Here is a 144,179-nt window from a genome sequence, read left to right as displayed (position 1 = left end):
GTAATTTGCTCTGGCCCCCTTCCTGTTCGCAGGAGTGATGAGATAGTTAGTAGATTGTGTTCGCTTAACGGTTGGCTGTCTAAGTGGTGTCCGCTTAATAATATAGAATTCATAGACAATTGGAAAAGTTTTTGGGGCAAACCTGACCTGTTGAAAAGAGATGGTATTCATCCCTCCTGGAATGGTGCTGCTCTTCTCTCTAGTAATATGGCTCATAGTCTTAGAGCTCAAACATGACAATCTGGGGCTCAGGTCAGGAAGCAGACAGACTGGCTAAACCGACCGTCTGCTAGCGGCCTCGCGTGACCAAGGTCAGATAAATCACATCACATAGAGCCTCTTTCACCTAGCTATCATCATATAGAGACTGTGTCTGTTCCCCGAACTTGGAAATCCAAAAAACGTTTAAACCCATCTAAGGTTACAAATTTAACTGATATTCAACAAATAAAAAACAGCTATAATACAGATGAGCAAATGCTAAAGCTTGGGTTGCTGAATATTCGATCGCTTACTTCAAAAGCACTCGTTGTTAATGATATGATTTCAGATAATAACCTAGAAGTGCTGTGTTTGACAGAAACCTGGCTAAAACCAAATTATTACATTACTTTAAATGAATCAACCCCGCAAGATTACTGTTATAAACATGAGCCTCTTCTGAAACGCAAAGGGGGTGGTGTTGCTGTAATTTATAGTAATAGTTTCAAAACCACTAAGAAATCAAGTTTTAAATATAATTCGTTTGAAGCATTGGTGCTTAATGTAAAAATATATAGTGTAAACGATAAATCACATTTGAGATTTGTGCTGGCTACTGTATACAGGCCACCAGGGCACCATACAGACTTTATCAAAGGATTTGCGGACTTTCTATCAGAATTAATATTGACTGCAGATAAAGTACTAATTGTTGGTGATTTTAATATACACATCGATAATGAAAAAGATGCATTGGGATTGGCATTTAAAGACATTGTAAATTCAATTGGAGTTAGACAACACGTGTCAGGACCTACTCATTGTCGTAATCATACTCTAGATCTAATATTATCACACAGAATAGATGTTGATGCCGTTGAAATTCTGCAGCAGAGCGATGACATCTCAGATCATTACCTAGTCTCGTGTAATTTGCATTTAGCCAAGGCTGCAAAGCCGACTCCGTGTTTCAAATATGTGAGACCTATCACTTCTGCTACTAAAGATTGCTTTATTAATAATCTTCCTGATCAGTTTCATCATCTCAGCATCCCAGATAGCTTAGAAGAACTAGATATTACAACAGAAACGTTTAACTCTCTCTTTTCCAGCACTTTAGACACAGTTGCTCCGTTGCGCTTAAAGAAGATTAAAGAAAATAGTCCAACGCCGTGGTACAACGAGCACACTCGGGCCCTTAAGAGAGCAGCCAGAAAAATGGAGCGCAACTGGAAGAAAACAAAACTAGAGGTATTTCGCATTTCATGGAAGGAGAGCTCAATTACTTACAGAGAGGCTTTAAAAGCTGCTAGATCTGCTTATTTTTCAACCCTATTAGAAGAAAATAAACATAATCCTAGGTATTTATTTGAAACGGTGGCTAAACTAACGAAAAATAAAGCTTCAAGCCCAGAAGTTTCCAAGCAACACAGCAGTAATGATTTTATGAACTTCTTCACTTATAAGATTGATAATATCAGGGAGAAGATTATAACTATGCAACCGCCCACTACAGTATCGCATCAGGCAGTGCATTGTAGTCTCCCTGAGGAAAAATTTGATTCATTTGTTGCTATAGGAGAGGAAGAATTTACTAAACTCGTTAAATCATCTAAATCGACAACATGTATGTTAGACCCTATACCGACTAAGCTACTGAAAAAGATACTTCCAGAGGTCCTAGATCCTCTTCTTAATATCATTAATTCATCTTTGTCTCTAGGACACGTACCAAAAAACTTTAAGCTGGCTATGATTAAACCGCTTGTTAAAAAAACACAACTTGATCCTACAGAATTAGTCAATTACAGGCCGATCTCGAATCTACCTTTTCTGTCAAAGATATTAGAAAAGGCAGTATCCTCACAACTGTGTTCCTTTCTTGAAAGAAATGATATCTGCGAGGATTTCCAGTCCGGATTTAGACCGTACCATAGTACCAAGACAGCTCTCGTTAGAGCCACAAATGATTTGCTCTTATCATCCGATCGTTGTTGTATCTCTCTATTAGTGTTACTCGATCTTAGTGCTGCATTTGACACCATTGACCACAACGTTCTTTTAAATAGATTAGAACATTATGTTGGCATTACGGGAAATGCACTGGCATGGTTTAAATCATACTTATCTGACCGTTATCAGTTTGTAGCAGTAAATGATGAGATGTCTTATCGATCACAAGTTCAGTATGGCGTACCACAAGGCTCAGTACTAGGACCGCTGCTGTTCACTCTGTACATGCTACCATTAGGAGATATCATTAGGAAACATGGAATTAGCTTTCACTGTTATGCTGACGATACTCAGCTGTATATTTCTTCAAAACCTAACGAAACTTACCAATTCACAAAATGCATAGCTGATATAAAAAATTGGATGACTCGTAATTTCCTACTTCTAAATTCTGAAAAAACAGAGTTTCTAATTATTGGACAAAAAACTTCCTCACGTAATAACCTAGAATACTGTCTAACACTCGATGGCTGCTCTGTTAAGTCTTCGTCGTCGGTTAGGAACCTGGGTGTGCTCTTTGATACCAATCTTTCATTTGAAAGTCACGTGTCTAGTATCTGTAAAACTGCATTTTTCCATCTTAAAAATATATCTAAATTACGCCATATGCTCTCATTGACAAATGCGGAACAATTAGTTCATGCGTTCATGACCTCAAGGCTAGATTATTGTAATGCTCTACTGGGTGGTTGCCCTGCACGCTTAATAAACAAACTACAGCTGGTTCAAAACGCAGCAGCTCGAGTTCTTACTAGAACCAGGAAGTATGACCATATTAGCCCAGTTCTGTCAAAACTGCATTGGCTCCCTATTAAACATCGCATAAATTTTAAAATATTGCTCATCACGTACCAAGCACTAAATGGTTTAGCTCCGCAGTACTTGAGCGAGCTCTTAACGCATTATAGTCCGTCACGTCTATTGCGATCTCAAAATTCCGGCCAGTTACTAATACCTAGAATATCAAAATCGACTGCTGGCGGTAGATCCTTTTCCTATTTAGCACCAAAACTCTGGAACAGTCTTCCTACCATTGTCCGGGAAGCAGACACACTCTGTCAGTTCAAAGCCAGATTAAAGACACATCTCTTTGACCTAGCATTCACATAATACATTATAGACTTCTATAATTTAATGTTAGGCTGCATAGATTAGGTCAGCCGGAACCGGGAACACTTTCCATAAATCCTGATGTACTCGTTACATCATGAGAAGAATGGCATCTACGTTAATTTTTGTGTCTGTGTTTATCCCGAGGTTTTCCTGCAGCCTGCCGGATCCAGGCCGTATCCAGATCTGACGAAGGACCTTCGCCTGGACTGATGACAACGCAGTGTTGAAGTGCCAACTAGTCTCTCCCTATGGAGGATCCCTCTACCACTATACAGATAAGGCGTTGTCGGGAAAATTCGTTTCACGTTCCTACCCCAAAGCAACAAAATAAAATAAAATTCTTTATCAAAATTTATAAGGAAAGACAAGTACTTTGTTTAGGCTTGGCTTGTAGGGAATTCCAAACCTGCGTATTTTCAAATGCACATAACTATAGAACCCATTCTAAATGCGCATGTGAACGCAAACAGCGTTTCTCACAGGTTCGCATTTAAAGTCTGTGTAGAGGGAATGGTGTCGTCTTAGCGGCCCCTAATTTAATAACAAATGATCGTTGCGACGGAAGCAAATCAATCAAAACTAATTTTAGATGGAAAATAACTTAACTCTGCTATAAAGCCAAAACAATCTCTGTTACCTTAAATTATACGCTTATCTCTGTAAAGCTGCTTTGAAACAATCTACATTGTTAAAAGCGCTATATAAATGAAGATGACTTGACTTGACTGACATACACACACATATATATATGCATGCACATACATACTTTATAATCTTTTCAAAACTAGTCAACGTCTTTCAGAACTAAAGTATACATTTCATCATACGTATTTCAAAGTAAAGGATTCATTAGTTAGTTGATGATTTTATTTTTGACAAAACACATACAGTATATATTCCTCATCTCAGTATAGCAATAGAGTTTGCTAAAAGCTGTTCATTCAATACAGCAGTATTTGAAAATTGATCATATTTTGTAAAATTACATTTATATTTGCATTTATGTCAAAACCTAGACACTTTTAAACATCAAAAGGACATTTATTAATATGTATTCGTGTCAAAATGACAAATAAACAGATTTTCCTATTCAATTTATTGCATGGAAATGCTTCCAAGACGCTTGCGTGTCGCGTGAAAAATAGGCGTTGGTTCTATTTCTAGAATGCACGCGTTTTCCACGCGGCTCGTGCCGCGCCTGAGACTCGCGTCTCACACAGGCAGTGTGCAAACTCTAAACTGTTAACATGGGAGCCGAAATAAAAACGGACACGCCACGCAGCTGAGACGCTTACGCCACGCATCCAGTGTTTCACCGGCCTTATCCAGCCGATGTGGGCGTTTCACAGGTTTGTATGGATCGCCTCACATTTGCGTTTGAATAGCGCGGTCTCCGTAGGCGGAGTCACATTAAAACTTAATTAGCTGAGATGAGAACGACTGACATCTCTCTTTACATACATATTATATAAACTGTGAATATTTGTTTTTTATAAAAAATACTTCATTTAAAAGAAGAGAATTCAAGCTTCATGCCTGTGTGTTTGTATGCCTGTTTGACTGAGTATTCGCTGAGTTACAGTTCATTTTCGGACGCGTTTCAGAATTGACTTCACTGACGGAGAGTAGGCAGAACTCGCATCATGTTTATTTTTCTTTATTTAGCGAAAAGCACAACACTTTGTTTTTATTATGAGCACACACAAAAAAAATACACACTAAACAGGATCGATTGATGTATAACACAAGCATATAAGATAAAAATTAATATTAAAAAAAAAATAAAAATTTGCACTCATACGGAAAAAAACGAGCCTATCGCGCCGGCGCGATAGCCGACCCCAGGGGGTTAATGAGAGGTTTTATAACTGCCAATTTAAATGTTCTTGGAACATGACCTAAAGATAAAGATGAGTTAATAATATTGAGGAGAGGCTCTTCCACTATAGGTAACACTTCTTTCAGTAGTTTAGTTGGTATAGGATCTAATAAACATGTTGTTGTTTTAGAGGAAGTGATAAGTTTATTTAACTCTTTTTGTTCTATAGTTGTAAAGCACTGTAATTGTTCTTGCGGGGTGATAATTGAGGCTGAATTATAAGGCGCGATTGAAGATTGAACGTTTACAATTGTGGTTCTGATGCTTTCTATTTTCTCAGTGAAGAAGTTCATGAAATCATTACTACTAAACTGTAACGGGATATTTTGTTCCGGTGACGCATGTTTATTTGTTAGTCTAGCCACGGTGTTAAATAAAAACCTTGGATTGTTTTGGTTATTTTCTATTAGTTTGCGGAGGTGCTCAGCCCTGGCCGCTTTTAGGGCCTTTTTATAACGTGACATACTGTCTTTCCACGCGATTCTAAAGACCTCTAAATTAGTTTGTTTCCATTTACGCTCTTAATTAAGGGTTTCTCTCTTTAGAACATGCATAGTATTGTTGTACCATGGTGCTTTAATTTTCTCTCTGACCTTTTTTAATTTAACGGGTGCAACAATATCCAATGTTCTGGAGAGAATGGTGCTCATAGTGCTAGTTATTTCTTCTAGTTCATCTGTTTGTTTGGGTTCAGGCAGCAGCAGAGACAGATCGGATAAGCAATTTGAGAAATTATCTATGGTAGATGGGAGGATTGTTCTGCCTAGTCGATAACGCGGCGCAGCATGACATTACAGCAGTACGTAATATGCAAGTTACCATGTAATGGTCAGTAACATCATCACTTTGCGGTATAATATCTATATCGGTTGGATCGGTTCCATATGATATAATTAAAATCGAGTGTATGATTTAGACGATGAGTGGGACCAGTGACGTTTTGCTTGACCCCAAAGGAGTTTAATAAATCTGTAAACGCAGCCCCTAACGCATCATTTGAATTATCTACGTGTATGTTACGTGTATCACACAGACAGTTAAGTTTAATGTTTATTTATTAAACCACAGTGAGTAAAACAACATTTTTTTGAAATACTGAGGCAGGCTCAGGCTGCTTGCAACAGCGTTCGCAAACGAAATGAGCAATAGCCGTACAATCTAAACAAATAAAATAAAATAAATCAAAAACAAACTTGCAGGTTATCTTACCTAAAAAATGCAACACAGAACATGGCCATTCTTTTTTTCCAGTAGTTTCCAACAGTTAAACGAAAATAAAGTCCAATCAAACGAAAAGTTAGAACAGTCTCTTACAGAGCATCGTGGAGTAAAAGAATAGCTGGTAAGTCCCGCCCCTTCCGTAAAACCCCGCTGGACCTCAAAGTTGAAAAACCGTCAATGCAAGTGAATGGGAGAAAATAATTATTTTCTGATCCCGTTTGAATTGTGCCATGAATTGAACATATGTTGTCTGTGAATTTTTTATATAACTCTCCATGCTACGAGTTTGACAGTATATGGTATGATTCTTCGGCCTAGCAGTTGTGGAAAAGACATAACGAGAAAGACTACATGTCGCCTATGTGACGTCACCCCATAAAGTTGACTTACCCGTGTTTTTCGCCAACCTCAACGATTTTGTCCTCTCCCTGAAAGAAGGCGGTGAAGTGCACCAAAGACACAGTCATGTTTAGCGGGATCCGTGAGCTAGTGTCCGTGTGCGAGTGGTGTTGACGTTTCAAACGCGTCGAGAGTTGTAGTCCACAAAGTGCTCTCACACAAAGTCTAACCGTATCAAACTTCTACCCGCTAAATTGTATCATTCTTTACACGAAAAGTTATATAAAAAATTCACAGACAACATATGTTCAATTCATGGCACAATTCAAACGGGATCAGAAAATAATTATTTTCTCCCATTCACTTGCATTGACGGTTTTTCAACTTTGAGGTCCAGCGGGGTTTTACGGAAGGGGCGGGACTTACCAGCTCTATAGCATCCACAGTGGAAGGTTTTAACCCAGTCCTCCAACAATTAATGCTTTATCGACGTTGACCAATAGATCTGAGAGAAAATCTGCAAACTCTTTTAGGAAATCAGCGTAAGGCCCTGGCGGTCTATATACGGTAGCCAAAGCTAAAGATAATAGGGATTTTTTTCTTACATCTGAGAGCGTAACATTTAGTACAAGTACTTCAAACGAATTAAACTTGTCACCTGTTTTCTGGGTAACATTAAGAATATCTCTATAGATTGTTGCAACACCATCGCCACGACCAATCAGAGGGGGCTCATGCTTATAACAGTATCCTGATGGTGTAGACTCATTAAGACCGAAATAATCATTTGGTTTAAGCCAGGTTTCAGTAAGGCAAAGTACATCGATGCTATTGTCTGTGACTATTTCATTTACAATAACTGCCTTAGGTGTGAGTGATCTAATGTTTAGAAGACCTAGCTTTAGAAATTGTTTTTGTTCACTAATAGTGAGATTTTCTGTTTCAATAACAATTAGATTTTTCCTAGATCCTGCAGTAGATTTATTTGATCTCACTAAACGAGGAATAGACACAGTTTCTATGCAATGTTCTACACTAGTATTTATATCAATTAAGTTGGTGCAGCAGAGACTGTAATTTGGACTTTTGGTTACTAGTCAAACGGTATTTAACGACTTGGAGATGTTATCAGACAGAAGATCTGCTCCGATTCTACTTGGGTGTAAGCCATCAGCGCAGAAGAGCCTAGGACGTTCCCAAAACAGATTCCAATTATTTACAAAGAACAGTTTTTGCTCATTACACCATGACATTAACCATTCATTTAGCGCGAATAATCTACTGAACTTTTCATGCCCTTGTCGGTACGTGGGAAGCGGTCCAGACACAATGATCGGTTTTGCAGGCGATGTGCTGCGTACCGTCTTGATCAGGCTCCTGAAGTCTTTCTTCAGAACCTCCGTCTGCCGCAGCCTGATATCGTTCACTCCCGCATGCAACACGACGGCTCCGACACGCTCGTTACCGTTCAAGATCTCGGGTACCCGCGCAGCGATATCGAAAACACCAGCACCAGGAAAGCAGTGAGTACGCACCTTACTTTTACCTAACGTAGCGTGGGCGTGCTGGACGATGGAATCGCGGATGATCACAGCATCGCGTTCCGTTTCGCGAAGAGGGGAGAAACGGTTCTGAGTGGAGATCTCGAAAACCGGGAAGGGCGGAGAGATTCTTGCTCTGATCCTGGCCCACGTCTTCCGCTGCGGAACCACCTAGGGTTCGTGGTGGCGTGTCGGAGCCGGAGTGAACGAAACCATGGCTGATCGTGACCTGGGCGCTTGGAACCAATGCTGAGAGACGCATGGAGTATACGAGGTGGGAGTCAGCGGGTTAGTAACGTTAATCACTGATTTGTGTGCATCGGCGCGTGATGTTTCAAGAGCTAAACGCCGGTCTCTCAGCTCGGCTTGTCTCACTAAAAGGTCGTGGATCTGTTTCTCAACAGCTTCCAGCTCAGACTGCAGTGCGTGCAGCTCAAATGTGTCCTCACCTGCACCAAAAGGTAGACTACTTACATCTGATATATTCACCATTTTAACAGATGAACAGTAAGTTAGCAACGACGCTACCAGTGATGCTATCAATATTAATACTTATTTATGACTGAAGTCAGGGATATAATCTGTCTTTTTAGTGGTACGGGTGTAGAGTAGACGCACGATAGGCGAAAAAATGTTTGTTTGTAAGTGAGTGTGGAGAAGACGCGTTCAGCCGTGATCCACAGGAGTAACCTATGAGTATCCGATGTTGGATCACTAATAGGCTTGAGACGCGTCTGCTCAACAGTCCGCGTTGTAACTATGAGATGAGGAAAAGTAGAAAATGTTCGTTGTAAGTGAGTTTAAAGAGAAAATCAAGAATTATAAAGCAAATCGATGGAGCTCCAAAGACAACAACGTGTTCAGACGCGACGCATGCGCATTCGAAAGCCTTCGAAAATTGAGGATTCAGTCTCCTCGCTCCTCTCAGGAACCTGATGATCAGGTCGTGCTTTCCTACGGACTTACCTTCAACAGCGTCATGATGTGTGGCGACAGCGGCAACATACACTTTCAGGGTGGAGGGAGACAGCCTTCGCTCCAACCCTTCTTGCAGGAAGGAAAGCATGACACTGATTGGGCATTTTCTGGGTGAGAAGAGCACCAGGTGACGAAGAGGTTCCACTTCAACGCATGGGTATGTCTCATGGACGATGCTCTAGCGGAAGTGATGGTAGCCACCACCGCTGGTGGTAGGGTACTCAAACCTGCCTTGTCCCATCCAGGAGCCACACGTGGAGGTTCCAAAGATCGGGACGAGGGTGCCATAGGGTGCCCCGTCCCTGAGAAAGGAGATTCTTCCTCAGAGGGATTGGCCAGGGAGGTGCTGTCGCGAGGAGTACTAGTTCTGAGAACCAGGTCCGGTTGTGCCAATGAGGGGCAACCAAAATGACCTGCTCCTCGTCCTCCCTGAAGGCTCACTGGGTGAAACGCATACTTGCGAAAGCCCCGCGGCCAGCTGTGCGCCAGTGCATCCGTGCCGAGCGTGCCCTCGGTCAGGGGGTAAAACAGGTCGCAATGGGACGAGTCATGGGAGGCAAACATGTTTACCTGTGCGTCCCCGAACTGATCCCAAAACAGCTGGACCATCTGGGGATGGAGTCTCCATTCTCCAGGGAGAGGCTGAAGCCGTGAGAGCTCGTCGGCTGCACAGTTCAGGTCTCCCGGGATATTAATGGCTCGAAGCAACCTCAGATGCTTCTGACTCCATAGGAGGAGGTAGTGGGTGAGTTGCGACATATGGCGGGAGCGGAAACCATCTTGTCGGTTAATGTACGCTACTGTCACGGTATTGTCTGATTGGACTAGTACGTGCTGACCCTGCATGCGCATGGAAGCAGTGCAGGGCGAGACGTACTGCCAGCAACTCAAGGCAACTGACATGCCAAAGGCGCTGGGGTCTTCTCCAGGAGCCCGCGGCAGCATGTCCATTGCACATGGCACCCCAGCCCATGGTGGAGGCATCTGTTGAGACAACAACATGCCTGGAAGCTCGTTCTAAGGGCACTCCGGCTCGTAGAAAGCTGAGGTTCGTCCACAGGATGAAGGTCTGACGACAGGTCAGAGTAACTGGTACTCGGAACGTGCCATGTTGCCATGCCCACCTCGGGACTCTATGTGAAGCCAGAGCTGAAGCGGTCTCATATGAAGCAGTCTGAGCGGCGTTACTGCGGTTGCGGATGCCATATGAAATAACTTCAGTGGAACCGCACTCTTGCCCTTGAACTGTCTCAGGCAAGTCAGCAGTGACTGTGCACGCGCGCTCGTAAGCTGCGCGCACATGGCGACCGAGTCGATTTCTATACCGGGAAAGGAGATCCTCTGCACGGGGCAAAGTTTGCTCTTCTCCTGGTTGACCCGAAGGCCCAGACGGGCTAGGTGCCAGAGCACTAGGTCCCTGTATTCACAAACCTGGTCTCGAGAGTGAGCTAGGATCAGCCAATCGTCAAGATAATTCAGGATGCAAACCCTGTGCTGCCGTAGCGGAACAAGGGCTGCCTTGACGACCTTCGTGAAGATGCAAGGAGACAGGGCTAGACTGAATGGGAGAACCGCATACTGATATGCCCGCCCCTCGAAAGCAAACTGTAGGAACGATCTGTGTCGAGGAGAAAGGAAACATGAAAGTAGACATCCTTCAGGTCGATCGAGGCAAACCAATCCTGTGGCCGCACACATTCAAGAATGCGTTTGGCTGTGAGCATCTTGAACGGAAGCCTGTGGAGGGATCGGTTCAAGACGCGCAGGTCCAGGATTTGCCGTAACCCACCGGATTTCTTCGGTACAATGAAGTAGGGGCTGTAGAACCCAGGCTTAATTTCGGCTGGAGGGACAATCTCGACCGCACCTTTCGCCAGTAAGGTAGCGACCTCCATATGCATGACAGGGGCATTGCCACCCACCATAGTGTACCGGACTCCCCGGAAGCGGGGAGGAGATTGTGCGAACTGAATCGCATAGCCGAGCCTGATGGTTCTCTCGACCCAGCCGGACAGGATGGGAGCTCTAGCCAGGCTCCAAAGAACTAAACCAGCGGGTTCATGGGAACCACAGACGTACCCTCGGGGGGCAGCGAAACGAAATGACCGGCCCGGATGTGGGCAGCGTAGCAACCCGATGTGGGGGTACGGTCATTGCCACGTCCTGACAGAGGATACCAGGGAAGGACCAGCGTTCCACGGAGGCCTGCTCTGACAGGGGTCTGGCGACAGAGGGGGACGTGAGTTGCGAGGCTCGTGAGCGGCGCACACTGCCATCCGGAACCTCTGGGGGCTCGAAGGAAGGGGCATCAGTTCTTAAAAAAAAAAGATACTCCCCCGGCCCTCCACCGGGGCAAGGAGTGGCCCTGCTGCCAGCTTCTGAGAAGAACTGAGCCCTAACTCCAAGCTGCCTGTCTCAGGAGTGCTGCTTAGCCTGGCGTTTTAGCCGGCTAAGGGGCGGAGACGGGCGGTCCCTCCCTCCTGCGACTTCCTCCTCCCGGGGCCGGTGAAGGCTGCAGAGCAGGAGGGGAGGAGCCACAGGGAGGCGGCCTCGGCTTGAAGCAGACTAAGGAGACTGCATGGATGGATGGCCGTCGGTGCAGAAGGGCCTCAGTCTACTTCTGGGCGGTTGAAAACTGTTGGGCGCAGTTCTCAACCACACCGCCGAAGAGCCCAGCCTGGGATATGGGGGAGCTGAGAAAACGAGTTCCCAGACACCCTCACATCAACCTGGCTGAGCCCATTCCTGGACCACACTTGTGGACATCACCTGGCCCAGAGATCACGCAGGTACCGATGTCGCCTGTAAAGCGAGGTCAGTAGTGTACGTGGCGGGCCGATCAGCCCGGACATGGGAGGCATAGTGTCCCTGTGTGGGGGCGTGGTCGAGTTTCCGCATTCTGTCAGTGTTGGCCAGGGAAGGACCAGCGTTCCACAGCGGCCAGGTTTGACTGAACTCCCGGGTCAGCACTGCCTCGAAGGCAAAGACAACACACAGCACTGCGTGCCTGTGCCACAATAGTGGCAGAGAACATACAGACCATGATCGCCGCAACAACGAGTGCAATGAAGGTGGAGGATGCCCGCGGGCCGCGATAAGTCACGGGAACTCTCGCAACCCGGAAGCGTCCTGATGCACGTCCGAGAAGAAAAGCACTGAACGAGTACTGGTATTGCAGCATGCGCCGCAACCAGGAACCAATCGTCCAGCCTACAGCACTCGGGGGAGGGCGGCGCCACTCCAACCAACACTTTCAGCTGCCCGGGAAAGCATGGCCATCAGCTCTGGATCTGACTCGACTAACACTAGCACTCCAGAGGGAGGCAACGCAGTCGAATCCTCATTTCCAGAGGAATCAAGCCTGCCTTGTGATGCTGTGAGTGACATGACATCATCTGCCGGAGCCCCGAATTAAAAACTGGGTCCCCGAGAGGAACCAGCCACATACGGAAGCACCACGGTTTGCGATGTGGAGGGGGGCGTGGCCCGAGGAATGACTCGTCGGTTATTTGCCACACCATAACCCTCAGATCACCCTGGCCACCAGCCAAAGTATCCCCTCTCAAGGAAGAGATAAATTGGGGTGTGGCAGAGGGGACTCTACCCACATGGAGATCATTGAGTCTCGATCTATAAACATTGCGATGGTCATGTTCCCGCAATGAAAACATGACTCATCCACGAGCGCTGCCGAGCGTAATTAAGCCCTACACGCGAAACAGCACTCGTGACCGTTAGGCAGATGGATCACGCGCCCACATCCAGAAAATACACGGGCGAACAGTCTTGAAAAAGACGTGCCGCGTGCAGATCTTTTAGAGATAGGAAAAGCTCAGCAGAGTGCTGAAGCGCCCACGGAGAAACACACACACTGTCGGCAGATCACTGTACATATCAGCAGCAGGCAATGCGATCTCGCTGGAACACGCCGTCGCACCAACACACTGAAGAGCCGCTCATCTCGTAGAGTGAAGATGATTTATAATGGCTTGTGGGAGTGAAGAGAACTCTTGGCTCCGAAGTGAAAACATATCTGCATGTTGCCAGAGTACTTCCTTATATACCTACAAGGTAAGGCGGAGTTACGCAATGCAAATTCTGCAGACCCATGGTATTTCTTTGCCATTGGCTCGTTTCTCGAAGATGAGAGGCTTTCTAAGCGAAACCCCATTTGTCGTCACGACGTAACTCGTAGTGACCACGAAAGGGAACTAAAGGATTTTTTTAAATCATTGCTCATTTTAAGGTTTTAAAGACTCACTTTTATTTGATTAAATACACTGAATTAATCTATTCAATCTTATATTTCCAGCATCACAGCCGGAGGCATTGCTTGTAGGGGGAAAGTTGCTCAGAGCTTTACATAATATTGACAGTAACAAATATACAATCAGGATAATAACATGAACAGGCAGACAGACAGTGATTATATCACATACAAAAAAAACAAAGGCATGCATGCAGAGCCAGTGTCAGCCGAGCGCTGATGAGGGGACGTCTGAAATACAGAGAGGGGACGATCACATTAATGCATACTCCCAGCTAGAAACTACATAGGCTATTACATTCCTTAAATTTTATAGAAAAATTATAGGTAGGCCTATAAATAGGTCTTTAGATCACCAGATATGCAGTGTATATAAGGCCTACACAATCACGTTACCACGGCACGACAACACCACCAAAATCAATGTATGCCTGCTTAACCCACATGCTCAGCTCATTGCGACCCATTTAACGTAATATTACGATTAAAACAAACTGAACCGCTACAAAGACAATATAACACTGACAACTGCGACTAATTATCAAACATTTTAAATCACGAGCAAAATATTTAACCGTACCTTTAGCCTCAGTAGAGCTGCAATCTTCTATTCGATGAGTGAAACCTCCTCAGCAGTAACTCTTTCCATTCGTCTCTGAATTGTCTACTTAGGTCATTTTCAAATTTTCAGCTGGATCAAATGTGCTTGTTTGTCTATGCAACATGCTGCGTCTGTGCTCAGAAAATACATTCTTCAGCGTTGAGAGAGTTCTCGCACATAGCAGTCGAGGCTTTCTTTAGTTAATTTTTTTTCACCGTAACATGTCAGTTGCTGAGTGCATTTTAATCGCAGATATTATAAACTCAGTAGTTTTATAGACTCGGGAGGTGAATTAATCATGTTTTCAATAATTTATATATGATTGCATTCTAATAATGTCTACCATTGTAATGTGAGGAAGGCGTGTGTGGTCGTGTTCGAGGAATTTGGTTGCTGATTTTTTTTTTTTTAACTAAACCGACTTTTTAAATTATTTTAAACAAGCTACTAAAAATTGGCTGAATGCTGATCCAATATTGTAACACTCGAAGACGTTTATATACATTTAATACAAATAATCAATCTTATAACCACCATAAATATTTAATATATTACCCACCTCTAGAAAAAATGCTTGTAATGTGTTCAATTTCATTTTGTATTTAAAGAGTTGTTCAATTACTATTTGTTTTGGAATATGTAATATTTTTGTGTTTATCTGGATTTAAACATTCATTTTGCAGGATCAGTTCATATTTGTTATTGGAGATACAGTACAAGCGGTGTGGAATCACAGACCTGTATTGATGAGGTGACGTTACAAGATTTATAATGACAGCACATCCTGATCAACCAAGCTAAAACACTACTTTCAAGTCACTAACTATCGCTATATCTTTTAATTGCTTTGAATCTTTTGCATGTGCAAGAAATAAATTCCCACCTGTGCATTTACACATGCGCCTATAATCATCATATATTTTATAGGTAACAAACCAAAGGAAGAAGGCTTGCAGCATTGCTGTGTCAACCGTGGTAAATACAGGAACAGGAACATCCTTCATGAAGGTATGTGGGGCAAGCTTAAAATGTAAGAATACCTTTCTTAATTTGCATTGGTCCTGGGTTTGCATGGGTCATATATCTATATTTGTGTAATTGATAAAGTTATGCTTAATTCCCTGTAAAGTAGCAATAAAAAGGTTCTCTATTTTTAATCACTTTAAGCCCAGTGTCAGTAAAGATGGCGTAGTCAGTGGAATCCTGCTGTTTGTGGGAAATAGAAGGAACCTTGCCCAGCTTTCTACTACGATGTGGCCCTGGTGACTGAGGTAATACATCACACATTCATCAACAGTTAACAGTCAAAAGTTTACATACACCTTGCAGAATAAACTGCTTCATCAGGGTAGTACTAAATAAAAATAAAACGTATACATTTTTGTGATCCCTATTTATTGCTAAAATTGTTAACATTTTGCAGATACTGCAAGGTGTATATCAACTTTGAAGCGCAACTGTATATCTATCTCTTTCATTCAATTGAGCCAAATATAATAATGGACTGGATCTGTATTATAAACAAATTTTCTGTTTTTTGTGTTTGTTTTTTTCCTCAAGGCATTTTTTCTGACTTTCCTGCATCTTTGAAACATTTCCATTCACATATACTCTGGAGAGCATCTGGGACATTGACATAAACAGCACTTTCCAACAACTTAAAAAATTGGGTGACAAATAATTTTGGTTTTTGTGCTTTTGGAGTTCTTCAGGTTTTTTTTTTTTTTTTAGACAAACTTAGATTCACTGTAATGCTGGAGTAAGCATTTGGTCCTGTTTACTGTTGGTGCTGGTAAAGGTTTAAAGGGATACTCCATTTTAAAATGAAAATATTGTCATCATATACTCACCCTCATGTTGTTTCAAACCTGTATGAATTTCTTTCTTCTGCTGAACAGAAAGAAAGATATTTAGAAGAATGTTAGTAACCAGACAGATTTTGGTACCATTGACTTCCATAGTAGGAAAAAAAATCAATGGTCAATGGTACCAAAAACTGTCTGGTTACTAACATTCTTCTAAATATCTTTCTTTCTGTTCAGCAGAAGAAAGAAATTCATACAGGTTTGAAACAACATGAGGGTGAGTATATGATGACAGAATTTTCATTTTAAAGTGGAGTATCCCTTTAAGAGCTAAATAACAAGGTTCGGTAACACTTTTAATTAGGTCTCATTTGTTAATATTAGTTTATTTTTTAGCCAACATGATCTATCCAAGACTAATATTATCTTACTTGAACTAAGAATGAATAATACTTTAAGAATTTATTAGTCTATGTTAACTGAAGTAGGTAACTAATATATTTTTGTAAAGCATTACCCAATGGTCTCTTTCCAAAACTGTTTGTGTTTATGCATAGTGTTTCTTGTTTTCTTGTGCATCAACAGAAAGGTTTTAATGTATTTCTTTTAGAGATTATTTTGTCAGTAAATTGATTGACAATGTGATTGTAACATTGCATTTAATTCACACTTAAGTGTATTGTTAACTGACATTAAAGTATATTTTAAATCACTTTAATTGCGTGTCATTATATTGTGTAGTGCACTTTAACTATATTTTGAAGATATTAGAAGCAATTATGAAAGTATATATAAAGTTGTAATAAAGTACCAATAAAGTTGTTCCAAAAAATCACTCTTAATGGCAAATTATTACATTTTATTTCAACTTAATATGTGATATATTTTAAATTAATTGCACTTAATGTGCATTCAGTGTGTCGAAAACATTGCATTTAATTCACACTTAAGTGTATTGTTAACTGACATTAAAGTATATTTTAAATCACATTAATTGCGTGTCATTACATTTTGTAGTGCACTTTAAGTATATTTTAAAAACACTAGAAACATTTATGAAAGTATATATAAAGTTGTAATAAAGTACCAATTAAGTTGTTCCAAAAATCACTCTTAATGGCAACTTATTACATTTTATTTCAACTTGATATATGATATATTTGAAATTAATTACACTTAATGTGCATTCAGTGCGCCGAAAAGATGGCATTTAATTCACACTTAAGTGTATATATTTAAATTATATTATTTATGTAATAAGTACACTTTATAAAAGTACACTTAAGTGCACTTTTTTTTCACAAGGGTTGACTTAGTATTAGTATTTTATTTGTATCGAGACCAACATTTGACAGCTCTTCAAGCATGATGTTTGTGAGTGACGGCATCGCACTTGTCTGTGGTCAATACTGACAACAGCCTCTCTTTCACTGTGCAGTTCTGGTCAACATATCGAAGAACAATAGCGATATTCTCATTGCCCGTCGGGTCCTTGGTTCCATCCACTTTAATTGTAAACCATGACTCCCCAACATCTTTAACAATGTGCTCTGTCACGATTGTACTCATCAGTTCAATAAAATCATTTTGAACATCATGTGATATGTACGTAGCATTTTTAGGAATTGTACTGAAGGCCTGCGCTAGCTTTTTTTTTTCTCAGGGTGTAATTAAATAGAGACAGAAACAGTCCACTGCCCGCGTGACCTCTGTCATCAACTAAATCAATAGTACCCCTCAATGATTTGATACCAGGAATTCAATAATGTCTATTATTGCAGACACATAAAGGTGGTTTCGAGAAAGCTGATCTGAATTAACTAGGGTTGAAATCTATTTTCCTGTGGAACATCGCAATTGCTGCTCTTTCCAAATAGCAATGCATGCCAGATGCTCTTTACAGTTAGCATGTCTGTAAAATCCTTTCGTTTTATCTGTCGCATGCTTCCAATTGCTAAAACCAGTGCTTGTAAACACAGAGTCTCTCCCGCCAAATTTCCGACCAACAAAATGCCTAATCTGCTTGCTCTGAATATTCTTGCCATTGCCTATCATTGTACCAATTTGGCGCAAATGCTTACAGTCATTTTTATGTTGCTGTTTCTTTGGAAACTGGTTGAGACAAACCTGGACTGGCTTTGTCACGGTTGATAATTCATTGTTTCCTCTGTGTCGCGTGTCACTGTTTGTTTACATGTCTGTGAGTTTGCGTGAGTGGGCGTTGTCCCGCTCACGTGTTTGTTCAGTGCTCCAGCTGTCTGCAATCATCTCATTCCCCTCGTCAGCTGTTTCCCATTACCATTCTCTACATATACTCACTCATCTCTCCATTCCAGTGTCCATCCGTTGCTTGCAGTCCCTCGTGTTTGTTCGTGCTGTCTTCCGGGTTTTTGTCGCCGTCTTCTGTGGATGTTTTCCTGCTGTTTCACCGCACCCGAGCACCGATCACCGAGCACTGAGCACCGAGCACCAGACCATCGAAGTCCCTGTGTGACCGAGCCTGAGCGTCATCCCCAGAGTATTCCGTCAGCCCTGTGGCCAGAGAAGCGACTTCGCGAGTACAACCAGAGAAGGATCTTCCTCACTGACTTTGAGTGATTTTCATTGTATTGAGTGTTGAGTCCAAATAAACACTTGTTCACCTGCTATTGCTTCCAGTGATTTGTCATGACAGAACGGATGGTCCCAGAAACGGGAGCAGCGGGTGATTCATCTGCTTCATTGGAGGAATTCATTCGCGGGTGCATCGGCCGGATGGATGCACAGGATCGCAACCAGGGGGAGACTGGACGTGCTATTCAGGCTCTTGTCACACAGGTGTCCGAGCTCACCCAGCGATTCCACCAGCTGCAACCTCCCACTGCGCCAGCACCCCCGGAAGCACTTGCGGTTCCCCCCACACCAGCTGTGCCTCTCTCCCAGTCTGAGCCCCGATTGCCCACTCTTGAACTGTACTCCGGTGAGCCTAACCTTTGTCGTTCGTTTCTAACGCGTTGCAGTATGCATTTCTCATTACAGCCCAGAACTTTTGAGAGAGAGGAGGCTAAGGTGGCATTCGTGCTCACGCTGCTGACTGGGAGAGCGGCGCTTTGGGGAACTGCAGTGTGGGAGAACCACGACCAGTGCTGCTCCTCGTTCCAGGCACTCGCGGCGGAGATGAAACGTGTCTTTGATCGAGCCGTCGCGGGGAGGGAAGCTGCCAGGGTCTTGGCGGATCTACGCCAAGGAGATCGTTCCGTGTCGGATTATTCCATCGAGTTTAAGACCCTGGCGGCCGAGTGTCGCTGGAACGAGGAGGCGCAGTGGGACCATTTCCTGCATGGGCTGGCCGAACGTGTCCAGAGAGAGATCTACGCCCTGGACCTCCCATCCTCTCTCAACGAGCTCATGGATCTGGCTTTGAGGGTGGACGCCCGACTGTCTCGGATTGGTCAGAGGACGTCACCCAACCCGGTTCGCGGCGGGATGGAGAACCAGCGGTCCAGTGGCCTGGACGCGTTCGGTTCCCACGATCCCGAGCCCATGCAGGTGGGGCGAGCTCGGCTTTCCCGGGAGGAGAGAGAAAGGCGGAGATCCCAGGGCCTTTGTCTGTACTGTGGTGGCGCCGGACATTTTGCTCATAGTTGTCCGGTAAAAGGCCCAGCCCGATAGTAAGTATGAGGCTACTATCGGGTGGGATCTCCGCAGGAAAGACCTCATCCACTTCCACCATCCTCCCGGTAAGACTGAGATGGTCTACCCAGGATCACCACTGCAGTGCACTCATAGACTCTGGAGCCGAAGGTAACTTCATGGATCACCGGTTTGCACTACAATTACAGATTCCCCTCCGAACACTTCCCCAGAGAATTACTGTCAATGCGCTCAACGGACAAACACTACCTACTATCTCTCAAGCTACCGAAAGACTTACCCTCATCACATCAGGAAATCATGCCGAAACCATTTCATTTTACATTACGGACTCACAACTCACACCCATAGTTTTAGGACACCCCTGGCTTAGCTTGCACAACCCACGTATCGACTGGAAAGGCAGAACCATCTCAGCTTGGAGCACTGAGTGTCATAAGTCGTGTCTAGTGTCTGCTTGTTCTGTTGTTTCTGTCCCTGTGTTTCAGGAGGAAGCCGTGGACTTATCAAACGTGCCCGAGGAGTACCGGGACCTGAGTGAAGTGTTCAGTAAGTCAAGGGCTGCTTCTCTCCTTCCGCATCGTCCCTATGACTGTGCAATAGATATTCTGCCAGGTAAGTCTCCGCCTAAGGGCAAGATCTATTCGCTCTCAGTTCCGGAGAGGGAGGCTATGGAGAAATACATTTCTGATTCTCTGGCAACCGGGTTCATCCGCCCTTCCTCTTCTCCAGCGGGGGCGGGGTTCTTTTTTGTGGGGAAGAAAGACGGATCTCTGCGACCTTGCATTGATTACCGAGGGTTGAATAACATCACGGTAAAGAATACTTATCCTTTGCCGTTGATGTCTTCAGCCTTCGAGAGGTTGCAGGGAGCCTCACTCTTCACAAAACTGGACTTGCGTAATGCTTATCATTTGGTCCGCATCAGGAAGGGGGATGAATGGAAGACTGCTTTTAACACCCCTAGGGGGCATTTTGAATATTTGGTTATGCCTTTTGGGCTTTCCAATAGTCCCGCAGTCTTCCAGGCACTAGTCAATGATGTGTTGCGAGACATGATCGATCAATTCATATATGTTTACCTGGATGACATATTGATTTTTTCTTCGTCTCTGCAGGAACACGTGCAACATGTACGACTAGTGCTTCAAAGGTTGTTAGAGAATGGGCTTTTTGTCAAGGCGGAGAAATGCGTTTTTCATGCACAGTCGGTTCCTTTTCTGGGACACATTGTGTCGGCTGAAGGTATGCTGATGGATCCTGACAAGGTTAAGGCTGTGGTAGAGTGGCCAATCCCAGATTCCCGCAAGGCCCTGCAGCGGTTTTTGGGATTCGCCAACTTCTATCGGCGTTTTATTCGCAATTTCAGCCAACTAGCCGCACCTCTGACTGCCTTGACCTCTCCCAAAACTGCGTTCAGGTGGTCAGACGCAGCTGAGGCTGCGTTTGCCAAACTCAAGAGCCGCTTTGTTTCAGCTCCCATCTTAATTGCCCCTGATGCTTCACGTCAGTTTGTGGTAGAGGTCGATGCGTCAGAGGTGGGGGTAGGTGCAGTGCTTTCACAACGCTCTCCTTCAGACGACAGAATGCATCCCTGCGCGTTTTTGTCACATCGATTATCTCCTGCTGAACGAAATTATGACATTGGTAACCGTGAGTTGTTGGCAGTCAAGCTAGCATTGGAGGAATGGCGTCACTGGTTGGAGGGTTCAGGGGTACCCTTTATAGTCTGGACTGACCACAAGAATTTGGAGTACATTAGAACCGCCAAAAGATTGAACTCCAGGCAGGCTCGGTGGGCACTTTTTTTCGGTCGTTTCGATTTTACTCTTTCCTATCGTCCGGGTTCCAAGAACATCAAACCCGATTCTTTGTCGCGTATTTTTGATCGTCCCGAACACGAATCTACTCCAGAGCGCATTTTTCCGGAGACCCTAATTATCTCTGCGCTCACTTGGGAGGTCGAATCGAAGGTCAAGAAGGCCTTAGAAGGGGTAACGCCTCCGATCCGGTGTCCACCTAACCGCTTATTTGTGCCGGAGGGATTACGATCAGACGTTATCCAGTGGGGTCATTGTTCCAGTCTAGCTTGCCATCCAGGGGTGAGTCGTACCATATTTCTTGTTAAGCAGCGATTCTGGTGGCCTCTTATGGCTCGTGATGTTCACAATTTTGTTTTGGCTTGCTCTAGTTGTGCCATTGGTAAGTCGTCCAATCGACCCCCAGATGGGTTACTTCAACCGCTGTCGGTGCCTTCGAGACCCTGGTCCCACATCGCTCTAGATTTTATCACCGCCCTCCCACCCTCCCAGGGTAACACGGTAGTTTTGACCGTGGTGGACCGATTCTCGAAGGCAGCCCACTTTATTCCCTTGCCCAAATTACCTTCAGCCAAGGAGACAGTGGTGGCAGTCGTTAACCACGTCTTTCGGTTACATGGCCTCCCGACAGACGTGGTTTCTGACAGGGGACCCCAGTTTGTGTCCAGATTTTGGCGAGAGTTTTGTAGATTGCTGGGGGCGACGGTCAGTCTGTCCTCTGGGTTCCATCCCCAGAGCAATGGTCAAACTGAGAGAGCCAACCAAGATTTGGAAAGATCGTTACGAGGTCTGGTCTCCAAGAATCCCTCCTCCTGGAGTCAACAACTTGCTACGGTGGAGTACGCCCACAATACGTTGCCAGTGTCATCCACGGGCCTATCTCCATTTGAGTGTAGTGTAGGGTACCAACCACCTGTTTTTCCTAGTGCTGAATCCGAAGTTGCGGTCTCCTCTGCCCACGCCTTCATCCAGAGGTGTCACCGTACTTGGACGAGGGCCCGAGAGACACTCCTCCAAGTGCGGGAGCGCACCAAGGCCAAGGCCGATCGCCACCGGTCAAGGCCTCCCGTATACGTCGTCGGTTCCAAAGTGTGGCTTTCTACCAAGAACATTCCTCTCCGTTCCGTGTTGAATAAGCTAGCTCCTAAATTAATGGGCCCGTTTTCTGTCACCAAGATTGTTAGTCCGGTGGCAGTCCGCCTCAATCTTCCTCCGGCGTACAGGAGAATTCACCCCGTCTTCCACGTTTCTAAAGTTAAGCCTGTGTTTTTTTCACGTATTAATCCGCCTGTCCCGGTTCCCCCACCGCCGCGACTCGTAGACGGGGAACCATCCTATTCGGTCCGTCGCATCCTGGATTCTAGGCGGATGGGACGCGGATTTCAGTACTTGGTGGATTGGGAAGGTTACGGTCCGGAGGAGAGGAGTTGGGTTCCTGCTCGTGACATCCTGGATCACTCCCTTATCGATGATTACAATCGACAGGTAAGGAGGTCATTCCTAGGAGAGGGGGTACTGTCACGGTTGATAATTCATTGTTTCCTCTGTGTCGCGTGTCACTGTTTGTTTACATGTCTGTGAGTTTGCGTGAGTGGGCGTTGTCCCGCTCACGTGTTTGTTCAGTGCTCCAGCTGTCTGCAATCATCTCATTCCCCTCGTCAGCTGTTTCCCATTACCATTCTCTACATATACTCACTCATCTCTCCATTCCAGTGTCCATCCGTTGCTTGCAGTCCCTCGTGTTTGTTCGTGCTGTCTTCCGGGTTTTTGTCGCCGTCTTCTGTGGATGTTTTCCTGCTGTTTCACCGCACCCGAGCACCGATCACCGAGCACTGAGCACCGAGCACCAGACCATCGAAGTCCCTGTGTGACCGAGCCTGAGCGTCATCCCCAGAGTATTCCGTCAGCCCTGTGGCCAGAGAAGCGACTTCGCGAGTACAACCAGAGAAGGATCTCCCTTACTGACTTTGAGTGATTTTCATTGTATTGAGTGTTGAGTCCAAATAAACACTTGTTCACCTGCTATTGCTTCCAGTGATTTGTCATGACAGGCTTGTCTTTACAGAGGTCCTCTGGTACACTATACAGTGATGGCGTCGGCGAGTCCTTGCTTTTGGCGGGCTGAGTGACTGGCAGTGGCGTAAGCGAGCCTGCATTATCAGTGTCCACACTGCTTATTTGGAGCTCAGATGAGCCAGAAGAAGTAACAGCAGGTGTGAGTTATTTCATTTTAATCCATTTTCGAATGTCCATTGTGAAACAATAGATGTAATATGCAACCTTGAAATTATGGAATGTCAGTGCTCCAGTCCGTAGCCTTCGTGTGAACTTTCTGTAGTGCAAGATATTTAACGTAATGTTAGGGTGGGGGAGCACGCTAAATCAAACGACCAATCAAAATTCGACTTTGCCTAACAGACTGTCCTTAACTAAAATATTGCTATTTTAGCTTAATATTCACTCTAGAAAGAATATGCAATTGGTAAATGTGATTTTTAAATAGCATAATTTATCATTAAAATCCCTTTAACACTCATGGTGATCTGAGGGGGTGAGAGAGTCCCGTGATACTTTTGTACTTTTCCAACATTGGCGAGCCAGCCAAGAGGGATTTTTCAAAAAGGCTGGGAAAGGTAAGAAAATTAGTTTTTCTTTATTTAATACTGTTTTTTGTCAGGGAACCCCCTCCTTTAAATAATCCAGAAAAGAAATCAAGGACAGAAGAGAATTTTCCACACATAAAACACATAGATTGAGAGACTCTGACCCTGAATTTAGACACGTTATGACCTTCCAGTTCGCAGATTTGGGTTGCTGGGTGCCAGCATGTCCAGAACAACAACTCAGTCAATCCCTAATAATGCAGTTGTTCCTTAATGCAGTTGTTAGTTGTTCCTGTAACCAAGAAGACTAACACACACACACCAACACACAGCTTTTCCAAGGTTGGATTTGGACAGGCTCTAACTATAAACAGGAGATTCCTCTCCAAACATCAAGATAATACGTTCTTTCTCTCAAGGAGAGCTACACTTTAGTCTAACTGGAAAGTAAGGCTTTTAACCATGAAATGGTCACTCAAACTACTGGTTCCAATGACCCTTGTTACCTAGTTGTCATGGTACCCCAGAAAAGCATATAGATGTATTGACATGTTAAAGAAGTCCATAATTCATTTCTGGAAGCCAAGCTAAATGAGCATGCACTGTTACTGCATGTATATCAAATACAGACATTAGAGAATACATGAAAAGAACATTTCAGTAATCACACTGCTAACTTCTATAACAAAGTAAAATCTCACAAGCCTTGAGAAGTCATTCAACTCATTTGATATTTAGAGGAAAAAATATTGATTAATACCTAGATTATAATCACTCATATATACATTGAAGCAATATTGTATTCCAAAATCCCCCCTTCACCACCATGCTGAGGGGAGTGCATGCCAAATTATGGCTGTAACAAACGTCAGAAATGGCAGTTATTTTGACAGAAAATGCCAAGAAACACTCCCCCTTCGGGTCACATACATTATTCCCTACAGTCACTGCCCAAGCTATAAGCTTCAAAGTGGCCTCCGAAAAACCTACCAAGGCCGCTCAAAGGCTTGGAACCAACAGCTTCCATGGAAGGGGTTCCTTTAAGGGAATATGGCTATGGGGTCCGAAAGAATTCCAGTCCAGTCACTTTCTGAGGAGAACATTAAGTCAACCCCACATGCCACCAGGGAGGCTGACTCGGTCAAATTTACTGACCTAGTCTTGCCAACAACCTGTCTGTTTCCTAAACAGAGTCTTTCACAAATCCAATAGGAAAAAACTCTCTTCATCCTGGAGAATAGAACTCAGCATAGCGTTTATAACCCTTGCAAACGAGGGGAGTAACTCTACTCAATCCTTGATCTACAAAGTGCTTTTTGCTGGGCACTCTAAAGGGACCCTAATAAGGGGGGCACCTTCAGCTCTTGGGCTGATCTAACAGGGAGGCCTCGTGAGAGTCCTTCGGCCTTCTGACCAGACTTGGGGAGTTAAGTATTCAAACAGAGTGATCCTCAGATAGATTCTGGAACACTATGCTCATCCTGATAAGTACTGACCAGGCTCTGGGCTGGTGAACCTGAACTATTTTGACAATGTTTTTATCTCTACAGAGGTAAAGGGAAGGAGAAGGAGGGCTTTCACAGGGGAGAGACTAGTTGACACTTCAGGACTGCGTTGTCGGTGTGTGCAGGCGCAGGTCCTTCATCAGATCTGGATACGGCCTGGATACGGCGGACTGCGTTAAACCTCGGGATAAACAGAGAGACTAATATTAGCATAGACGCCATTCTTCTTATGATGTAACGAGTGCATCAGGAAATATGGGTCTAGATTGGGTCATAATCAGGTCTTGTGTAAAGTTCCAAATAGCACCAGTACAAACAAGACAGACTGGAAGTGAAAATAAGAGGGTTATTGATCAAAGAACTGAAAATGGCCTTGTTGTTTGACAGCTTACTTTTATGGACATTCAAAGTCTTGTTACAGCAGTGGGTGCTTTTGACCCTGATATAATGGACCCTGTAGAGTTCTTGCCAAAGCGTTTTTCTTCCCAAGGTGCTGCATGTACTTTTTCATTGCTAAGCTGCAGTGTTCATTTCGTTAACAAAACCTATGACGAAAAATTTTCGTTGACGACCTGTTTTTCCCTGACTTAGACAAGACGATGAGAGACGACACCCATGTCATTAAACAATAATTGTGACTATATCAACACATGCAGTATCGATGACGAAAAAAGACGAGACTGAAATGTGTTTATAAAAAATAAAAACTTGACCAAAACCACTTGTTTTTGCGCTGTTTGTGCGACTAAAACTGCGATCAAAGCGCAGGCTGATATCCAGCAGTGTTTTTAATGTTGATCATATTTTATGAGCAAAAATGAAGAAAAAAATAATAATTCCTGAATATCCACACAATTTTAAATATGACATTGATTTTATACAACAGTTCAACAAACAAAAGGGTAACATTAAGTGATGTACTACATTTAAAACAGTAGCGTACCAGTAGGGAGATTTAACTGAGTTAAATGTGTTATCACAGTCATGATTGGCAAACATCCCCTCAGCATGGCAGGCAGCATGGTTATTTTGTTCCCCAAATTGCCTCAGAATATAAATCTAGACGCACCCTAGCGGCAGCAAAATGTATTTTGAAGCCAGGGTACTCTAGCAACTCTCCATTGCCTTTCGAGCTGCAAAAACCTAAATTGGGTCAGGCCAATCACATCGTGTATAGAGTAGGCGGGGCGGGCTTAACATAATGACAACAGAGTTGCGATGGTTCCCCCTGCTACTTGAAAACAAAGAATGGCAGCTTCTGCTGGCGAACAGTCTGTCGAATCGACTTTGGCTGCGACTCTGGAGGACTTGGAGTTAAGTTATATTTTTTACAGTCTATGACTTGGAGTTGAGTTTTTCTTTGAGAAAAGAGCAAAGAACTAATGAGAAAAGAGCTAAGTCATTCTTAAAAAAGGAAGATGTGTTCGTAGTTTTTTGCCGGCCAGATATGGCAAAAGTTTAATCTATCAACTAGCTCCGCTGTTAGGAAAACGCTCTGGTTTATGAGGCGCCGTCTAGGGCTTAAATCAAACTTCATTCACGCACAGTCGCACACATATATGAAACGCTTGCATACACATATACTAAGTAGTACTAACACACGAGACCCGCGGAACTCTCCGCGCACATACTCATCTGAGTTTGTGTGTGTCTGTGTGTGTTCGCGTCTCAGATGAGTATATGCGCGGAGAGTTCCGCGCGTCTCGTGTGTGTAGAGTTTGCGTGTGTGTGCGTGAGCGACTTTAGGTGTGACGTTGTGCATTTCATATGTATTAGTTTGAGCATTCAGCAGTATACATGTATGTGTGACTACTTAGTATATGTGTATTCAAGCGTTTCATATAGGCCTATGTGTGCGTGAATGAAGTTTGATTTAAAGGGATAGTTTGCCCAAAAATGAAAATTCTGTCATCATTTACTCACCCTCAAGTTGTTTCAAACCTGTAAGAATTTCTTTTATCTGCTGAACACAAAAGAAGATATTTTGAAAAATGTCTGTAACCAAACAGTTGATGGACCCCATTGACTTACATAGTATTTTTTTCCTACTATGGAAGTCAATGGGGTCCATCAACTGTTTGGTTACAGACATTTTTCAAAATATCTTCTTTTGTGTTCTGCAGAAAAAAGAAATTCTTACAGGTTTGAAACAACTTGAGGGTGAGTAAATGATGACAGAATTTTCATTTTTGGGTGAACTATCCCTTTAAGCCATAGACGGCGCCTCATACTGGTTGGTTGAAGCGCTGTCCTATTGCGTGCAGAGGGAATTTGAAAGACAGCTGTTTATCCCGCCCCTCGGATTGAGCCCTGTCTATGGGGAGTTGCCAGACTTAACATCTTGATGTAGGTCTGGCTTGCCAGGCTAGCCTCAGAATGCAGTGTGGGTTCCCTTTTGAAAGGGAACGTCTCAGGTTACGACTGTGACCCTTGTTTCCTGAGAACAGGGACCGTATGTATAAAGCCACTCAGAGTAAAATTTTAGTCTCAAGTCTGTCAAAATTCTAAGAATGACATAATTTTACTCTTATACCTAATAAGATTCATAAAGGTTCCTAAGTGTTAAGACTTGGTCTCAGCTCGTAAATTATTTAAGAGAGCTGGAGAGGTCTCCTAACCTAGTTAGGAGTAACAAGATGGCAGCGGAAAGGACACGGTCACACACTTTTCAACGAAAATATGATGTTTTGGAGTTAAATGATGACGGTGGCACTGACCACACCAAATATACAGTAGTGGCCAAAAGTGATGTGTTGAGGTTTTTTTTTATTTTATTTTTTTTTATTACCCTACAAGTTTGCTTAAACCATCAAATTATAAGGAAAATATTTTTATGTTTATCTTTTTAAAAAATATGAGGTAAGAACAAAACACTAAACTTAGTTAAGGTATTTATCTGACAAAATATTTCAAGTCACCTTTATTTCTACAGTGCTTTTTACAATACAGATGGTTTCAAAGCAGCTTTACAAAGATAACAGGAAAATAATGCAACAAAGTTAGTCTTGGTTGTACAGCAGCTCTAGAAGAAAATAGTGTCATTGTCCAGCTTAAGTAAGTTCAGTGTTGATTAATTTCTACCAGAAAGACTCGAGAGGCAAAATACCAAAAAAAGTATACATTTATTAACAGCCCAAGCAAATATTATTGGCATAGTACGAGTCGCAATCAGTAATCAGAGGGTACAGAATCTGCATTTCTTGCCTGAAGATGAAGGTGGAGCGCAGCCTACCTCCTGGGAGGTATGGACAGGGACCATCCTGGTGGTGGGGAGTATGGAGGGTAAGGAACCATCCTGTTACAGTCGTAATCAGATGTTCTCTGCTTTCTGCAGGAACTATTAGAAAAAGGTAGAGCCTTTTCAACACTAAAAGTTCATCTCAGCTTGTCATGTGGAGCTGGATTCAGAAACAATAAGCCAGCACCCCTTAATACAGTATAACGATTTATGAGGGGGCGAGATGGTTACTTCCGGTCACTAAGTCTGTGATCCCATCCTTGGATTTATCTGTGGTTCTGGATGTGCTCTTCCAGCCCCCTATTGAACCACATCAAAGCAGGTGAGTGAATTACATGCTTTGTCTGTACATTCTAACTGTATGCGGTTTTTAGTGGGTGGATCGAAAGTTACACTGAAAACTAATCCGGAGTTTGTTCCTAAAGTCAATGTGCAGACTCAGAGGATGAGTTTGTTATGAAAGAGCAGTCTGCTCTTCGCCTCTTGTGCTGACAATTATAAGGTGCAATTATAATTATAAGACCCATTTCGTTTTACCACTCTCTCACTGAGTTGTAAACGCGATTGTAATGTGTTACAAAGACACAAAAATTTACAATCTTCATCAGGGCTTCAAGCTCACTCCAGGAATGGTTACCTCTTGGGCACTGTTCAAGGATGTTTCTATTTAGGACATTTGTGCTGCGGCGAGCTGGGCATCACCGCAAACATTTGCGAGATATCATAGACTGCATGTGACTGAGCCATCTCTGGCTCATTCAGTGCTTGTTGTGGGAGCGTTGTGTGATACATCATAGTACACCACACGTGTCATTCACTCATACTTTTGTATTTCAGAAAAACACCTTGTTGCTTGCTCATTATAGTGTATTATATTATAAATGCATGCATTATATTATAAATTAATTAAATTATATTATATAAAATATAATAATTATAATAAATATATATTATATAAAATATATATTATAATATAATATAATTTAATTTAAGGAAAATTATAAATGTGATAGCTTACAGATAGCTTTTTCCAGGTATTATATTTACTTTTTAGATCTCTGGATCATCTGTAGAGGCTTAATTGTGCTAACTGGAAGGCTAGTTCACAGAATATTGTAATAGTCAATAACATCAGTCCAGGGTGGAAACCTTATAGCAAAAATGTTTGAGCGAATGCATTCAGTAAACATGAGAATTAAAATTTATGAAACCTTTTGAACTTTTATGGAACCTTTAAAAGTTCAAATTTGGATTCAAGACACTCTTGATACTCAGCACTCTTGTGATGCGAATAATAAGGTTTAATGTAATTATACAGATCAGATATTAGTGTTGTAATAGTGTATCTCTTTGAAAAATCACACAAAGGCTAATTATTTGCTGAAATAAACAGGTTTATTAAGAAAGGTACTTTTACAATAAACATTCATATTATATGACTTCAGTAAATGCTCCTTTCAAGTGTTAAAGATTCATTCTTCTTTGGCCTGGGAAAGAAGGAAGAGTTAAACATTAGTCTTATTAACAAAAATGTTCTTCACTTTACATAATGAAGAGAATACAGATGTGCAAATGTCATATAGGACATGTAACATCAGAAAAATGCAATTATTATAGTTCCACTACTTCTTCTAAGAGGTAGTTCGTGTATTTGGATAAACAAGTTGAATAAATAATGCAAAAAAACTCATCTACTTAGTCTAACCTTTCCAGAATCACGGCTCTTTACTCTGAGTTTGTTGACCTGAGACTCAGAAATGTCAGCACGCTCCTCAGCCTCCTCAAGCTCATGCTGCACCTTCCTCAACTTGGACAGGTGAACATTGCCTTGCTCCTCCTAAAGTTTTTTTTATATGGTTCATGTATCATGTTTCATCAAATTAGAATTCCAATATAAATAATTACAGTGTCAAAATATTCTATTAGATTTTACATACCGCCTCTTCAGACTGCCTCTTGTAGACTTTGACCTTCAGCTGCAGTTTGTCAACCAAATCCTGGAGTCTGGTGATGTTCTTCTTGTCCTCGTCAGTCTTCAGAAAATACACATTTACAAAAGTAAGCATTGATCCTTTACTAAAAATTGGCATTGTCAATACATACACTATTATACAGACTCTTTTGTCCGAACAAACTTGTGAGGAATATGGTCATACCTGATAAGTGAGCTCTTTCACTCTCCTCTCATATTTGCGGACACCTTTAACAGCGTCAGCTCCACGTCTCTGCTCAGCTTCAACTTCAGCCTCAAGCTCACGGACCTAAAGAACATATTATTTTTATTCAAACAAATCATAATATAACATACTTCACCTTGCCCATATCATAACTATAAAGAGGCTTACTCTGGACTCCAACTTCTGGAGTTGTTTCTTTCCTCCTTTCATGGCCAGATTCTCAGCCTCATCCAGACGGTGCTGCAGGTCCTTCACTGTGACCTCCAGATTCTTCTTCATCCTCTCAAGGTGAGAACTGGTGTCCTGCTCCTTCTTCAGCTCTTCTGCCATCATTGCAGCCTTTTGCATTAATACAGAAAGTCATTAGATCCACTTTTTTTTTTCAAGTACACAAGTGTCTTTTTAAACATCTGGCAGCTACTGTTTCTCACATCAGTGATGGCCTTCTTGGCCTTCTCCTCTGCATTTCTGGCTTCCTGTACAGTGTCATCAACTTCACTCTGGACATGAACAAGGTCAGCTTCAAGCTTCTTCTTGGTGTTCAGGAGACTTGTGTTCTACAAAAGGGAAAGCAACAGTTTGAACATTTTGAATGATGCTCTCAATTCCCTTCATTTCAGGGAAACAATATGCCCTTACCTGAGAGTGGAGCAGCCCAACACGCTCACTGATATCCACCAGCTCTTGTTCAGCCACTTTGCGGCCTCTCTCTGTCTGCTCCAGAGCAGCTCTCAGCTCCTCAATCTCAGACTGCATCAGAGTGTTTCTGCGCTCCACCATGGCCACCTGCTCCTTCATGTCTTCCTGTCCTCTCTGGGCATCATCAAGGTGCAGTTGGGCATCCTGAACATAACAATAGCTGTAGAATGAGCTTTCGATGTGATTTCTGCTAGGCTGTACTTACCATATGTTAGATTATTAAAAAATATATGAATACATCCCAAAGTCAAAAAGAAGAATTCATTATGCATACCTTGAGTTGTCCCTGAACGTTCCTGAGCTGTTTCTGGGCCTCAGCAGCCTGGCGATTGGAGTGGCTCAGCTGAATCTCCATCTCATTAAGGTCTCCCTCCATCTTCTTCTTGATTCTCAGGGCATCATTCCTGCTCCTGACTTCAGAGTCCAGAGTGCCCTGCATGGATTCAATGACTCTCTGGCTGTTCCTCTTGATCTGCTCCATCTCCTCATCCTTCTCTGCAAGCTTCCTGTCAACCTCTCCCTTGATCTGGTTTAGCTCTAGCTGGACACGAAGAATCTTGGACTCCTCATGCTCCAGTGTACCCTATGAAAAATAAAACAACATTTAAATATAAGAATGAAAATACACACAGTGTATTGATGAATACAACACTGTATGATGGTTCTAGCAAGAATTCCATATTGGTCTCCAAATACTCACTTCAGCCTCTTCCAGGGCGGTCTGAATCTCTGACTTCTCAGTCTCCACTGTCTTCTTGGCCTTTTCCAGCTCATGGATGCTCTTACCAGTCTCACCTAACTGCTCTGTCAGATCTGAAATTTCCTCTATAGAGAGAAAAACATATAATATGTATCATAATGCACAATCATTAATCATAGGTGTTTACTTTTTAATGCTCACTGAGAATTAGAACATTTAAAGGGATAGTTCAACCAAAAATGAAAATGTTATCATTAATTAATTACTCACCCTCATGTCATTACAACCCCGTAAGACTGTCGTTCATCTTTGGAACACAAATGAAGATCTTTTTGATGAAATTTGAAAGTTTTCTGTCCTTCCATAGACAGCTACATAATTGATTCTTTGACACTTCAAAAAGGTTATAAAAAGATCATAAAACTAATTCATATGAATTGAGCTGTCAGATTTCATCAAAAAGATCTTAATTTGTGTTCCGAAGATGAACAAAAGTCTCACGAGTTTGGAACGACATGAGGGTCTGTAATTAGTAAAATAATTTTCATTTTGGGTGAATGATCCCTTTAAGATTTTTTTCTAATTTAACGGTTTCATTCTTACGCTGCAGATTCTTGTTCTCTCTCTTGAGGGTCTCCAGCTGATCCAGACTCTCCTCATAGGAGTTCTTCATCTTGAACAGTTCAGTGCTGAGTGAACGAGCCTCTTTCTGGGCACCTTCCAGCTCGGCCTGACCTTCCTCATATTTCTGCTTCCATTCTGCCAGGACCTTTGGTGGAGATATTTTAGGATAGAGTTTGTTTAAAAAATGTTGAACAAAGCCCATTCCAGCAATACTTTACAAAGATAATATAATATGACAAAAACTGTTTACCTTGTCGAAGTTCTTCTGCTTCTTGTCAAGGTTGGCAGCCAAACCATTGGCTCTCTCCACATCGATCATGAGGTCCTCCACCTCACCCTGGAGTCTCTGTTTGGTCTTCTCCAGAGATGCACATTTGGAGTTCACAGCCTCAACTTGTTCCTCTGCCTCTTGCAGGCGCTGAGCCAGTTTCTTCCTGTTAAGTAATGCATATTATTTTGAATTCTAATCTATAAAATAGCTGTGAGAGTTAGGAATATTATACAATAATATACATACTTGGACTCTTCAAGCTCCTCCGTGCGCTGGATGGCATCAGTTTCATATTTGGTTCTCCACTGTGCAACCTCACTGTTGGCCTTTGACATTCCCCGCTGCAGCTCAGCCTTTGCCTCCTGCTCTTCCTCAAACTGCTCACGGAGCAGGTCACAGTCATGACGGGCAGATTGCACAGCATGTGCCAGTGCATTCTTAGCCTAAGGGACAAAGTCGCATAATATTATTGTATTATTGTTTCTACAGTAAAGTAATTCATGAATTGATTATGCTGTATTACCTTAACCTCCTCTTCAATATGCCTCTTAAGCTCCTCAATTTGCTGAGTGGAAGCTTGTTTGCCTCTGGTGAGCTGAGAAACCAGAGCCTCCTTCTCCTCCAGCTGACGGCCAAACTCACCTGTATAGATTTAGATTTACTGTGTCAGACTTTTCTATGTCTCTGTCAGTTTATTTCAAAACAAATGGATGTAAGATTTTATCAGTATCACAGTCAGAAATGTACAGCTGAATAATCTTAATACACTATTATTTTTGATTAATTGTTGTTGATAATTAATATTGATTATTGTTGATAATTATTGTTAATTATTGACATTAATTACTTTTGATATAATATTAATTTGTTCATGAGTTACCATTTTCAGTTTGAAATCTTGCACTTTGAGTACTGAGATCATTTAACTGACGAATGTTCTCGTCATTCTTGGACTTAATTTCACTAAGTTGGTCCTCAAGTGTGCGGCACATCTTCTCAAGATTGCCCTGTAAATACAAAAGTCATTAGATATTTGAAAGAACTTCAAGACTTGTTGTATGTGACCCGTGCTGGCAAAATGAGTCACAATGAGCATATTTTCAAAAATGAGTTGTTATTTACTTTTATTGTTATTAAAAAACCTTCATTTATGATGATGTATGATTTGTTGGAATGAGACAAAAAAGGACTGTGCAAAGTATATTTTGAGAAAAATCTAGTTAAAGTTTTCTGAAGGATCCAAAACAAAATCACCTTGCAACCATACCTTAAAATCCCTGGTAATACCACCAAATTTGGCACACACCAAATCAAAACCAAATATCTATAGGAAAAATATATATATAATTTTTTTTTCCATGATACCACAATTGTTTGATTAACATTAATGAGACAGCAGCCTGTATACTGAGACCTACTGTAATGCACATAATCTAATATAATGTTACATATCAGATGTTTTTCCCCAACAGTTAACCAAACGTTCACTTAAGGCATAACAGATAAGGTTTGCGCTTTGTGCTTTGTGTTGATCTGTCAGTCAGTGCGAGTATGATCGTTTTGTTTACATCAGCATGAGTTTAAAAATCATATTTCATTGGTTCAGGCTTACACCATCGAGAATTCGCTATGAATATTAAAACTTGTGCAGTTGTTGCGAGTAAAGAAAAATGGCAATTTTTCATGGATTATTAAAACAAAGGAAAGATTTAGGAAGGTACACCTCTCAAAAACGTAAAAATAAAGATCATTTTAGATGTTTCATTACTATTTGGAGCATTGGGATCGCTAGAAGAGGGCTTAATGAACCATTTTTTGTGAATGAAAATGAAATTCGACCAAAATTTACATTTGCCTGTAGCTCATAATTAGCACATGCGTATTCCGACTCATTTTGCCAGCATGGGTCACATATGTTCTTTAAAATATTTCCCAACCTTTGCTTTGGCAACAGCTTCCATGTTGCTGGAAAGATCATCAATTTCCATTTTGAATTCGCTCTTCTCTTTCTCAAGCTTCTGCTTGACACGCTGCAGGTTGTCGATTTGCTCTCCCAGCTCAGCCACACTGTCTGCCTGCTTCTTGCGGAGGGCACCAGCAGTAGCTTCATGCTGGAGGGTGGACTCTTCAAGATCACGACGCAGCTTCTGGAATTCAGCTTCACGCTTCTTATTCATCTCAATCTGAGCAGCAGTGGCTCCTCCAGCCTCCTCAAGCCTCTCACTGATCTCCTCAAGTTCCCTGGAGAGATCAGCTCTCTGCTTCTCAACCTTGGCACGAGCAGCGCGCTCAGCCTCGATCTCTTCCTCCAGTTCCTCAATGCGGGCCTATGGTGGTAAGTAGTTAATTAGATTTTTGGTTATCTGTATTTGATCATAATGATGTAATGTTTGAAAAATCTCAAAATACCTGAAGCTCCTTGATTTTCTTCTGGAGTTGAGCACCTAGAGATTGTTCATCTTCAATCTTGCTGAGCAGCTGACTTGTTTCAAAGTCTTTCCTGTTCAACAATAAGTATTTGTAAAAAAAAACATAACACAACAATAAAAAATGTCAATGTTTTCAAAGATTTCCTGCTTTAATTACTTTTTTATTTTCTCATCAGATTGCTGCTTGTCATTCTCTAGGTCCATTACGGACTCTTGGGATAATTTCAGGTCTCCTTCAAGCTTTCTCTTGGTTCTCTCCAGGTCCATGCGGAGCTTCTTCTCTTGTTCAAGGGAACCCTCAAGCTACAGGACAATGATATATAAAATATGTTCACAGCAGAAAACAGTTGATTTGATGAATTAATATAATTAATTTACATAATCAACTCACATCATCAACTTGCTGCTCAAGCTTTGTCTTGGATTTGGTCAGGGTGTTGACTTTGTCCTCCTCGGCCTGAAGATCATCCAGTGTCTGCTGATGTGCCTCTTGGAGGGCTTTCTTCTCCTTCGTAACCTTAGCAATGCTCTCATCCTGAGCTGCCATTTCCTCAGTCAAGTTCTTGACCTGTAGGATTTTTTGTTCCAAGTAAACTTAAATATTACAATTCATATTCTATATCAATATATAAAACAGAGATTAAATCTAATCTTAAACCAACTCAATCTCTAACCTTATTCTCAGTGGCATGTTTCTCCTTCTCCACTTTAGCCAAGGTGAGCTCCAGGTCATCAATGTCTTTCTTCAGCTCAGAGCACTCATCCTCCAGTTTCCTCTTCTTGGCTGTCAGTTCAGCATTGATTTCTTCCTCATCCTCCAGTCTCTCAGTTGTCTCCTTGAGTTTAGCTTCAAGCTGGATTTTGCTTTTGATCAGACCCTCACACCTCTCCTCAGCATCTGAGAGACCCTCAGATTCCTGTTAGTAAAATAGATTGCTATTTCATTGGAAACAACCTTGCTCATTTTTAATGTAGCCAAAATTCAGTTAAATTTAAAATATACTCACAGATGCTACTTGCAGCTGCAGATCATTTTTCTCTTGCAGCAGTGCTACCATCTTCTCTTCAAGCTCCTTCTTTTTGGCTTCAGCCTTAACCAAAGCCTCTTTGCATTTTGTATAGTCCTCTTTCATGTTTGCCAGCTCCTTCTCAGTCTCTGCACTTTGAAGCAGAGGCTTAATCTTGTAATAAACCTTCATCCATGGCCAGTGTTTGACATTCATGAATGAACGGATGTTGTATTGGATGGTGTAAATCGACTCCCTGTGAATAATTCATCATTAAATGGCATAATCATTATTAAGTTTGCACAGTTATCATTGAAGTCATCTTTACTCATGACAATAATCACCTCCTCTCCGTCATTTTCACATACTCCCTCCTCATCACGTAACCACGGCAGAGAGCCTGAGTCATTGTGACCAGAGCAGCCAGTTTCTCATCACGCATCTCCTCAAGAACACCCAAAAGACCAGCTTTGAAGAACACCTGAATTTATGTAAAACAGTAAATCAAAATATATTGATTTAAACTGTATAAGCTAAATGATCATGATCACTGAAGCTTTGAAATTTGTAAAGCTAAATAATTAACCTTTGTATGTCCAAATCTGTAGTCGTCATGATTAATGTCGATGGATCCCAGGAGTTTCTCACTGGCCTTCTTGTTATCCATAAACTGTCCCTCTGGGATAACAGCGGCATTCAGCACCTTGTATCTGTGGAAAATTTATCAAAATACTTCATATCTTTTAATTAGGAGCCTCGTAGGAAATGTTGTTTTCATGTGGTCCCATTTACCTCTGCTTAAAGTCACCATATTGGATTCTGCTGGGAAAGCCCTTTGTGCAGATTCTGATGCCCTCCAGAACACCGTTACACCTCAGCTGGTGGATAACCAGGAAGTTCTCCATGAGACCTAAAACGAACAGTTTACACCATGAAATTGATAAATTAACTTCATCATATATATTGAGAACCAAAATATCTGTATTTGTTAAAAAAAAAATACTTTACCTGGAGTCTTGGACTCATTAGGAATCAGGCAACGCACAAAGTGAGGGTGGGTGGCCCTCAAGTTGGTCATGAGTTTGCCCAAGTTCTCCTTTGGAGAATAGAAAAAGTTTGTCATGCTTTGTATTTCTTTATTTTCTTTTTTTCTAAAATAAAGCAATATTGCTGTGATGTCATCTCTATACATACCCTGAACTGGGAGGACACAGTCTGCATGGAGCCACCCTTCTTCTTGCCTCCCTTTTTAGTAGTATCTGTTGAGATAAAAATACAAAGTAATATGTATAAATGCAAAAACAAGAAAGAAAGTTCAAAACTGAATCAAAGTTTTGTTAAATACATTTTTTCTTTACCCTCAACAACAGGTGGGTAGAGAGTAGCCAGCAGTTTGACAGAAGACTTCTGGTACAGCAGCAGAACAGAATCATTCAGTGGATCCTTGTTCTTGTCCAGCCAGCCAGTGACATTGTAGTCCACAGTTCCAGCGTAGTGAACCAGGGAGAAGTGGGCTTCAGCCTTGCCTTTGGCAGGCTTTGGTTTCTCGAAAGCTTTGTTCTTGCCAAGATGCTGATCATATAGCTTGTTCTTGAAGGAAGCATCTGAAGCCTTGGGGAACATGCACTCCTCTTCAAGGATGGAGAAGATACCCATCGGCTGTTTATAAAAAAAAATGTTTATTATCAAAAATTTGAGATTTGGAGAATAGGATCAATGGAAATTAATAAATTCATAAACCATTGATAACCTTCTCAATGAGCTCAATGCAAGAAGCCAAGTCCATGCCGAAGTCAATGAACTCCCAAACAATGCCCTCCTTCTTGTACTCCTCTTGCTCCAGCACAAACATGGTGTGGTTGAAAAACTGTTGCAGTTTCTCATTGGTGAAGTTGATACACAGCTGCTCCATGCTGTTGTACTGGAGGGCAAAAAATGACAGAAACATTTACTACCTTCTGAATATCATTCATTTTGACATAAAAAGAGATAAAATAATCATTCTTACATCAAAGATCTCAAAGCCAGCAATGTCCAGCACACCAATGTAGAAATTTCTTTGTTGTTTTGTGTCCAACATCTGGTTGATACGAATGACCATCCACAAGAACATCCTCTCATAGATAGATTTGGCCAAGGCGCTAACAGAGTTGTAGACCTGTAAGTAGAATAGAGCGGATATTTTATTCTGCTTCTGCAATAATTAGCCAGAATTTAAGGTTAAACACATATGTATTAATGTTACTATACCTGTGGTACGGTCTGGCCTTTGGTCACATACTCATTTCCGACCTTGACTCTGGGGTAGCACAAACCCTTCAGCATATCAGCAGAGTTCAAACCCAGAAGGTAGGCGATTTTGTCAGCCTCTGTTAAGTACATTTATAAATAAATTATCTTTGCTCTATAGAGTCTTTTGTGTAAAATTATAATAAATCAGGCACTACTTTCCCTTTCCCTTACATTTTTAGATTTATTGATGTGCGCGCAACTTCTAGTTTATATTTTCACTAAACATTTTATACACAGTTTCTGTTATCAGCAAAGTCGGTGCAATGGTTACTATTTTAAAGCCCAGGATAACACAAGTCTCACCATCTGTGCCATCAGGCTCAGCCTGCTCCTCACGCTGCTTCTGCTTGAACTTCATGTTGCCATGATGAAGCACAGCTCCAGTGAACTTGTAGATGCCCATTTTATCCTCACTTGAGAAACCAAGAATGTCAATAGCATCCTGTAAATTACAGAGAATAATAAAATATATGATTTACCATATTTAAATAGAATATGTCAATATTCAAATAGCAATGACTCACATCAGTAGCATCCAGCTCAACTTTATCATCAATGCTGGCCACTGTGATCTGACCCTGACTGCACATGGGGAAGTCATAGGGGTTGGTGGTGATGAGCGCCATTTCTGTAAAATACACAGCATTTATGAAAGAGCATCTTACAATATTATCTGAAACATTGAATGAATGAAATATGTGCACCTACCAACAATCTCAGGCTTATGGTTGGTCATCATCTGGAAGAAGATGTGGTAGCCTCTCTCATCTGGAAGCTGGAATGACACTCTAGACTTCTCCAGCAGATCTGTTGAGAGAATGTACTTGAGTCACAAGCATCTGAAGAGTGACAGATAAAGACAACTGTTCAGGATGGATCAATTAAATCATGTCCACCTACATGTCTCAATGTCAGCACTAGCCAGTTTTCCAGTGGTGCCGAAATGAATTCTGATGAATTTACCCTGTTTAAATCATAATAGTATAATACATAAATAATAATTATTATAATCTCTTTATAGAAAACTCTGTACAGTAAAACTGAACAAAACTGACCATCTGTACTGTAAATAAACAGTGGTTAACTTACAAAACGAGAGGAGTTGTCATTTCTCACAGTCTTGGCATTACCATAAGACTCAAGCAGAGGGTTGGCAGCAATGATCTGGTCCTCAAGAGAGCCCTGTGATGTTTGAAGGGTTTTCATTTATTATTATTTTTTTTAATGTTTTTCTATTTCATGACTAAACACAATTTATAGGCATTTCACAAATTCACAAATCCACAAATCATATAGTTAGTGAGATGAGTGTAAATCATCATCTTTTAAAATAATATATATGACATGTTTTGTATCTCATACCTTTATTTTACTGGCCTCTTTCTTGACACCTGACACTGCAACTGTGGCAAAGTACTGGATGACACGTTTCGTGTTCACCGTCTTTCCAGCACCAGATTCTCCACTGGTTTATAAGAGATTAGAAGACAGAAGTTTGAAAGACATGTAGACTTATCAAAGTATATTCAATCTTTGTTCAGTCTTAAATTCTGTTTTGTAAATATCTCCATAAATTTTCCATCTGTTATACTTTTCATTTGTGTCATGGTCTGAAATTAAATTAAAATACTTACGTAATTAGGACAGACTGGTTTTCTCTATCTGTTGATTGAAATTTGTAAAATATCCAGTTAATATTTATTATATTAACAGCAACATCTACTTCATCTTAATTAATTCTGTAGAATTTAATTCCATAATGTCTTACCACACTGCATGAACTGATATGCGTTGTCAGAGACAGAGAAGATGTGGGGTGGGGCCTCCATACGCTTTTTGCCTCTGTAGGCAGACACCACTTCTGCATCATACACTGGGAGCCACTTGTAGGGGTTCACAGTTGCGCAGAAGAGTCCAGAGTAGGTCTGAAATGAGCAGAGACGTGGTCAGATTGCAACAACACAGAAAAAAAATAAGTTAAATGCTTTATATGTCATTTCAGAACTTACGTAGATCATCCATGCAGCATAACGCTCTTTGAGGTTATACAGCACAGAGGCTTCATTGAGATGGGTCATCATGGCCATGTCCTCAATCTTGTCATACTTGGGAGGATTCATTGGGTAGACATCTTCTTCCTTAGCAACTCTCTCCTATAAATTTGATATATTAGATATAAAAGAAAACAATGTAATAAGTAATTTAATGAGCATCTACATGAAATGGAAATTCAAATTTACCTCCTTAGTGTCAAGCAACACAACTGTGACTTTGCCACCGTCTTTGCTCTTGATTGTTCCCTTGAGGTACAACTCTTTGACATCAGCCACATAGCAGGCAGCCTTGGCATCAAACGGTTTGGCCTGAGCCTCCATTCTCTCCCTCTCAGGCTTACGAAGGTAAATGGCAGCTTTGCCATAAGCGGCCATCTCCGCGTCTGTACTCATGGTGGCGGCTTACTAAAGAGAGAAAATATAAACTTATCCATTACAAATTTCATAAATATTTAACAAAGGCAAGACACATAAAATATAAAACACATGAATTGTGTTAGGAAAGAGGCATATTCCTAAGTGTAGGCTTACACATGAATACAGACACATAAAAAGATACTAGATAAACATTTAAATAGCAAGCAAAAAGCAGGTAAGGGGCCCATTAATGGGAAAATGTCGATTGAATATGTCTTTCTGGTGATGAAATTGAAATGCAGGTGTCAGGGGATGGCACATACAGTACAATATGAATTGTGGCATACACTCTCAGAAAAAAAGGTACAAAAGCTGTCACTGCAGTGGTACCTAAAGAGTGCATATTAGTCCCTCAAAGGTACACATTGGTACCAAAAGTGTACATATTAGTACCTAAATGGTACATATTAGAACCCTTTTGAAGGGTACTGTCCCAGTGGCAGCTTTTGTACCTTTTTTTCTGAGAGTGTATATGAAGTTTCAGGACAATACAGAGATTTTCACTGCCGACTATGAGTCTCACTCTGCCTGAGTGCATCCCCCTGCTACAAGTATGTATGAAACAGACAAATATTTCCTGACAAATATTAAGAAATTTATGTCACAGATTTGTTTTCATTATATTAACTTTTCTAATTATTTATATGTATGCAAATCTCATGATGGATTATGATAGCAACACTGCATCCCAAGTTTGAATTTAATCAGACCATCAGTTCTGTAGTTTGAACCAATTTCATGTTTTGCTCTATATAGCATCATCAATTGGCCCTTTCCCGCTTCTTTTTCTTTTTCCTCAGACTGAGTCTGCACATAAATGTGTCAAATGTCCTCTGCATTTGGGCCAAATTTGTATAACTTTCCTACAAGGGGTTCTATGGGCTCTCATAGTCTCAAAAGTGGAAGAAGAAAAACAGAATACAATACAACATAAAAGTGAATACAATAGTTGGTATATTTGGCACCAAACTAAAGGGTCAATGGGACCCCTTCCTTAAATTCAAACACATTTCTTTGTAAATAAATTACAGGTTTTTAAAAACAGCATGCTTCACCAGTTTCCGTCTATACAGACTATAACAACTGTTTTCCTCTACCCTAATCCACACACTGAATTATAAACTCACTTGCCTTTTGTCTTTGAGACCAGATGAAATGTTCACTACCCTTGGATAAAAATGTAAAAAAAATCATTACAATGTATTAATATAAATAAAAAACACAATTATTTTGAGTACAGACACATAAGTGATGATGTTAAATTCCTTTCAGTCACAGTCAGCACAGGCTCTTACCACTTGATGAAACTTTTGAGGTCTTCTCTGCATCTCTTCTGGTCTACCCTCTTGGCTTTTATAGAAGTTGATCATGCACACTAAGCAGAATCTATACATGGGCAACCTCATATATTTTGATATATGATGAGCTTTCTTGACCCATTTTATAAGAAATGTATGGACATACTGACAGACATCCTACCTGATGAAATCAGTTATAAGTCAAACCTTTATTGCTCAAAACTATATAGATCACAACTTCCATTTCAAAGTTCTTGTGTATTATAATTATTTATTTTTAGTCTATTAATATCTTACTTTGACATATGACACACACTGGAGTAAATAAATCCTTTTTTGGGATGAGGGTACATTCAGCCACCCCTCCCCCTCCCCTTTTTTTGAATCAGAAAACATTTCACCTTTTCACCCATGGTAGTTCTTGTAGAAGGCTAATATGGCAGCAACTGGGCTAAACAATAAAATATGTTACAGATCTGATAATATATATTGTTCAAGAATATAGAAGAATATAGAAAAACACTGTAAAATATGTCTAATACAGTGAAAACACACAACAAGTGTCAGTTTTTCTTTGTAGAAGAAAGCCAGTACTGATTAAAATGGCACATTCCCATCCTGCAAAAATCCCTTTGTTATAATTTCTGCAAATATTCAAAGATTGTAGACATTTCTTGGTCTTCAACAGCTACAGTCTAAGCCTCAGCCACTTGTTCACCCTTGAGTGGTCAAAGTCAGCAAACAATGCTAATTACCATGCAGTAAACAGAATATCTCGTCTGTCGTCTCTCATATCTCTCGTTGTACGTCATTAACAACTAGATGTTCAGTTTTTGTAATTTTTTTGTAAATGCAGTTGTCACTACCTTAAATTACTAAACTGTGTGTGTACAGAACAGGATTAAGCACTAAAAGGTGAACTGACAGCTGAATTAAGCTCCAGTGCTTACGTGGCCTTAAAGCTTCCTTCTACAGGTTTAAAGCTACATCCACCAAACTCGTCTCAGACCTTCAGACTGTTCTGACTCGGGTTGCTATATCTTTTCTATTGGTCTTTCGGTTTTCCTAAAATGATGATCAAAACTCGGAAAAGTCCCATAGACTTACATTGATGGAATGTTCAAATGAGCCAAGGCTGTTTTAAACTCCAACTGACAAAAATTCTAATTTAAACACCCAGAAGCCCACTAGACTTAATTAAAAGTGCTAAGGGTCAAAGGGTGACTACAACCATCCTCTCACTGGCAACACTCTTTGCCTTCCTCTGTGACTTCTAATTACATAGCTCTGGCATGAAACTCTGAATGGTGCAGGTTGATAGGTCTTTAACTTATTGGTAGCAATCATGTTGTTATCTAAATAGCACAGATAGTGTTGCATCAGCGGCCAATGAGCTTGCTGCTCAAACATTCAAATAGTTGGCATTGTTTGCTGTTATAGTCTGCAGCGCATTTTTAGAACCCTCCACCTTCCCCAGCTCCACCTGCATAGATCTGCTACGGGGTTAATTCATGTTACATGTGCAGCAGCAGCATGTCTTAAATGCTCACAGAAATGTCTGTGAAGGTGTTCGCAGTAGCAAGTCTCAGTACTTGCTCTGCTGCAGCAGCGTAGCAGATATTTTCCGCCAAGAACAAATACATTAACATTGCTATATCCATTACCATGCCAATCTCCCGAGAGTTGTCATGACAGAACTATGAGTGATGTCATTTCCGGACACAGCTAAAAGCCTACTAGAGGAGGATTTTCAGTTACATTTTATTTTAAGGTGTCCTTGTTACAGTATAATTATATATTTAAGTAAAGAGTAATACTAATTAACTACATGTAATTAGGGTTAGGAATAGGGTTTTGGTTTAGGGTTAGTTGCATGTAATTATGCATAATTTATAGTTATTACAACATGTGTAACAATGACAATGTAAAATAAAGTGTTACCAGATTTTCCAATCATTTAAGCATATATGAATAACGATGATGATCATATATTCATTTGATGAACTGATCTAAACTGCTTTTCATAACAAAAATGTGTTATCTCATAACACTCTATACCAAAAGATACCTTCCCCTGATCCTGCTGGCAAGCTTACCTTATACAAATACTCAGTGTCATTCCCCTTAGCCTGACCTTTCAGTTAACCAAGCTGTAATTTCAGCCTCCTCAACAAGTTTTCCACATCTCAAGATGCATACCTGGTAATTAAATCTTTTTAGTTATTTTCTATTAGGACTTTCTTAAATGGCAACATGAGTTTAGATGCTGGAAAATCTTATTTCTATTCCAGCCTGTGAAACACACATGGTCATTTTGGACTGATCTAACCCATAGTATGCCCTTTAACCTAATAAAAAATTCAAGAGAGATTATCTCTGCTTTAACATATGTTATCAGCTGTATGCCACATGCTGTATGTGTGCCATATATATACTGTAGGTTATTTATTTTTACACCCAAGTTTCATCATTTAACCTGAAGTTTAATGTTGTGCAACTGTGTATATGAAAAGTATTTATGAGCAAAGACAAGGGATGGTTGTACTGATCTGCTTGTCATCAAGAAAACCCATCGTAAGGCGGGTGCCAGTAAGTCTGGGCTACCACGCGAGAAAGCAAAAGGCTCTCCTGAGAATTAACATTTGAACTCTCTCTTGCATATGTAACAGCAACATCCGAGATGCACCACACAGTGCAGCTCACACCTCACTTTTACAGTCTCATCATCTCCCCCTGCTCCCACTCTTCTCCTCCTCACCTAAAACTCACTAAAAACCTATGCAATGTTAAATGTGTACAATAAGTAATTATACATATTTGGTATCATTTGAAATGCCTCAGTGCAACTGATACAAATGTCTCATTCCCAAAGAACGGTTTTAAGAGTTTAGACATAGCTTGCACACAGAGGAGGTTGCGTCTTCCAGGCAAATTGCCTCCTGCTCTCACAAGGTGTAAACTCTGAATGCAAATTCCCATTGTTAGCAAATGTTTCCATGTGAAAGAAGTTTCTGTCTTGGTCTGGGTATATAATGAATTGCAACAAGAGGCTCGGGGTGATTTGTAATTCAAATTAGCCCGTGATGCTGAGTGTATGCAAAACACTTCGAATCATGTATTTTATAATGTCAGGTTCGCATCTTCTCTCTTTATTCCAGAGAATTTGATGTTTTCTATTTATTATCTTTGTACTGATTATGAAATTGGCATGATACATTTACCTGACATAATAAATTGTTACATTTGATTTATTCCGACTGACTCTGAAATTGTTTTCCCAAGTAGATTAAACAGATTTGTATGTTACCGCAAAGGTTGTTATCATTAGTGATGCAGTCTGTCATTAGTGATAATCAAACAACAAATGACAAAGGAAAATCAATCACTGATCTTGACTGAATAACTTAATTAGCTTTAATAAGGCTTCATCTATATTTAATGTGTACAATGAGACTATGCAGTGTTATTTTACTTTTTTTGAATATTCATTTTTTGTTGTTGTAGGCTATAATACCATCATTAGTACATCTTCCTGAAATACTTAAAACACTATTTCATTTGTATTTTTGTTCCATTATATTTAGTTGTCTGATTTGTTTGTAATTAGCTTCTTTGTTATTTTTGAATTGCTGAATGTTTACTTGTCTAATTTAATTGTTTTATGAAATTTCACTGATATTTAAGATTACTCATAATAAGCCATTGATCATATCGCCCACCGATAATCATGTTAAATAATCGTGATTTCAATATTGACCAAAAATAATCGTGTGAAAATCCTGCCTAATCCAAAAGACAGGAGCATAGTCAGTGGCTGCGAATTAAATCATAAAAACGCTGCCTTTGGAAGTTGCATTCCAAGGTGGGAAGGAATCAAGCCACGTTCAATTCCAATATTAGCTTCACTTTGTGTCTCCTGAGATACTGTCAGGATTTACCAGACTCAAGAAATTTAAAAAAGGTGTAAAGTATTTCAGATAATTTGTTGAACAGTATGTGCAGAAACAGAAACATGCAAGTAAACTTGAAGTAAAACCATTTAATGAGTGTTGGAAAAGAGTGGAGACACCCGGTCCAACCGCAATGCCGTGGGACCTCACTTTGGGACTCTGCAACACCGTGGGACTCCTCATGGAGGGCCTCAACACATTAAGAACATGTTCCATGTTCCATTGCAACTTCACCACCATCGAAGTAATAAACCATGATGACTTTCCTCCAAGACAGCATCTGGATGCTGGTTCAACGACTAAGGCATTGCAAGTATCCCACATTTAACTAAGGTTGAACATTCACCTTTGTAATGATTCTTTGGTCACTGCTTGCAAAACAAAGTCCCTTTGACAATGCGATCACAGCTACATGCTATGAGTAGTAACTGTACCCCATAAGAAAGATATTTTTCTGTTGCCACGAAAATAACTTTTCTGAGAGTTGATAACCACCTTGGCAGGAGCTGTAGCGTTGCTGCCACCTCGAGAGGAGTAGGAGAAGGCAGTTGCCATCACAGGAAGAACAGCCAACGGTGGAAGTACGTCTGTGACCACCGAACTCGGGACCACCAGACTCGGGACAACCTGACTCGTGACCACCAGGACAACTGGACTTGGGATCACTAGACTAGGGATTACTGGACTGGAGAGCTCTGGGATCACTGGACTGGGGAGCTTTGGGACCACCTGACTGGGGAGGGAGCTCTGGGACCACCAGTAACATTTTCATAGACGCACGAACCGACATCCGCCAACTTGGATGCCAGCCCCAAATGCCTCCCTCTCTGTGCTGGAGTCAATTTGGTGTCCAAACTGGAGGATGAAGAGAACTCTAGGCTGAGCTCTGGGACTGTAACAGACTCTGGGATGAGCTCCGGGGCTGAAACGGACTCTGGAGACTCAGGGGCAGGCGTGAGGAGTGATTTCACAGAGTTGGATCCACTTAGGAGGGAATGGAGGATATACTGATCCAGTGTGCAGTTGTTTGTCTCCTAGGACATCTGTGGAAACAAAGGCTCATCCAAGCCCTCATGGAAAAGAGCCATTAATGTCACATCATTAAAATACACAGCTGAAGACAGTTCTCAGAATTCTAATGCATTCTCCTCTATCGGGTGGCCATTTTGGGAAAGGGAGAACAACAGCCCGGCTGGGCGGTTTGTAGTCATACCGGTTCCTGCAAAGTACTTGTTGTAAGAGTTCTGGCCTTCAGTCAGTATTTACCATGCTCAAGAGACAAGGAGTGGTATAACTCAGTTTCAGGTCATTCATTTTTAATTTATTGAACAGTATGTGCAGGAACAGGTGAAACAGGCAAGTAAACTTGAAGAAGAACAGTTCAATGTAATATTCAGATAAATAACTTGCGATTTCTTATCTTACTAGGTCCCGCGCAGCATGCACAGACACAGGATTACAGATCCACACAGGGGATCGCAGGACAATATATAGGCTACACAGGAGATAAATCCACAAAGTACTGTAAGTTAGGTAAGGAAGTCTGAGTGCTTGATGAGGCCAGAAATAAGGCTACGTTCAGACTGTCAGTCCAAATCCGATTTTTGTGCATATTGTTTGAAATCCGATTAGATGATAAGATGATAAGTGTGATCGGCCAAAAATCACACACATTTTTTACAAATCAGTTTCGAGCTACATTCATATTTGGTTTGAAATACTATTAACATTTCTGGAAATCCGTTTCAGTCAGACCATTCTGAACGGATTTCGCGTGGTTAATGTAACTTTCTCACGTTACGTAAAATGCAAATGTCAGATGTTGTTATAGGAAACATGCTGAAAGTCGTTGCAGAAACAAGGTTGTGTTGTTTTAAAGTGCAGGACGAGCAGAAAATGACAATATAACAGAGATTTTTTTTTAAAACGGTGGAGATGACAGCATGGAATAAAGCCACTCATACTAGCCTCCTACGGTTCTGCCGCTGCCTCAGAAGACAGTAGTCCAGTTTTTTTTTTATAATACACCATTCTCATAATATTTTTGAGTCTTCATTTTCTTTTCTAAAATACTCATTTCTGACATACCTATACTATACGACTGAGTGAGTGTGTGTACCTTTAGGAGGGGAGCTGATTAGTGTCTTGGTGAGGACCAGGGTAGGGTTGCACCAGCAGTTCGTAAGTTCTTTCTTAAATTGGAACGTAAAGTCCACACTAGAGGCTTAGTAACTACTAGCTAGTTTGTAACTAACTCTGAACTTTATTCCGTTGCACCATTTGTTCGTAAGGCAGAACGTAGCTAGTAGGTCGTAAGCTCTCCGTAAAGTAATGCGTAGTCGCATAATATGACGTTTAGCCTCGGTTATCCAATAGCAGCCTTCAAATACGTGAGCAGATGTTGTGTTGAAATGCTGTGAATTTCAGTTTATCCTTCATTATTTTGCCTCACGTTACTAACGGTAAAAATAAGTTTCCATTAAATACGATACTTGAATAGCATAAGTGTTTTTATATGTAACATTCAGAAACTGTATTGGAAATGAAATGAATAAGGATCAATAAATAAATATTGATACAAGAAGCATAAGAGATTACGTTTATTGATTATGACTGATATTTCACATGGACATGGACCGATGCACACAGCGACGTGCTGTTTAGAATGGGTTTGTGTTAAAGATAGCCTCTAACAAAGTAATCTTTTCACATAATGTTCTCTCTCTTAAAATGTAAGCGAGTGTAAATGTCTGCATTATCATATATGTATTAAGAATTGAAGTCTGTCAGGTAAAAGAAGAGCTTATTGATGCAGTTCAGTGTGTTTGATATTTTATTCCATCCGTTACTCCTGATCGGAGGCTGCCGTAAATATTTAGTTTAAACGTAGAGTTACGCTTCAACTAAGTTTAATGGTGCAACGCAAAAATATTTAGAAGTGCGTAAGTCGTAACTTAGTGTCCATTTACGTCAAAACTAGGCTAAGTTATAACTTACGCACAGCTGGTGCAACCGGCCCCAGGTGCAGGTAATTAGTAACCATGGCAACAGAACACTTGGGAAAGTACAGGGGAACTGTAATGGATACCTTCATCTGATCGATTTTTGGACTGCACCACAGATGTATCCTTCTCTGCCTTTGATATCCCACAATCCTGTGTGTTCCATTCTGTGACAGTTGAGCTAAAAAATAATGTCTGAAAGTCGTAGTTGGTGGTCAGTTTGTGTGTAAATCTATGTTGTCTATTTCTTGTCATTTCTAGCGAGAAATTAGAATTGTAGTAATCAAATATTTGCTTAGTTATCACCAAAGCTCTCTCTATACTGTTGTAGATCACCAAACCATTATGATGCCAGTTTTGTGAGGTACCTTCCTGCACAAATGCTGAATGCGACAAGGAATAGGCATGGTGTAAATAACTCTGCACACAGACCAGTGAGTTTGCACTGAACTGCAAGGCTAAGACTAACAATATAATGGGACCCATACAAAATAAGTATTTTAATATCAATTCTAAGTTATTGTTCGTAATTACAATATCAAGGGTCATGTAAATATTCAGTGGGTCTTTTAATAGCTAAATCAACAAGCATCAAGCGAGTGTCTGGACATGACATGTGAAAGAAATGTAATCAGTAGGACTATTAAGGGGACATTGGACTTGCATAATGATGGACTTGCATGATGGTAAAAATGACCTGATGTTACTTGAGGCCAGGGTAAATGGTAAAGGGGGGTAAAGTGATTTTAGTTCATCTACCACTCTAGCAAAAACATGTGCCTGGAAAACACATTCTTTTCTTTAGACACATACAGGAATATACTCATGTTGGTGTTTCATTTTCTTATACATTGTTTTTAAAAGGCAAAAGAAGGCTTTAGGATTTTATGTACATTGCTGAACAAACTTCAGCTTATACAACCAATAGATATACACACTGTGAACATGATCAGGGAAATTAATTAGCTTTCCTAAATTAAAAGTTTAGTTATGATTTGGATGGAATGACACAATGATAATTTGTAATCAGTTTATTAAAACTGATGCTTCTAAAGCAGGAAACACAATATTTATTGTCTGTCAAAATTACAGAAATCACTGAAATATTATCACTTAATGTTCCAGTTAATGAACATTTTTGATAAACATATGTTACATAATACATATATTACTACAATGAAATATTTTATTATTGAAATATTTTAAAATTTACTTTTAATGTTTGATGGTTGAAGGGTGAGTAGAATAATATCATCTCATTGTACCCAGTTTTTGAAAATGCATATTATTGCATTCACAGAGCAAACTTTTCATGGGACAGAGGACAAGCCCTTCTGCATAAAAGCTTTTTGTCTAGCAATGTTATCTATGTTGGTTTCAAACAACTTTTTGCCACATTTAAACATCTCTTTATGATTTTGTATCAGTCATTGAGTAAATTAGAGTAAATCTAAAGGCCACACAACTTAAGGCAATGCTGAACTATATCAGTGACCTGAAAAGTTTAACTGAAAATTTGTTCTTACGTCACATCGATTTCTCATACTCACACATAAACACAAATACAAACTTTTATCATTTGATTCTGTTGTACATGTTGTATTTTTATACAAATCAATAACTAAAAATGTTCAAGTTCACAACAATGGCTCATATTTAAAACTTTTCAAAATAAATAAAACAGTACAATATACCCCATAAATTTGCAATGAAGGAGGGGTCAGAGCCAGATCTAATGAATCTCATAGAGACTTTGGGTTGGGCTCATTTGACTTGGGCCAGTACTTAATCACATAGCAATCACCCAGCACACTCTAGAAACAGCATAGCAATATGCTAACAACCACTGAAGTCACATTAGCAACTGGATAGTAACACTATTGCAAGCACCCAGAACAAGTTTGCATGGAAAAAAAACAAAAAACAAAAAAAAAACTATATATGTATATATATATATATATATATATATATATATATATATATATATATATATATATATATATATATATATATATATATATAAATATATATATGTATATATATATATATATATATATATATATATGTATATATATATATATATATATATATGTATATATATATATATATATATATATATATATATTAGTACAGTTAGATAAATGTTCAATATTTACTGCTAATAAGTAGTCGTACATTTTTAGTAGCCAATTTCCATCATGCATTCAATACTAATTGGCTTTGAGTAATAAATTACATTTGTCATTCCATGCAAAAGTCGGATGTTATTGAAGAAATTAAATCTGCTATGCTTTAAGGTCTTTACCGCATTCAAAGCCATTTCCTTAATGTTTCAAAACTTGCTTGGCATCCTATTTGCACGTTCCTGCAAATGTTGCCAAATGCCAACCGTGACGACTGCCCTGTTGTGCCCTGCAGCTCAGTCTTGTCCGAGCCAAACAGTCTACAGTACTATATATATATATATATACTTGCTCTCTTGGTCATTTCTCCTACAGGACGTGTTATATATGTCTGTGTGATGTAAGTGGCTCAAAAGGAATTCAGAGGGTGGGGTCAATCCTTGTTCAATTATGGTAAATAATCCTATAGAAAAATAAAAGGAAAAAAATATGTTTAAAAATCAAATGCTATTCTGAATGTTGTCGATGTCAGTAATGGTTACAACCCTGCCTGAAACTAAATTAAAAGTCCCTTTTTTTCTTTATATGAGACAAAAAGTGGAGAAATATATGAGACATTCTCAGTGTATGGTAGTGGCAAGATGTTTGTAAGGGACAGTATTTTGAATGACCTGTACATAGTTGTGTATAAAGTATATTCAGGCCTACATTGCAATGCCCTCAGAGTGAATGAACTGTATGAAAGTACTGTCAGTAACGTGCCAAAACATTAGAGAAGTATGCAGTAAGGCAGCTTGGCTTCATAGACTCTTTAACATTCGCTCAAAGCACCCTTTAGCGTCCATATGAGACGCATAACCGTACCACAGACCTAAACCTACCCAACCGAAGCGTGACATATTGACGCTAAAGGGTGCTTTGAGCGTCAGATATTGACGCTTCCGAAAGCGTCAGTTACATGACGCCTAAACCTACCCATAACCGAAGCGTCACATATGGACGCTAAAGGGTGCTTTGATCGTCAGATATTGAAGCATGGTTGAAAGTGACAAAAAGTGACGCCTTAGGTATGAGAATGTGTTGCAAAAACACATTAAGATGAGAGGTTGACAACTTCACACCTGCTGTGTTTTAAACTGTTTTGGAATAGCTCTCATTGTGTAAATAGTTTGAGTTCAGCAGCTCATAAAGGCTTCTCTACAGAAATAATTGATAGCCACAAACAGCCAACAGCTATCAAGCGTCTCATCACTCACAGCCCTAAATACCTTCAGGGGATATAGCGTTTAGCTCAGAAATAAACAGATAAAGCAGAACATGATTTACACACAGCATTTATTGTGTTTTGATACTTTGTTTATCATGTTTTTTTTTTTTGTTTTTTTTTTTATTATAGACAGACATACAGACCAAAATAGTGCAGTAACGAACAATATAGTAATTCCTGAATTCCCGAATTGAAATAAAAGTGTTTAAATGTATAGGTGTGTGGGTGTGGGTGTATGTGTGTGTGTGTGTGTGTGAGTGTGTGAGTGTGTGTATATGCATAAGCAAAGTAACCATTTATTATTTATTACCATCTTCATTACCATCACTCCTCACTACCATCATACTGCCAACATTGTATTAGTCAATTTTTGTTTTTTATTTCTATATTTTCTCCTATATAACAATTACCATTGTCAGCCCTCTCTATAGATAAATACATTTTTAGATAGTAAAATAATAATAGAAGATAATATAATAAGATAAGATAACCCTCCCCCCACATCTCTTCAGTCCCTATTTTCTATACTATTCTCCTATATATATATATATATATATATATATATATATATATATATATATATATATATATATATATATATATATATATATATTTTTTTTTTTTTTTTTTTTTTTTTTGTATGTTATGTGTAGTGTCTAAGGTGCATTAAAAGAAGGGGTACAGTGTGAGAGTGTCTCAACTACTAGAAACCACTTCTCGCCTGTCTTGCCTGCCTGAGTGTTTATGAGGTTTTTCAATGTATATATATATATATATATATATATATTTTTTTTTTTTTTTCCTTTCTTTTTTTTTCTTCTCCTCTCTCTATTCTATGTTGTGGTGCATTAAAAACACATGAAAAGATTAGGGGGGAATTGGAAATATTCAATTGATTTAACCATAGTAGTACTGATAACAGTACAATAATAATAATAATGATGATGATGATGATGGCAATGGTGATAACAATGATAAGAGCAACGACAATAACAACAGCAATTACAACAATAATACAAATAATAATAGTAATCATAACAATAACAGTAATGAAAAAAAAATGACAGTGATGATAAAAGTAACAAAAATGCAGTAATATCCGTGGGTTGATTAAAAGGTGGTAGGAGTCGGAGTTGAGAGGAGAGAAGGGATTCATAGTTGTAAGAGGTCAGAAAGTGTTGGATGGCAGAGGTCGGTTTCAGATGCGTAATTTGTTTATCATGTTTGAAGGAAAAATGTTCAATACTTTTTTTTTATCAAGACAGTCATCAAGACATCCGTTTGCTTATATTGGTCGTGTTCCATACAAGGTCCTGAATTATGACACTTGGCTGCAGTGACCCCATTCAAACGACTCCTGTCCTGACACGTGAAAAGCATCTAAACCGGACACCCACATTCCTCTATCTGGTTTCCACTGTCAAAGCTACATTTATTTCTGATCATGCCAACTGCTAACATGGACCATAAGGAGTTCGAACAAACAGCTGCAAGCTTAGATCAGCATCAGCACCAACCAATTACCTGGCATAATTTAGTTAACTGCAGTCTTGAGCTTTGTATATTTGTATATCAAATAATTTATTAATAGCAACACATGTTATGACAAATTAGGTTTGATGCCTTCATAAATTCACTTTCTTGATAACCAACCTAAAGGTAACATATAGTTTAATTTAATGGTAGCTTTTTGTGTGTGTGTGTATTGAATTAATCAGAATCATATGTTGCTGAATTGCTTAAGAGTAAACCTCTCTAATGGAGGACTTTAAAGATTACTCTTCTTTTCATAGTTTCTTTACTACTGCAGTGTAAATTAATTACTTATTATGACTCATGGGTCATATGATTTTTTTATATAACAAGGGTGCATGAATTCCTCACAAATGTCTATATTTTAGAATGCTATCATTTAAATTTTTCACTTTAACATGAAAATGTTTAAGAAAATTTAATGTAGACTAAAAAACCAGTCATACTGTTGACTCATACATTTAAACCACATTTTAGAATAACAGTAAAGACTAAAAAAAAGACTATTATGCACTATTATACTTACACTGCAGTACACACTACACTACACACTACAGAAGACAGGTGTCTATACCCTCACCAGTCAGCACTTACACTGCAGCGCACACTACACTATACTACACACTACAGAAGACAGCTGTCTATACCCTCATCAGTAAGCACTTACACTGCAGTACACACTACACTACACACTACAGAAGACAGCTGTCTATGCCCTCACCAGTCAGCACTTACACTGCAGAGCACACTACACTACACTACACACTACAGAAGACAGCTGTCTATACCCTCACCAGTAAGCACTTACACTGCAGTACACACTACACTACACACTACAGAAGACAGTTGTCTATATTCTCACCAGTCAGCACTTACACTGCAGTACACAGTACACTACACTACACTACACTACACTACACACTACAGAAGACAGCTGTCTATACCCTCACCAGTAAGCACTTACACTGCAGTACACACTACACTACACTACACTACACACTACAGTGTTCAACACAGGTGTTATAGATGTGTAAACGCATGAATAAATCATTTACAACCCTTTCTGCATCCCCTAATCTAAAGTGTAAACTATTCATCACTTGTAAATGTCTTACACTTCATTCGTAGATTACCACTTCAAGAATCAAAAAGGCATAAGATCAACGAATGTTATCTACGAATGTATATGTAACACATTTACAAGTGATGAATAGTTTACACTTTAGATTAGGGGATGCAGAATGTGTTATAAATCATTTACAACACTTTCCGCATCCCCTAATCTAAAGTGTAAACTATTCATCACTCGTAAATATGTTACAAATGATCTGGACATGTATTCAAGGCATTTACAACACTTTTTGCACCATCTGATTGGTACATACATACATACATACAAAAAATGCATTATTTATTAAACATTTGTATATGATTAGTTAATCATTTACTAATCAATTGTAAATGACTTCTAAATGAATCTACAAAACATACATACAACCAGTGATGGGAATAACGGCGTTATAAATAAACGGCGTTACTAACGGCGTTATTTTTTTCAGTAACGAGTAATCAAACTAATTACTGCTTCCTCCATTACAACGCCGTTACCGTTACTGTCAATAAAAATGCGGCGTTACTATAGTTGAGCTCACTGAAGCGGTTTTCATCCGAGTAGGCTCTCTCTCAGCCATAGGAGCTGCAAAGTTTTTTTCTCTGGTGTGTGAGTGTTTATGAGGCGCCGGACTGGACAAAAGCGAGGCGAATGTCGCGAGAGCGCTCGACAGTGCGCGAGAGAGACCGAGTGTGTCCGAGAACGCGTTTGACAGTGCGCGGCAGAGACCGAATGTGTCCGAGAACGCGCTCGACAGTGCGCGGCAGAGACCGAATGTGTCCGAGCATAAATACTTTATTTATAAATAAATTACACATTTCAGCATTAGAATAATATATGTAGCATATTGGTATCATATGCAATGTTTTAATTAGTTTATATAACATAAACTCCAAAATAACCTGCAGGGAACGTTCAAACATATTTGTTTGACGGTTGTGAACACGTGCGGCAAACATGACTAGAATTTGGCTAAAAATAAATAACCTCTGATGATGACATTCTCTGTAGGTTATAAAAATAAACCCACAAAAGATTATATTGTATCATTATTATTTATGTTGATACATTGTTCAGTATTATATTGAGAGCACTTTTTGTTAAACTTACTATTGTGCGGAAGAAAAAAACTAACTAAAACTAAAAGCTATACAGAATGTCTACCAGTTGTAAAGGTGTGTGAGTTTTATTTTAATTATATGCACTAGTGTATGTGTATGAATATTTTTATAAGGCTACTATTTATTTATTTTTGGTACATTTCTTAAGAAGCATGATTTATTTTTAGACTTATTTGTTGGCCAGTTGTGGTCTGTGCAATAAATATAAAAAGTTCTAAACCATCTATTATTTTGTTGTTCCACTATAGTAATGATAATATTTTAATATTTAAGTTAATAGGTGTCTCTCACATTGTCCCACAGCAACATTAAAATAGTGTAGATTAGTGTACAATGTTTAATAATAATAAGATGTTCTATTTAGTGTCCATTTCATTCAACATTTCACATTGGGGGTATCCAAGAAATTTCTTGTATTTAAACTTTTTTTTTTTTTTTACGTAACGCAATAGTTACTTTCGCTAGTAATTAGTTACTTTTGTAATGATGTAATTCAGTTACTAACGCAGTTACTTTTTGTGAGAAGTAACTAGTAACTATAACTAATTACTTTTTTTAAGTAACGTTCCCAACACTGCATACAACAATGAACATATCACTTATTAATCATTTATGAACGCATAGTCATGTTTCGTTAATAATTAAATAATCATTTACTAATCACTAGTAAATTACTTGTAACGGAATTTACAAAACATACATAAAATGTTAGTATATCACTTTCTAATCATTTATGAATGTTCTGTAAATGATTAGTTCATCATTAACTACTATAAATGACTTACAACTGAACGTTATTATAAAGTGTTACCAAAGGTTTTAATGATATCTGTGCATCATTAAATGTGAGCGAATGTTTGACTATTCTTTTTAACTCTTTGATGAAAATAATGTCAAAGTCAGTTGGAATAATCAAATGTAACAATTTATTATGTCAGGTAAATGTATCATGCCAATTTCATAATCAATTTCAGATTATCGATACAAAACATCAAATGCTCTGGAATAAAGAGAAGAGATGCGAACCCAACATTAAGAAATACATGGTGCTAAGAGTTTTGGTCGCTCTTAACATCTTACACCTTTTGGGGGTATGAGACCATTTGCCAGAAGACCACCTTCCTTTGTGTGCCAGTTATCTCTAAACTCTTAAAAACCTTATTACCTTTTGTTTTACTTATTTGGAAATGAGACATTTGTACCAGTCGCACAGACATTTCAAATGATACCAAACATGTATAAAACTCGATGATAATTATTCACATTAAACCATATGCATTTTTGGGTAATTTTCATGTGGTCTCAGCGTGAGAGAGGGGGAGTGGGGAAGACGGGGAGAGATATATTCTGAGGTGAGACTTTGCGTCTCAAATGGTGAGTTCAAATGGTAATTTCCAGCAAGATCCTGTCTTCTCAGGGTCTGGTCGCTCCTCAACCAGACTGTCCGGAAGCTCAGAAATAAACAGATAAAGCAGAACATGATTTACACACAGCATATATTGTGTTTTGAGTTCTAAAAAATACATTTTACAAATTAAAGAAAAGTGCATTAAATGTTTTAACACGTGAAATGTCAAAACTCATTGATCTACCCTCATTTAGACTTGATAAATATAAACCATTTTGCTTTGTTATGATTTCTAACTTTTTTAATCAAAGTTAACATTTTAAATTATCCACAAACTGAATAACTCAGCTGCATAAGGTTGCAATAGAAAGAACAATCTTTTCAATCTACATTTTCTTTAAGCCATAAATGTTTGATTATTTTGTTTATCATGTGTGAAGAAAAATGTTTAATACTTTTTTATCAAGACAGTCATCTTGTTCCATACAAGGTCCTGAATTATGACACTTGGCTGCAGTGACCCCATTCAAAAGACTCCTGTCCTGAGACGTGAAAAGCGTCTAAACCGGACACCCACATTCCTCTATCTGGTTTCCGCTGTCAAAGCTACATTTATTTCTGACCATGCCAACTGCTAACATGGACCATAAGGAGTTCGAACAAACAGCTGCAAGCTTAGATCAGCATCAGCACCAACTAATTACCTGGCATAATTTAGTTAACTGCAGTCTTGAGCTTTGTATATTTGTATATTAAATATTTTATTTCAAATAAATTAATAGCAACACATGTTATGACAAATTAGGTCTGAGGCCTTCATAAATTCACTTTCTTGATAACCAACCTAAAGGTAACGTTTAATTTAATTGTAGCTTTTTTTGTGTGTGTATTGAATTAATCAGAATCATATGTTGCTGAATTGCTTAAGAGTAAACCTCTCTAATGGAGGACTTTAAAGATTACTCTTCTTTTCATAGTGTCTTTACTGCTGTGTAAATGAATTACTTATTATGACTCATGGGTCATATGATTTTTTAAATAACAAGGGTGTATGAATTCCTAACAAATGTCAGTCTATATTTTAGACTATTATTCTATATTTTGAATGCAATTTTGATTTCATACATCCTGTTGACTGATACATTTAGACCACATTTTAGAATAATGGTAAAGACAAAAAAAAATAGAAGGCTATTATGCAGTGTATTAAAATCACAAAACTAGATTCTTTAAAGTAATGGGTCAGTTATGAGTGCTTTTTCTTCATTCTTGTCCAAATTAACTATTTAATTATTACTTAAATTAATTTTATATTTGTAATAATTCTAAATTTCAAGCACTGAAGTAAAGGGTCAGATTATTTCAAACATGCAGTGTATCAGAACTTTTGGCTGGAACTGTAAAAGAGACTCAAATATATACACATTCTTTATTTAGAAATCTTATCGTGCTCCCTCGTGTGGTCAGAGATGGGCATAAATACATGGAAATGTATTTAAAATACAAATACAAAATACTGTGGGGAAAAAAAATATTTAAAAACAAATACAAAATACTGTGTGATTTTTTTTTATTTAAATACAAATACATATTTTGTATTTTGAAAATACACAAAAAATACATGTGAAATTAGCCATCCAGTGCAGGTATAGGTCACAGTGAATGAAGAAACTACATAGGCCTACTGACTTTTCATTCCAAACCTCATCTCTTTCTTTCTTTCTTTCTTTCTTTCTTTCTTTCTTTCTTTCTTTCTTTCTTTCTTTCTTTCTTTCTTTCTTTCTTTCTTTCTTTCTTTCTTTCTTTCTTTCTTTCTTTCTTTCTTTCTTTCTGGCAATTAAAAATAAACTTATGCAAAATAGCAGGCATTTATATAGGCTACTTATTTCTGGTTACAATGTAGTCTATTACTTGTGGTAAACACTATTAAAAAATTCATACTGTATGTAAAACTGTGGGAACCTTTCCTGCTATCTAGCAAAGAATATGGATGGGCGGTATGACCAAAATCTAAATTTTACTTCACAGTAACAATATCATGGTTTCACAATTCTCAATATCAGTTTTGATTCCACAGCATAAACTGAATTTCAAACTCTTTTTTTTTTTTTTTTTTTTTGCAGGTAGTCGAATGCTTTTTAAGTAATTTTATGTTTATGTAAAGTTTATTTCTTTTTATAAGTTTATTAAAATTAGAAAGTGTATCTAAAATTTTAAATTAGAATTTAGATTCATTTGACACTGTTTAGTGTAACCCTTTTTGATTATTATTTTTTATGTACAATAAAACTAAAAGCTGAAGATTTTTGTGGTGTATCATTTATCAGTGCTTCTTTCTCCAATCCAACGTTCCAATAATTCCTGCCCACTAAAAGCTGCACGGATAAATTTGCTTACCCCACAAATAGGCCCATCTATGTAAACGATTTAGAAAAAGTTCCATCAATTCAAACTTTAAATCATCGCTATGATATGTAGTGTCATATCATCCAGCCCTAACATGCAGTAATGCTTTAAACACATTTACTTGAACAAAAATCAACAACCAGTCAAGACTAATTGGCTTACGCTATTTTCCCACTTGTCTGTGCTCTTTTATTCTTTCATGTTAACTGAAGTGAATAATGCACTATTTTAACTTTAATCAACAAGTAGAATTGATCATGACATTCTCACCTTATAAAAATCGCTGATCCAATGCTGAGCTAGTGAATGTCTGAACTAGTTGATGAACAAAATCAGTACCCTGATAAAGAGGTTGACTGGCAAAAAATGTTTTATGTATTTTGAAAATACGAAAATACTCATCTAATGTATTTAAATACAAATTACATTTGACTTTTTCCAAAGGCTTTAAAATACAAAATAGTATTTTGTATTTCAAATACGTATTTTAAATACCGTACATGTATCTGAAATACTGCCCATCCCTGCGTGTGGTCAACTAGTGTAACTGGATGGCAAATGTTACTCTCTAGCAACCATTTCTAATGGGAAGACAGACAAAGTAGTCTTCTGCCAAGGGGTGTAATGGGAGCTTAAATAGCAACATTCTCGATACAAATATCAGGAGGTTGTTTGTCTCGGAAACATTACTACACTGAATTGTAATACTTTAAATCCTATAATAATTCCTACACAATGTAGGCCCTATTTACAACCAGTAAGAACTGAGACAAGACATATTAATGGAAGTCCACTCCAGTAAGTAGAGTTAGATAAATATTAAAAATTGACTTCCAATTAGTACAAATATATATTTTCTATAACTTTTCATAGTAGATTGTGTAAGCTCGCGCTCGATCGGCCCAAAGTCAGGCATCCGACTAGCGTGGAAGGTCTTTACGTGTCACTGTCTTTTCTCGTGGCAAAGTATTTTTTGATTAAATGCAATACATTTGAATATGCATTCTCTCGTTATTTCATCTGACTCCATAAATGAAAAGGTTTTAATGATATCTGTGCATCATTAAATGTAAGCGAATGTTTGACTATTCTTTTTAACTCTTTAATGAAAATAATGTCAAAGTCAGTTAGAATAATCAAATGTAACAATTTATTATGCCTGGTAAATGTATCATGCCAATTTCATAATCAATTCAAAGATAATCGATACAAAACATCAAATGCTCTGGAATAAAGAGAAGAGATGCGAACCCGACATTAAAATACATAATGCTAAGAGTTTTTGGTCACTCTTAGCATCATGGGCCAACTTGAATTACAAAAAGGCGCAGAGCCCTTTGCTGCATTCCATTATATCCTCCTGGGACCCAAGAATAGACTTGTGTCCACTGTAGTGGACATTATATTTTAGTGAATTTCTCTGACATCATACATGTCACATGAAACAACCTGGGTGTCCTGTAAAGAGCACATTCAGGACTTTTCAGAGATACCAAATGTTTGGAGGTTTCACCATGAAAACAACTTCTCCTTGGTCTTTAAAAATGTCTGACATTAATTTAGTGATCAAATGTAGCATTCTTATGGAAATATGATAATATATTGTTATTATAATTTAAATTGGACTACTTTTCAAATTGTATTTCATAAAACAACATCTCAGGAAAATGTTAAGGGGTTTCAAATAAAAAAAATATTTTCTGTTACAGAACAGGGCATTGATTTCATACATGTCCACTTTAGAGGACACCAGGACTTAAATCATGTTTATCAGGCATTTTGTGAGAGAGACACAACAAGTGAATATGGAAATAAATTATACATCAATATTCCTATGAAATATTAGATATTATTATTAAAATATTGCCAATTATTACTCCAATTATTACACTTCTTTTTTCATTAAATGTTGCTCCAAGAACACATTAAGGTGCAAATTAGATACAGTTTATATATACATTGCATTGAATGGGAATATTAATTTATGGACATTTTAGCCACATATTGCATAAAGTAAAATGGTGTATCAATTCATTCCGTTATTTCTTTCATAACATAGTTGAGAATAATCTTTATACAAATTTTGGTTGAAAAAATCCTGAAACCCCCAAATTTATTGGTGATTAAAAAAAAAGTCCCATTGTTTTTGCCTATACATATAATTTCATGTCATTTTATTTTTTAAACAACTTAGTCCTGGCGTCCACTACAGAGGACATATCATAACTTATGAATAAAATATTATTGTGCAAAAATGTTTTTTTTACCATTTGTTTATTGTGCTCTAAACAGTGTGATGACATGGAAAAAAACAAAATAATAAAAAAAAAAAAATTCTGGGTCCCAGGAGGATATGGACAGAACGTCTCGGTTACGGATGTAACCCTCGTTCCCTGAGTAGGGAACGGAGACGTTACGTCGGATGACGACGAATGGGGTTTCGCTTAGAAATCCTATCATCTTCGAGTATATAAAACGAGCCAATGGCAATGAAATGCCATGGGTCTGCGGAATTTGCATAGCGTAACTCCGCCCCACCCTGGGGGTATATAAGGAAGTGCGCTGGCAACATGCAGATATGTCTTCGCTGAGGAGCCGAGACTGAACTCAGGCGTCCCAGCGGTACAGCGGAAGTGGCAGGGAGACGTAACGTCTACTCAGGGAACGAGGGTTACATCCGTAACCAAAACGTTCCCTTTCGTTGTCACTCCGAGTTACGTCGGATGACGACGAATGGGGTTCCCAGTGTAATCACACCACCTCTCGACTGTCTTCCAGTGCCCTGCGTAAGTCTGAGCTCCCTGTCGTGAGACTAGCACGGACGAAGGAGTCCTACTTAACACAGGAATACCAAGGTACACTGGGAAGCATATCCCAGTGGAAATATGCAATCATGCCCAACCCGAAGGGGGAGACTTGGAATACACATATGACCCCGAAGGGCTGCATACGGAATAACACTGGGGTGTCCAACCGCAGGTGGAATACTTCAACCCCAGGGGTGGCAAGGTGGCTTGCCAAGGGAAAGACATATGCTCAAAGAGGCTTACAGTGGAATACACATGTGGGGGTCGCCCGGAGGGGAACCATGCACATGGAGGCACCTAGTCAAGCGCGAATGCTGCCGGTGGCATAACTCTGGCGTTGATGTCGTCAGTGCTGGAGAAGACTCAGGGCTTATTAGGCTCACCTGAGGAGAATATCGCACGTATCCCGTCCGTGGAGAGGAATGGCGAGCAAGCGAAGACACCTGAGCGGAATCTCTTACCGGCTAGTTGAAGCGAGTACATGAGAAGAAACTGGCTCCACTCGGAGATTATAGAATCTCGCGAATGTGTTAGGTGTCGCCCAGCCTGCAGCTCTGCAGATGTCTGTTAGCGAGGCGCCATGCGCTAGAGCCCAAGAGGATGCCACACTCCGGGTGGAGTGGGCCGTCACACCAAGGGGGCATGGTCGACCTTGCTGCTGGTATGCCAAAGCAATGGCGTCCATTATCCAGTGAGACAACCTTTGCTTGGAGAGATCTTTTCCCTTCAGCTTCCCACCATGACAGACAAAGAGCTGGTCTGAGGTCCTGAAACACTGCGTCCTGTCAACGTAAGCACAGAGTGCGCGTACTGGACAGAGCAGTGCCAAGGCTGGGTCTGCCTCCTCCAAAGGCAGCGCTTGCAGGTTCACCACCTGTGTGGTGGGAACCTTGGGCATATATCCAGGCCGGGGTCTCAGGATCTCAGGATGAGAGATAGCCGGTCCGAATTCCAGGCATGCTTCGTCAACCGAAATGCCTGCAGGTCCCCTACCCTCTTGATGGAGGCCAATGCAACCAGGAGCGCTGTCTTCATTGACAGGAACTTAAGCTCCACTGATTGCAGAGGCTCAAAGGGAGCACTCTGCAGGGCAGTTAAAACCACTGAGTTGTCCCAAGAGGGTACGAGGGGAGGACGAGGAGGACAGTCTCCTGGCTCCCCTCAGGAACCTGACGATCAGGTCGTGCTCTCCTAAGGACTTACCATCAACTGCGTCGTGATGTGCGGCAATGGCGGCAACATACACTTTCAGGGTGGAGGGAGACAGCCTTCGCTCCAACCCTTCTTGCAGGAAGGAAAGCACGACACTGATGGGGCATTTCGTGGGTTCTAGATTTTTAGAAGATCACCAGTTGACGAAGAGGTTCCACTTCAACGCATAGGCATGTCTCGTGGACAATGCTCTAGCGGAAGTGATGGTAGCCACCACCGCTGGTGGTAGAGTACTCAAACCTGCCTCATCCCGTCCAGGAGCCACACGTGGAGGTTCCAAAGATCGGGACGAGGGTGCCATAAGGTGCCCCGTCCCTGAGAAAGCAGGTCCTTCCTCAGAGGAATTGGCCAGGGAGGTGCTGTCGCGAGGAGTACTAGTTCTGAGAACCAGGTGCGGTTGGGCCAATATGGGGCAACCAAAATTACCTGCTCCTCGTCCTCCCTGAAGGCTCACTGGGGGAAACGCATACTTGCGGAGGCCCCGGGGCCAGCTGTGCGCCAGTGCATCCGTGCCGAGCGTGCCCTCGGTCAGGGAATAATACAGGTCGCAGTGGGACGAGTCGTGGGAGGCAAACAGGTCTACCTGTGCGTCCCCGAACTGATCCCAAATCAGCTGAACCGTCTGGGGATGGAGTCGCCAATCTCCAGCGAGAGGCCGAAGCCGAGAAAGCTCGTCGGCCGCCAGGTTCAGGTCTCCCGGGATATAAATGGCACGAAGAGACCTCAGATGCTTCTGACTCCATATGAAGAGGTGGCGGGCGAGTTGTGACATACAGCGGGAGCGCAGACCACCTTGACGGTTGATGTACGCTACAGTCGCGGTATTGTCCGATCGGACCAGTACGTGTTGACCCCTGGGCAACGCATGGAAGCGGTGCAGGGCAAGACGTACAGCCAACAACTCGAGGCAATTGACAAACAAAATTGAGGTCGGGAAGTTCGGTCTAGACTTGATTCGTTGTGGAGCAACTATGTTCAAACCAGATCTGTTCGGACCAATCAAATTGTCAGGGCGGGCTTTATACAATGATGGACAGATGATCAACAGTAACATAATTGGGCTGAATTCGTTTACAACAAAGACGTCTGTTGCTGGAGAATTGAGATGTGTAGATTCTGCCATCGCGTCTGTTATAGAATATATCGACAACGCATTAATTTTAAAAGAGGAACAGAGAACCGCGATCAAGATATTTGTCGATCGGAAAGATGAATGAAGAACATGTGTCACTTACTCCGTTGCTCTTATTGGTTGTAGGTCTATCCAATTGAGTGCAGAGGCATTTTCTTAGTTTCCATTTCTTTTCTTGAAACACGCCACATAATCACAGCCCAATAGAGCAGTATCAGACTCATATTCTGACTAGAATCTGAGTATGACGACGTCAGGCTAGCAAAACTAACTTGTGCACTTGAAACTCAGTGGCGGTGAGAGAGAAAGGGGGGGCAGGAGCGGGGGTGTTCAAAGGAGCCGTGTTATTGGTTGGCGCCTAGCCAATGAAATGGGACTTCAATTGTACACAATAATGTCACGAAACCCGCGTCCGGACGCTCTGTAACGCTAACATGGCTTAATGCAGTAGACTGATATTAAAAGAAATAAATGATATTATCAAACTCAATAAACCCTGCGGGCTCGACTGGCTGAATACGACGACCCTGCTCTTCCCACCTCTCTCCCTTTGCTTGAGCCGCGCAAAAAGAAGCGTCGTTCACAAAGGATGCCTGAGCCGATGGATGCGAGCAAACACACGCCGGCCCAGTCCCAGCGTGCCTCGCTCTCTCCTAGAGAAACTCCCTCGCCAGTCCTGTTTACTCAGGCAGACCAGCGCCCCTCTATGCGAGCGTCAGGTCTCGTCTCTTTTGGGGCATCGGACGAGGAGGACGAGAAGGATGACGGCCTTTCCATCGCTGCATTCAAATGCGACGAGTCGGCGGGCTCCATTTCAGGCCCTGCACCGTCAACACAAGCCAGCACGAGAACGAGCATTGACGCAGAGCTTCTCCGTGTGCTTACCAAGGCCGTTGAAGACCTCGGGCTCGAGTGGTCTTCGCCCTACAAGCCCACACGCAGCAGGCTTGGTGAGTGGTTCCTGCAGGGGCGCCGCCAGGCCCCTCAGCAGAGACCCGCCCCCTTCTTCCCAGAAGTGCATGACAGGCTGACTAAGTTGTTGAAGGTGCCACACTCAGCTTGCTTAAAGCCCTCCTTCTCCTCTTTGGACGGGTCTGGACCTGAACTGGAGGCTTTCAGGGATCTGCGCAGAGCCACAGACCTGGCCCTGCGAGCCACAAAGTCAACAGCCCAGGCGATTGGACGAAGCATGGCCAGCTTGACGGTGCTCGAGCGGCACCTTTGGCTTAACTAGACTGATATGAAGGACGCAGATAGGGCAGACTCCCCTATCTCCACCACCGGTCTGTTCGGCCTAGCAGTCAAGGGGTTCGCGGAGCGCTAAACTGAGGCTCAGAAAGCATCGCAGGCTATGCGCCACTTTCTCCCTAAACGCTCCAGCTCTGCTTCAAGCCAACACAAGAAGGCGCCACCTCCTCAGCAGGTAAAATCAGCGCCTCCGGTCTCCCAGCCCCGTCCAGCGGCTGAAGTCCGTCACCGCTCTCGCTCTGCAAAGCGCTTCCCTGAGAGGCGGGGACCCTGACCCAAGAGCTTTAGGAAGGAAAAGAGTCCCGCCGAGGCCGGACCACTCTCCAAAAAGCGTCTCACACATTTCCCAGTCCCCTCGTTTCAGGTGGCTGGAAATACCGATGTTGCAGTAAATGGGTCTGTTATGAAACATGCACACCTGCAAACAAACACTGTTTTTACAGCGACGCAAATAAAGCACGAAAAGAGCTCTTTTCTGTCTGTGTCATATGTAGGTCACGTGCCCACAATAAAGTACGCACCCCTACACACAAGCACTTTTCCCATAGTATTAACCTCTTCTCCAGGGTAGGGTTGCACCAGCCGTTCGTAAGTTCTTTCTTAAATTGGAACGTAAAGTCCACACTAGAGGCTTAGTAACTACTAGATAGTTTGTAACTAACTCTGAACTTTATTCCGTTGCACCATTTGTTCGTAAGGCAGAACGTAGCTAGTAGGTCGTAAGCTCTCCGTAAAGTAATGCGTAGTCGCATAATATGACGTTTAGCCTCGATGATCCAATAGCAGCCTTCAAATACGTGAGCAGATGTTGTGTTTAAATGCTGTGAATTTCAGTTTATCCTTCATTCTTTTGCCTAACGTTACTAACGGTAAAAATAAGTTTCCATTAAATACGATACTTGATCATGAATAGCATTTAAGTGTTTTTGTAAATAACATTCATAAACTGTATTTGAAATGAAATGAATAAGGATCAATAAATAAATATTGATACCAAAAACATAAGAAATTACGTTTATTGATTATGACTGATATTTGACATGCACATGGACCGATGCACACAGCAGCGTGCTGTTTAGGATGGGTTCGTGTTAAAGATAGCCGCTAACAAAGTAATCTTTTCACATAATGTTCTCTCTTAAAATGTAAGCGAGTGTTATGTCAGCATAATCATATAATTGAAGTCTGTGAGGTAAAAGAAGAGCTTATTGATGCAGTTCAGTCTGTCTGATATTTTATTCCATCCGTTACTCCTGATCGGAGGCTGCCGTAAATATTTAGTTTATACGTAGAGTTATGCTTCAACTAAGTTTAATGGTGCAACACAAAAATATTTAGAAGTGCGTAAGTCGTAACTTAGTGTCCATTTACGTCAAAACTAGGCTAAGTTATAACTTACGCACAGCTGGTGCAACCGGCCACAGCTCACGCTGGAAAGGTAATGAATGTAGTGCGTGTGCCCACTATGAAGTATGCACCCCTACACACAAGCACTGTTCCCACAGTATTAACCTTTCCTCCAGCTCACACTGGGGATGCAATAAATGCAGGCCAGGTACCCACAACACAGAACACACCCTTGCACACAAACACTGTTCCCACAGTATCAAACTTTCCTCCAGCTCACACGGGAAAGGTGATGAATGTAGCACGTGTGTCCACCATGAAGTATGCACCCCTACACATAAGCACTGCCACCACAGTACCAATTCTCCCCCCAGCTCGTGCGGGAGATGTAATAAATGCAGGTTGTGTGCCCACTACGAAGTGCGCACCCCTACACATGAAAACTGTTCCCACAGTTTCAGCTCTCACTCCAGCTCGTGCTGGAAATGTAAGCTCAGCGTTAAGTTCTGCCAGGAAGACTCAATCAGCGCGTCATGAATTAACTCACTTCTAACCAATCACGTGTTAACACTATCAGTATAAAAGAACTGTACTTACATCTGTCTGAGTTCGCAGATACTGACGGCGCCAATTACCTCCATCCTCCCCACCACCACCAGGATGGTCCCTTCCTTTACCTCCAGGGGGTCGGCTCTGCCCCTGCCTTCATCTTCAGGCGGGATTTGCAGATTCCGTTACCCTCGCATTGCTTGCTAAGGACGGGGCCAACGCCAAAGACTATGCTTGCTGAGCTATTAATAAAGTTACTCTTGTTATATCATTTTATCTGCCGAGTCTTTCTGGTAGAAATGTGATGAAGGGTGTGCCTGCTGTAAAGCACGCGCCCCTGCACACAAGCGCTGTTCACACAGCATTGCAAGATGGCTGTCGACCGGGTCCCTGTCACAGAGCGGCCCGTCCCCAGTTCTCATGTAACCCCTAGCTATGCGGGTCAAGGCCTGGGAGACCATCCCCGATATATCAGTATGGGTGTTGAACATAATAAAACGAGGCTACTCGCTACAGTTTGCTCGCGCTTTCGAGCCATGGTCGAGGCGACAGTGAGAAGAGATGTGGCGCACATCCTTTGCACCGAAGTGTCGAAACTGTTAGAAAAGGGAGCTGTCGAACCAGTTCCTCTTTCAAGCGAGTCAGGCTTTTACAGTCGCTACTTCCTTGTTCCGAAAAAGGATGGCGGTTTCAGGCCCATCCTAGACCTCAGACACCTGAACAAAGCGCTTATGATACGCCCATTCAGGATGCTGACAACCAGACATATCCTTGTGCAAATTCGTCCAAGAGATTGGTTTTTCTCAGTGGATTTGAAAGATGCCTATTTTCACATCCAAATATAGCCCCATCACAGGCCATTCCTGAGATTCGCCTTCTAGGGGCAGGCTTACCAGTACACAGTACTACCGTTCGGCCTATCACTGGCACCTTGTACATTTACGAAGTGCATAGACGCAGCACTCTCCCCCCTGACACAGTGGGGAGTGCGAGTGTTAAACTACCTCGACGATTGGCTGATTTTAGCCCAATCGGAGGAAGAGCTGATAACTCACAGATCCTGGCTCCTCAGCCATTTACAATGCCTGGGTCTAAGGATCAATGCTTCCAAGAGCACACTGTCTCCCAGCCAGAGTATTTCTTTCCTGGGTACAGTAATAGACTCTGTACAAATGAAAGCACGCCTTACGTCAGAGCGTGTGCTCACCATTTAATGCCTAGCGGCATCTTTCAGAGCAGGCGCTTGCGTGCCTCTCAAGAGATTTCAGAGGATGTTGGGTCTCATGGCCTCAGCATCATCAGTACTCCAGCTCGGACTACTGCACATGTGTCCTATCCAGCGCTGACTAAAACCCAGAGTACCGGCTCACGCATGGCGATTTGGCCACTTACAAATCAGAGCGAACAACGGCTGTATCAAAGCCCTGGCTCCCTGGAAAGCAGCCGACTGGTATCAGTCAAGCGTGAGTATGGGTGTGGTTTCAAGGAGAAAAGTGATCTCGACAGACACCTCCAACCTAGGTTGGGGGGCCCTTTACAAGGGCAGACCCGTCTCTGGCCTATGGTCAAGCCCGGATAAGCGCCTACATATAAACTGTCTAGAGATGAGAGCGGTTGCTCTATCACTAAAAGCTTTTCTCCCATATCTAAAAGGCCACCATGTCCTGGTCTGAACGGACAACATGGCAGTGGTGTCCTACATAAATCGCCATGGCAGTCTCAGGTCAAGCAAACTGCATGCCATGGCAAGGAGTCTCATTCTATGGGCTCAGCAAAATCTGAGCTCGCTGAGGGCAGCGCATGTGCCAGGCATTCTGAACCAGGGTGTGGATATGTTATTCAGAGACAATGTTCCCCCAGGAGAATGGTCCTGCAGACGGTGAAGCATCTTCGGCGAGGCGGAGGTCAACCTCTTCGCCTCAGAAGACAATGCTCGTTGCCGAACATTTTTCTCAAAGAACAAGGATGCGCTAGCCCATGACTGTCTGAGCAGTCCGCTATATGCATTTCCTCCGGTCACGATGCTACCACAGGTCATCGAACGGATCAGGGAAAGCAAGTGTGCAGTGCTACTAATAGCCCCTCTCTGGAAGACCCAGTTATGGTTCTCCGAGTTGACACAACTGCTGGAATCAGCCCCGTGGCCAATACCGCTGAGGAGAGATCTCCTCACGCTGGCGAATGGGAAAATCTGGCATCCCCGTCCTGACTTGTGGGCCCTTCATGTTTGGCCCCTCAACGGGTACCCGGGTGTCTCCCGGATAGGGTGCTGAAAACCATCACTGAAGCAAGAGCGCCTTCGACCAGGCGCCTCTACTCTCAGAAATGGGTGGCGTTCTCTGTGTACTCGCCTTTTTGCAAGAGCTCTTGGACGCGGGTCGAACCCCCTACACACTCAAAGTATATGTGGCGGCCATAACAGCATGTCACGCTCTTGTGGCCAGACAATCTCTAGGAAGAAACAACCTCATCGTGTGCTTCCTTGAAGGGGCAAGGAGGCTAAACCCTCCATAACCCCCCTCTGTGCCTATCTGGGACCTCTCCACGGTCCTGGAAGCAATGAAGGGTGCCACATTCGAGCCGCTTTGGTCTACGGACCTGAAGCATCTCTCGCTCAAAACCGCTCTCTTACTGGCGCTCACTTCAGTCAAGAGAGTGGGCGATTTACATGCGCTATCAGTAAACGCGTCCAGCCTTGAGTTTGGGCCAAACGACTCCAGAGTTGTCCTTAAGCCAAGTTATTCGCTATCAAAGTGACACCAAAATGAATGGGAGTCAATGGGATGCTAACTGCAGGTGAAGTTCTGCTACAAGATGGTGGCACGCGGCCGGTGTGGCGGATAATATGCAGGCGGGAAGGAAGTCGACCGGAAGTTGAAGCCGGCCGCGTGCCACCATCTTGTAGCAGAACTTCACCTGCAGTTAGCATCCCATTGACTCCCATTCATTTTGGCGTCACTTTGATAGCGAATAACTTTACATCTGAGGCGTTTGAAGACTCCATTTGTCCATTATTTATTTCTAAAGAAACACGACAATGTATAAAATGCTCCAATCGGGGGGACGTAGAGGCAAAATGACAATATAATTAATCAGAATACCTAGCAAAAGTGTCTCCTGCTCCAAGCTCATGGACAATTCCTACTCACACTCTCCGTCTCTGCAAGATTCGGAAGGGAATGATTCAGATTTCTCTTGGCACAGCTACTAGAAGACAGACGGGTTGCTCACGTGGTCCGTGTAACGCTTTGCTCGGTTTGAGTCTGCGCGTCAGGAAAGGAAGTGCTAAGAAATAGCTAAAAATGGGCTTCACTTGTCTCTATTGAGTTCCAATGGGGTCGCTGTGTCCATTACTTTTACTGTCTATGATAATATGGTTACTCAGGCTGTGCAGGCGACCAGGGCGGATCAGGCTGTGCAGGCGACCAGGGCGGATCAGGCTGTGCAGGCGACCAGGGCGGATCAGGCTGTGCAGGCGACCCGGGAGGAGCAGGCAGTGCAGCCGACCAGGGAGGAGACGACCCTTCAGGCGGCCAGAGAGGAGACGACCCTTCAGGAGGCCAGGGAGGAGACGACCCTTCAGGCGGCCAGGGCGGAGACGACCCTTCAGGTGGCCAGGGCAGAGGCGACCCAGGAACAGGAACAGACACCGGCTCGGGAACAGGAACAGACACCGGCTCAGGAACAGGAACAGACACTGGCTCAGGAACAGACACCGGCTCAGGAACAGGAACAGACACCGGCTCAGGAACAGACACAGGCTCAGGAACAGACACAGGCTCAGGAACAGACACCGGCTCAGGAACAGACACCGGCTCAGGAACAGACACCGTGTCGGCGGCCATCTCTGCTGAGGGCTCAAGCGACGTGGCGGTGGTCATCTCGTCTGGAGACACTGGCTCGGCGGAGACCAACTTGTCCCGGGACACTGGTTCGGCGGAGACCATCTTGTCCTGAGACACTGGTTCGGCGGCGGCCATCTTGTACGGAGACACTGGCTCGGAGACGGCATCTTGTAGGGAGACACTGGCTCGGCAGCGGCCATCTTGTCAAGAGACACAGGCGTGGAGTCGGCCATCTTGTCAAGAGACACAGGCGTGGAGTCGGCCATCTTGTCCGAAGACACAGGCGTGGAGTCGGCCATCTTGTCCGAAGACACAGGCGCGGGAAGACGAAGAGGAACAGATTCAGGCTCAGTATCAGGATCAGATTCAGGTTCAGGAACAGATTCGAGGGGACGAGACTCTTGACGGGCGGACGTGACGTGAGGCTCAGTCTCTGGGTCGGCAGAAGTGACGTGAAGCTCAGTCTCTGGATCAGCAGAAGTGACGTGAACAGTCTCTGGATCGGCTGACGTGACGTGAAGCTCAGTCTCTGGATCGGCAGAAGTGACGTGAAGCTCAGTCTCTGGATCGGCAGAAGTGACGTGAACAGTCTCTGGATCGGCAGAAGTGACGTGAACAGTCTCTGGATCGGCAGAAGTGACGTGAACAGTCTCTGGATCGGCAGAAGTGACGTGAAGCTCAGTCTCTGGATCGGCAGAAGTGCGCTCTGAGCTTGACGGGACCAGCGGCGGCGAGGGCTTTGAGCTGGGCAGGACCAGCGGCGAAGAGGACTCTGAGCTGGTTAGGACCAGCGGCAAAGAAGGCTGAGCGCTAGGCAGGACCAGCGGTGAAGAGGACACTGAGCTGGGTAGGACCAGCGGAGAAGAAGGCTGAGCGCTGGGCAGGACCAGCGGTGAAGAGGGCTCTGAGCTGGGTAGGACCAGTGGCGAAGAAGGCTGAGCGCTGGGCAGGACCAGCGGTGAAGAGGGCTCTGAGCTGGGTAGGACCAGCGGCAAAGAGGGCTCAGCGCTGGACAGGACCAGCGGCGAAGAGGGCTCAGCGCTGGACAGGACCAGCGGCGAAGAGGGCTCTGAACTGGACGGGATCAGCGATGAAGGCTCAGTGCTGGATGGGACCAGCGGCGAAGAGGGCTCTGAACTGGACGGGAGATGAAGGCTCACTGGACAGGACGTGAAGATCAGGTGTTGACCTTGCGTGCCACGGGAGGAAGCTCTCCAGACATCTGGAGAGTGCCTCTCTCCAATCCAGACCGGAGAGATCGGGGAGCTCCCTCGGGTCGACCTCCTTAGCCCCCAGCCGGTAACACATCTTAATTGCCTCGTCACCCAGAGAGCAAGAGGCAGCGAGAGGAACAAACCCCCAGGTGTACTGGAACAGATCGAGGCTATCCAGGGCCAAGGCCGCGATCTGTCCAGCGAACTCCCGGCTCATGCTGTGAAGATCAGGCGAGATCCGTACTGCTGGATTCATGATTTTGGTCTCGCTGCTGGATCTTTATGTGGCGAAGTCTTCTGTCACGATCTGCTCCGAGACACAAAGGTTTAGATCCAAACGCAGCTTTATTGTATGGGGCAATCCAGAGGCGTAATCCAATGTACAGGCAAGAGTCATACACAGACAGGCAATCAAAACAAACAAACAAACAAACAAACAAACAAACAAACAAACAAACAAACAAACAAAACAGGCAGAGACCAGAGGCAAGAGAGTAATTCAGGGAACAGGGCAAGATATCCAAAACCAAGAGAATCTCTGACATTTGTCAGAGATTCAGCTCTGAAAAACTTTAATACATCAATAACAATTTGGCATAAGAAAGAACAGAAAGAAACAGGTTGTGTTCAAACTGTTTTAAAATGTAGACGAGAACACAAAGTAAAGTTTATGTGTTTTAATCGGCTTTACGGCTAGCTTTACTGTATCGCAACCTATACATTTTGTAATGTAAAACAGTAGATAGGGACTGTCTACAAAGTACGAAACGAAGAGGAAAAATGCTCAATTGTTCCATCCATATGCTTTACTCTTTTACTCTTTACTGCTCAAACTGTGCACACAAAGCCTTTAAACACACACTCAATCTCACCTGGTAAAACACTGTAAATTTTATACATTGGGAAGAATAAAATTATTATTAAAAGAATAAAAAATTACCTATTAATTGTCTTTTAAGTGAAATTACTGAACTTAATTACAAGCTTGATAAAAAATTATCATTCTAGGAGAAAATTTCAGATGCCACTTAGAGGCTTTTGCATCTGAACTCTTCATATATATATATGAACAACATGTTCCTCTAGGGGGAAGTAATACCACACACACTCTTTATAGTTAGGGAAAGTTATGAATTTTTTTTGCCAATCTGCAAAAAAATTTCTTACCAATAGCTTTTTTTACCATGTGTTCCCATAGGTGTCTAGTAACACCTCCCAATTTATCCACGGCCAAATCCTCGGGGAAACGCCTGGAGAGGCGATCAAAGTTGGGGTGCCCAGACGGCCTGGGTAAAAATAATGAACATTTTTTTTTTTTTTTTTTTTATTACCTTTTGAGATGACTAACTAGGGGTTTTTAGGGGTACCGAATCTATCCCAGCCATTAGTTTTGAGTAAAAATGACTCCAAGTCCATACAAAATCCACATAAAAATGGTTTTATTGAACAATTACAAAACAAAACTTACTAAATCAGTTTAAGGCCAGACACTACAGGTGAATGGAGTCAAATTTTTAACTAGCAGATATCACCATGAAACTTTCACAGTTGATTACCTATATTAAGATGAGAAAAAAATGTATTACAAGTTTTCTGTAATTTAATTTTTAAATATGCAAATGAGGCAATATCTAATTAAATATGCGCTAATTTGCATATCTTTTAAAAAACTAAATCTGAGTATTGGATAAAGCCAGGTTAAAAATTATTTTTTCATTGTGTTCACATATTAGATGGGAAAAAAAATACTGAGGGATTTATGGATATCTACTTTTCTTATCCTGTAAATCAGAATATACTGTCAATAGCCTTAAAAAAAAGATTTTTGCCATGTTTTTTGGAATAAAATGTTATATAAATCAGGCTAGGAATAATATATTTACAAATCCCTCATATGTCTTCATAATATAACTAGGTACAAGACTGGAGAGTTTGGTGTATATAGGTGCTACTGAAGTGGAGATTTCGGACTTGGAGTATGAGAGAAAAGTCAAATTGGTCAAATCCGTTTTCTCAAAATGACTTTTCTCTCATAATCCAAGTCCGAAAACTCCACTTCAGTAGCACCTACACCAAACTCTCCAGTCTTGTACCTAGTTATATTATGAAGACATATACAGAGGGATTTGTAAATATATTATTCCTAGCCTGATTTATATAACATTTTATTCCAAAAAACATGGCAAAAATCATTTTTTTAAGGCTATTGACAGTATATTCTGATTTACAGGATAAGAAAAGTAGATATCCATAAATCCCTCAGTAATTTTTTTTTCCCATCTAATATGTGAACACAATGAAAAAATATTTTTTAACCTGGCTTTATCCAATACTCAGATTTAGTTTTTTAAAAGATATGCAAATGAGCGCATATTTAATTAGATTTAATTAGCGCATACCTAATTTGCATATTTAAAAATTAAATTACAGAAAACTTGTAATACATTTTTTTCTCATCTTAATATAGGTAATCAACTGTGAAAGTTTCATGGTGATATCTGCTAGTTAAAAATTTGACTCTATTCACCTGTAGTGTCTGGCCTTAAACCGATTTAGTAAGTTTTGTTTTGTAATTGTTCAATAAAACCAATTTTATGTGGATTTTGTATGGACTTGGAGTCATTTTTACTCAAAACTAATGGCTGGGATAGATTCGGCACCCCTAAAAACCCCTAGTTAGACATCTCAAAAGGTAATATTGAAAAAAAAAAAATTTTTTAATTCATTATTTTTACCCAGGACGTCTGGGCTCCCCAACTTTGATTGCCTCTCCAGGCGTTTCCCCGAGGATTTGGCCGTGGATAAATTGGGAGATGTTACTAGACACCTATAGGAACACATGGTAAAAAAAGCTATTGGTAAGAAATTTTTTTGCAGATTGGCAAAAAAAATTCCTAACTTTCCCTAACTATTAGGAGGCTTTTTAAGATTTTTCCCAATTGTTACTTACAATAACACATGTTGTGCTGTAGTTTTATGAATAACACAAACACAAAATTGTTCTTCTATTATCCAGTAACAACACACAGCATTTGAAGTTGAGTTATTACACTTAATTAATTTTCAATGAGCTTATGTCTTTCTTTGAATATCAATAGCATACCTTGTGCTGTGATTCTGTGAATAAAGACAATGTTCATCAAAATGTTCTTCAAGGAACCAGCAACAACATACACCCTCTATATTCAGAAAAAAGTATTTTTTACACAAATGTACAAAAATGTATTTTACACAAATTTATTTGCACATCTGAATCTCAGTAGCAATGTTTTTGCATCACTTATGACAGTTAAACAAAGCAGTTATTTAGTTATTTTAACAATATAACACACTATTTAAATTTTGGGATTGAATATTAAGGTTTTTACTCAAAATGTAAAACTTCTTTGTCTTAATAACATTACTATTACCACTAATTTTATTCTTCCCAATAGATAACATTTAGGGGAGAGCGGTGCACAAAGTAACTCTTTTTGACTTTCTCAGTTTGTGTAAATCTATACTTAGGGTTCAGAGTATTTTTTTTTCCCACATTATTTTCACACGTCTAGTACAATTATGTGATTTTGTTTTATTAATACAGTATATACTTTTTTCTTGATATACCCCGAAAGAATGGAAGTGAAATGTGACAACATGCCCCAGGTGGGGTTATTTTGTAACATGTGAAGGGTACATTGTAACATGACCATATGACAGCTTAAAATGCTATCTGATCTAATCAAACAAACATACAAGACAAACTAAAATATGTTCTCAATAAAATACAATTATTAACTTTTTCATATAAAATAATAGCATTTTTTTTAATAATTATAAACTCATTTTTGAGTTTTGACTATGAACACAGGAAAACACAGCTATACAACATAGTTCAAAACATATTAATTAGTAATTTATGAACATTGACTCTCAGTCTTTATTCACCTTTTTCTCATGTTTTCTCAATAGAATTCATAAAAGTATAGAATAGCATATTTCTAATAGGGCTCATTGTAACGCAGTGTGACAACATGCCCCACCTGCACAACTGGGATTTAAACCCAGCTAGTGTCTTCTGCTAGTTAGCAAAGCATTAAATAACTACAACTGTTAAATAACATATTGGTTTAAAGATTAAAGATTAAAATAATATCAGAAATAGAGATGAAAAATTTACTTAAGTAAGAAATTTACCGTACGGAAAACGTTTTTCAAGTGTAAGTACTTTACAAAACACTTTTTGTTTCTTTGTGGTTAAATTGTATTTGTTTAACATCATATAAGTAAACGATTGACTTGTTAAAGGTTTAAATAATGTAAATCGAGGGTACAGTTTTGTGAATTGGCTGCAAAATGACAATTTTATCATTATTATTTTCCGAACAGAACGAGCTAATGCCTGTCAGCTAGTTAACACTGTTTTCTTTAAACAACGACGTTTGTTGTTTCTCAGTTAAATGAGATAGTTACAAAACTTTTATTTTTTATTTTACAACGATTTACATTTTTATTTCTCCTTTACCAGTGTTGATATGTAATATGTGTTGGCTACGTAGCAAGCTAACGTTACTGTTATCAAGTGTACCTCAACTTGTCCATGTAACATTAATATTAGTAATATTCATCACTAATGTTAAATTCTGTGTTGATTTTGCAGGGGGCTGATGAACACACCTGTGTTCTTATAGAGTAGAGAGTGGCTAATGAAAGGGAGGAAAGAAAAGAAAGAGAGCGATGAGAGCATGAAGAGAGACAAGAACAGGAGGCCAGAGAGAGAGAGAGAGGAAAGATTCATTCAGCTTTTAGAAATAATTGCTATAAAAAAAAAAAAATAAAGAAAGCAAAATGTTACACACTCTCTTTCCATTTATTTGTAAGTTCATTTTGTCATGCAGTCTTAGCAAGTTTTATTACAAAACACTTCATTCCCAGGGATTTACAGTAGTTAGATTGTCGTTGTAAAGTGTTTATGTGGCATTGAGTAATTCATATTTTTAAAGTGTGTTGTGTGTGCACTTATTTTGAGGCAGATTCCAGATGTTTTTTGAAACTGGCAAATTGCAGGTATATCTGAAAAATGTTGTCTGAATATGAGTGCCGCACTATAGAGAAATACCCACACACTCCAGACACCTTTAAAATGTATTTGCTTTATTTTTGTATATTATTTAAAGGGGGGGTGAATTACTGTCTCATGCATACTGAGTTTTTTACACTGTTAAAGAGTTGGATTCCCATGCTAAACATGGTCAAAGTTTCAAAAGTTAAGTTGTACGTTTGAAGGAGTATTTTTGTTCCAAAAATTGTCCTTCCGGTTTGTCACAAGTTTCGGAAAGTTTTTTTCGAGTATGGCTCTGTCTGACGTAAGAGAGGGCGGAATTTCCTTATATGGGTCCTAAGGGCACTTCTCCGGTAAGATCGCGGGCGCGCGCGCACTCGTAAAACAGAGCAAGAGAGTGAAAGCAGTTCGCCCTGCCCGGCTTTTGAGAAGTCAGTGTCACCAAAGAAGTGTGTTTTTGGTTGCCAGGGCAAGACAACCCTGCACAGATTCCCAAAGAACCCAGCGTTAAGGCACCCGTGGATGGAGTTTGTTTTCCTGAGCATAAACGGAGTTGTGCAAGACTGTTATTCCCTGCATTTCGACGATGATTTTTTTATAAACAAAGCCCAGATCGTCTAATGATTAAGGATCGAGCAGTCACAATGATAAAGGTTCGCGGTCGTGCGTTGGAACGGTGAGTAAAACTGTTGAACAAATGTCTTTGTGTGTTGTTAGCTCGGCGCGTTAGCACAGCTAAGCTTCGCCCACACGGCCCGCCCCCAGCCGCTCGTTTTTTTTCCGGAAAGACTCGGTACAGCCAATCTTTCAATTAAAAATATAATAAAACAAAAGACTTTTTGGAGATATGAAGGATGCAATATTACTCTATAGGTACTCAAGATTAACAGGAGATTGAGTGAAAATGAGCATTTCACCCCCCCTTTACCTTTAAATGGATACAGAATACAAAGCTTAAAACAAAATCACAAAACTTTGGCACAAAGCACCACCAAAAGCAAAAGTTTTAAAACTTTTTTTATTAAAGTGTCATCTTGAGGGAAGAAAATGAACGTCAGCAGCTTCAGTAAGGTAACCTTCACAGGTTTCTAAAAGATCTAAAGGGACTTTCTTACTAACAATCTAATTTGTAGGGCATCACTTTAAAATAATTCAAAATTTGTTTCTTTAAAGGAGAACTCCGGTCAATTAACATTGAGCTCATTTTATTGTACATTTGGAGTGCTGTCAATACAGAGAACAACTACAAAAATCGGTGTTGCCTACACCGAGTTATTCTATTTTTAAAATTTGCACCCTGTTGACTTCAATAGGGCAAGTACTAAACCTGCTTTTAGCCTCTTAACATCCTTGATGTGTCATTTCAAGTGCACAGAAAATGTGAGTGATTCCTTCTGAGTGAACACGAGTGGATCTGACTGCAGTAGATGTAAAAGATATGTATAAAAATGATGTTATTTAAGCCAGCGCAAATACCTGTTTACATCCTGTTTTTCGGTTGAAGTCCAAAGTAATCGATTGCCGAGTTCACGCGCGTGATCATAGGTAACTAAACCTATGCGCATGAACTCGGCAATCGATTGGAGTTCCCTTTCGTAAAGGGAACTCCCGCTGCATCGATACTCGATACTTTGGGGAATGCCTTCGGCATGAAGCGTCTGAAGTCTACTATACAACTATTCCAATCTGGATTGGTGCAACGTCATTACGTCATCCGTGACGTCGCATGTGACGGTGATCCGGAAGCTATAAAACGGTCACAGGAACCAGGAAATGTTAGCTTCTGGTCTTCAGCAAGCGCTCTATGTACAACTTGTCTGTCTTATTTGGTGTTGTTTGTCCGTGAGAGAGTGATATATATAAAGTGAAATGGCTGAGAAACAGTTCAGGCAGTGTGCGTCCCCTTGCCCGCGTTTTCTCGCTGAGGGTGACACACACTCGCTATGTGTAGTTTGTTTGGGAGTGGAGCATGCACAGGCAGCGCTCGAGGGCGCTGTCTGTGCAAACTGTGAAATCATGCCCCTAAGAACGCTCCGCTCCCGGCGAGCTATGTTTTCTGAAAGCGGCCAGCCCCGCGATCCCCGTGGATCAGGTCCCGCGTCTGTCGAGGCAGCGCGGCGTCTGCATTCATGGGGATCGCAGCGGGATCTAGTGGATGATGCTGAGACGGCTTCGGCCCTTTCTCAGCATTCTGAAGCTAGTTCCCATAGTTCCGCTCAGGGTGCGGAAGCCCGCGCTGCGGCTTCTTCCGCCCCTGTTGAGGAACCGATGCTCGAATTATCTGGTTCCGAGGAGCTAGATATTTTGGGCATCGAGGCAGGGGAATGTGAAAGATCGCCACCCCATTCCCCTGCCTTTGAGGAGCTGCTAGAGGTTGTGACTAGGGCAGTTCAAAAGTTAAACATCGACTGGCCATCTGAGACGCAGGAAGCGACAGTAAAAAGCAAACTCGATGAGCGCTTCCTGCAGTCCCGGTCACAACCTCTACGCCGGAGTCTGCCATTTTTTCCCGATCTCCACACCGAGGTGTCGAGATCGTGGAATAAGCCCTTCTCCTCGAGAATATCTAGCCCCAATGTCCATCTATATTCGAATATAATGGGTGCTAGGGAGGAGGGCTATGGGATGATGCCCAGGGTTGAAGAGTCGTTTGCGTCGCACCTCTCCCCTGACGCTGCATCATCCCTGCGGGCTCCGGCGCTTCCCACTAAGCCCTGCCGTACAACATCGGCCTTGGTTGGGAAGGCATATATGGCGGCAGGTCGGGCTGGTAGTTGTCTGCATACGATGGGGCTGTTGCAGGCATACCAGGCCGACCTCCTCAAAGAGGTGGACGAAGGCGGGGAGGTCGCCTACGACGACATCCGCGAGATGCGTCGTGTAGTCGACTTGTCTCTCCGTGCTACCAAGGAGACGGCCCGTGCCATCGGCCGCTCCATGGCAGCATTGGTAGCCACGGAGAGACATTTGTGGCTGAACCTGTCGGGCATCGGGGACAAGGACAGGGCTTGTCTCCTCGATGCCCCGGTTTCGCCTTCTGGCCTATTCGGCGACGGTGTCAACAATGTCGTCGATAGGTTTCAGGAGGCGAAACGACAGTCAGCCGCATTCAAAGAGCTCATCCCCCGCCGTCGTTCCAGGTCTCGTGGGTCTGCTGCCAGGGGGCAGTCCCACGAGGCCGCCGCCAGCTCCTCACACCTGCTGAGGCAGAAGGAGAGTGTGGCCTCTCGTGCTCCCCCCCAAGGGGCCTGGAGGCAGAGGCAACACTCTCAGTCGAAGCCTTCCAAACCGAAAACAGATCTGAGGACTGTTATTCAGGCGAGGAAGGCTTCGACTAAGAGGCCATGACGGGACACCCAGGCCTCTGAGGGCATCCCCCTCCGCGTGGGCTTTTTAAAACTTCGCTCCGCGGAGCCCTCAGGAAATCGATGTTGCTTCCCGCCGTCAAGTGCGCTTCGGGACGCATCGAATTCTAGCGAATGTATTTCACAGAGTGTTCCTATGAAATCTATTGCTCTGAAACGTTCGCTACCTCTCACGAGGCCTGTAGAAAAAATGATTCGGTTAGTTCCTGCCAGAAGAGTGCTTCAGGTCACCGAAAATATAAACAAAGATGAAACTAGAGATGTGAATAGAAAACCTGAGGTTAGTCCTGAGAGACTAATTCCCTTAGCAGATTATTTAGACACCTGGAAGGGTCTTCAAAATATATCTCAATGGGTCCTGAGTACAGTTGAGAAGGGATATAGAATCCAGTTCCAGTTTAGACCACCCAGATTTAGTGGTGTTATTCATACGCTGGTATCTCCTGATCAGGCTCAGGTAATGGAAGATGAAGTTCAGACTCTCCTAGCGAAGGAGGCCATAGAATATGTGCCCTTAGAGCAGAGGGATTCCGGGTTCTACAGCCGGTACTTCATAGTTCCAAAAAAGGATGGTGGGCTGCGTCCCATTATAGATCTCAGGGTATTGAATAAATCTTTGAGGAGATTTAAGTTCAAAATGTTGACTATACCTATGATCGTTCAACAAATCAGATCCGAGGACTGGTTTGTAACGATAGATCTTAAGGATGCCTATTTTCATATTTCCATCATCCCACATCATAGGAAGTTTCTTAGATTTGCTTTTGGGGGAAAAGCTTATCAATACAGAGTTCTTCCTTTCGGCCTAGCCTTATCACCTCGCACCTTCACTAAATGTATGGATGCTTCCCTTGCTCCTTTGAGACTTCAGGGGATCCGTGTCTTGAATTATATAGATGACTGGCTCATCTTAGCTCAGTCAAAAGAACTGGCGATTCAACATCGAGATGTTGTTTTGCGTCATTTGAGGTGCTTGGGGTTGAGACTCAATGTGAAGAAGAGTTCCTTAACTCCTCTTCAGAGAACGACGTTCCTGGGAGTAGAGTGGGACTCAACCACGATGCGGGCACAATTGTCTCCTGCTCGTATTAATACCATTTTACGCACAATGAAGAGTATTAGGCTAGGCCAGGCTATCACTGTCAAACATTTTCAAAGAGTGTTGGGTCTTATGGCTGCAGCTTCCACGGTAATACCCTTTGGTCTGCTCCATATGAGGACCTTGCAGTGGTGGCTCAGGAACAAGGGATTTTCTCCTCTGGGAAACCCTTTTCGTACGATCAGAGTTACGCGCAGATGCCTTCGTTCTCTTGTCGTATGGAAGAAACCATGGTTCCTGTCTCAGGGCCCGGTTTTGGGAGCACCATGTGAGAGAAAAACTCTGACCACGGATGCGTCCCTCACGGGCTGGGGTGCGGTTATGGAGGTCCGTCACACCCGAGGTACTTGGAAGGGCCATCATCTCACATGGCATATCAATCGCTTGGAGATGTTGGCCGTATTTTTTGCCCTGAGGCACTTCCTTGTGGACCTCAGAGGCCATCATGTTCTTGTTAGGACAGACAATATGTCGGTGGTCTCTTATATCAACCGCCAAGGAGGTTTGAGATCTCGCCCTCTTTGTAGATTGGCTCATCAAATCCTTCTTTGGTCCCAGGACAAGATTCTCTCTGTCAGATCTATGTATATTCCTGGGGTTGAAAATATGGGAACAGACATCCTGTCGAGGCAGGGGCTGAGGCCCGGGGAATGGCGGCTCCACCCTGAAGTGGTTGAGCTTATATGGAGAGAGTTTGGCCGGGCGGAGGTTGACCTGTTCGCTTCTCATGAGAACTCTCATTGCCCGCTCTGGTACTCTCTCTCACATCCAGCTCCTTTGGGCTTGGATGCCATGGTACAGATGTGGCCGAGGTCACGTCTGTACGCTTTTCCCCCGATCGCTCTGCTCCCTGGGGTTCTAGAAAGGGTCAGGAGGTACGGAGTGAGACTACTCCTTGTAGCTCCGTACTGGCCGGCCCGTATTTGGTTTTCGGACATTATTAGTCTCCTGGAGAGTCCTCCATGGAAGGTTCCTATTAGGAGAGATCTTCTGTCTCAGGCTGATGGTACATTATTTCATCCCCGACCAGAGTTATGGAGACTATGGGTCTGGCCCCTGAGGGGGTCCCACCTATAATTAGGTTGCCCTTTCCACCGAGGTGGTCAGGACATCCATACTAGAACCCCACTCTACTAGGAACTAAACAATTAAGTTAGGGAGGGCATTGAACCCAGTGTATTACTGCCCACTGGCTTCAGTACTGGTGTTCCATCCCGCTCTCTAAACGGGATCTCCTGTTCATGCTTAGGGCCTCTGTGGCGGCCTCAGTGCCCTCCGCAAGCCTCTTAGGGTGTTCTCGAAAGGACGTTCCCACTGAAACTCCATGTTCCTGTAGATTGGAGGATGAATCCTGGTCATCCAGCCCATTGGCATCAGGCTGATGGGTGATCCCTGGCGCCCATCATGTCCTGTGGATGACGTATATGACTATGTACTAGTATATAGGAATATATAGAAGAATCTATTGAGTCTGCTTCATGCTTGTCTTACTCCCTGTAAGAGAGGTGGTGCTGCCCCCTCTCACTTACAAGCGTAGGAGCCACTCTAAATCATTGTTGCCCCGGTACCGAGGTGCCGGCAGGCAATATCATGATTCTTCAGGTATTCCATCCTCCATCGCATGTGTCGGATGGTCAAAGTTTAGCCTTGGAGGTTCCTATGATAGGCCTCGGGCTGGGAGAAGTCAATCCATCTAGTAATGTATCAAGGGTAGGAGCTATTCCCCTTTATCAATTAGACAGTTGGTTATCTGAAGAAACCACTCATATTTAAAGTACAAGGTGCGCTCTTGCCTTCACCTCTTATTTATTAATTTCTACTGTCTGGGGTTCCCCTTTCCATGAGGTCAGTTGAGCCTCTGGCTCCTCACCTCCCCTTCTTACACCAAATCTTATAACAAACTAGTTTGGATCTGCCCTCTACTCATCCTATCGTCCTTGAGTGTACCAGACGCTTTGTACCAGGGCGTTTTTTCTCTCAGTGTGGCGGCGTGGGTATTCGTTCCCCAAAGTATCGAGTATCGATGCAGCGGGAGTTCCCTTTACGAAAGGGAACGTCTCGGGTTACGTATGTAACCCTCGTTCCCTGAGTAGGGAACGAGACGCTGCATCCCTCGGCCACACTTTTCGCGCCCCTGAGAACGACTTGCTTTGACCAATTAGAAGCTAACATTTCCTGGTTCCTGTGACCGTTTTATAGCTTCCGGATCACCATCACATGCGACGTCACGGATGACGTAATGACGTTGCACCAATCCAGATTGGAATAGTTGTATAGTAGACTTCAGACGCTTCATGCCGAAGGCATTCCCCAAAGTATCGAGTATCGATGCAGCGTCTCGTTCCCTACTCAGGGAACGAGGGTTACATACGTAACCCGAGACGTTCTCCTTTAAAGGGGAAATGAAGCAGTCAATCAAGTTTACATGATTTACAAGATGGATTTCCACTTTAATCAACAATTATATAAGAAACATGACAAATGTAAACATATAAAAGAAAAAAAAGAAAAACCGTCATATCTTTTGCTGCCAGGGCGCTGCCATTGTGTGCAGTATTCTAAAGTGTGACGTCACGGGGTTGGTTGGCTTTAATAAACCTGGCTGAATGTATTAATATCACAACATCAAACTGTCTACACCACGGAGTTTTGACCGCGAACAACTAATGAAGTCTAACATATGTTATATACAGCAGATGGACTCTGACACGGTGGGCATCACATTACAACAGCCACACGCGTTGCAACTTACCAACCCGCTCTTCGCCCAAAACCACCACCGGCTGTTCGACATAACGTCGTAACGTAACTTACCACTGCTCGGTTCCCACGCCGTATCGGCTCAAATGCATATATTAATACATGCTAACTTACATGGTGTTGTTGACAAGAGACATGAATATGATGGCAGACATCGAGAACAATGTTTCCATGTGCAGTTTGTTAACATAACGTTAACGTTAGACGTCGTCTTTTTGTCTGGTACTAATAAACTCCACTAAAGTTAGCTAAACACTAAGTTAGTGTTAGCTAGTTCATGCTTACAGCTGTTAGCTAATAATGACTGTACCTAACGTTAGTTGTTCGCGGTCAAAACTCCGTGGTCTGGACAGTTTGACGTTGTGATATTAATACATTCAGCCAGGTTTATTAAAGCCAGCCAACCCCGTGACGTCACACTTTAGAATACTGCACACAATGGCAGCGCCCTGGCAGCAAAAGATAAAACGGTTTTTCTTTTTTTTCTTTTATATGTTTACATTTAAAAGAAAATAGTAAATGTGAACAAGTATTCGAATGCGCATGCGTCGCGTCTGAGCGCGTTGTTGTCTTTGGAGCTCCATCGATTGATTTATAATTCTTGATTTCTCTTTAAACTCACTTACAACGAACATTTTCTACTTTTCCTCACCTCATAGTTATAACGCGGATTGTTGAGTAGACGCGTCTCAAGCCTAGTGATCCAACGCTGGATACTCTTATAGGTTACGTCCGTGGATCACGGCTGAACGCGTCTTCTCCGCACTCATTTAAGTTACAAACAAACATTTTTTCGCCTATCGTGCGTCTACTCTACACCCGTACCACTGAAAAGACGGATTATATCCAAGACTTAAGCCATAAATTAGTATTAATATTGATAGCACCACTGGTAGCGTCGTTGCTAACTTAACTTACTGTCCATCTGTTAAAATGGCGAATATATCAAATGTAAGTAGTCTACCTTTTGGTGCAGGTGAGGACACATTTGAGCTGCACGCGGTGCAGTCTGAGCTGGAAGCTGTTGAGAAACAGATCCACGACCTTTTAGTAAGAAAAGCCGAGCTGATAGACCGGCGTTTGGCTCTCGAAACATCACGTGCCGAGGCACACAAATCAGAGATTAATGTTACTAACCCGCTGACTCCGACCTCGTCTACTCCGTGCGTTCCTCAACATCGGTCCCGAACGTCGAGGTCGCGATCAGCCATGGTCTCGTTCACTCCGGCTCCAACATGCCATCACGAAGCCTGGATTTTTCCGCAGCGGAAGTCGCGAGTCAGGTCTAGACCAAGAAAACTCTCTCCGACCCTCCCGGTTTTCGAGATATCCACACAAAACCGCTTCTCCCCTCTTCGCGAAACAGAACGCGATGCTGTGATCATCGGCGATTCCATCGTTCGACACGTACACGCTACGTTAAATAAAAGTAAGGTGCATAGTCACTGCTTTCCTGGTGCTCGTGTTTCTGAAATCGCTGCTCACGTTCCCGAGATTCTGAACGAGCGCGTCGGAACCGTTGTCCTGCACGCGGGAGGGGCCGACATCAGACTGCGCCAAACGGAGGTTTTGAAGAAAGACTTCAGGAATCTGATCGATACGGTACGCAGCACATCGCCTGATATAACGATTATTGTGTCAGGACCGCTTCCCACGTATCGACTAGGTCATGAAAAGTTTAGTAGATTATTTGCGCTTAATGAATGGTTAATGTCATGGTGCAATGAGCAGAAACTTCTCTTTGTAAATAATTGGAATCTGTTTTGGGAGCGTCCTAGGCTTTACCGTGCTGATGGCTTACACCCAAGCAGATTCGGATCGGATCTTCTGTCAGATAACATCTCCAAAATGTTAAATACCTTTTGACTAGTAAACAAAAGTCCAAATCATAGTCTCTGCTGCACCAATTTAACTGATATAAATAGTGTAGAACATTGCATAGAAACTGTGTCTATTCCTCGTTTAGTGAGATCAAATCATAAATCTACTGCAGGATCTAGAAAAAATCTAATTGTTATTAAACCAGAAAATGTTGCTATTGGTAATCAAAAACAATTTTTAAAGCTAGGTCTTCTAAACATTAGATCACTCACACCTAAGGCAGTTATTGTAAATGAAATAGTCACAGATAATAGCTTCGATGTACTTTGCCTTACTGAAACCTGGCTTAAACCAAATGATTATTTCGGTTTAAATGAGTCTACTCCATCAGGATACTCCTATAAGCACGAGCCCCGTCTGAATGGTCGTGGCGGCGGTGTTGCAACAATCTATAGAGATTTTCTCAATGTTACTCAGAAAACGGGTTATAAGTTTATTTCATTTGAAGTACTTGTACTAAATGTTACGCTCTTAGATGTTCGAAAAACATCCCTATTATCTCTAGCCTTGGCTACCGTATATAGACCGCCTGGGCCTTACGCTGATTTCCTAAAAGAGTTTGCAGATTTTCTCTCAGACCTATTAGTTAACTTTGATAAAGCATTAATTGTTGGAGACTTTAATATCCATGTAGATAATCAAAATGATGCGTTAGGGGCTGCGTTTACAGATTTATTAAACTCCTTTGGGGTCAAGCAAAACATTACCGGACCGACTCATCGATTTAATCATACACTCGATTTAATTATATCACATGGAACCGATCCAACCGATATAGATATCATTCCACAAAGTGACGATGTCACTGACCATTACATGGTAACTTGCATATTACGTACTCCTGTAATATATCATACTGCGCCGCGTTATCGATTAGGCAGAACAATCCTTCCATCCACCATAGATAATTTTTCAAACAGCTTATCGGATCTGTCTCAGCTGCTCAGTGAACCCAAACAAACAGATGAACTTGAGGAATTAACTAGCACTATGAGCACCATTCTCTCTGGATCATTGGATATTGTTGCGCCCATTAGATTAAAAAAGGTCAGAGAGAAAAGTAAAGCACCATGGTACAACAGTACTACGCGTGTTCTAAAGAGAGAAACCCGTAATTTAGAGCGTAAATGGAAACAAACCAACTTAGAGGTCTTTAGAATCGCATGGAAAGACAGTATGTCACGTTATAAAAAGGCCCTAAAAGCGGCCAGGGCTGAGCATCTACGCAAACTAATAGAAAACAACCATAACAATCCTAAGTTCTTATTTAACACTGTGGCGAGACTAACAAATAAACAGATGTCTCCTGAACAAAGTATTCCATTACAGTTTAGTAGTAATGATTTCTTAAAGTTCTTCACTGAGAAAATAGAAAACATCAGAACCACAATTGTAAACGTTCAATCCTCAATCGCGCCTTATAATTCAGCCTCAATTATCACGCCGCAAGAACAATTACAGTGCTTTTCAACTATAGAACAAAAAGAGTTAAATAAATTTATCATTTCCTCTAAAACAACAACATGTTTATTAGATCCCATACCAACTAAACTATTGAAAGAAGTGTTACCTGTAGTGGAAGAGCCTCTCCTCAATATTATTAACTCGTCTTTATCTTTAGGTCATGTTCCAAGAACATTTAAACTGGCAGTTATAAAACCTCTCAGTAAGAAACCACAATTAGATCCGAATAATCTAGTAAATTATAGACCCATTTCAAATCTACCTTTTATGTCTAAAATACTAGAAAAAGTTGTGTCCGCTCAACTGGGCTCTTTCTTACAAGAAAATGACACCTATGAAAAGTTTCAGTCTGGATTCAGGCCGCATCATAGCACTGAAACTGCGCTCGTTAAAATCACAAATGATTTACTTTTAGCTTCTGACCAAGGCTGTATCTCAATATTAGTTTTACTTGATCTTAGTGCTGCGTTCGATACTATAGATCATACAATACTCTTAGATCGACTACAAAATTATACTGGTGTTCAAGGACAAGCATTAAGCTGGTTTAGATCGTATTTATCTGACCGCTACCATTTTGTTTATTTAAATGGAGAAAAATCTATCATAACTCCAGTAAACTATGGAGTGCCGCAGGGATCTGTGTTAGGCCCTCTATTATTCTCAATATATATGCTACCACTTGGAAATATTATAAGGAAACATGGAATTAGTTTCCATTGTTATGTTGATGACACTCAAATCTATATTTCATCACGGCCAGATGAAAACGCTAAATTATCCAAATTGACAGAGTGTGTTAAAGATATAAAAGATTGGATGACGCATAATTTTCTTTTATTAAATCCAGACAAGACAGAGGTACTACTTATCGGTTCAAAAAACCACCCACAAAACCTCTCACAATACAACTTTAACATAGTAGGATGTCCTGTTACTTCATCCTCTACAGTAAAAGACCTGGGTGTTATATTAGACTGCAACCTGTCTTTTGAAAATCATATTTCATATGTTACAAGAACAGCCTTTTTCCACCTTAGAAACATTGCTAAGCTACGTAATATGCTATCAGTTTCTGACGCAGAAAAGTTAGTTCATGCATTCATGACCTCGAGACTAGATTACTGTAATGCGTTATTAGCCGGTTGTCCTGCATCCTTAATAAACAAGCTACAGTTAGTCCAAAATGCCGCCGCTAGAGTTCTAACTAGATCAAGAAAATATGATCATATAACACCGATTTTATCATCCCTACATTGGTTACCTATAAAGTCCCGTATTAATTACAAGGTATTGCTACTGACTTATAAAGCCCTAAACGGCTTAGCTCCAGTCTATTTAACCGATCTTCTATCGCCCTATAATCCATCGCGCTCTTTAAGGTCACTAAATTCGAGGCTTTTGGTCATACCTAGGATATCCAGATCCACCAAAGGAGGGAGAGCATTTTCACATTTAGCACCAAAACTCTGGAATAGTCTTCCGGATACTGTTCGTTGCTCAGACTCGCTCTCCCAGTTTAAAACTAGATTAAAGACGCATCTCTTCAGCCAGGCATTCATATAATACTTTTAATCCTACAGTTAAATCCGACCTCTAGTTCATAAACGCCAGAGGAGAACTGGCCCCCGACTGAGCCCGGGTTCTCCCAAGGTTTTTTTTTTTCTCCATTAGGTCACCTGATGGAGTTTTTCGGTTCCTTGCCACTGTTGCCTTTGGCTTGCTCAGTTGGGGATATTTGGGGATATTTAATTGAATTAATCAATCAACGATACTATTGATCAGCATTACCGAACGTAGACGTTCCACTAGAAACAAACATTGATGTATTGTTCTAATTTATTACTGTGAAGCTGCTTTGATACAACCTGTGTTGTGAAAAGCGCTATATAAATAAACTTGACTTGACTTGACTTGACATTTGTCATGTTTCTTATATAATTGTTTATTAAAGTGGAAATCCATCTTGTAAATCATGTAAACTTGATTGACTGCTTCATTTCCCCTTTAAGCTCAAATATGTGATATGTAGCTAGAACACCAGCACCTCGATGTCCTTTTTTTCCACCCATGGTCGCAATCATAGGTCGCAATCAGTGACTGGATGGACTACCTTGAAAGTCGGAAGTTGGGGCGGAGGTCAGCTCCATCTTTAAAATATAGATGAAGAATTGGCGCAGTAGGTTGTAGGGCTCACAATCTGTAAACATGTTTATAGTTTATTTTAGAATACAATTTGAATCGACAAGACACTTGTTTTCTGTGTTGGCGTATTTATAAATATAATATGTATGTATGTATGTATGTATGTATGTATATGATCCATTTCTTATGTATGTGTGTGTATATATGTATACACACACACACACACACATATGAATACTTAAGATGTAAAAGCCTCTAAGTGGCATCTGAAATTTTCTTCTAGTTTGATCATTTTTATCAAGCTTGTATGTTTATGTTCAGTTATTTCACTTTAATGGCAATCAAAAGGACCTATTAATTGTCATTAAAATGAAATTACAGAACCTAAATATACAAGCTTGATAAAAATGAAGCTTTACATCTGAAGTCTTCATATATACACATGTATATGAATGTGTGTGTGTGTATATATATGTGTGTATTGTATCTGACCTCAGTGTGTTACCCTATCGTTCACTGTGTGTGTGCGTGTGTGTGTGTGTGTGTGTGTGAATATATATATATATATATATATATATATATATATATATATATATATATATATATATATATATATATATATATATATATATATATATACTGTATATATATATATATATATATATGGGTCATTCCAGAATTGGAGGACAATTTAGGCCCTTTATTTTACTATTTTCTATTGTGTATTTCATAAAAAACAGCCAATATACCATTAAATAATTTGATTTGTCCAGCTCAGGTATCAAAGGCACAATTTTTATAAAAAACATTTATTTATTTTGTGCTCGGTGCAACCCTGTAACCATTACTCAGGAACCTGAAAAATTATATTTATTGATTTTTTTTATATAATTTCCTGCCATTAAGTAAAGAAAGTCACAATCACTCTATATACCTATTTAATTTCAGATATCACTTGATTTAAATTCATTTCAATAACTTTTGAGTTCCATCTTTGCCAAGTTTTAAACTGTGACGTTTAATTTTGACTGATTTCAGTATATATTTTCAAGTATTTGCTCAAATGCATAATGCATATAATCTTTCAAACTACGGTAAGAACAATAGCTCAAGTCCCTGTGAGCTAAAAAAGTCATTTATGATTTTATTTTTAATAAAAATTTTAGTTGCAGGGGTTGGATAGATACATTACTTTTGATTAAAGATCAGGTCAATAATGTGACAAATGCTCAGTATTTAGCTGAACTATTGATAATAGATTTTCCCTTATGAGTGGATTGAAGGAGATTCAAACCTGTTACTCTAATTATGATAACAGGGTTGCAAATTAATGCTAATGTTAGATTTTTCTCATGAATAGAAGCTAGCTGTTTAGCTAGCTCTTACTGTCATCTTTAGGACAAACTTACTTATGTAAAAGAAAAACTTTAAATTAATTTGTCTTATTCTGATAATAAGTGTAACAGGGTTGCATTGCTAGAGTGACACATTCAACAATTCTAAAAGTTCAAAAAAGAACATACCTTTGTTCTACCCATTCTGGCAGCAAACTGCTTAGTGATGTCATTTCCTGTGAATCATGTCACTCACTGTTTTTTAGCGCAATTTTCCACCGGACAAAATTGCGATTGTGATTTCTGTTCTGTCTGTGCGCACCAAACTTGTACTTCTATCTACTCCTCAACCAGACCACCTAGAGACTTCGGGTTTTCGGCATTATGTTAAGGAAGGTCTAATCTCGGGAACGCACAAAAAAAAAATCCAGGAAAAGATTTACTATCTCTTACGCCGCCTTCACACTGGCAGTTGAAATCAGCTCCGTAATACGCAATATGCCCCCAGCGGACGTCGTACACAACGGTGAAAAGCGTCGGAAGCACTGATCTATATAGAATGACATTATATATATATATATATATATATATATATATATATATATATATATATATATATATATATATATATATATATATATATATATATATATATATATATATGTCATTATATAGATCAGTGGTCGGAAGCCTCGGAAGCGAGTATATTTAAATATTGAATTATTTAATTGTATTAACTGCCCTAATAACGTTAAAACATCATGAAAATAAAAAAATGACATGACAACTAATCGTTATAAAATCATTATTTATTTTATTAAAAGTTAAGAATCCAGGTTTGTTTATCAGTACCATAGCAACGCTAACTTCCGATTTTCGGATAGAAATCGTCCGCAAAGAGTATAGAGCTGGTAAGTCCCGCCCCTTCCGCAAAACCCCGCTGGACCTCAAAGTTGAAAAACCGTCAATGCAAGTGAATGGGAGAAAATAATTATTTTCTGGTCCCGTTTGTATTGTGCCATGAATGTGAACATATGTTGTCTGTGAATTTTTTATATAACTTTTCGTGTAAAGAATGATACAATTTAGCGGGTAGAAGTTTGATACGGTTAGACTTTGTGTAAGAGCACTTTGTGGACTACAACTCTCGACGCGTTTGAAACGTCAACACACTAGCACACGGATTAGCTCACGGATCCCGCTAAACATGGCTGTGTCTTTGGTGCACTTCACCGCCTTCTTTCAGGGAGAGGACAAAATCGTTGAAGTTGGTGAAAACCACGGGTAAGTCAACTTTATGGGGTGACGTCACATAGGCGACATGTAGTCTTTCTCGTTATGTCTTTTCCACAACTGCTAGCCGAAGAATCATACAATATACTGTCAAACTCGTAACATGAAAAGTTATATAAAAAATTCACAGACAACATATGTTCACATTCATGGCACAATTCAAACGGGACCAGAAAATAATTATTTTCTCCCATTCACTTGCATTGACGGTTTTTCAACTTTGAGGTCCAGCGGGGTTTTACGGAAGGGGCGGGACTTACCAGCTCTATAGAAGTAACAAGAGGCGAAACTCCGTTGCAGTTTTGACAACAGCCACTAGGTGGCGCTTCGGTAGCGCGGCCGCCATTTTGGACTGAACCAACGACTTTACCGTTAGCACAACTACTGTACAGCATTAACATTATAGCCGTTTCTCAATATGCGTTCTTGTCTGTACTTGTGTTCTTGTGGACTTGTGAAACGTCATCAGTCGCTGCCCTAGTACTGTGCCAATTCAAAGTTCACATCTAGCCAAGTCCAGTTCGAATCCCCGGATGTGTTCTTGATCCGCCCCTTTTACCGAGGATGCATCAAGAGGTGACTTGTGCGGACTTGACAAGCCAGGTATCCCAGAATGCATCTCACACCACCAACCAGCAAGCGTCAATAGAGCTGGTAAGTCCCGCCCATCCGTAAAACCCCGCTGGACCTCAGTTGAAAAACCGTCAATGCAAGTGAATGGGAAAAAATAATTATTTTCTGGTCCCGTTTGAATTGTGCCATGAATGTGAACATATGTTGTCTGTGAATTTTTTATATAACTTTTCATGTTACGAGTTTGACAGTATATGGTATGATTCTTCGGCTAGCAGTTGTGGAAAAGACATAACGAGAAAGACTACATGTCGCCTATGTGACGTCACCCCATAAAGTTGACTTACCCGTGGTTTTCGCCAACCTCAAAGATTTTGTCCTCTCCCTGAAAGAAGGCGGTGAAGTGCACCAAAGACACAGCCATGTTTAGCGGGATCCGTGAGCTAGTCCGTGTGCTAGTGGTGTTGACGTTTCAAACGCGTCGTGAGTTGTAGTCCACAAAGTGCTCACACACAAAGTCTAATCGTATCAAACTTCTACCCGCTAAATTGTATCATTCTTTACACGAAAAGTTATATAAAAAATTCACAGACAACATATGTTCACATTCATGGCACAATTCAAACGGGACCAGAAAATAATTATTTTCTCCCATTCACTTGCATTGACGGTTTTTCAACTTTGAGGTCCAGCGGGGTTAGCGGAAGGGGCGGGACTTACCAGCTCTATAGCAGAGGAGAAACCCCGCGTAATTTAAAAATACTGTGTAGTATCTCTTTATTTCGTACAACAGCAGCACTCATCTTGTTTGTTTACAGCGGATGCCGATGAAGCGGCCGTAAACCGGAAACTGATATGCCGACAACTGACAATAGCGGAAGTTCGTCGCAACGCTTGTGCACATAGCCTATTGGAAACAAAGAAAACAGTGTTCTGCCATCAACTGCAACAACTACCAGTGTACAACCAATCAACTAGCATTTCATAGATTCCCCAAAGATCCAGAGAGGTAAAGTAGAAAAGGTTTTATTAACTTTAAAGTGAGCTAACGTCAACGATAACAGGTGCTGTAACGTTAATGTAAGCTATCCCATAACCGCAGTAACAGTTTGCTAATGTTATGTATTTGGTCGAAATTGTCAAGACTCGAAATGGGCTTTTTAAATCGCATACTTTCAGAGATATATGAACACCTAACCTGGCAAATGACCGCTTTATTAATTCATTGTTATCACTAAATTAACCCCAGGGCTGCCAACTTTTGAGTTCAGCTTAGAGTGAGATTTTGGGGGCGGGGCTTGTTATGGGGGAGGGGCTTATTGAGGGGCGTGGCTTGGTGTGGAAAAAATACAAACACAAAATCATTGCATTAGCAGAAGTGTATTAGGTATATATTGATTGTCAAAGTATTTGGTATCTGTACAGAATTTCTTGGGAGATTTACATTACATTTAATTTTCACAAACATTTTACAGAAATAGGATTAACATGTGATTAACATGTTCACAGATTAACATGTGCTCTATTGTAAGTGCTGGTGGCTGATTTTGCAGCCTTAATCATTGATTTGGATGGCTCCCACTTGAAGCATGGCTCCAAGTCTGCCATCTTGATTGCCATTAGAGATGACAGTGTTCCCTCCAGGGCCAGGCTGTTTCTAGTTTTTGTTTTGTTTAATCCCACCAGCGAAAATACTCGCTCTGCATCAACATTGGAGTGTGGCAGGACTAACACCAATTTAGCAATGGTGGAGAGTCGCTCAAACCTGCCCACCCCTGTCACCTGTAAAATATGGACAACATGGTTATGTTACACCTTTAATAAATTCAGAAAGTCGCTGAACATGGGTTTTTAAAGAAGACAAAATAAGGTTTCTAACCTTGTGTTTTAAACTTGCCATATTGGCCCAGAAGCCCTCAATGTCTGGGTCTGCTTCCAATCTAGGCAAAGGCATGGTCTGATAGTCTAGGAACTCTTCCCCCAGTGCATCATGTTCCTGTGGGCTGTGATAAGGGAGAAGATGGACATACCTATTTTGAAGAGAAAGAAGTGAAGAGTTAGAAAATTGCACACACTGCATATGAGATATACTGTACTTTAGTTCAAAATGTAATGTGAAAATGATTAGTTGTTTAGAACAGAGCAAGTTTCTATTCATTATTAATATCTGGAAAAAATCTTCTATCTGGAAGAAATTAATCTATACATTTTACCTCTCCACAAAGTAAAGGGCATCCTCCACCCCACATTCTGCCCTCTGCCTCACATCCACAAATCTGGCATGATTCAGCAAGGGTTCTCTCAGAGGCAGCTTTTGTAGGGCATACTCTACGGCTCTCATCAAGAACTTCAGAGCTGCAGTTTGGAATTTGTTCACTTGATGGGCTGTGATGTCCCCTGCATCAAGTAGATGGTTGAGCCTAGCCCTGGTGGTGAAGCCGACACTCAGTTTGTTTCCTATTAGAAATGCAAAAACATAATAAAAAAACATCTACATACACACCTTTCCTTGAGCTTCATCTTAGTCGTTTTTAGTCATTATAGTTCTAAAAGAAAATATATTACATATAGTCTGGATATCGACGTATCGACTGACAGAGGTTTCACGCCAGGGAGCCAGTCATCTTCTAGTACTACTTCGAGTGCATCCACTTCCGTATTTATACCCGCGCAGCGGGGGTGGAGTGTGTGATGCAAATTATGCACGCCAATTCCATTGGGTCATTTTCAATAGTACTCGAAGATGACTGGCTCCCTGGCGTGATCCTATCAACTATGTCGAACGTGAGTGACTAAAATGGAGTTGTTGGAGACTTATCTTTTTCTTTGTGTCAAAAAATATGTAACTTTTTTGTATTTAATTATTGTACATACACAAAAAAAAAAGAAGTGTGTTCAGACTTTTTACTGGTAATATACATTATGTAATATACACTTAATGTTATGGTACTTTAAATTACAATTACCAGGCAGATGGTTTTCCTTATCCACATATGGGATGTCCTCAGGCTTGTGATGGGACTGTAGTACTGTGGGCAAGATGAACTTAGAGCAGAGCTTGCGGATGAATTTAATCATCTGAAATATATATTCAAGAAAGAATTATCTCACCCAAACATTAAATTAGTGCAACCTGAAAGGCAAAATACTGGCTTCCATCCCTTCAAGATATACCTCATCTTGCAATAAAAATATAGATGGATTTTCTCTCTGGAGGAGGAGATTCAGAGAGGTGAAGACTGGTATGGTGGCCTGGTAGAAGAGGAGGTACACTTCAGTCATGGGATCTGAAAAGGCTCCCCGTAGCCTCTTCAATCTTGGTTGATTATATTCTAAAAAGTGAGAGAAAATAAAGATACAGTACAACTCACACACATATTGTTAATGTCAAGAGAGTATATTAGACCACATATTTGGATATTTGTCTTACCCGTTGATTTAAAATAGCTGGCAAGTGGCTCGTATAATCTGAGAATGCGGGTAACACAGGTTTCAAGGCTCAACCACCGCACAGAGACATGCTGAAGGATTTCCATATATTCTGACTCAAAGAGCTCACAAAACTCTGTTTAAAGGCAATTAAATCCAAAATTTTAGAAAGGTCATGTTGAATGTTTACACTGCTATCAGTTGCTTAAAATCTTTATTATTTGTGTTGAGCAGGGTGGAAAGATACCTGCCAGAAAGCCCTTCCTATTGGTGCTGCCTTTAAACCAAAAGCCTACATCAACCACAATATCTTCGATATCAAAATCTGCCACCTGTAATTAATAATTTTTGTAAATTTATCATCTGTACATCACTTATATATTAAACATATATTCAGTCTACTCTCTTACCTCAGCAAAGGAAAAACCTGCTTGCTTTGCAGTGTTGTGTAGAATATGACACGGGCAGCCATGTACATAAACACTACTGTTTTTCTGTAGAATTCTTGATGCTATTGAATTTCGTTGTCCAATGTTAACAGCTGCATTGTCCACAGACAGGCCAACACAGTTGCACCATGGAATACAATTTTCTTGTAATTGTCCATCAATCTTTTCGAAGATAAGCTCTGCTGTGCCACATCTAGTCCCACTTGTTGTGCACATATCAAGGAACCGATGGCCTACCTTGTTCACATCAAACACACGCACAGTAAGGGGTTTCATCTTTTCTCTTCCTGCATTGACAAAATAATTTGCTCATTATCTTAGGGAAAACCAAACAAAAATAGTAAAGGCAGCTCACATTCTTCAAAAATATGTCTATAACTCAGTGGATACCATGATGTAAATGCATTTCTTTCCTACCTGTGTCATTTGAGCCATCAGTAATGAGGGTGTATGGATTCTCTCTCATCAGCATTACCAGTGCGTTTTTGAAATGTGCAGCAACTGCTTGATTTATTATACAGGCAGTCTTGGTTCTTGCACATTTGTACTCCTGTGCAGTTGCAGAATCTTTGAAACACTCTTTCATGAGTGGCCCAAGATGATCTGTGACAGCCAGTGGTATGTTATGGTTTGCAAGCATCACAGCAATTTTTAATTCTGCCCTCCTTGTCTGCAAAATACAGTTGCATTGATGTCAAGTAGAATTCAATAGACACATGCCATATAAAAATCCAAAACTCTTTAGGAAATAAGATTATGTAAACAGTCATCAATAACCTCCACAATATAAACATAACACCACTGTGCATTTCAAACCTTTATTTCTTGAGCAGTCATTGCCCCGACAGAAGGAAGCGGCACTGAGTACTGCTGAATTCCACTGCTGGATTGCAGTGCCTTCTGTTTTTCCTGATGGCCTTTGCTGTTTATGTGCCTAGTAACATCTGCTATTCCCTGGTAACAGCAAGCATTTTCTATCCTACATACAGAGCACCAATAATGTGTACTTAGTGTCCCCTTTGTTATGAATGGCCATTTTTCTGACCATTCATTTTTAAAGGAGCATCGATAGGACGCAGCTCCGCTCTGGGCTTTAATCTTTTGGCCTGGTCTCTCTTCTTTCTCTGAGGGCTCAACTGTCTCCTGCTCTAAAGTCTCAGATAGACTTTCATGTTCCTCCTGTGTCTTTTCCTGCTGCTTCTCAGGGTCACAGGACTTCTTGGAGGGCTGATAAGCTGCCCACATTGATACAAGCGTTCTTTTCTTGCCTGTCCCTGACACTTTAGATAACATCCTATAACAGAAAATTCTAATTTATCCATACTGACACCACCACCAGTCAAATATCTGGACATGATTGATGAGTTGTGATTGATATATAAATAAAATAATTTAAATATGGGATGTCATTGACTTGACATTCTGTTCTTAGAAAACAATAATTAACATTAACTACTAGGCATATCCAGATATTTGTCATGTTTTTTATGATAAAGTTATGTAAAATAACTGCTCAGTGCTGCAAAACAAACAACTCTGCTAATGCTAACTTAATTCTATATAAACTATAACAGCATAGGCCTATTAGCTACTAGCCTAAACTGGACGGAGACACGGGGCGCCCTGTAACTCACTGACCTGCCTGCGTTCACAATTCACACGGTGCAGATGGGAGGGAGAACGGCTGACTACACAGTTTATGGGAATAAATTGTGTATTTCCCTCACAATTGTCACCAAAAACTCACTACACCGTCTGTCTGGTCTCTCTGCGCGTTGCTTTGCGAGATCATGCGGCGCGATTTTTTTTTTCTCACTGCTGCACAAGTCTGCGTGAGAAAAGGGGGGTGTGGCGTGAGAGCGTGAGAATTGGGTCAATTGCGTAAGTCTCACGCTGAATGCGTGAGAGTTGGCAGCCTTGTAACCCTTTAACTGTCACCTTTTTTTCGCATAAACATGAAAATCACAAACTTAAATGGCTGTAATTCAAGAATGCTTTGGAATTTAGACCTATGGTTGGTATTGTTTTAATTTGTCAGATTATTGTTGAAGTAAAATAAATTATGAAAGTGAAACAGAAAAAAGTTATATAAGTTTGAGTTTATTAAAATGTACAAATTTAAAAATATAATTATTTATATTTTATATAAAATATATATATTACAAAATATATTTTACTCTAGAACTGCAAGAAAATGAAAGCAAAAAATCTGAACAAGTTGTGTTCCACATTTTAGGTTGATATGTTGATATCTCGCTCCCTCACCCTTTCTGCCGTGTGCTCTCTAGTCTCGCGTAGCCAGACCTTCAGACTGACGGCTGAAGGTCTGGAATTCATAGCAGCTTTCTTTGGCCAAGGCCCGCCCATAAGGCCGTTTGACCGACATGTCAAACAACCAATTACAGTTCGTTTCGTTCAGCGTCACGTTTCGGGGCGTGGAAATGTCCCCACAACAACAGGCCGGCGTGCAGCAAGTCAGTCAGCATAGAACATCAAAGAAGGAGAAGAAAACAAGCAGTAAGTCATTGATCTGTTCGTGCACGTATACTTTTGAGAATCCTACGTTTAGCTGATCTTGATAAATGCTCATTGTCACTTATGCAAACACAACAGTTTTTCTTCCGCAATCACACGTCTGCGCTTTGTTTCCCGGCTGAACGAAAATAAACGCGACACTCACGCCCCCCGGAAATCCGATAAAATTAAACCAATCAGATGACGACTTCGACATTCCTGAAGTGTTTCCAGTTAAGTGTACCATATGCATCAGACGTTTAGCCAACGTTCCGTGGGCGTGACGTCTGAGGCTGAGACTATGTGCTCTCTAGCGTTACACGGTTTGGAGCTGCGCGCTCTTGCTCGCTCGCTCTAGATTCCGGGTGGTTTTAGCTAATTTGCGGGCATCAGGGAGCCGCTATCAATATGCGGGAGACTAGTGATGTTACATATGACACTGAAGCTTCGATGCGCGTACAGAGCCCGTCTACGGAGAGCCTTGGCACTTCCTATTAGCCCCATTGTATAGATGGTTGGTTGCAGTTCCATTATAATTCCACTGGAGGTGATCGCGGGCGAGTGCAGACTGAATGGGAGTCAATGGGGCTAGACGGCTAAATGTGTCTCTTTCACCCAATTGCCTTTGAGAAATCTCAGATTTTATTGTAGATTTTGCAAGTTCAACATGGGTTATAGGTCAAAAGTTGAATGAACGAGTACTTATTTCTTTTCGATTTCTTAGGTTGAGTTGTTGTTGCCCATAACACGCTAGCATTATGCTAATGACGTCAGCATTCTGACGTCATTGACATTTTAAAAGACTTTTTAAACCAAATAAGTGACTCTAAAAAATCTAACACCCAGCAATGTGTAATATCTTTGCATCTCCTTTCGAATACAACATTCAAATTACTAGACAAAAAATTATATCCTGAGAAAAGTGGATTTTGAGGGTTTTTCGCCATAGACCTCCATTCATTCTGCACTCGCCTGCGAGCGCCCCCGCATGGACAGAGACGTGTTACTGCAGCCAGTCCAGAAACCGGAAATAAGCAGAGAGTGCCAATTCTCTTCCTATTAGACATTCTCTGGCGCGTATCACATAAGCCAGTGGTTCCCAACAGGGGGGTCGCGGCCCACAAGGGGGCCTCAGCGAGCTCTGTGGGGGGTCGCGTCGTATTTTGAATAGTTTTGAGCAATGAGCATTAAATACAAGTCCTTAACTTTTTTCTGTTCAAAATTTACAAAATGTATATAATGAGCGAGTTCATCATGAATCCATTTTCCAATCCGTGTTTTTGTCTTATCCTGAACCACTATGGTACACCTATAATAAGTGTTTACATTGGGACTATTTCACACTGGTTCGGATCGCTGCCGCTGCGGAGTAGCCCAGTACCTGCGTGACTCGTGATAGACGTACACAGTGAGAAGTAGTTCCGGCTACAATGTTCTTCCGAAAGACGCATTATTATAAACGCAAGTTTATTATCGCTCGTTATAGCGCCAAAAGCGTCAAAAATAAAGCCTCACATTGATAAAGCCTCACAAATAACATGCAAGTATTGAGGTCCTAGACAGCAGTCATTTAGTAATAGCCTATATACCTTTTTTTTTTTTTTTTACCTACACACCAGTGTGAATATTTTTGTTATTGCATTTTTAAATAGGGCCACTTTATAGGCTACTCCTAGGCTTACGTTTTTAAATTACAAAGTGCCTACTGATGTTTTTGTTATTGTATTTTCAATATTATAGGCTATTATTTGTGCATAAACATATCTGGTTATAGTAAACATACCGTTTGCTTGAAAACAACATATTCTGTCATCCTTGCTGCAAGTTTACAAGAGCGATAATATCATTAAATGTGAAGGGGGGCCCTAAAAAATTTTCTTTGGAAAAAGGGGGTCTCAGACAAAAAAAGGTTGGGAACCACTGACATAAGCGACACAATTTGTAGTGAAGCCCCGTATCGAGGCGTGTATTGGTTTACTAGAGTCACGTGATCGATGACAAACGAAGCCTCAAGGCTTGTTCGACTTCATGCAGCTCTGCGCAGACCGATCGGCGGCTGACTTAAAGCAGTGCATGCCGGTTAGAATTTTTGTCCGACTTGATACAGCGCCGACGCCACGTGACTGTGACGTATGCCATCAAAGTACCGCGAGCGCAATTCGAGAGTAGCCGGAGAACTCAGCCAGCACAGCTTCTCAAGAGCGGCTGCACGTGGGTTGATGACGACACAGCTGTTCCACGATTGGCCGGATTCACTGCATGACAACGATCATGTGTGTTTCGTGTTTATTCGAACACCTTTAGTTCCTCTAAAGCTCTCATATCAGTTTATTATAACAGTGAACACTCTTTTCATGTCGTTGTCATGTTATATTGTGTCATGTTTATCAAATTAAAACTGCTTAAAAAACGTAGACTCCACTTCATTGATAGTAGCTTATGTTGAACTTTATTCTTGTTCAAACAGACGCTGTATGAAGCAGTACATAAAGTATTGAATGAAAATGTCTCTGAAACATCTGTGTATTATTTGGAAAATATTGCATTTATTTCACTGCAGCTGTGGTAAAGTATGCAAACACCACGTGAGCGGTCACTACGGGAACCAGAAAGTGTCCGACTTCACGTCTCCGTTTGCAGCTCCTCCCCGCCTGCACGCGGCTACTCTCGCCGATCGGTTGCATCCAGCCACAGGCGATGTCGAACACACCTTCACTTTCTGTCCAGTCACGTGCGCGTTTCGCTTTGGGTGTCAGAAGGCTCGAACTTCAGATCGTATTTAACGAGTCATTGTTGCCTCAGTCTGGTTGATATTTACAATTATTGATATTGACATTTAATAACAGATGATCCTATCAGACAATGTCCATATTCATTGTGTGTGTGTGTGGAGAGAGAGAGAGTAGGCCTACATTAAATCTTATTGAATCATAAGCTTATAAGCTATTATATTTTATTTTCACACTTTAATGGGAAAATTAATTTATTTAATTAACAAATCAAACACAAACATGTAAGGTTTTTATTTGTACACATAACATTGAAACTATGGAGTGTGTTGTGGTTGCTTCATCTGCCAGAGCTTCTAACACAGGCTTCTGGCTGCTTTATTTTAAATAAGCACCAGATGGCGCTGTTCTCGGCGCTGTTCTCGACACTCTCGAAGCTTTGAATCTTTTCCCGGAACAGTCAGGGGAAAGCCTCAGTGATTCATGAGGCTTCATTTCCCCATCCCTATGGGAGACTCCCGGATCTTCCGGGAGACATGGGATGTCTGCTCTAGAGATATTAAAAACTAGAAACTACTTTTTAGTTCATTTAACCGCTTTTGAATTTGAACCCGGTATCGTTCAATTCTATGACAGCTGTGTTGCGTTCAGTCCAAGATGGCGGAGCTGCAGCTCTGCGCATGGGTGAGTTTGTTGCAATAGAGACAGAGTGCAACGCGTCATAATCTGAAGACCACGCCCACCGGGGGGGAAAACAGTCCAACGGTCTCCATTGACTTTGCATTGCGAGAGACTGCCTCCTTGTCATTTCTTGCTTCTAACAAAAGACAGAATAATGCCTAAAAGCTGCTGTGTGACAAGGTGAACAGCAAACAAGCTAAGAAACCCAGAAATAAGTTTTCATAAGCCGTCGACCCCAAAAAACGAGCATTTGAGGACATAAAAGTGGATACAGACTGGAACGAATGGGTAAATTGTGGGATCCTGACACTCAGTATGCACTAAAAATACACTACGTGTGCAGTAAGTTAAACATTTGGTCACTGGTGAGTCAAACATCCAAATGTCAGTTTTATATATTATATTTCTGTAAGATAAACTATCCTGTGTTGCCGATTATGGTCTCCTCCAGCGGGCGTACGTTAGTTCTCAGAGTAATGAGACACGTGACGCTCTGTCTCAACTGCCTGTATCCACTTTTAGAGACGGTTGGATTGTTTTCCCCCTGGGTGTGGGCGTGGCCTAAATACGCTCTGTCTCTATGGAACGTTCTATTGAGTTTCGCCTCTTGTTACTTCTATACTCTTTGCCGTCCGTAGCCTTTCGCAAGAGTTAAATTTTTTGAACGCATCCGGATGGCCAACGGACATGATTTTTTGACTTAAGGAACTTGTGAGGTTTGGACCCTGCAGAAGCTGTTCGTTCAAAGAAGTTCCTTTAAACTTAGCTCCGCAGTCGAAGACAACTCGCAACTTGCCCTTTCGTGGGTGATATACTCCATGATGAGGAATATAGAACAGGTTATCTTCTCCACAACGCAATTCATCCTGTGGTACTATTTCTGCATAGCCACTACTGATGACATTTTCAAGAAAGCTTGTGTATTCTTGATGAAACTTCTCATTTCTTTCCATTTTCCTTTTTAGTCCAATGTGGCGCTGTTGAGCAATACAACGATTGTTTGGCAGAGTAACCTCTTGGGCTTTGAATGGCAACTTTAAACTGTAATGTCCGTCCTTTAACTTTACAGATTGGTCCATTATTTTAAGAAATCTTGCCTCTTGCCTTGACATTTCTTCTTTGTCGCCTGCGATTTTTTCATTGAAGTCACTTTGGTACTGCTTCTCCAATAGCAGCTGAAGTGATTCTGAAGATAATCGGTTTACAGTAACAGTAGGATAACCAATGTCATTCAGGTTGTCTTTGGAATCCTTTCCTAAGCCATTGATCACCCACCCTAATAGGGTTTTAACAGCAAAGGGACCCTCACCTTGGCTATTCACAATGTCCCATGGTTCTAACAACTTTGAAGCATTAGTACCTATTAATAACTCCACGTTAGCATCAATTTCAGGGATTTCAATGTGATCAAGGTAAGGCCACTGAGTAATGTCCTCTTGTTTTATGATGTTTGCTGTATCAACTGGCATTGTTTTCTGTGTGTAAACATCTGGAAGACTGTAGTACCTTGTTCCATTAAGGCTTGCTACTTCAAGTCCATTTACAATGTAGGTTGACACTGATGTTTTTGGGCTCATTGTTAAACATATTTTTGACTTTGTCCCAGAGAGATTAAGTCTACGCATAAGAGCTTCAGAGCAGAATGTGGATGTTGAGCCATTGTCCAGAAAAGCATAAGTCTGAATAGGGCTGGGCGATATGGAATTTTTTTTTATCACGATATGTTTTTCCATATTGATCGATCTCGATTCTTATCACGATATGTAGTTTTTGCAGATGCTGCCAGTGTAAGGGACATCCTGAAGCTTGAAGAAACAATTTACTGAAACTTTAGAATAAAGTTTAATAACATAAAAAATTAAACAATATGCCTTTCAGTAATGAGCACTAAATATTTTTGTTAAGGTCTTCATGCAGCCAAAGGATTCACATTACACTCCCACATTGTATGAATCTTTCTATTGGTCAAGAGAGCAGCATATTTGGAGGTATTGAAAAATGCAAAAATAAAAGGTTAAGTGCACATCATTTGTAATTGCAAACATGAGTGCATCTCCCTTTATACTATAATACAAACTTTTACTTATTGAAACATTGTATATAAACTAACAGCTGTGACAACTATCACATCAAAATACTTTGGCTGGACAGTGAACATCTCAAGTACAAAAAGAGTAAACATGGCCCTGGCATAAATATTACCTGAAAGATTAAGGTAGATCTCTAGAATTGTTTTATAAGTAGAATGAAATCTGAGCCAAAATTGCACAAATATGTAAACGTAGTAAACCAAGGGCTGGGCGATATATCACATGACATAGTTTATATGCACATCTCGTCAGTAAAGCCGGTTCCTTGATTATTAGTAAATCGCCATCACCTGCTTTCAGATGGAGCGGTATTTACCGTACAACACAGAGACGTAGTTAACTGACAAGCTGAGACATATCGCATTAATTATCACGGATCGCCTGTGATAATTAATGCGATATATGGCTCAGCTTGTCAGTTGTCTGCCATATCCAAACCACGTCCACACAATTGACGTCGTGTTACCTTTTTTTTTTCTCAACAATGTCTTCGGTCTCGAGTTATGTAGTGATGTCGCCTTCACATTCGGCATTATTTTCGCTGTCCTCAACTTCAGTTTCGTTCATTTTTTTATCCTTTTTACAACTTGTTTCCCTTTCTCTCAGTCTCCTTCTGTTTACTGTAGCCACGCTGCTCGCTGAGAAGTGGGCGTGTCCTACCGGCATACGGCAGCCGGCAGATGCTGTTGCGCTTAGTTTTTCATGTGATATCGAATAATGTCCCAAGCATATTATCGAAATCGTTCAGAATATTATCGCGATCCCGTATCGAGATCGAATTATCGCCCAGCCCTAAGTCTGAATGACCTTGTTGCCCTTTTGTGCTTTACCTGAACTGGGAGGATGGAGAGCATTCCACTACTACCGGCCCCGGTCTGGCTCCCAAATGTCTGAGCTGACACAAGTGTATGGTTTACAGCTGGTTTAGGTTCATAGATGTTGCCGCTGATGTTCATCGATTTGTCTTCTTGTTTGACGTAAATGTGTAAAGCTGTTGGATGGCTCTGTTTGCATTTTTTACAGGTTTTACGCTTATCGCAATTTTTGCTCAAATGCCCAATGTTGAGACACCCAAAACATACCCCTTTTTCCTTTAAGAAGTTGATCTTTTCACGATGTTTGTTCTTTGCAAATCGTTGACACTCATCCATACTGTGATCTTGTAAACAGAATAAACAATTGATGCTGATGTTGTGGTCTCTTAGTTTACCTTCTTGTGTGTCCTTGTGTTGCACTTTGCTAACAGCACAGACGTTTGTAGCAAAGTTATCTCGCTTCAACTTAGACTTGGCTGTATACACATCCCTTTTAACCTGCTTTTCTCTCTCAGTAGTTTGAATATCACCAAAAATAGGATCAGACAAGATTTTGACTTGATATTCCACAAATTGTACAACATCTTTAAAGTTAGGTCTGCGGAGGAGTCACTCCCAAATATCACATGCAGAACTTCTAAATTTTTCCCTCAATTTAAAAGGAAGTTTTGAAACAATAATTTTGAGGTTAGCCGGCATGTCCAGCTCTTTCATGTCCTCCAAATCTGACATTGCATTATAGCATCCACGTAAAAATAATGCATAATCCTGTAGTAACAAAACACTTTCAGGCTTCACCACAGGCCAGTTGAGAACCTTTTCCATATATGCTGCTGTAATCTTGGTTTCATTACCGAAGTGTTCACGTAGGAGAGCTTTAGCTGTTTCAAAGCCTCTCTCAGCACTCATATGTAAACAGCTTTGCACAAGGTCGTGAGGGCGCCCCCTGGTGTACCTTTCTAAAAAATACATGCAATCACCTTTAGATGCAGCTTTCTCCTCCACACAATGCTTAAAGGCTTGCATGAACATTTCGAACTTCAGTGGATCACCTTCAAAAACAGGTATTTGTCTTGGTGGCAGTTGGCTTGCTTTGTGTTGTTGTAAGAGCAGCTCGGATATTTCATTTTGCCTTTGCAAAATCTGTTGTGTAGAATTGCCATCAACTGCATGTGCAACATTAGCAGTGGATCTTGCAACTGCAACAGGTAAATTTTTACTACTCATCAATCTGGTAGATTTCTCAAACTTTACATCAGAAATGTCAGATTTTTCTTTCAATTTTTGCTTCTCGAAGTAAGATTCCATACATCCTGATCTGAAAATGTTTGCAGTACTGCCAACTCTGCATCTGAGGCTTCAATCTCAGCATCCATTTCCACTTGTTCCAGTTTTTTACGTATTGACTCCGCCTCCTCTTCCAATTCATGCTTCTTTTTTAATGCTGCTGCATGTGCTATGAGTGCAGCTTTCTTGGCTTTTGCTTGTGCATGTGCAACTTCCAATGCAACTTTGCTTGATCGACTTGATCTTTCACTGGTGCGGCTTTTAGTGCATGATGATGTTTCAACATTTGATACACTGTCCGTTGGCTTTATATCATCCACAAGGGAAACAGTTTCAGTAGTACCATTTGTACTCTTAAAATGATTTTCTACACACTGGCAAAATTCATTCACACTTAAAAGCTTTGCTTTGAACCAGGTTTCATGCTTTTCTTTTTCATCCGCAGGTAGCAACTCAAGCAGCTTGTTATGTGCAACTTTTGCTTCTTTAATCAAGGCTTGATATTTGCTGAAGCTACATTTTATTTCAGTTTTATAACCAGACTGACATATTAAACCCTGAACAGTTTGTTTTATGTTGGCAGCTTTACTTAATTTAGATTTTCTTAACGTCTCTAGGTCACTTAGTTTAGAAAGCAGTGCTTTTGCTGTCAGTTTTATAGATCTTTTCCTCACAGAGGCTTCATCCTCATTAACTTTTTGTAAGTCAGCTGAAACCACATTTGTTACCTCAGTACTTTGACTATTTTCATCCATTTTACCTCGTTTTTAAATCAACAACCCAAAAACAACAGCAATATTTCAAAATATCATGGAAACGAGCATCAGAATCAGAAATAAAGCATAAACACTTTTATCATTTTTTTTTTTTTAAACACAAATGTCTCTTATTTCAAGTCCTTGTTTGAAAAATGTCAAGTTCAATAAATCAAATGTCAATGCATTGTGTTCTTGTCACTCTTGCCGTTTACACTTTAGTAACTGCAGGCAGTTCTGGTTCATGTGTCTTCTTACGTGTGTGTTATCTGCTCATACCTCATTTACTCGTGCAGGTCCAACAGAACTTTCCTTCACTTGGTGATGTGTCCAATCCTCACTGACCAATGCGAGAACGCTCACCAACCTCCGTCGTGACCGTGTCCAATCCTCACTGACCAATACGAGAACGCTCACCAACCTCCGTCGTGACCGTGCCCGGACAGCCACACCATCCACTGTGAGGCTCAAAGCGTTTTAATCCGTCATCCGCTACCGATCACCGCTCATCCGTCACCGCGTGGCTGCCTCACTGTCCAGTGTGAGACCCGCTGCGCCAGTAGTATAGGCCTACTATATCCAATGCACGCGCCAGCGTTTCCACTCAGCCGATCGCCGTCAAAGAGGTGCTCACACCGCACAAGGATCGTGTCGTTAAAACTTGATCAGTCTTTTTCTCTTACAGAGGAGGTTTTTGACTAATTGTTGGCGCACATTTAAGTCGTTTTTGCACGCGTGTTTACCGGCGTGCTGTTTCCTTGTAGCTTAAAATATAAATAATACACTTTCAAAACTGTGAACTTAAAGTTGGATATATCAATCCATTTAATAAAATAACAAAAAACAAACAATTCAGTCTACAATTCGCCGTGTCTCACGGCTCACGCATGGGTTTCACGGTCAAAAACCATATGCCTCGCTGTACGCCACACCTGCACTAATTAACCCCAGTGTTAAATAGACCTGTGGCAGAAACAGCGCCATCCCATTCCATTACTCAGAATGGCTCCAACACATATAAACATCTTTTCCTATTCTATTTTGCCTGGAAACGCTTCCAACAGTCTTGCACGAAAAATAGGCATTGGTTCTATTTCTAGCATGCACGCGTTTTCCGTTTTTTCAAATTCGGCGTCCAATTTCGTCCGCGTTTTCGCGGTTTTAACCTAATGAACGCGCGCCCTTTGTCCGCGCGGTTACAAAAAATGGGAGGCACCTTGCGGACCCTCGTGCCATCGCGGTCGCGGAAAGTATAACAGAGGCTTCACTCGGACGCGCGCTTCAATACGTTGCGGAGATCGTTCTATTTATGAGGCGCCGTCTATATGATTATGTGCGCGGAGAGTTTGTGTGTGTGTGTGTGTGTGTGTGTGTGCTCGCGTCTCAGATGAGAATGTGCGCGGAGAGTTCCGCGCGTCTCGTGTGTGTAGAGTTTGCGTGTTTGTGCGTGAGCGACTTTAGATGTGATGTTGAGCATTTCATATGTATTAGTTTGAGCATTCAGCAGTATGTATGTGTGACACTGTGACTACTTAGTAGGTCTATATGTGTATGCAAGGGTTTCATATGTGCGTGAATGAAGTTTGATTTAAAGGGATACTCCACTTTAAAATGAAAATTCTGTCATCATATACTCACCCTCATGTTGTTTCAAACCTGTATGGATTTCTTTCTTCTGCTGAACAGAAAGGAAGATATTTAGAATAATATCAGTAACCAGACAGTTTCTGGTCTCATTGACTTCCATAGTATTTTTTTTTTCCTACTATGGAAGTCAATGAGACCAGAAACTGCCTGGTTACTGACATTCTTCTAAATATCTTCCTTCCTGTTCAGCAGAAGAAAGAAATTCATACAGGTTTGAAACAACATGAGGGTGAGTATGACAGAATTTTCATTTTAAAGTGGAGTATCCCTTTAAGCCCTAGACGGCGCCTATCTATTCATTCTGGTGAAATCACAAAATATAATGGACACAAAGTGTCCCTGCTTGATATACAACCACTGATGAGCATAATCGGTAAAAAAAAAAAAAAAAAAAAAAAAAACTACGAATGCGGATTAGAACCCAAAACCTCTGACACGCTTGACTAAAGTTCAAGTTCAGCTGCAGTGTTCCTCTTCGGGTAAGTCTAGTATTTTAATGCCAACTGCAAATCTTGCATATCAAGTATGAAGTATATCAATATCAAGTATATTTATATGAGGCTATACTGTGTGTGTTAAATATTTTTGCTCAGTGTCAGATATTTCTCTGTTTTGTAAAAGTCATAATATGAGAAGACAAAATTTTTATCTTAACTCAAGTGTTTTCGGCTACATCAGTAGCCCTTTAAACGGCACAATTTTTCATTTAATCAGAAATCAGAAAATCTTTTTCAGAAAATCACACACACACACACACACACACACACACACACACACACACACACACACACACACACACACACACACACACAGAGGTATTATTTTTTTGATAAAGTGTGTGGGGTTTAGTTTTCTTAAGTACTGTTTCAAGAACCGTTTAAGCACCGGAACCGTTTGAAAAATACAGAGTAGGTACTGGTATCGGATAAAACCCAACCAATACCCAACCCTAATTTTTACAGAGTTGTGTGTAATTTTACAGAAATTATTAGGTAATATTTTACAGATTTTTTTCTGTGAAATTAGAAAACAAAGTAAAGAAGGTATAACTGCGGAAATCAGCATCTATTCAATATGTTTTCCTTACAGATTATTAAGCATGTGGGGGTTAAAGTGAGTTTTTTTAAGGTTAATATTTGTACATACAGTACCCTACATAGGCTACAGTAGGCCTGTATTGAATTATTTTTTATTTCACATTTTATTTTATACTCATTTTGATCATTATTTCATTGTCTTATTCTCCCATAATTTCATGTATATTTTATGAATATTTTTCCAAATCTCCGTTGCTGCACATTCAGGGCTTTGTGTGTGTGAGTGCGCGCTCGCGCGATGACGCAGATTCAAATTCGCCGCCATTACTTTTCCGCTGTTTACTCCCACCCACAACGGTTAACGTTAGCTGATCAGTCGAGTTTGGGCAAGCGGGAGATTTGAATTCAGTCTACTCTCGTGAAGTGGATTTTGAGATCAACAGTGGTTCAAAGCAATCGTATTCGTCAAGAGGCGAGCAGCCGTGAGCAGGAGTTCTGTTGTCAGTCAGTCCGTTTGGATTCTTCGGAAATAACGCCCTTTTCAGTGAGCCTTGTTCGTCACAGCAGACATCATCATGCCAACCGATCACCGGCTGAGGTAAGAGTCTCATTATACTAAGTTACATGTGAACGATATTTTATATTACATTTGTGTTACGTTTACAGTTTTCAAGCTAACGTTAGCATTCTTAAATGATGTTCTGTCATAACTGGCGAGAGCTGGAGGGCAAAACACTGAAAATGTAGCATCATGCGTCTTTACATTTTCCATCTGTTTTAAGAAAGATCAGTTGAACCCACATCTCAAAAGACCTAAAACAAGCTTTCGTAGACTTGTTATACATATCAAAGTCCGTTTAATTGTGTATAAAATCTTTGTTAATACGCGATAGTATCTGTCAGTAAATCAATCTCTTAAATGGCGGGACATTTTGAAACACTGCCTAGAAGCTGAAAACTCTTCTCTTAAAAAATATCCTCGGTTTTAATTATAGTAACCACGTTTTGGGCGGATTTTTATTACCATTTTTAATAACCACAGTTATACTACAAATACAAATAGGCCTACCATGTTCTTTTTTTTTTTGTGTGGTTAAACCATAGTTAATTTTCGTAAGGGTTAACATGGCTATCTCAAGACTGGTAAGAAAAGGAATTCAGTAAATACTATACTTGTTGATGATACAGGAAAGCACATGAGACTAGAATATGAACACAACATGATAAATTGCATATTCTGGCTGCATCTGCTTGCCAACACGTAGCTATAGAATGCATATATGTGCATATATTCAGAGGTGGGCACAAATACATCAAAAACTATTTTGTTACAAACTACAAATACAGCCAGTATACAGCATGAGATGTAACAAAATAAAATACAAAATACTGATGTGAAAAATGTATTTAAATAAAATACAAGTAATTAGTATTTTGAAAATACAAAAATACTCCCACAATAATCTTAAGTCTTTTTTTATTATTTTATTTTTTTATTTTGTTATTGAAAGGTCAATAACACAAATAGTAGCAATAACACAAATATGAGAAATGTGTAAATTAAAAATGGCGAAGTAGCAAAATAAAAAAGGGGGGAAAAAAACAGACCGAGAATTTGTCACAAAATCAAAATTTCATTTTAATCATAATATATATGATTAATCATATTAATCATAATATGTGTGGGTTTGTTTTACACACGAGACTCTAACTGCCATGATCGCGTATGCCTTTTCCATAGTAGAATCGCGCTGCATGCGCAATTATTGAAAAACAATAGGATTGATGTAGCCTGACTTCGTCATACTCATATTCTAGGCAGAATGTGAGTCTGATACTGCTCCATAGGGCTTTGATTATGAGGCATGTCTTAAACAACAACTCTCAATTGGATAGACCTACAACCAATCAGAGCAACGCAGTAAGTGACGTATGTTGAGCGACGTATAGTTGTTAATAGAGCTCAACTGCACACACGCGGTAAGAAGTAGTAAAGTAATGAGTAAAGTAATAATAAAGCACTCCATGAGTGCGACCAAAGGAGAAACCACAATGACCACAGGGTTTTCATTGCGTCCCATCTTCTTAGCGACCATCGGAGTCAGCTGATAAATTAAACTTTTGCCGAATCCCGTAGGAAGGACGGCAAACACATATTTCCGATCGACAAATGCCTTGATTGCGGTTCTCTGTTCATCTTTTAAAATTAATGCGCTGTCGATTTCTTTTATAACAGACGCGATAGCGGAATCTAAACATCTCAATTCTCCTGCTGCAGTCATCTTTGTTGAAATCCAATTCAACCCAAGCGCTCTTTGATGACGTGGGTGATTACGTAACCGCAGATCATCTGTCCATCATCGATTAAAGCCCGCCCTGGCAATTTGATTGGCTCGGCCTTCTGGGAGCCGAGCATAATTACTCCTCAACGGATCGAGTCCAGACCGAACTTCCCGACCAAAAAATGTTGTGGGCGGGGTTTGGCCTGGCACCCAGGCTAGGATTGGTGATTATTTTATACAAAATCCGACGGAATATCAGTATTTCTCATATGTAATACGTTTAAAAACGAAAACCTGCAGATGGATGTTATATTGTGAACGCTCGCTTAGCATGGAGATTTCAGTGGAGTTATAAAAGACGCGCTGTTTCATAATAGGTATGAGGTCCTTTTATGAATGACAACACAGTGCATTGATCTCATAAGGCACAATTATTTTCTCTATAATGCCGTTCAGTGTCCAATATGTGTGTGTGTAGACTGTATATTTTTCACAAAACACTTTACCTTAAAGGGATAGCAAGTTCACCCAAAAAGGAAAATTCTGTCATCATTTACTTATCCGTATGTTGTCCCAAACCTGTATGAGTTTCTTTCTTCTGTTGAAATAAAAAGAAGATATTTTGGAGAATGTTGGTAACCAGACAGTTGACGGAAGCCATTGACTTCCATAGTAGGAAAAAAAATACTATGGAAGTCAATGGCTAGGCTACTGTCAACTGTTTGATTACAGACATTCTTCAAAATATCTTTTTTTGTTTTCAGCAGAAGAAGGAAACTCATACAGGTTTGGGACAATAAAAGGGTGACAAAAGTTTTATTTTTGGGTGAACAATCCCTTTAATGCCGTTTTTAAGAGGAGCAGCGCCACTTCTTCTCCTGTGTTCAAAACATAGACTGTAAAAAAATATGGACGTAGTGTCCGTGACGTCACCCGTAGGAGTTCAAAACTCATTCACTTCTTGGAGGGAGCCCGGTCTACAGGGTGTCACGTGATTTTCGTGCATCTAACCTGGACATTGCCATTGCCAACATCAGACCGAAAATATGGCAAAATCATTTACTATGGTGATAAGCATATGGTGATTTTTCTTAAGTATTTAAGTATTTGAAATACTCTAAATACACTACCTCAAAATATTTTGTTACAAACTACATTTTATTTTTTCCACACCTGCAAAATACAAATTACAAAATACACTAAAGTAATTAAATACGTATTTAAAATACATTTAATTGAAATACTACCCATGTCTGCATATATATTAGGCTTATAAAATAAAAGTTGATAGAATGTTTGTGTTCTGATGAAGAAATTAAAGTATCTACATTTTGGATGGCCTGGGGTCATCATAGTAGCCTTTTTCATAACGCATTGATCCAGATGAACAGACAGTTACACCCCTAACGTTAGGTGTCTCGTCGCAGCTCAAAACTTCACTGTTAGCCTTTCCTGCTCAGCTTCAAGATCATAGTCAGTTGAGGTTTTGCATTGTCTCAGTGGAACATATTCTGACATGTGTAAATGTAATACTGAGTTAATTTTTTTTTTTTTTTTTGTGATTTCAGGTCAAGTGGAAAGCAGAATGATCATGGCAAACAAGGTATGGGAAGAAGTAATTAAAAATATTGTAATGGCCAAGTCTTCTGATTCCATATGATTGCACTAAAAGTGGCAGAAAATTTAATTTGTTTTATACTATATTTTCCCATATGAATATTCATTTGATCCTTGTGAGGCCACTGTAGCTGCACAAGGTTTGTTTTTACTACAGTAAAACCACGATTGTGTTAGATTCCACCCATCTATTTATTTATTTATTTATTTATTTTTGTAGCGTAACTAGGCTTTGTCATTTAGAAACATGACTTTTCCTATCACTTAATGACACATATCTCTACTTTTAATTCCAGCTAGAGGATCTGATGGTTGCTGCTTGCATCTCAGCCTACCTGATGGAAAATTCTTGCTGGATGAATGACCTTCACCTTCAACTCAACCTTGCCAAGACAGAACTGCTTATGATTTCAGCCAAACCATCCTTGCTGTGTGATCCTGCTGATTTGCCTTCTACAACATCAGAAAGATCCGGCCCTTCCTATCGGAGCCACACAACTCCTTGTCTAAGCTCTTGTTCTATCCAGACTGGACTATTGTAATGCTCTCCTGGCAGCTCTTCCAGCATCAGTCAAACCTCTGCAACTGATCCAGATGCTGCAGCAAGACCTAAACTCACTGCTTCAGATCTATGTGTCTCCAGAAGCATGTGTTCTGCAAGTGAACTGCATTGTTCTGCATTGTGCACTGTGCTACACTAACTGGGACTTGTCACTGCACTTGTTGCTTCTATTGTTCTCTTAATTTTAAGTCACTTTGGATAAAATGTAATTGTAAATGTTTAAAATAAGTTATATTAGAGTATAAAGGCATACAGCAATAGTCTTTTAATGTGGATATTTTTACATGTTCTAAATTATATACTAAGCTTGTATTTCCTATCATTCACGTATCTTGATGTTCAGTGTTTGTTTAATGAGTAATACTGTAAATGTGCAGGTATTCCGTACTTGTACGTTTAGTTAATTTAACAGAAATTGACTGTACATTTGCTATTATTAAGTACTTAATTAGAGATTGGTCAAAGTTGTGAAACTGGATTTGCAAAAATTAAAACCGTAAATATACCAACTTTGTATTTGAATTGATGTACTTATTGCATTTTTATACATAACTTCATAGTTATTTTACACAGAAAAACTATACATTTAAAGATAATTACTGTAGATAGACAGAGCATTATTATAAATAACTTTATGTATGCCTAGGTAGCATAGGTTGCTATGATACCCTAACTGACAAAAATGCCGAAAATAAGGCAAAAGGACAATCCAGTGGTGATTTAAGTGGAATCGTAACACATCCGGCACAGCTCCAGTAGGCGGAATCGTTTCACGCACCCGTTACGCATCTGTAACGGGATGATCAGGCGGTGCTGGATCGGCGCTGGCACATATCCGCAACAACCCCTAAAAACAGACCCGAAACGGCTTTGGCCCGATGTGCGTTTGGACTCAGGAACGAGTCCGTGAGGCGGATGCGGGACAGACCCGGCTCTATCGTTTTGCGGTTGCGGCCCTGTTCCGTTACAGCGTCCAGTGGCTATCTGGGAAGCCATCGCATGTCTGGTTGTTTGATGAGAAAGAGATGAAATGTATTTGAAACTAGAAAAATGCATTTCCGGAGGAACTGCAAAGTGTGCTTGCTCGGGTGCAGTGCACTAACGTTAGCAGGTAGTGGATAGATGCGAGATGCGAGAAAAAATGCGAGAATGCGAGAAAAAAGATGTCAAACTGTCTTTTATTTTCGAATTTAATTCCTCAATCAGTGCTGGACCGGCATTTTCTGTCTTCCGCTGAGCCCTGGCCGTAGACAGATCATATGTTTTACCCCGTCAATGCAGTGGTCTGCGTTGCGCTGATCTTATTCACACTATCGAGTGTAGGTGCAGCATTCTAACATTGAGTCATAATGAGCTGTTTGTGAAGAAATTATCCGCTTCCAAATTAGCAAATTTGCTCTTTATGGTGTGCGAGTGATAGAGCGAGGCAGCAACGAACCATCAGCTTGCAGCATAACAACATTGAATGCTCGGCCGAACAGCTGATCATAGCTGTTTTTTGTCATACCAAATTGTGTTTTAGAGATTTTGTTTTTGTTTAAGTAAACGTGCATCTTGTGTAAACCTTTGAATCGTTCTCCTATGAGTGAACGTGCATCTTGTGAAAACCTCTGAACCGTTCTCCTATGTCTCCTATGTCTAAACCATCTTAACAGTGGAGCGTAGGGGTGTCCTGCCTTGTTTATTTTGAAATCGTTTGATCTCTGTTTTTTGGGCAGGGAGATAGGTAAGGTAAATGTATTTTCTTTTGGTATTTGATTAGGTTATTCATTTTCCCCTCTTTTCTTTTTATATTCGTTTTGTTTGTTATTTTGGCCTTTTGGACACCCTGAAGATTTGCTCTTTGTTTCACTTGTTGTTCTTTAATAAATGTATTACTTTTTGCTTCAATTTTGTGCATTTGTTTTTTTTTTTATTATCGACCGGAGGGATGCGTGCTGGGATTCCCATTTCCACAACCCCACAACCACAACTAATTATTTATTGCGCCTCTTTAGTGTTTTATATTCCCCTAGAGGCGGGGGCGTAATAATGGCGGACAAACGACATGGACTCGTGATGTCATCTTCGCGAGCAACTTACACCGGTACTGACCGTACGTTTTAAAGTTGGAACAGTGTCTCTGTCTCAAAGGGCCTAGGCGCAGGAGCTGGCCAAAAATTTTCTCCCGGGAATAATAATAATAATAATAATAAGAAGAAGAAGAAGAAGAAGAAGAAAACTTAAGAAGAACAATAAGTGTGCTGCTTTCAGCAAGCACACTTAATAAACGTGTTAAGAATTCGAACAGCTGTTGCAGCAGAGGAGGACTATTATTCTGTTGAGAAGAACCATGGAGAGGAACTGATGAACAACTGACGGCACGGTTTGAAAAGGGGTGTGCGGAAAAAGGTGTGTTTCCCTCCCGCCCACATGTGGAGATGATTATCCAAGCTGATTATTTGTTTTCAACCCCAGAACGTAAAAACGAAATATCAAGCCAAAATCTTTTTTTTTTTTAATGATAAATGAAAAAGGCGCAGTGTTCTATATTTCTTTTAATTTTAAGTAAAAAAGTGAATGTTCGGAAGATATCGTGTTATTCCTGACAAAGCTATTATGTACTTTTATAACTTTAGAAATATTTCAGTACTTAAAGGGTTACTTCAGGATTTAGCATTAAGCTTTGTATTAGTAGAAAACCTGTAGTATTTTCGAATTACCATGCTTTCCCCCCTCATATCCCCCTGAGAGGAGAGATTTATGTATTTTTTTGTCTGGAAAAAATCCTCCGATGACGCAAAAATCGTCATTTTGCGTCATCGGAGGATTTTCTGTCCAGAGGCTAAAGACTACAGCCAGTAGATGGCGTTGTTCCGCATGTTTTCAACCCGCCCATACAGGGTGGGATCTCACTCACAGAATGTACACAGTATCAGCCGTCTTTCTTTGGAAGCTAAGCTAGCATGCTCTTGTTCTGTGGAGAAAGCTGAATAATAGGAGAAAGCTGAGTAAGTAGGGGTTACCATCTTCCTTTTCCCGGACTTGTTAAAAATGTCCGGGATTCGGCTTTTGCGTTCTGCGGTCGCCATTCATTGTTTACATGCACACCTCTCGTTAGTCGTTTCAATCTAACTGAATTAATTCCGATCGGTGAATCTGACTGTAGTGTTTACATGAACGCTAAACAAGTGATCGGTTGATGTGCGTTTTAACATTGCTAAGAAAATTCCCGCTCCTCCGTGAGAGATGCGAGACCCGGCGCGTCTCAGTAATGAAGCCACCGGCCTCGCGCCGTTCTCCCGCGGCCGTCAGCCTCGTCCTGCTCGCCACAGTAAACATGATGAATGGCGACTGTAGAACGCAAAAGCCGAATCCCGGACATTTTGGGTCTCTAAATCCCTGGCAAACTCATCACTTACTTAGGCTAGCCTTGTTGTTTTCAACTGTGCTCTCTAACCGATAGGCGTGGCCTCCTAAGGCAGCGAAGCAAGTGCATTCTGGGAGTTGTTGTCTTTCATCCACATAAGCCAAAAATACATTTTCTGGCTTTTCTCAGTCTAGAAAGCTCCAAATTCAAAAGTTTCTCCACATTTCTTCTACTTAAATGACCTATTTTAAATACACATTCATCTTCCCAGAGGTGAAGTATCCCTTTAAGTGATAATGTCATTATTTTGATCAATTCATTATTTTTTATTTATTTGTGAGTAACATTCCTCTAAAGATCACTCCAAAACAAATGTTTGCACATGGTAAGGACAGATTTATTTCAAAAAGAATTTTAAAAGTAATTCTACAGAACAATCATATTATATGACTTCAGTAGAGGCTCCCTTTGGGTTTGGGGGTTTCACTCTTCTTTGGCCTAAAACAAAATGAAGCACATTCATAAGTCATGTAAATCAGTACATTTTCAAGAATAAGCTGAATACTACATATGTTTCTACTCTGTAAATGTGAGAACAAATCTACTGAGTACAGACTCTGAAATTATGCAACTGACCTTCCCAGCATCACGGCTCTTGGCTCTGAGCTTGTTGACCTGAGACTCAGAAATGTCAGCACGCTCCTCAGCCTCCTCAAGCTCATGCTGCACCTTCCTCAACTTGGACAGGTGAGTGTTGGCTTGCTCCTCCTAAAGAGTAAAATTTTTACCATGCTTGTTAACTAAGCTGTGGTGCAGCAGTGATATCTCACCAGTTAATAAATTACTAATTAATTAATAATCAATGTGCAAAAATATATACATACCGCCTCCTCAGACTGCCTCTTGTAGACTTTGACCTTCAGCTGCAGCTTATCAACCAGATCCTGAAGTCTGTTGATGTTCTTCTTGTCCTCCTCAGTCTAAAAACAATTTCATAGATTTATTCTAAATATTTGACTATAAATGCATGTATGAATGACTCAATGGATTTAGTCAGACATGGTCATACCTGATAAGAGAGCTCTTTCACTCTCCTCTCATATTTGCGGACACCTTTAACAGCATCAGCTCCACGTCTCTGCTCTGCTTCAACTTCAGCCTCAAGCTCACGGACCTTTGATAGCACATAAAAATTCTCAGACAAGTACTAGTGTAGTCATTGGGAACCTGAGATAATGCTTTAATTTTAAAATGATGTTTGTTGTGATCCCTTAAAAGTTCTCACCCTGCTCTCCAACTTCTGGAGTTGTTTCTTTCCTCCTTTCATGGCCAGACTCTCAGCCTCATCCAGACGGTGCTGCAGGTCCTTCACTGTGACCTCCAGATTCTTCTTCATCCTCTCAAGGTGAGAACTGGTGTCCTGCTCCTTCTTCAGCTCTTCTGCCATCATTGCAGCCTTTTGTATTAATACAGAAAGTCAGTAGATCCACATTTTTCAAGTATGGAAACATCTTTTGAAACATTTGGCAGCTACTGTTACTCACATCAGTGATGGCCTTCTTGGCCTTCTCCTCTGCATTTCTGGCTTCCTGTACAGTGTCATCAACTTCACTCTGGACCTGAACAAGGTCAGCCTCAAGCTTCTTCTTGGTGTTCAGGAGACTTGTGTTCTACAAAATTAAAAGCAATAGTTTAACCATTTTGAAAGATGCTCTCAATTTCCTTCATTGTACGTAGGGATTCTCCAATCAGGATTTTTGCAGCCGATCCTGATCATTCAGGCTTTACATAAAATGTAAGCTCTCTGTTGACTCCTTACACCCTGAAAGGCATTTTTAATGATTTCACATCTAAGTGACACTTTTTCATGCTTGACATGATGATTATTAGAAAGTATACATGACATGTCATGAAATCAAGTTTGAGCTTGTTCACAATCATGTCAACTGCATCTGATCCAAATTCTGTGTTGAAATCTCCAAAGCAATCAAAAGTTATGGCATTTAGAACCATGGTAGCCTTTTATCAAAAGTCCAAAAACCTCTCCAAACAAGTGATCGGAGTGTTTTACTGAACATAAGAACTACTTACATTGTGTAAATGCCACAAAGCATAAAAATATTTACAATAACATAGAATAAGTAACAAGCAATAAGATCCCGAATGATGACTGATGATCTTCCAGCGCTGTTTCAGCTGTGCGCTCCAATTCTATGGCACACAGTAAATCTCCTGTCAATCTGAGCGATCAAACCAAACAAAGTGTGCTCCACATCATCTCTACCTACCACCCAAGATCCAGTTTCCATTTTTTGAACTTTCAAATGACATTGGAAAAACTTTGTCATTATCGCGACATGATCAGATCCTGGAAGTCCTATAGCTTTAGCCAAGCAGCATGTCATGTTACTCCATTAGGATTTTCTTAAGAGCTACGCATCATGTTATGTTGTGTGGGCTCATTTGAATCGAGACAGCCTGTTCTCAATAAAGATGTGTGATTTACTATGTTTTACTGATATTTCGCGAAGTTGCAAAACAAAGCGTGGCACAAAAGTCTCTTCTGTATACTGTTTACATGTTTACAACATTACTGTTTACCATTTTTATTATGTCAATAAATTGCGATCGGTTTGTGAAATCGGCCAAATTTAGTGACTACCGATAGACTATCGGCCGATAGCGATCTGCGGCTGATCGATCAATGCATCCCTAATTATAAGAAACAAAACGCCCTTACCTGAGAGTGCAGCAGCCCAACACGCTCACTGGCATCCACCAGCTCTTGTTCAGCCACTTTGCGGCCTCTCTCTGTCTGCTCCAGAGCAGCTCTCAGCTCCTCAATCTCAGACTGCATCAGAGTGTTTCTGCGCTCCACCATGGCCACCTGCTCCTTCATGTCTTCCTGTCCTCTTTGGGCATCATCAAGGTGCAGTTGAGCATCCTGAACATAACAATAGCTTTAGAATAAGCTTTCAGTTTGCTTTCTGGTGACCATAACCTGACAAAAGTTAGATTACACAAACATATTACTAAATTCCAAAGTCGAACAGAAGTCAAATACCTTGAGTTGTCCCTGAACGTTCCTGAGCTGTTTCTGGGCCTCAGCAGCCTGGCGATTGGCGTGACTCAGCTGAATCTCCATCTCATTAAGGTCTCCCTCCATCTTCTTCTTGATTCTCAGGGCATCATTCCTGCTCCTGACTTCAGAGTCCAGAGTGCCCTGCATGGATTCAATGACTCTCTGGCTGTTCCTCTTGATCTGCTCCATCTCCTCATCCTTCTCTGCAAGCTTCCTGTCAATCTCACTTTTGACCTGATTTAGCTCAAGCTGGACACGAAGAATCTTGGACTCCTCATGCTCCAGTGTTCCCTATGAAATATAAAAACAACATGTAATTTCAGAATTAAAATAATATTTAACAACACAGTAAAATGGTTTGAACAAGAATGACATATTAATCTCCAGATACTCACTTCGGCCTCTTCCAGGGCAGTCTGAATCTCTGACTTCTCAGTCTCCACTGTCTTCTTGGCCTTTTCCAGTTCATGGATGCTCTTACCAGTCTCACCTAACTGCTCTGTCAGATCTGAAATCTCCTCTACAAGTTAAAAAGAAAATATTATCAACATAAATATATTGTGAATCACTACAGATTTAACACCATAAGACATTGAATCTTACGCTGCAGATTCTTGTTCTCTCTCTTTAGGGTCTCCAGCTGATCCAGACTCTCCTCATAGGAGTTCTTCATCTTGAACAGTTCAGTGCTGAGTGAACGAGCCTCTTTCTGGGCACCTTCCAGCTCTGCCTGACCTTCCTCATATTTCTGCTTCCATTCTGCCAGGACCTTTGGTCCAGATATTTCAGGGTCAGGTTTCATATGTAACATGTTGAACAAAGCCCATTCTGGCCATGCTTTTCAAAGAGAAATTGATTGTACCTTGTCAAAGTTTCTCTGCTTCTTGTCAAGGTTAGCAGCCAAACCATTGGCTCTCTCCACATCAATCATGAGGTCCTCCACCTCACCCTGGAGTCTCTGTTTGGTCTTCTCCAGAGATGCACATTTAGAGTTTACTGCCTCAACTTGTTCCTCTGCCTCTTGCAGACGCTGAGCCAGCTTCTTTCTGTTATATTTTTTGTAACATTTAGTCAGAAGATGCATGCAATTGCACAAATTATTAACACATATCACTTCTTTTGATGTTCATACTTGGACTCTTCAAGCTCCTCAGTGCGCTGGATGGCATCAGTTTCATATTTGGTTCTCCACTGAGCAACCTCACTGTTGGCCTTTGACATTCCCCGCTGCAGCTCAGCCTTTGCCTCCTGCTCTTCCTCAAACTGCTCACGGAGCAGGTCACAGTCATGACGGGCAGATTGCACAGCATGGGCCAGTGCGTTCTTAGCCTAAAGGAAAAAGTCACATAATATTTACATTAATTAATTTAGCAGACACTTTTATCCAAAGTGACTTACTAATTAACAATACAAAATGTGATATTAGCTTTATTGTATTACATTAGCTTTGTTGTATAGTGTTGTATTAAGTTTTTTGCATTATATTAGCTTTGTTGTGTAGTAAGTGGAAATTATGTGATTGTTTTCATTATACTATATTACCTTAACCTCCTCTTCAATATGCCTCTTAAGCTCCTCGATTTGCTGAGTGAAAGCTTGTTTGCCTCTGGTGAGCTGAGAAACCAGAGCCTCCTTCTCCTCCAGCTGACGGCCAAACTCACCTGTATAGATTTAAATTCACTGTGTCAGATTGTGCTGTCTCTATCAGTTACTATCAAAACAAACTCTTTGAAAGCAAAATGTAAATAAGTGTGTTTTCTTCTGATAAGACTGTCAGAAATTCAGTGCTATATATAACCTTAATACACCACACTCAGTTACTGTTGGAATACTATTAATTTATTCATGATTGTCATTAGTTACCATTTTCAGTTTGAAGTCTTGCTCTATGAGCACTGAGGTCATTTAACTGGCGAATATTCTCATCATTCTTGGATTTTATTTCACTAAGTTGGTCCTCAAGTGTGCGGCACATCTTCTCAAGATTAGCCTGCAAATACAAAAGTCATTAGATAATTAAAAAACTTCAACCTGTTATGTATTCTTTAAACATAAAATTTCCTACTTTTCCTTTGGCAACAGCTTCCATGTTGCTGGAAAGATCGTCAATCTCCATTTTGAATTCGCTCTTCTCTTTCTCAAGCTTCTGCTTAACACGCTGCAGGTTGTCGATTTGCTCTCCCAGCTCGGCCACGCTGTCTGCCTGCTTCTTGCGGAGGGCAGCAGCAGTAGCTTCATGCTGAAGGGTGGACTCTTCAAGATCACGACGCAGCTTCTGGAATTCAGCTTCACGCTTCTTATTCATCTCGATCTGAGCAGCAGTGGCTCCTCCAGCCTCCTCAAGCCTCTCACTGATCTCCTCAAGTTCCCTGGAGAGATCAGCTCTCTGCTTCTCAACCTTGGCACGAGCAGCACGCTCAGCCTCGATCTCTTCCTCAAGTTCCTCAATGCGGGCCTATGGTGGAAAGTAGTTAATTTGATTTTTATTTTTCAGCATTTAATTATATTGATTGTAATGTTGAAAAAATCTCAAAATACCTGAAGCTCCTTGATCTTCTTTTGGAGTTGAGCACCCAGAGATTGTTCATCTTCTATCTTGCTAAGCAGCTGGCTTGTTTCAAAGTCTTTCCTGTGGGTGTTCAACAATAAGTGGTTTGGCAAAACAAAAACAAAACTTAATAATAATGTTTTCAAAAATGTTATGCTTTAATTACTTTTTTATTTTCTCCTCTGATTGCTGCTTGTCATTCTCCAGGTCCATGATGGACTCTTGGGCTAATTTCAGGTCTCCTTCAAGCTTTCTCTTGGCTCTCTCCAGGTCCATGCGGAGCTTCTTCTCTTGTTCAAGGGAACCCTCAAGCTACAGGACAATGATAAATAAAATATGTTCACAGCTAAAAAAAAACATGGCTAATTTGATGAATTAATAACATGTTTACATTATCAACTCACATCATCAACTTGCTGCTCAAGCTTTGTCTTGGATTTGGTCAGGGTGTTGACTTTGTCCTCCTCGGCCTGAAGATCATCCAGTGTCTGCTGATGTGACTCTTGGAGGGCTTTCTTCTCCTTCGTAAGCTTGGCAATGCTCTCATCCTGAGCTGCCATTTCCTCTGTCAAGTTCTTCACCTGTGTGATTTTTGTTCCAAATAAGCTTATATTTTACACTTCATTTTCTTTATCAACACATAAAAAAGAGATTAAATCTAATCTTAAACCAACTCAATCTCCAACCTTATTCTCAGTGGCATGTTTCTCCTTCTCCACTTTAGCCAAGGTGAGCTCCAAGTCATCAATGTCTTTCTTCAGCTCAGAGCACTCATCCTCCAGTTTCCTCTTCTTGGCTGTCAGTTCAGCATTGATTTCTTCCTCATCCTCCAGTCTCTCAGTTGTCTCTTTGAGTTTAGCTTCAAGCTGGATTTTGCTTTTGATCAGACCCTCACACCTCTCCTCTGCATCTGAGAGATTCTCAGATTCCTGTTAAGAAAATAGGTTGCTATATCATTGGAAACCACATTGCTCATTTTAACGTGTCAGACTGCAACTCATACTGTGTGTGAAGAAAATATCTCTTGTGTTAAATATAGGGCAAGTTATAGCAACAATAACGCTTTAACAGTTAAAAAAAATAGTGACGTTAATGTAGGCTTTATTTGACGCTATGAAATGAATCACCCGTAGGTCAAGCCAGGGTTGCCAGATCTAAGTTTTTTCCCTATATCAAACACTATTTGTAGCTCCTCCCGTCCAATAATAGACCAAATAAGTATATTCTTTCACTTTAATATCTCGAAAAACATGCATGAATCGCAGAAGGTATTCTGATTTCATATATATATATATATATATATATATATATATATATATATATATATATATATATATATATATATATGAAAGATACAGTATACAACTTACCGAAATCCGTATCATGACTCATAATCACTCAATCTGTGTTTCAACCGCGGAAAGACGTCAATAAAACAGCTTATGAACAATATCACTTATTGTTACATTTACCTCAGGAAAGTTATCAAGTTGTCACTCACAGTTTGTTAGTTAGCTATAAAAACACCAGAGAAGAGCTTATTTACTGTTAATTATATATGTATGTTTGAATAAATTCGCCATGAAGTGTTTATGAAAACTACCTTATAACTGAGTTGTACAAACATTTGAGCTATTTGAGTGTAAATAGCCTATTATATCTGGATATAAATAGCAGCTGAATATAATAGCTCTGTTGTTCATTTAAAATTATAATATTATAGTGTACCAAATGAGAAGGTTCCCTGAATTGTTTGCAGCCTTTTTTGGGAGAGATTTTTTTTCCTTAAGAAAAATCAAATTATTGGTATCAGTATTGGCATCGGCCGATATCATTCTGAATAATCAGCTATCGGTATCAGCAGAGAAATTTAGTATCGGTGCATCTCAAAAAATACTCACAGATGCTACTTGTAGCTGTAGATCATTTTTCTCTTGCAGCAGTGCTACCATCTTCTCTTCAAGTTCCTTCTTTTTGGCTTCAGCCTTGGCAAGATCTTCTTTGCATTTTACAAAGTCCTCTTTCATGGTTGCCAGCTCTTTCTCAGTTTCGGCACTCTTCAGTAGAGGCTTAACCTTGTAGTAAACCTTCATCCATGGCCAGTGTTTGACATTCATGAATGAACGGATGTTGTACTGGATGGTGTAAATGGACTCCCTGTGAAAAATTCATCATTAAATGCCATAATCATTATAATTATATAAATTATAATTAGTTTCCACAGTTATTGTTGATGTCATCTTTACTAATGACAATACTCACCTCCTTTCCATCATCTTCACAAACTCCCTCCTCATCACGTAGCCACGGCAGAGAGCCTGAGTCATTGTGACCAGAGCAGCCAATTTCTCATCACGCATCTCCTCAAGAACACCCAGAAGACCAGCTTTGAAGAACACCTGAATTTATGTAAAACAGTAAATCAAAAAATATTGATTTAACCTGTATAAGCTAAATGACCATGATCACCGAATCTTTGAAATTTGTAAAGCTAAATATGAACCTTTGTGGTTCCAAATCTGTACTCGTCATGATTAACGTCGATGGATCCCAGGAGTTTCTCACTGGCCTTCTTGTTATCCATAAACTGTCCCTCTGGGATAACACTGGCATTCAGCACCTTGTATCTATGGAAGTAATATCAAATATCAAAATTATTTATATCTTCTAATAAAGAGTCTCCAACAGGAAATTGTATTTTCATGTGGTGTCATTTATACCTCTGTTTGAAGTCACCATAGAGGATTCTGCTAGGAAAACCCTTTCTGCAGATTCTGATACCCTCCAATACACCGTTACATCTCAGCTGGTGGATAACCAGGAAGTTCTCCATGAGACCTATAACGAAGTTTACACCATTAACTCGGTAAATTAATTTCATCATATAAATTGAGTGGCAGAATATCTGTAGACTTGTTAATACTTTACCTGGAGTCTTGGACTCATTGGGAATCAGGCAACGCACAAAGTGAGGGTGAGTGCTCCTCAAGTTGGTCATGAGTTTGCCCAAGTTCTCCTGTGAAGAATAGAAAGGGGTTGCCATGCTTTGTATTTCTTTTTTTCTTCAAATACAGAAATATTGCTGTGATGTCATCTCTATACATACCCTGAACTGGGAGGAAACAGTCTGCATGGAACCACCCTTCTTCTTGCCTCCTTTTTTACCAGTCTCTATTGAGATAAAGATACAAAAGAACATGTATAAATGCAAAAACAAGAAAGAAAGTGCAAAGCTAAATCAAAGTTTGGTTTTCTTTACCCTCAACAACAGGTGGGTAGAGAGTAGCCAGCAGTTTAACAGAAGACTTCTGGTACAGCTGCACAGCAGACTCATTCAGTGGATCCTTGTTCTTGTCCAGCCAGCCAGAAATGTTGTAGTCCACAGTTCCAGCGTAGTGAACCAGGGAGAAGTGGGCTTCAGCCTTGCCTTTGACAGGCTTTGGTTTCTGGAAAGCATTGTTCTTGCCAAGATGCTGATCATATAACTTGTTCTTGAAGGAAGTGTCTGAAGCCTTGGGGAACATGCACTCCTCTTCAAGGATGGAGAAGATACCCATGGGCTGTTTATAAAAGAATGTTGTTTAAGTATTACAATTTTAAGATTTCAAGCATAGAAATTGGAAATGAATATGTTCATAAACCAGTAAAAACCTTCTCAATGAGCTCAATGCAAGCAGCCAAGTCCATGCCGAAGTCAATGAACTCCCAAACAATGCCCTCCTTCTTGTACTCCTCTTGCTCCAGCACAAACATGTGGTGGTTGAAAAACTGTTGCAGTTTCTCATTGGTAAAGTTGATACACAGCTGCTCCATGCTGTTGAACTGGATGAAGAAACAGAACCATTTACTGACTTCTGAATATCACTCAATGTGCCATTAAAAAAGAGATAAAAGAATCATTCTTACATCAAAGATCTCAAAGCCAGCAATGTCCAGCACACCAATGAAGAAGTTTCTTTGTTGTTTTGTGTCCAACATCTGGTTGATACGAACGACCATCCACAAGAACATCCTCTCATAGATAGATTTGGCCAAGGCGCTAACAGAGTTGTACACCTGTAAGTAGAACAGAGTGACATTTTATTCTGCTTCTGCAATAATTAGCCAGAATTTGAGGTTAAACACATGGCATGCTGGAAATGTTACTATACCTGTGGCACGGTCTGGCCTTTGGTCACAAACTCATTTCCGACCTTGACTCTGGGGTAGCACAAAGCCTTCAGCATATCAGCAGAGTTCAAACCCAGAAGATAGGCAACTTTGTCAGCCTCTGCAATTAAAAAAGTTGCACAAAAATCCATCCCTTTTCTTGCCTTGAAAACTAAATGAAAACCACCCTTTTCTTTGTGAAAATAGAAATAAGGATATTTCCATTCAAAGCACCGCATGTTATGACACATATTAGTACAATTTAGTCTCACCCTCTGTGCCATCAGGCTCAGCCTGCTCCTCGCGCTGCTTCTGCTTGAACTTCATGTTGCCATGATGCAGCACAGCTCCAGTGAACTTGTAGATCCCCATTTTCTCCTCATTAGTAAAGCCCAGAATGTCAATAGCAGTCTGAAAATTACAGAGAAGAATGCACTCTAGAATCTTTTCTGCCATATATAAGCATACAGTATGTCAATATTCAAATAGCAATGACTCACATCAGTAGCAACCAGCTCCTCTTTATCATCAATGCTGGCCACTGTGATCTGACCCATACTGCACATAGGGTAGTCATAGGGGTTGGTGGTGATTAGCGTCATTTCTGCAAAATACACAGATTTTTTGAAACAGTGTCTTACAATATTATCTGCCATTTAACACTGAATGAAATGTGTGCACCTACCAAGCAGCTCAGGCTTATGGTTGGTCATCATCTGGTAGAAGATGTGGTAGCCTCTCTCATCTGGAAGCTGGAATGTCACTCTAGACTTCTCCAGCAGATCTGTTGAGACAATGTACTTGAGTCACAATCATCTGAAGAGTGACAGAATCAAGACAAGTGTTCAGGATGGATCAATGAAATCGTGTCCACCTACATGTCTCAATGTCAGCACTAGCCAGTTTTCCAGTGGTGCCGAAGTGAATTCTGATAAATTTACCCTGTTTGAAAAAAAATGGCACAATAGATAAATAATCTCTTTATATAAAACTCTGTATAGAAAAATCCAACACAACTGACTAACTATATTGTAAATAAAAAGTGGTTTACTTACAAACCGAGAGGAGTTGTCATTTCTCACAGTCTTGGCATTACCATAAGCCTCAAGCAGAGGGTTGGCAGCAATGATCTGGTCCTCAAGAGAGCCCTGTGATGTTTGAAGGGTTTTCAGTTATTTTCATTTATTTTCTATTTAATGACTAAACACAATTTATAGGCATTTCACAAATTCACATATCATGTGAGATGAGTGTAAATCACCACCATTCAAAATAAAATGTATGTAGTTTTATATATCATACCTGCATTTTGCCAGGAGTAGGTTCTTTCTTCTTTTCACTACCTGCCACTGCAACTGTGGCAAAGTACTGGATGACACGTTTGGTGTTCACAGTCTTTCCAGCACCAGATTCTCCACTGGTTTATGAGAGATTATAGTAAAACAGAAGTTTAAAAGACATGTAGACTTTTCAAAGTATATTCAGAAGTTCATTCTTAAATTCTGTTTTGTAAATATCTCCATATAGATTTGCCATTTACATTATACTTTAATTTTTGTCATGGTCTGAGATTAAATGAAAATACTTACGTAATCAGGACAGACTGGTTTTCTCTATCTGTTGATTGTAATGTGTAAAATATCCGATAAATATTTCATATATTAACATCATCAAATTCACCTTAATGAATTCTATAGAATTCAATTCCATAAAGTCTTACCAGTCAGCATGAACTGATATGCATTGTCAGAGACAGAGAAGATGTGGGGTGGGGCCTCCATACGCTTTTTGCCTCTGTAGGCAGACACCACTTCTGCATCATACACTGGGAGCCACTTGTAAGGGTTCACAGTTGCGCAGAAGAGTCCAGAGTAGGTCTGAAATGAGCAGAGACGTGGTCAGATTGCAACAACACAGAAAAAATTAAGTTAAATGCTTTATATGTCATTTCAGAACTTACGTAGATCATCCATGCAGCATAACGCTCTTTGAGGTTATACAGCACAGAGGCTTCATTGAGATGGGTCATCATGGCCATGTCCTCAATCTTGTCATACTTGGGAGGATTCATTGGGTAGACGTCATCCTCCTTTACTGTTCTCTCCTTTAAATTTGATAAATTAGATATTAGATATAAAAAAAAACAATGTAATAAATAATTTAATGAGAATCTACATTAAGTAGAAATTAAAAATTAAAAACTCGCCTCCTTAGTGTCAAGCAAAATAACTGTGGCTTTGCCACCCTCTTTGCTCTTGATTGTTCCCTTGAGGTACAACTCTTTGGCATCAGCCACATAGCAGGCAGTCTTGGCATCAAATGGTTTGCTCTGAGCCTCGATTCTCTCTTTCTCAGGCTTACGAAGGTAAATGGCAGCCTTGCCATAAACGGCCATCTCAGCGTCCGTACTCATGGTGGCGGCTTACAAAAATTTGGATAAGAAACATTGACATGCTTTTTTAATTAATAAAATAATTATATATATATATAATAAAATATTGATAATCATACTGTCCACAAACAGTAGAGGGTCTCATGTAGTTAAGGTCTTTATAGAATATTAAAGTGAAAAGGCCTATTCAAATGTAAAAAGTGTGAACACAATAATCCTTAATTTATGGCGTCTCTAATTAAATCATCTGTCACAATATGCATTTTGTTGATACATTATAATACATAAAAAACTGCATTGATAAATTAAACTAAACTTTTTCAACACTTGTTTTTTTGTTTCAGTTATGTACCACATGTTATATCAGTTATATACCACATCTACGATAAACTAGAGTCTACGTGCATCTGAAAACATGCAAATATTAAACCACGTCTTTTTAATGCAGTAATGCAGTGTGTTGCTACCACCTACCTTCCTCCTTTTGAAAACCAGATGAAATTTTAACACCCTGTAAAGGAATTCAGTAAAAAAAATATATATATATACATTTAGGCATATATGGTAATAATATCTTTTTAAATAGTTCTTCTTTCATATCAATTCACTTAGTATAATCTCATACTAATACCAACATCAAATGCAAAGTATTTCAGCTTCTTACCACAAGCAGGAACTCCTCTAGGCTCCTATGAGACTGGCTGTGCTCTCCTCAAAACTTATATTGAGGTCAATTTGCACACTAAGCAGAGGCTATAAATGGATAAGCTTTAGAGTCCTAATTTATGGTAAGAAGCTACACCTATTCTCAGTCATCAACAGATATAACATCATTTTACACATCAGTTATAGGTATCACATATGTTTGACAATGCAATAGTTTGATAATATGTCCATATTTTGAATAAATTACATGATATTCATAGTCATAATCATATATTTTTTTTAATTTACATATTTTTTAATATTTTTACATTTATACTTCATAAATATTTCATTTTTAATTGACTGACAAGAAAAAAAATCTATTGATTTTAATTTGTGAGGAATTATTTTCAGTTGCAGATTAAATTGGAATAATATTACAACAAACATAAAGACACATTTGATATCTAATATTTTTCACAAAGACAAGCACGTATAACAGAAATGGCCATATAAGTGACTGACTGCATGGAAGATTGCCATCCAAGCTGGCTCATAAAAAAATACCATAACAGTTCACTCCCAGTTTATGAGTCTAGTTTCTATTTATACCTAATGCTTTTTATGATTGGGATGGGTAGACTGTATTACGTGATGAGGGGAAAGATTCAGTGATTTTTCCATTTGCTTTGTCGTGAACACTGCTGTGTTTCCATTTTCATTTCTGTTTATTGCAATGTTTCCATATTTTAATGTTAGACATCTTTAAACTTAATTAGAAGTGGTACAATAATTTGGACTCATTCAAAGTTTATACTTTAACATGAATTTTAAGTTAACATGGAACAAATGACAAAGTATTGTTGCAATTAGTCATCACAACAGTAAAGAACGTCTAACCTCAAATGCCAAAGATATTGTCATGTATGAATAAAAGGAACTAAAGGATTTTTTTAAAATCATTGCTCATTTTAAGGTTTTAAAGACTCACTTGTATTTGATTAAAAACACTGAATTAATCTATTCAATCTTACATTTCCAGCATCACAGCCAGAGGCATTGCTTGTAGGGGGAAAGTTGGGAATGAGTACAAGGGGCCCAGAGCTTTACATAATATTGACAGTAACAAATATACAATCAGGATAATAACATGAACAGGCAGACAGACAGTGATTATATCACATAGAAAAAAAAAGAAAAAAAAAAAGTAAGGCATGCATGCAGATCTGGCGCCAGCCGCCCGCTGATGAGGGGGGCGTTCACCAGATATGCATGAGGCCTACACAATCACGTTACCACAGGACAACAACACCACCAAAATCATTGTATGCCTGCTTAACCCACATGCTCAGCTTATTGCGACCCGTTTAACGGAATATTACGATTAAAACAACGTGAACCGCTACTACTAAGACAATATAACGCTGACAATTGCGACTAATTATCAAACATTTTAAATCACGAGCAAAATATTTAATTGTACCTTTAGCCTCAGTAGAGCTGCAATCTTCTCTTCGATGAGTGAAACCTCCTCAGCAGTAACTCTTTCCATTCGTCTCTGAATTTTCTACTTAGGTCATTTTCAAATGCCAGCTGGATCAAATGTTCTTTTTGTCTATGCAACATGCTGCGTCTGTGCTCAGAAAATACATTCTTCAGCGTTGAGAGAGTTCTCGCACATAGCAGTCGAGGCCGCAAATGTTAGTGCATGTTTCGAGGCAGTCAGCACCACTGGCATGGCTTGGAAAACACTGGAGTTATTTGAAAGAACTTTGAACAACGTCACTTTCTCGTCCTGGCCTGTGCACAGTGTTTGCCAACACTGACGTGCAACGGTGAACTGAGACTCCACCATTTTGGTGTTCGTTAAATCCAGTAGTAGTTGCACTTTCCCCGCATTCAAAAAGTTCTCACTACCAGGGTCAAGTGCATCCAAAGCTGCCATGTAGTTGTTATTACATTCACTGAAACGCACAGACATTTCTCCCAAAACAGAGTCAATAATGCTAAAAAACTGCCGCTTGCACTCCTGTTCAATGTTCACTTCACGCTGACCAACACTTTCAGCCGAATTGCCGTCAATAGAGCCGTTTGTTCAGCTTGCTGCATCCTATTCGGTGGATCCATCAGGTGGATCCATCAGGCCCAAAACTTTGTACATCACACAGGCAAGAAATTTGAAAGTCGGTTCTGTGATGGCCTTGTTTCGTTCAGAAAATCCACAAGCGTGTCGTGCGATTTCAGCACCACAGGCACCATCTCAAGGTGTCCAGTCCATCGTTGATCCAGCAGCCTTTTAAGCTTCTCTCCCTTTTACTGTGCAGCTACAGTTGGCTTTCTCAGAAATGTAAAAAAAAAATACATTTTAGATTTCTTGCCAAGGCGTTTTTCTTCCCAAGGTGCTGCATGTACTTTTTCATTGCTAAGCTGCAGTGTTAATTTCATTAAGGCAAGGCAAGGCAAGGCAAGTTTATTTATATAGCACATTTCATACACAATGGCAATTCAAAGTGCTTTACATAGAAGAAATAAAAATAATAAAAAGAAATAAGAATAATTAAAACAATTTAGAAAAATAAAATAAAATACAGTACAGTACAGTACAAACAGTTGGACGCACAATGGCACAGTGCTCATTCAGTAAATGCACAGCTAAACAGATTTTTTGAGTGTTTTGAGTCTGGATTTGAATGTGACTACTGTAGGAGCACGTCTGATCTCTTCTGGAAGCTGTTTCCAGCTGTGGCTAGCATAATAGCTAAAAGCGGACTCGCCATGCTTAGAGTGAACCCTTGGTATTTCTAGCTGATGTGATCCTAATGATCTGAGTGATCTGTTGGGTTTATATTCAGTGAGCATATCTGCAATGTATTGAGGTCCTAGGCCATTTAATGATTTATATACCAGTAATAATACTTTAAAATCAATCCTAAATCTAACTGGGAGCCAGTGTAAATACCTGAGGACTGGTGTGATATGTTCATATTTTCTGGTTCTGCTCAGAATCCTGGCAGCAGCGTTCTGTATGAGCTGCAACTGTCTTATGGTCTTTTTGGGAAGGCCAGCGAGGAGTCCATTACAATAATCCACCCTGCTGGTGATGAAAGCATGCACAAGTTTCTCTAAGTCTTGTCTGGAAATAAAGCATCTAATTCTTGCAATATTTTTCAGATGATATACAGTGCTATGCATAAGTTTAGACACCCATGCTAAACTTGACTAAAAAGAGGAATAAAAAATCATCTTTTGGAAATTTAACTTAATGCCTTAATTTAAAAAATTAGGAAAAATCCAACCTTTAAGGACACCAATTTTCTTTGTGAATGAATAATGTATCGTAAATAAATAAATGTTCTTCCTTAAAATACAGGGTGCATAAGTTTGGACACCCCTATGTTAAATTCCCATAGAGGCAGGCAGATTTTTATTTTTAAGTATTTTTTTTATTTTATTTTTTTTAGGATACTATGCATCCTGATAAAGTTCCCTTGGCCTCTGGAATTAAAATAGCCCCACATCATCACATAGCCTTCACCATACCTAGAGATTGGCATGGGGTACTTTCCATAAGATCATCTCTCAATGCAAATCAAACTAGCTATTAGGCTCACTGAAATAAAACCATGCCAATCTCTAGGTATGGTGAAGGCTATGTGATGATGTGGGCCTATTTTAATTCCAAAGGCCAAGGGAACTTTATCATGATGCATAGTATCCTAAAAAAAAATAATTAAAAAAAATTCTTAAAAATAAAAATCTGCCTGCCTCTATGGGAATTTAACATAGGGGTGTCCAAACTTATGCACCCTGTATTTTAAGGAAGAACATTTATTTATTTACGATACATTATTCATTCACAAAGAAAATTGGTGTCCTTAAAGGTTGGATTTTTCCTAATTTTTTTAATTAAGGCATTAAGTTCAGTTTCCAAAAGATGATTTTTTATTCCTCTTTTTAGTCAACTTTAGCATGGGTGTCTAAACTTATGCATAGCACTGTAGTATGCTGATTTAGTTATTGCTTTGACATGACTACTGAAACTAAGGTCTGACTCTAGTGACACACCAAGATTCCTGACTTGATTTTTAGTTGTTTGGCCCCTAGAGTGAAGGTATGCGTTCACCTTGAGAACTTCATCTTTGTTTCCAAATGCAATGACTTCAGTTTTGTCTTTGTTTAACTGAAGAAAGTTTTGGCACATCCAACTGTTGACTTCATCAATGCATTGGCACAGGGAGTCAATGGGGCTGAAATCGTTAGGCGATAGGGCTAAGTAGATCTGAGTGTCGTCTGCATAGCTGTGGTAAGCAATTTGGTTCTTTTTCATTATTTGGCTCATTGGGAGCATATACAGGTTGAACAGGAGTGGCACAAGAATTGAGCCTTGAGGGACTCCGCATGTCATGGATGTCCACTCAGACTTATGGTCTCCTATACTCACATAATAACCTCTCCCTCCTAAGTATGACCTAAACCATTTTAGGACTATCCCAGAAAGCCCCACCAGTTTTCCAGCCTTTCAAGAAGTATGTTTTGATTGACAGTGTCAAATGCAGCACTGAGGTAGAGTACCAGCACTGATAATTTGCCTGTATCAGTATTTAAGCGAATATCGTTTATTATCTCTCTGTGCTGTGGTGTGGGCGGAAACCAGATTGAAAATTGTCAGAATTTGTTCAGCTGATTGAAGACAACGTTTTCAATGATCTTGCCTATGAAAGGAAGATCTGAGATCGGTCTATAGTTGCTTAATAAGGTCTTATCCAGATTGCTCTTTTTCAGGAGGGGCTTGACAACTGCAGTTTTAAGGGAGTTTGGAAAACTCCCAGAGAGAAGTGAGGCATTTACCACTTTTAGAAGATCTGCTTCTAAACTGTTTAACACACTTTTGAAACAGGATGTGGGAAGTGTGTCAAGAGCACAGGTTGATGTTCCCAAATGGCTTTTCTTCCCAAAATTTTGGCATCAATTTCTTTGAAAACAGACATAAGCCGCGTTCCGACCAAGTAGTTACAGGAACTTAGTTATAGGAACTGTCCACTTCTAAACAGTTCTATGAAATACTCTCCCCCAAACTCGGTTTTGCTGTTTGCGTTCGCACTGGCCAAGTGGCCATAGGAACTGGTAGGAGGGGTAAGGGAGTGACGCAAGCACGGTGACTTTTATTTTGACAGCGCGACGGACCTTTATTTTGGCAGCGCTGAGAACGCCAGGGCAAACAATGCTCGTATTCTCTGTGTTTATTAGTTAGCGATCTGTCTAACAGTACTGTTTAATATGTTATTAGATATAACTGTTATAGAAAGTAGACAGTATATGAAAAAAAGGTTATTAGCCTATGCCGTGTGGTTGATGTCCAGTGTTGCTAGCTGAGCAGAAATACATAATCATGTTTGACTTGGTCCCCTCAAAGTTGCGTTGGATTTTCTCTTCAGCATAAAGGTTAGAGACCCATCTATCACTGTTTTCCATGTTTGTATAGTTAGTTTCTGGAGTAAATATAGGCTATAATCTGTGTGTTTACATTATAGCTGTCTCTCTACAGTAACAAAAAGAGTGCGCGTGTTGTTTAAATTGCTGTTTATAATATTTGAGAAGAAAGTCTGTCTAGCTTTGCCTAGTTCCATATTGAAAGCATGGATTCTGTATTTGTAGATGTTATAATGGACTACAAGTTTTGTCTTCCGCCACATGTGCTCTGCTTTTCTGCCTTGTCTTTTCATATTTTGCACTGCTGTTGAGTTTCTCCAAGGTGCTTTTTGTCTGCCACTCTTCTTCCTGACTTTCACAGGAGCAATATCATCAGTTACACTTTTAACTTTTGAGTTAAAAGAATCAAGGAGAAAATCAACAGTCAGCAGATGTGCTTGGTGTTAAAGATATAGCCTTCATAAATAGTACACTAGTGCTCTCATTTAAGCATCTCTTCTTGACAGACACTGATCTAGCTTCAATGGCAGGAGAGATCAATATATCAAAGAAAATACAGAAATGATCGGACAGTGCTACATCCTTAATAACAGTCAATGAAATGTTTAGACCCTTACTGATAAGTAGCCTAAATCTAGAGTGTTTCCATGATTGTGTGTGGGTCCATGTACATGCTGAGAGCTGGAGAGTATTTTGGAGGCCTGTAAATGATAAGTAAAATGCGTGGAGCACCTTTTAAAGGGGTCATATAATGGTACATGCACTTTTACAAGTTGATTGTACTGAAATGTGTGTTGGCAGTGCCTGTACACAACCATCATAAAATGATAAAAAAAATTAATCTTCTTATATGTTTTCCCCAATCTCAAATCAAGCCGTTCGATTTTGTGACGTCACAAAATCGACGCCCCTCCCACGATTGTTGATTGACAGCAGCGTTTCAACACAGACCCGCCCTCGCTCGTGAGCGAGCTGTCAATCATAGTCCGGGGCGGACCGGCACGGTCATTGTTGATACGCTGGAGGAGCACTGTCTATGAGCAGAATGGCGTCTAAGCGATTGTGGTGTTCTGTTCTTGGGTGTAATAACATTTTGATGTTCCTAAATCCGAACCGCTGAAGACGCAGTGGCTGAGTTTGTTTTCGAAGGGAATTTTCCCCAAGATCAATGTCAATGCTTTCATGTTTGCGCGAATCATTTCACACACCAGACTGCTTTACAAACGAGGTCAATATAAAGCTGGTTTTGCTAAGAAGCTGCTCCTGAAAAAAGGATCGGTACCAACTATTCGTGTTCCTGCTGCACCTCTAGAAGAAGTGAGTGTAACGTTTTATTAACCTTTATATTAATATTTATATTAATCTTTGCAAATCGCTTGCTGCACGCTTCACGATGAATGTGGTTGTTTACACTCAGGGTACATTACGGCATGTTTTCTATATACGACATTCTCAATATAATTCATAATCCCACGTTTATAATGAACAACGTGTTATGGTTATTGTGTTATTGTGTTATGGTGTACGCACAGAACAGAGGGGCGGGGTGAGTAAAGCTCATTATCATTTAAAGACACATGCACTTAAACAGCATGCTGAAAACAGAGCTGTTTTTGACCAGGTAAAATGAGTGGTTTCTTACAATACTAATGAGAATTTTTAGTTAAAGTATATTACAAACTTTTAATTTAGACCCTAAAGAATCATATTAGCTTGTACAAAAATGGCATTATATGACCCCTTTAACACAATACCCAGATATTCGAAAGACGGGTAATTCCCAAATGATATTTGTTTACATTGATAGATATCTTTAAAAAGAGCAACTAGACCCCCACCTCTCCTACCCGCTCTGCAGACACTCATAAAAGTAAAGTTAGGAGGGGATGTTTCATTGAGGACTGTTGCACTGCAGCTGTCTTCTAGCCAGGTTTCCTTTAGAAGCATAAAATCCAGGTTGTTTGTGGTTATTAAGTTGTTGACTAGAAGTGATTTATTTTTAAGTGAGCGTTTGTTTGAAAGTGCTAACTTAACAGTCTTACTTTTTGTCCCCACATCAATCTTAGTTTGACGTGTAATAGGCACCAGATTAGTTGGGTTTGCTGTACGGCTATTGAAGGCCTTAGACTTTCTATCTTGTAATAGAACAGCAATAGAGAAAGATAAAGGCACACTGGGTTCCTGCTTGTTCTGTAAACATTTGAGAAAGTTACTGTTATCATAGCGGGGACCCAACACATATCACTGAGAGCATAGTTAACGAAAACTATGACGGAAATTGTTCGTTGACGACCTGTTTTTCCCTGACTAAGACAAGACAATGAGAGACGACACCCACGTCATTAAATGATAATTGTGACTATATCAACACATGCAATATCGATGACACAAAAAAGACGAGACTGAAATGTGTTTAAAAAATAAAAACTTGAAACTACTTGTTCCCTTTCGTTCGTTCACGTCACATCGGTAGGAGTTATCAACAAATTGGGATCACACTAGGGAGACCAATTGCCTTCGAGTGAAACTAAAACGAGCCAATGAACATTGGCACGCAACATTTGCATTCCGCGCCCCGCCTGCCAGTGCGGGTATAAAGGCGGAAGCGAGCGCATACACAAATCGATTTCTGCTTCGGAGTCGACCGGTTGTGTCCTCTGAGTGAATGAGCGTTTGGATTGTGTTTTTCCGTGAGAGCTCAACGAGTCTGCTGTTTCAAGACCTCTCTGTGTTGGTGTTACGGCGCGGCAGTGATTTTCGCGATCTCCCGGATATCAACTGTCACTTCAGGCGATCTGCTTTTTTCAAAGAGCTGTTGTCACAGCTGGTATCTGGTTGAGTGCACACAGTGGGCTTGCAGTTTCCCCGCTGTGTTGCCGAGTTGATCCCTGCATGCTTCAACACACTAAGAGAGCGTTTTCTGTAAGAGCAACACGAGTGAAGATCGCATCCTTTTCAGGATGACGTTTCACCCGTGTGTTTCTGGATGTGGTCATTATCCGCCACCGGTTGATGGTCACGATTGCTGCCTCACGTGTTTGGGCCTCGCGCACGCTGAGGCAGCGTTAGTGAATGAGTCATGTTCTCATTGCGGGAACATGACCATCGCGACATTGAGATCAAGACTGAGATCGAGACTGAGATCCCTTAGACGAGGGGGAGTCCCTTTGGCGATTCCCCGATCTAGTTCTTCTTCTGGTTCAGTTCAGAAGAAGGCTACTTCAGCTAATCCCATTGGTGGTCTGAGGATTACTGTGAGGAATAACCCACTGGGTGAAAGACCCCCACGGGCTCCTCAATCCTCCGTGTCGTAGCCATCGGAGTCTTCGATGGAGACAGCCGGGCCATCTCGTGTGGCTCCGGTTGTTTCTTTCGGAGCTACACCGGAGGACCAGATGTCGATCGCTGCATCGGAAGGAGAGCGGTCATCTTCTGGGGATAACGACTCAGCTGCGTTGCCCCCTTCGGGTGTGGTAGCGTTGTCCGAGCCTGAAATGGCCACTATGCTTGCCCGGGCGGCCGCGAGTGTTGGGCTCGTGTGGAATCCTCCACCGTGCCCCGAACCCTCGCGGCTTGACGATTGGTATCTCAGGGCGGGCTGTGCTGGTTCTCAGCGCGCCGCCCCAGTGCCATTCTTTCCGAAGGTGCATGAGGAGGTGACAAGATCGTGGACGGCCCCTCTGGCGGCCCGACACAGGTCGACTCCCTCCTCCTCCCTCACCACTCTCGATGGCGGGGCAGTGAAGGGATACGAGGGCATCCCCCCAGTGGAACGGTCTGTGGCGATGCATCTGTGTCCTTAGACCGCGTCCACCTGGCGGGGTAACCCCACGCTCCCCTCCCGCGCCTGTAGGTTCTCTTCCAGTCTGACTGGAAAGCCCTGTTTGTGTCTTTTAGCATGTGGAGAAAGCCTCTTTTAGCATGTGGAGAAGCTGCTTCTGCTCTGCATGCCATGGCGCTTCTCCAGGTTCACCAGGCGAAAGCGCTCAGTGACATGCAGGAGGGTGGTACCGACCCAGGGGTGATGCAAGAGCTGCGTACGGCGATGGACCTCGCCCACCGGGCAACGAAAGTCACCGCATGTTCCCTGGTTCGGGCGATGTCCACTCTTGTGGTCCAGGAGCGACACCTGTGGCTCACCCTGGCTGATATGAAGGAGTCGGACAAGAGTAGGTTCCTGAATTCCTCCATATCCCAGGGTGGGCTCTTCGGCGACGCGGTGGAGGACTACGCCCAACAGTTCTCCGCCGCCCAGAAGCAGTCGGAGGTGATAAAACACATAATGCCCCGGAGACAGGCTGCTGCTGGCCAGTCTTCACCGGCTGCGCCTCTGACTGCTCGTCGCCGAGGGCGCCCTCCTGCCGCCGCCTCCGCCCCTGCTCAGCCTAAGCAGCAGCCTCCACTTAGGCAGCAGGGTGCCGGCCGCAAGAGAGCTGCCCAGCCCGCTCGGAGTTCCTCTAAACCCCCAGGCAAGAGGAGAGGGAAGAGACCCTGAGACAGGCAACCCAGGGGACATGCCTGCTGCTCTTCAGGAGTGTGTGACTGCACCACTCCTTCCCCCGGAGGAGGGCCGGGAGGAGAATCTTTTGTTTTGTTTTGTTTCTGTTCCGCCACTGGCCAGCAGACCAGCGGTACCCAAAACTTCAATAAAAGAGCAGTTTCTATGTCCCCTGGTTTACAGACGGTCGAGACTGGTAGTTCAGGACGACGCTCAATTGCCTCGCCGCTCCCAGTCTCCCCCGTCCAAGAGGGCCAGAATGACAGTGTGCGCTGCCACGTTGCCTCGCCGCTCTCATTCCCCTCGCCCCAGCGCTCAGATGACAGTGACACCGCCCCGGCGTCATCACTCTCATCTCCCGCTAGGCAAGGAGGTTCAGAAACCTGGGCTCAACACACCCCCCCCCCCCCCGGCGTCGCTCCTCGTTTCCCCTCCTTTCTTCGCCTCGGGGTGACGAGCAGCCGAACGCCTCCATGCCTTCCCTGCCGTCTGCCCCCGCGTGGAAGCAGGTTGGTGTTGCACTACACACCCAGACTCCACTTCCGGTTGCTTCTGTGTCTCCGGAGTCGAGTCCCTGCCTTCCACCTCGCTGCCCAGCCCCGGGTACGCCGGTGGTCCGGGTGGGCTCACTGGTACGGTTCACTGGTCTGCTCCATAAGAGACCGCTTCAGCGCTGGCTTCACGATCGAGTCTAGAGTTGCAAGCAGTACGCTTAGCCTTGTGCCGCCTCAAAGGCTTACTTCGTCACAGGCATGTACTGGTCCGTACGGACAGCACTGCGACCGTTGCGTACATCAATCGGCAAGGTGGTCTACACTCCCGTCGTATGTCGCGACTCGCCCACCATCTCCTCCTTTGGAGTCAGAAGCATCTGAGGTCGCTTCGAGCCATTCATGTCCCTGGTGTGCTCAACCGTGCAGCCGACGAGCTCTCACGGCAGCCGCCCCTTCCGGGAGAATGGCGACTCCATCCCCAGGCAGACCAGCTGATATGGGAAATCTTCGGAGCCGCTCAGATAGATCTGTTTGCCTCTCCGGACACTACCCATTTCCAGTTGTTCTATTCCCTGACCGAAGGAACCCTCGGCACGGATGCACTGGCGCACAGCTGGCCCCAGGGCCTTCACAAATATGTGTTTCCCCCAGTGAGCCTTCTCGCACAGACTTTGTGCAAGATCAGAGAGGACGAGGAGCAGGTCCTGCTCGTTGCGCCGTATTGGCCCAACTGGACTTGGTTTGCAGAGGTCATGCTCCTCGCGACAGCCCCTCCTTGGCCGATTCCTCTGAGGAAAGACCCT

The 144,179-nt window shown here is 40.9% G+C and overlaps 2 protein-coding genes across 2 annotated transcripts; both read right to left on the bottom strand.

Annotated features, from left to right (window-relative positions):
- Positions 1 to 30,229: 30,229 nt before the first annotated feature.
- LOC308690351 (myosin heavy chain, fast skeletal muscle-like) lies at positions 30,230 to 132,820 on the bottom strand (the record flags this gene model as incomplete). The annotated part of the gene is made up of 40 exons (XM_081364754.1): positions 132,784 to 132,820; positions 41,197 to 41,415; positions 40,966 to 41,109; positions 40,725 to 40,881; positions 40,591 to 40,618; positions 40,319 to 40,421; positions 40,046 to 40,138; positions 39,857 to 39,920; positions 39,665 to 39,763; positions 39,481 to 39,584; positions 39,260 to 39,398; positions 38,915 to 39,033; positions 38,673 to 38,822; positions 38,415 to 38,585; positions 38,023 to 38,323; positions 37,859 to 37,923; positions 37,673 to 37,760; positions 37,457 to 37,574; positions 37,251 to 37,374; positions 37,009 to 37,145; positions 36,665 to 36,920; positions 36,332 to 36,574; positions 36,049 to 36,225; positions 35,815 to 35,960; positions 35,638 to 35,728; positions 35,166 to 35,555; positions 34,109 to 34,235; positions 33,752 to 33,870; positions 33,475 to 33,671; positions 33,208 to 33,391; positions 32,937 to 33,102; positions 32,334 to 32,458; positions 31,908 to 32,216; positions 31,574 to 31,777; positions 31,366 to 31,491; positions 31,103 to 31,273; positions 30,914 to 31,018; positions 30,695 to 30,790; positions 30,463 to 30,594; positions 30,230 to 30,244 (listed from the first exon to the last, which is right to left on the bottom strand). Exons 2-40 carry the CDS (start codon positions 41,401 to 41,403, stop codon positions 30,230 to 30,232), a joined length of 5,790 nt encoding a protein of 1,929 aa, XP_081220880.1. The 5' UTR covers positions 41,404 to 41,415; positions 132,784 to 132,820.
- Positions 120,514 to 132,998, bottom strand: LOC308691349 (myosin heavy chain, fast skeletal muscle-like). The gene is made up of 41 exons (XM_081366426.1): positions 132,974 to 132,998; positions 132,784 to 132,820; positions 132,124 to 132,338; positions 131,878 to 132,021; positions 131,638 to 131,794; positions 131,507 to 131,534; positions 131,220 to 131,334; positions 130,973 to 131,065; positions 130,796 to 130,859; positions 130,603 to 130,701; positions 130,418 to 130,521; positions 130,190 to 130,328; positions 129,920 to 130,038; positions 129,675 to 129,824; positions 129,420 to 129,590; positions 129,028 to 129,328; positions 128,875 to 128,939; positions 128,697 to 128,784; positions 128,489 to 128,606; positions 128,272 to 128,395; positions 128,031 to 128,167; positions 127,670 to 127,925; positions 126,455 to 126,697; positions 126,173 to 126,349; positions 125,935 to 126,080; positions 125,759 to 125,849; positions 125,286 to 125,675; positions 125,084 to 125,210; positions 124,763 to 124,881; positions 124,353 to 124,549; positions 124,083 to 124,266; positions 123,824 to 123,989; positions 123,616 to 123,740; positions 123,203 to 123,511; positions 122,879 to 123,082; positions 121,683 to 121,808; positions 121,424 to 121,594; positions 121,208 to 121,312; positions 121,023 to 121,118; positions 120,775 to 120,906; positions 120,514 to 120,636 (listed from the first exon to the last, which is right to left on the bottom strand). Exons 3-41 carry the CDS (start codon positions 132,328 to 132,330, stop codon positions 120,622 to 120,624), a joined length of 5,802 nt encoding a protein of 1,933 aa, XP_081222552.1. The 5' UTR covers positions 132,331 to 132,338; positions 132,784 to 132,820; positions 132,974 to 132,998; the 3' UTR covers positions 120,514 to 120,621.
- Positions 132,999 to 144,179: the final 11,181 nt, after the last annotated feature.

This window comes from Scardinius erythrophthalmus, assembly GCF_964197995.2.
Source record: "Scardinius erythrophthalmus genome assembly, chromosome: 5".
Taxonomy (NCBI): Eukaryota; Metazoa; Chordata; class Actinopteri; order Cypriniformes; family Leuciscidae; genus Scardinius; species Scardinius erythrophthalmus.
The sequence above is the reverse complement of the archived record's forward strand: the minus strand, read 5'-3'. Positions and strand labels throughout refer to the sequence as shown.

Bases quoted from the DNA above. Each gene is read 5' to 3' on its own strand.
- LOC308691349 (XM_081366426.1), bottom strand. From the start codon at position 132,330: ATGAGTACGGACGCTGAGATGGCCGTTTATGGCAAGGCTGCCATTTAC. The intron at 125,676-125,758 runs GTATTTTGAGAT...TTTCCACCATAG, and splicing joins AGAAGATCAAGGAGCTTCAG to GCCCGCATTGAGGAACTTGA. The intron at 123,512-123,615 runs GTGAGTATCTGG...TATATTTCATAG, and splicing joins CTGCCCTGGAAGAGGCCGAA to GGAACACTGGAGCATGAGGA.